The 142,625-nt window shown below is 41.0% G+C and overlaps 4 protein-coding genes and 2 long non-coding RNA genes across 14 annotated transcripts in view; 4 read left to right on the forward strand and 2 right to left on the reverse strand.

Annotated features, from left to right (window-relative positions):
• The first annotated feature begins 9,865 nt into the window (after positions 1 to 9,865).
• TOP3B (DNA topoisomerase III beta) lies at positions 9,866 to 24,623 on the forward strand. 4 transcript variants are annotated; one of them, XM_072024258.1, is made up of 18 exons: positions 9,866 to 9,971; positions 10,379 to 10,539; positions 11,205 to 11,336; positions 12,360 to 12,466; positions 13,857 to 13,931; positions 14,863 to 15,059; positions 15,500 to 15,656; positions 16,756 to 16,869; positions 17,777 to 17,867; positions 18,173 to 18,327; positions 18,561 to 18,666; positions 19,506 to 19,652; positions 20,414 to 20,587; positions 21,352 to 21,480; positions 21,726 to 21,875; positions 22,352 to 22,452; positions 22,708 to 22,909; positions 24,099 to 24,623. In XM_072024258.1, exons 2-18 carry the CDS (start codon positions 10,470 to 10,472, stop codon positions 24,578 to 24,580), a joined length of 2,589 nt encoding a protein of 862 aa, XP_071880359.1. In that variant the 5' UTR covers positions 9,866 to 9,971; positions 10,379 to 10,469; the 3' UTR covers positions 24,581 to 24,623. The 4 variants fall into 4 exon arrangements, with proteins under 4 accessions (XP_071880359.1, XP_027325996.1, XP_027325994.1 ...); XM_027470195.3 differs by lacking the exon at positions 9,866 to 9,971 and adding an exon at positions 10,099 to 10,186; XM_027470193.3 differs by lacking the exon at positions 9,866 to 9,971 and adding an exon at positions 10,114 to 10,298.
• A 1,030-nt stretch (positions 24,624 to 25,653) lies between these two features.
• Positions 25,654 to 29,126, reverse strand: LOC139998797 (uncharacterized). Of its 2 annotated transcripts, none has more exons than XR_011803740.1 (3): positions 28,855 to 29,126; positions 28,061 to 28,133; positions 25,654 to 26,253 (listed from the first exon to the last, which is right to left on the reverse strand). It is a non-coding gene; the product is annotated as an uncharacterized lncRNA (long non-coding RNA). The 2 variants fall into 2 exon arrangements; XR_011803739.1 differs by lacking the exon at positions 25,654 to 26,253 and adding an exon at positions 26,677 to 27,056 and having other exon boundaries at positions 28,855 to 29,117.
• Positions 29,127 to 29,206: 80 nt separating this feature from the next.
• PPM1F (protein phosphatase, Mg2+/Mn2+ dependent 1F) lies at positions 29,207 to 63,265 on the forward strand. Of its 4 annotated transcripts, none has more exons than XM_072024262.1 (8): positions 29,207 to 29,453; positions 37,886 to 38,019; positions 41,634 to 41,833; positions 42,484 to 42,672; positions 43,537 to 43,680; positions 44,638 to 44,731; positions 45,931 to 46,055; positions 63,184 to 63,265. In XM_072024262.1, the coding sequence occupies exons 1-8, from the start codon at positions 29,278 to 29,280 to the stop codon at positions 63,250 to 63,252; spliced, it is 1,131 nt and encodes a 376-aa protein (XP_071880363.1). In that variant the 5' UTR covers positions 29,207 to 29,277; the 3' UTR covers positions 63,253 to 63,265. The 4 variants fall into 4 exon arrangements, with proteins under 4 accessions (XP_071880363.1, XP_071880364.1, XP_027325992.1 ...); XM_072024263.1 differs by lacking the exon at positions 63,184 to 63,265 and adding an exon at positions 47,813 to 54,607 and having other exon boundaries at positions 29,208 to 29,453; XM_027470191.3 differs by lacking the exon at positions 63,184 to 63,265 and having other exon boundaries at positions 29,210 to 29,453; positions 45,931 to 54,607.
• Positions 63,266 to 73,877: 10,612 nt separating this feature from the next.
• MAPK1 (mitogen-activated protein kinase 1) lies at positions 73,878 to 111,100 on the forward strand. Of its 2 annotated transcripts, XM_027469614.3 has the most exons (9): positions 73,878 to 74,271; positions 90,839 to 91,021; positions 92,661 to 92,850; positions 97,811 to 97,927; positions 99,990 to 100,104; positions 100,902 to 101,033; positions 102,870 to 102,979; positions 104,417 to 104,544; positions 106,960 to 111,100. In XM_027469614.3, the coding sequence occupies exons 1-8, from the start codon at positions 74,129 to 74,131 to the stop codon at positions 104,531 to 104,533; spliced, it is 1,107 nt and encodes a 368-aa protein (XP_027325415.1). In that variant the 5' UTR covers positions 73,878 to 74,128; the 3' UTR covers positions 104,534 to 104,544; positions 106,960 to 111,100.
• Positions 93,689 to 131,312, reverse strand: LOC106017615 (uncharacterized). The gene is made up of 5 exons (XR_002402937.4): positions 131,083 to 131,312; positions 127,328 to 127,443; positions 119,349 to 119,524; positions 95,261 to 95,311; positions 93,689 to 95,122 (listed from the first exon to the last, which is right to left on the reverse strand). It is a non-coding gene; the product is annotated as an uncharacterized lncRNA (long non-coding RNA).
• A 192-nt stretch (positions 131,313 to 131,504) lies between these two features.
• YPEL1 (yippee like 1) overlaps positions 131,505 to 142,625 on the forward strand; it is a 20,637-nt gene continuing 9,516 nt past the window's right edge. Inside the window, exons 1-2 of the mRNA XM_027469634.3 lie at positions 131,505 to 131,800; positions 134,356 to 134,638. Coding sequence (XP_027325435.1) covers positions 134,522 to 134,638 — 117 coding nt within the window. The 5' untranslated portion in view covers positions 131,505 to 131,800; positions 134,356 to 134,521. The remainder of the gene's footprint in view (positions 131,801 to 134,355; positions 134,639 to 142,625) is intronic.

Consider the following 142,625-nt stretch of genomic DNA (forward strand, 5'->3'; position numbering starts at 1 on the left):
CCTGGCTGCTGCTGCCTTTCGAGGCTTTCGTGGTATTTTTCTGCTTTTCTCTTGTGGTGCCATTGCTCTGCAATTCCCTCTATTGTGGTAATTTCTGAGTTTATTTTGGTACTTGTTAAATCAGTGATGACATTTTGTTCTACTCAAAACCTTGTGCAGTGCGTGCCAGGGTTGTGTTAGCAATGGGCTCCTCATCCAACTGCCACTTGCTGCAGGGAAATTCAGGGCTGCAAGGTGGTTTGCAAAGGGCTGTGCGTGTGGGGTGAGTCCCAGTGCAGCTGTGGGCTAGCTTTTGGTGTTGGTCCAGGCAACAGCCGTGAGTGCAAACTCTAGATCAAAATGACTTCTGTGGTTCCTTCTGTAAGATGCTAATGGTGAAGCTGACCTGGATTGGAGCCATAGAAGGTGTAGACAAAAATGTCAACGAGGACTGGACTCGTAGACTGCAGCCACGTAGTTATGCTGGATCTTAGACCAGAGCTACCTGCTTGGTTCTGCGCACTCAGCTCCCTGCTGGAGAGGAAGAACATCCTCACATAGAGGAGCTAGAGCTGGTGACTGCAAATTATTTGTCTCAGGGGTTTCATTGGAGTGATTGCAAGGTAAAAACTAGGTTTTTGAGGACCGAGTGTGAAGGTCTCTTAAAGAGGGACACCACATGAAATGCATCTGCTAGCCAGCCCTGGGATTTGACATACAACCGAGCTGCCAGCAGGGCAGCCCCTGCATAGGCCTTCCTTTCTGCAACTTCTGTTGCATTTTGATGGTGTTTGCAGCTTTTAGAGCATACAGCAATGCTCGGGACTTCACGGGATGTGTTTGTGACTATGGGCCTTGAGGTTTGGTTGGGTTTCTGATGGTTTGTTTTGCCCTTGAATTGATTTCAAGAGAGACGCTGTGTCTTTGGGCTTGCTGAGTCTGAAGGTGACAGCGTGTTTCAAGGACCTGGAGCACAGAGGTACGGTAAGCTCAGGACCGAGTCACCCTGAAAGGGCAGCTGTAAACGTGCTCAGGGTGATGCAGTTCCAAGCAGGATCAATGGTCTGGCAGCAGAGGTAGGCCCAACATCAGAGTGGTATGGAGGGAAAGGCACCATGTCCCTCGGGCTGTACGTGAAGGGCACGGAGTGACCTGCCTGATCCTCCTCCGTGGCCTTGTGTGCTGGGTGAGGTGGTTGCTGGATTGCAGACAGAGTGGTTGTATCTGCTGTGTGGCCTCACGGACCACAGGGGACAGATAAGTCTCACTGGTAAAGGGAGTTTTATCCCACTTTTACACCAGTGGGTCCTCAGCTGACTTCTGCTCTGCCAGTAGGTAAGCAAGGAGCAATGAAGAATCTGGTTTGCGTGGGCACTTCTGCAACAGTTTCTGTGGTTTTAAATATCTCGTTGTATTACATCAGTCAGATGTGGGGGCAGAGCAGAAGGGAGGGGCGAAGAAAAGTGAGGAAAAATGAAGAAAAGTGCCATCCTGTTCAGTACAGAGGATTCTCCCAGGGCTGAAGAGGGCAGGAGGAAAGAATGACAGACAAGCGTTTGACCAGCAGTTGAAAGGCAAACCCTAAAAAGAGCTGAGAGGAAACAGGAGGGAGTGATTCTGTAGTAAAGGGGAAAAAAAGATTAAGATCTGACCTAGATACAAAGATCCCACCTCTTTCTAGGTCAGGAGAGGTAACGAGGAGAGGAAGATGTTCCAAGGATCACTCCAAAATTCTTCCTGGGCTTGAGCCCCCCTCTGTGAGGCTCAGTAGGACACAAGGTATCTGTTGCACCACCTGGGTGCCGGTGGCGTTGAGCACTGGGGAAGTGCCTTGTTCGCTGTGTCCCTGTTCTTTGGCTCCTTGCAGCGTTGGGTAAAAGCTAGAGGTGGAGGACGATGAGTGTGAAGTGATAGGTGAGCATTAGATTCACCCACAAAAGACGTGGCTTTGCTCAGCGTTCAGCTTAGCAGCAGAATCTTGGCTCCCTCCGTGTGCAGGATCTGCCCTCCTCAGTTCTTTTTGGACACTTCTCCCCTGCCCCGTGAAGGATCAGCTCTTACTGTTGTCCATCCTGAAACAGAGGTACGGAGCTCAGCCGAACAATGTAATCTAATGATAATCTGCCAGTAGGTGAAGGGTTTAAAAATATCAAGGCTGTTTTAGGAGAAATGGCAGAAGAATAGAACTAGGAGTAATAAAATGAAGTTGATAGAGGAAGAGTCACCCGAAAAGTCTCCTGGGAGGTCTGCTATGCTGAGGCATGGCCTTTTAGGATAAATGTGAGCCTTCCTATGAAACCATTCATAAATTATGTGAGCTGTTTGCTTTTAAAAGCTTTGTAGCAGAGACAGCCATCCATATCAAGTCACCTGTTAACTCCCGATATTTCCAGCCTCTTTTCTTTGCCTGCTGTGCCATACTCTGATTACAAGGCTTTCTTACCCTGATGAGTTAAGCTTGGTTCCCCACACGATCTGTGCCAGCAAGGCTTGTTCTCTGTGGAACTTATTCACAAGAAATTTGACAAAAATATTTCTTGATCAAAATTGAAACACTTTTACTTGAAGGTGGATGTCCTATAAATTTGTATGTTGGACTTGAAGTAAATAAAAATAAATAAATTAATTAAAAATACTGCCAAATACTAGTTTAATTTTTGAAAGTGACTTGGGCACCTCACTTGTGGGCAATTTGACCCATTTGAATTCAGGTCCATTTAAATTCTGAGCAAGGTTTGGATCATACATTCCTCCAGTCAGGCTTGGATCCCTGATTGTAACTGAATCCAGACCTTTGTGCTGAAGCTCTCCAGTGTGAACTGTGAAGGAAGAACACCCACGTGGACTCTGTTGATAAAACCTTTGGGTACTTGGGCGAGATAATTAAGTAATTTTTTTTTTTTTTTGTGGAAAAACGTATTTGACATTTGTTTTTTACTGGTCTTTAGAGACTGGCATTGAACACAAAAAAAAAAAAACCCACATGCAACATGAAAATAAATCTTTTATCTGTTGGCTTTCATAAACAAGGCACACAATGCTTTTTTCCACTCCACAATTTGAGAAAACATTGATTTGATCCATTTAAGTGATGAATGCCCACAGAATAAAACCTTTTTTTTTTTTTTTCTTTTCCTGGAATGATGACCTTGGGCAGATTAGAGCAGCTAGGTAAGAAATCCAGCAAGTATTTATCAAAGGCTTCTAAGACAGTGCAAACTCTAGCGAGTTCAAAAGCGAGAGACTTTTAGTCTTCATACAACTGACAGGGTCATAACGTTTCAAGAATGCCAGGAATCTGTGTGGCTGTTCCATTAAACACCCCTGATTAGTGAACGTGCTGATAAACTTCGAGAGTCAGAGGTCAACACTGTGGAGCCGAAGGTACCCCAGGTATCTGAAAATGTCTCCAGGATTCACGATCCTCTTGCCCGGTTAACCCTTTCCATCACTCCACCCATGGAGGCTCAAAATGGAGTGTAAGTGTCCTTGGCAGCGTCTTCCAGGCGATTCTGCGGAGATGTGAAGAGTTATTTTGAAAACGATGGAAAAATGACCTCAGGCACCTCCCATGGAAATGTTCTCGACAGCTGGCTGTTCTTTGATTTCAGCTCCAGCTCATAGTTAATATATGTCTAAAATACCATGTTGCCACTGGCTCATCCAGCCTCTCTCCCATCAACTTCAGGTGATACAATGATGGCAGCAGGCTGTGCATTAAAATACCTCCAGAGCTATCAAATTGCAAAGAGGAATGCGATTTCAAAATACTCAGACAGGAACAGTCGCACCACCCCGTCACCATGTAAAGCTCTCCGCTTTGTTCGGGTTTCCCTGTAAGAGCTGCAGCTATACTCCCGCCAAGTGCCTGCAATGAGAAATTGGGAAATCCAGCAAATACAGGCTCTGTGCCCGACTGTCGCTTTCCAGGACCTTGGTTTATCTGCAGCACAGTCAGGAGGGTCCCAGGAAGGCTGAATTATCCCAGCAGGGTCCCAGCCCATTTTTCAGGCTATTGCCCTAACTGGCAAGCCCACCCCGATGCAGCGTGGACATTGCTTCTGTCTCAATCTCCCAGCCAGCAGCACAGGGCTCAGAGTTTAAGCAATCCTGCAATATATGGCTTTTCATTCCACGCTCTGATTATGAGCTGCTGGAGGTACTGAGGATTCATCTCCTCCGCTGAGGGCCACAGCGTGACCCCATCAGTTTCTTTGAAAATCAATAGGAAAATGTCGAGGAATGCAAAGGAAGCAGGAACAGTCAAAGTAAAGACAAGTGATGTCCTGTAATGGCTGTAATGATTCTGAAACACGCAAGGTCACAGATAATTAGGAACCTAATTCTCCTTTGAAAGAATCTGTCAAGTTACTTCCCTACCTCAAAAACAATCGCTGATTGATGTTATTTCTGGGCTAACAAACTCATTGAAGGTACTCTGAATGGAGGTTGTATGGCTCTTACTATCCAGGTGGGGTAAGGTAGTTGCAGCTGGAGAATAAAACCCAAGTAAGAGATTTTCATTGTTGTAGTAATGGTCTTAATGGGACCTGTTTCACAAAGATGCTAACGCTGCTGCAAGTGAGAGCCACAATGCAGCAGTTCTGTAAATCCAACCCTGAGAGGTTTCTGTGGGAGAGATCTCCCCATTTAGATCCCCCACTGTGCCGCAGATGTGAAGTGGGAATAAAAGACACGAGAACGGTGAGGCTGCACAGGGAGCAGGGAACAGCCTGCGGAGAGCCCAGAGCAGGTGGGGAAGCTGTGCAGGCATGAACTCAAGCTTTAACAGAAGAAAGCAGTCTGGGGTCTCATTCTCAGGGCTCTCAGTGTGTATCACAGCTAACCCATCAGGAAGGGTGTACTCTGCTCACGAGGTTGTATCTGGTAGGACTTTGAAGCCAGTTTGTGCCAATGTAGGCTCCAATGGGCTGTTCAGAGCTGCAAAGCAGGTGAGTTGGTAGCTAACACTGACAGACTTCCTCTCTACCACGTTTCTACCCCATTGCATCTTTTTGTTTGCTTTTTCACCTGTAATTGTAGAGAGTGAGGGAAGTGCTGGTCTCCTGTAGGAGAGAGGGAAAGGGTCTTATAATGCCCAGAGTGAGCAAGTTGGCTGAGACGTGGGGCTCCTTTCCCCGGCCTCTGCATGTGCCTGGGCTGGCAGGACGCTCGCTGGAGCTTGTGGCAAGGGAGCTGTGGCCTGGGTCCAGAGCCAAAACAACTTCCAAATAGCACAGATGCAAGGCAAATGTGGACTTCGGCACAAACGTGGGTGTTAGCTCCAAATATATAACAAAATTGACTCACGGCTCAAAGGCCAGGGCCACAACCAGTGAAATAGCAACCCCGCAACTCAAAGGCAAAAATTTGTTATTAGGGTAGGCAATGGACACAGGCAGAGCAAGGAAGAGGCTCTCATCTAGGTGTAATTTTAAGAACACAGTAATTCTGAACTAAGTTCTGAGAACTTTCTGGTTATAAGGTGTCTTCATTTTCTTCAGCTTTTCACAGCTGCTTCAATCTCAGCTACGTCCTAGACTTGAGGGGAGATGGGAGGTTGTCCCTGAGCAAAGAGCAGCCCAGCTATGGCTCTTTAGGTAATCTTAACTTTAGAAACGTGGAATAGAGAAAAACTATAAGAAAGGATAAAACATAAAAATGCAATTAAGTTTTCAAGGTCCTGAATTCTGCCCCATCCTGGTTTGAGTGAGATGTGAAATTCAGGCAAAGATGAGCTTTTGGCTGGCTCCACAAGGGATCAGCTGGCAGAGCTCTCGGCAGTGAGGGTTAAGCCCAACTAAGAGCAGAAATCCCAATTTCCAAACCCAGTAAAAACTGATTCAACAGCCAGATGAGATTTCTGCAAAGTGACAGCAAAGAATTTACCTCACCCCTAATTTACACAGCTCAGACACTTGGAAAGCAGACGTGAGTAATTAGGTATACAGTAAACTTTACAAGGCTGTCTAAACATGCCTGTATGGTTCTAAACTACAAAATACATATTTCCTCACATCCAGGTATCAATTTTAGCATTTTTTCCCCATGCTCTTTTGTTATCTATGTATCGTTTGAACAAGAACTTAAAAACTGCAAATATAGTCACTTATAGCCAATACCCAGTGCAGACATGGCCAGGGCACACCTCAGTCTGTTCTGCCAGAACATTGTTGGGTTTCTGACAGGCCAGCTTGCATGTCTCCATGTTGCAGTATTATAGATGGGACAGTAGTGTACGTATAGCTGGGGGACATGGAGTAGAGACTGCACGAGTGCCTCCAGGTGAGCTAGCTCATTTGGGAATTTATTAGCTTGGTTTTGGTGCCAGCACTGCTTGAGGCAGGTTAAGGTAGTAGCAGGTCCTCAGGGTGGAAAATGAGAAGCTGGACGCAGAGCAGGGCAAGAGCAAAGCCAGGTCTCTCAGGTGAAGTTCAACCACAGCTGGGAAAAGCGTGCAGGAGTTGGGGTGCTAGCTCAGCTCTCAGAAAACTTGTACATCAGCGTCCCTGTGGCAGTGACTTCCCTGCTTCTCCCGGGAGGACAAGCTTTCCTCGGATGTTGAAGCATGCTGAGTCTGCTGATGGTTGGTGATCTTAGGGCATGTCTACACCAAAGTGGTGAGATTGCAACTTATGCAGATCTTTCTGCTCAGATAGGCTCCCACATGGGCTGCGCTACCCAGATCTCAGCTACTTGCTTGGAGACTGGGGCCTTGTGTGGCCATGGGTGGGTTGCTGTTAATTTGCAAGTAACCCCATGAAAGCAGCTGGGGTCTGTTCTCCCCCAGCCATACCCTCAGGCCTGCAGTGCAATTACATGTGTGTGGGGGCACAGGTTTCAGATGGTCAGCATCATGTTGCCTTTTATTTTTTATTTATTTATTTTTCTGCTGTTTTGTTCTGTTATTGCAGGCTGCATTTGGAGAGGAGCTGGACTGTGGATTGTTGTACATGCCAAACCTGGGCTGGGTTATACAGTGGCTGGTAGAAGACCAAACTAGAACACAGTATGTGTGTTTGGATTCTCTTGTTCTGTCCCTGTGGATCAATTCCCATACACACTGATCCCTTCTGCATCCCTTCATCAATTTTAAGAAAGCCGTAAAGTGAGCAGAAGTGCTGCAAGTGATAAATGGGCACTTTTAGCTCCACAGTCTCTTTACTCTGGTGTTTTTTCCCCATCATTTTAGTAGGTGAGCCTTTGTCCCTAATCAGTACTGCATGGATTGGCAGATATACATTGGATATATATGGGACTGAAGCCTGGATATTTTCTGATATAGAGCTTTGGTTATCTGTAACTTTGCCATTTCTCTTTGATTAAAGGGTTGCTACCTAAGGGGAAAATGAAGCCAAGATCCTATGGTATATCATGTGTGTCCCCAACACCAGCAACTAATAGTATCTCATTTCAGTCAGCATTCACACTCTTTTGTCCCTTCTATTATTCAAATATATATATATATATATATATAATGTCTCATAAGGAGCACAAGCATGACTTGAACTCCAGCACAAAATACTGAGTGCTGTTATTTCTCTGTATGCCATCGACTCCATCTCCTGCTTCCCAGCACTGAAGTATCTGGAGCCCAGATTTGTAGTCATGATTTCAGGCACATTTTTGTGGCCTCATAGTTCTTGCTCAGTTTCAGAAGAGAAGAAAAACTATTTTAATAATTTGACCTGCATTTTCATCATTTCTAATGTCTGTGGCATCCTTCCAGATGTGTTTCTGCCTGCCTGACCCCCCTGTCAATACTTATTAATTTCATGGCTATCTTTTCAAGTGTGTTTGGAAACAAACAGGAAAAAGTTACTCTAGGGTCAAGAATGAACCCAAGGAAGCGGAATAGGAATGATCACGCTCCCTGCACGATCATTTGTGTTTCTGTAGGTTTTCCTACCTTGTTCTTACAAATACAGATCTGTTGAACATCCCTGCTTTAGCTGCTTAAATACCCGTGCCCTGAAATAACCGGGGTGTTTAAAAACTTGGGGCTCTACCACCAGCAGCATCAGCGTGTAGATGCTTTCCCAGTGCTGTAGCATCCTTGGTCAAGTCAGCATAAAAAAAAAATAATCTAACTGCTGCTTTAAACCTAGAAACAAAATTTGTTTTTCTCTGAGAAAACCACAGAAGAGTCTCTTGGCTTTATTTAATATAAATATGTTTAATTTTGCCCCCATCCACGCATCCGCAGAGCAGCGTATGCGGCCTTCTGCCCTTCCAGACGGGAACCTGAAGGAGCAGCGGGCAGACCTGGGGAGAGCCGGGCCCGGGGAGCGGGGCAGAGCCGGGCCCGGGGAGCGGGGCCGGGGCCCGGCTGAGGTGCGGGCCCGGGGCCAGGCCCCGCGCGGCCCCGGCCTGCCGCAGCCGCCGCCTCCGTCCCGCCCGCGGGCCCCGCCGGGCGCCGCCTGCCCGCGCCGCCACTGCTCCCTAGCGGGGAGCTGCCGGGGCTGCGGGGCCTGGCAGGCGCCGGCAGGCCGCTCTGCCCACCGACGGGCTGTTTAAAATAAAATAAAATAAAATAAAATAGCAGCTAGAGGCACAGAAGGGCTGAGGGTGGCGGGGACCTCTGGGGCCGTCTGGTCCAACCGCTGCTCCAGCAGGGGCACCCAGAGAAAGGTGCCCAGAGCTGTGCACACGCAGCTCTGGGAGATTTTGGAGGAAGGAGACGCCACAGCCTCCCTGGGCAGCCTGTGCCAGGGCTCTGGCACCTGCATGGCACAGACGTGCTGCTGGCGGTCAGGAGGAAGCTCTCGCCTTTCAGTTCGTACCCATCTCCTCTACCCATCGTCAGAGTAACACGCTGTAGGTGACCCTGCTTGAGCAAGGGGGGTTGGACCAGATGATCTCTGGAGGTCCCTTCCAACCTCAACCATTCTGTGATTCTGTGATCTGGGTCTGCTCAGCACTGACCCTGGAGACAGCGATGGGGCAGCCTGGCACACAGGCCTCCTGCTGCCGTGGTGAAAGCATCCTCAGCATGAGAGGTGGAGAGGGAGAGGAAGAGGCCATGAGGGCGAGCACCCAGGGCAGCACCAGAAGTCCCGTACCTATGCTGATCTGTGGTTTGACCCTAAATGAGCAATAATGTGTTAATTCCCCACATTTGGTGTGCAGGCCAGCTGTGTGTTACACACACGTCTGGTTTGGCAGCATGTGTCTCCTCAGCGTCCATAGAAGGAGGCCAGACTGCTTGCACCTTGCAAAGCACCCAGGCTGACATGGGATGCACCATTTGGTGCAAGTCTGGTGACAAAACTGCTCAAAAAGCGTGGTAGCACTCTTTGGCTCCAAAGCTGTGTCAAATAGCCCTTACAGAGATGACGCAGGAACCAGTGCCTGCCTGTTTGTGTGGGGACCCAGCTGGCATGGGGCAGGCCGGGAGTGTTCACATCGAGGGTGTGCAGGTGGGAGACTGTGGAGCTGCAGTGTTCGCTTCTGGGGAGCGGGAGGAGACTGGTACGGAGGTGTCTGTCAGAACAGCACATGGGCCAAGGAGAGCTGTGTATTGCCTGGTCAGCAGGGACTCCTTTGGCTGGGTTGGTCTTGGTGTGTCCCGTTAAACCAGCTACATGTGTGTGTAGAAGGAGAGCAGAGCGCAGGGGCCCCCAGCACCCAGTCCCTCAGCCCCGCTCAGGAGAGCCCTGGCTGCCCCTCGCAGGTAAGCACAGGCCCGAGTTTGCACGTGTGTTGCGTGTTAAAGAAGAAAAGAGGCGTTGGATTTTGTACAGGGCTTTTAGTAGAGGAAATTGAAAAATATGTATCTGACATATCTGAAGACTCGGTTCCAACTCGCCTCCTGATTATTCCAGCTGCTCCCCAGATGTCAGAGGGAACCAGGCACCGAAACAGAGGAACGCATTTGTTTTAACAGGTCCTACCTTCAGTCATGCTAAAGAACAAAGAGCCCTGAGTTTGTCTCGGCTTTTCTTCCACTGGTAACGTGCACATCTACTGACCGCCCCCCAGCCTGCCCGCAGGTGAGCCGTTTCCCTTCACACAGGGCGGGACGCGCGGGCTGGGGCTGCCGGGCCCCGCCGCTCCCCCGCTCCGCCAGGAGTCGCTGCCGCGGGGGGCGGCCCCTTCCCTTCCCTTCCTTCCCTTCCCCTCCCATCCTTTTCTTTTTCTTTTCCTTCCCCTTCCCTTCCGGAGCCGTGCCCCGGCAGCGCAAGGGGGGCCGCGGCCTCCCGCCCAGGTGCGGGGCGCCCCTCGCAGCGCCTCAGCGCTCCCCGAGCCCTCAGCGCCCCCCGCCGCCATTTCTCGGCCCGGGGCGCCGGAGCCCCGCGGAGCTGCGAGGTGTGTGTGAGGTGTGTGTGAGTGTAATCGCGGTTATGTGCTGCTCGACATGGTTTTGCAGCACGCCCGCACTGTGTTTTCTCCCCTCTAGGCCAACAGCGGGTTGTCCCCCGTGAGCTGCGTGCTGTGGCTGCAGGAGGCTGCACCGAGCCGCCGGGCGGTGCGGGGCTCGCCGGCCGAAGATGAGGACCGTGCTGATGGTCGCCGAGAAGCCTTCGCTGGCTCAGTCCATCGCCAAGATCCTTTCCAGGGGTAGGAGAGAAAATAAATTGGTTTCAGGCCTTCTCTTCTGCCAGGCTTCACGGGAGGTGAAGTGAAGTTTAGATGCACCCAGGTCGGCTGCTTGGTCTCTGGGGCAGCGCTCACCTGCGAGCAGTGCCTTAGCACAGGTTGCAGCTCTGGCAATAACTGTGTGGTGCTCCATTCTCTTCATTTTATTCTTTTTATTTTAATGTGCTAGTGACTGTTCAATTTTATAACTGGAATCTTTGTAGCTGTAGCGTATTGTGGTGCACGTGCTTTCTGGAAAGTGCCAACCAAGCACCTAGTTGCTTTTCAGGGATTTTTGAAGCTATGGCAAATGTTTTATAAATCGTGTGGAGAACAGAATGAGTTAATTGTTATCTGGACTGACACAGAAAACGGGTTGTATTTACGTAAGAAACTCCTGGTGGGAGGGAAAAAGTAAAGGAGATTCTGAATAGTTTTGGTGGAAAACGAAATCTGTTAGAAAAAGTTCTAAAGTGATAATTGACTGGAAAAAAACTCAATCGGAGAGTAGAATTTTGTGACCAGGAAGACCCTAGCTGTCAGACCTAGAAAATAGGGAAAAAAAATAACAAGAAATAATGGTTATTTCATTGGGTGATTGGTGTTTGTTTTAAATCCCATTGATATTTATGATCTTATTCCTACAGGAAACATGTCCTCTCGCAAAGGACTGAATGGTGCATGCTCTGTGCATGAGTACACCGGATCATTTATAGGACAGAGCGCCCATTTCAAGATGACATCTGTGTGTGGTCATGTCATGACTTTGGATTTCATAGGTATTTGTTCACAAAATGTTCTAAGTGATGTGATTTGTAAAATTGTCAAGGACATAACTATTTCCATGATCACTGTTTTCTTCAGGAAGAGCATTAAAGAAAACTAAAGAGGAAAGGAGGGTGACAAGATTGTTTATGCGAAGTAGTTCTTAGCTTGTTTCTAGTCTTCTGGCTGACTTCTTGCATGACTGTAGACATGCAACTTATGTTTTCAGTACCTGAATTGTATTACTGGAAAAAGAAGGCGGATAAAGTCAGTTTATTAAGCATTAAAAATATTTTGCTGCTTTCCTGAAGGTAATTCAGGAATACAGAGTCCAAAGGCATAATATCTAAAGCACTATAGTGAGCTAGGACAAAATAGAGTGTGAATGTGGTACAGATCATGTGCAAGGAATCCTGTCACTAACTTGCATTGAAGTGTTGAATTAATCACGTGAGTACTCTTTTTTTCTCTGATCCTAACTACCTCACAATTTTGAGAACTAAGTTCTGAGTTATTTATGCAGTGCTTTAAAGAGGTACAGTATCATGTAATTGCTAACTGTTATCACCAACAAGTACTTCTGGGAAATGGAAATGAACAAATGCAACGATATGAGAAAGTGATGACACAGGAAGCTCCACAGCATAACAGGGCTGAGGCATAATAACTGGCCATAAGTAATGAGCAGTAAAACGGTCTGCAGTGTGCTCCTTTTATGTGTGCTGTGAAAACAAGGAAAAATAGCTCCCCCCTTGTCATGACCGGGTTAACTTTTCAAAGAGGCTTTTTAATAGCTCATGTTAAAATTACTGAAAGGTGTATAGTGTTTTTTTCTTTTGTCTATCATGTCTCAAAATTAGAGCTGCTATTCACACAAAAAGTTAAGGGGTCCCTAGATAACCAGTAAAGCACGATATATTAGGATAGAAGGCTTTCCAAGACAAATTTTGAAAGCCAAGCATTTTATGAAATAATGTTTTGTTTTGCTTTTTTAAATATATGTTTACAGCTCAACTTAATGCACTTCTGCTTTTCAGGAAAATACAACAGTTGGGACAAGGTGGATCCAGCAGAACTTTTCAGTAAAGCTCCCACAGAAAAGAAAGAAGCTAATCCCAAACTGAGCATGGTGAAGTTTTTACAGGTATGCTTTCTTATGAGATGTATTTGAGATGCATCTTTCAGTTTTGTCATTCTTTTGGTTTATTTCCTCTGGAGCATATTCTCTTCAAGGATAATGTTGTCCTTATTCTTCCTCTGTTGAACACAAAGTGGTGAGATCTATTTTTATTGTTCCAAGAAAAGTGAAATAAATGAAATTATTCTGTGGTTCTGGAAAGCGATAAAAAATACTACTAATTTTCAAAAAATGGTGTAACGGTATTTTGCTCTGAATTAGCCTGGCTTTATTTATAAAAAATAAAAATCTTACAGTTTAGCTAGCACTGTTTAAGAACCAGAAATATAACCCTTTACCAGCTCTTAGAGTGGATCAGTTATCTTCACTCTAATATAAGAAATTGAGACTGTTTTCACCATAGATGGTCTTCTATTGGAGGGTAATGCCAAAGGATTCCCTGTACTTCAAAATATTTGCTACATACCTTCCCTCTACTGAGATAAACAGGCCATCAGAAGGCACTGTTCATCACATTGTAGGCTGTTGAATGTTTGATTTATTTATATTTTCCTACTTCATTATAGTGGGCAGCGTTTGGCAGCACGTTATGCAATATTCTAGAGTTGCTCTAGAGTAAAAGATAAATGAGTACATTCCTAAATGAGAGCTTTCTTCCCTGCAGAGAGTGGCTTTTTGTTAAAGATTAGATCTTTTTTTTAAAAAAAACAAAACAAAACAAAAAAACAACCCATTGGTTTGTATGCCTTCTGAAATCTTTGCCTTGTTGAACTGACACATGCCTTTGCTTTTTTATTTTTTTTGTTGGTCAATATCTTGCTTCTCAAAATTGGAGTGTTGGATACATGTTTGGCTCATAGCAGCACATGCAAGGCCTGGCTTGTAAATGCTTTAAAATGTCTCTGATTATTGGTCACTTCTCACATGTACTGAGAGGAGAGTGGTCATTTGGATGCCTTTTCAAAATAATACTGTTTCTGGAAAGCAGGTATTTGTGGTATAAAACTGATTTCTGTAAGGTAAATGTAGACTTCATGGTATCTTTACGAGCTAGGAAAGTGGTTCTTGATGTTTTATATATATAAATTATTTTTTAAAAATGATGTGGGAATTAAGATGCAGAAAGAGGAAGGAACTGTGCCCAAAGTTGCGTGCATAGACTGGGTCAGGTTCATATCCTGTAGAAAATTATCTTGTAGGCAGACTTCTGGTCCCATGAACCACAGCTTGCTTCTTTCTTCAACCACTGTTTAAGTACAGCAGACTTCTTGTCACTTCTAATATATTCTTCCAACCTTTTTTGCACCAAATGATTTACCTATGAAATAGAAATAAAACCTATACAGTTAGTGAGATTTTTTGAGTTGCTGAAGAACTGTGCTAATTTCTTTCACAGGTGGAGGGAAGAGGCTGTGATTGCATTGTCTTGTGGTTGGACTGTGATAAGGAAGGAGAAAACATCTGTTTTGAAGTAAGATTTTGTTCTAAGATTCGTAATGCTGCAATATATTCATTTGTGGCATACAGTACTACCATTATGTTATTCTGATGTACTGATATACAGTACAATTTAAACTAAGTTGAATAAAGATTCAAAGGCATGGAGGGCCTTGGTGGAAATAAATGTTTTTGAGCTCTAAGTTGTCAGTTAAAAAGTATAAACAATTTCATAGATGTTGCTCATCTGAGATGAATAAGAAGGTCTCTTAAAAGTTCAAACATTCCAGTGCTTTGAGAATCAGACTGTTTCAAAGCTGGAGTAGTTATTTTGCTATCTGTATAAAACTTAATTTCTATCATCCTTATTTCATTAGGTGATTAGACACTTTTGAGCTAAGAGGCTGCTTTTAAGCAGCAAGAGTTTAAGCAGCTTAGTGGCTGCTTACAGCAGCAAGAGTTTGGACTCTGCCCACAATAGGTATAGAACTAAAATTTTGCACAAAGATTATTTTTTAAATATCCTATTCCTTAAAAAAAAAAAAAAAAAAAGAACTTCATTTTATCAAGTATTTAAGTTCTTTAAATACCACCATTTCATAACTGTGCCCTGGTAATACATAGAAGTAAACTGGGATAGAAACAGATATATGCTCACCGAAAGATGCTGCAGCTGCACTGGTGGATTTATTCGCTCTTAGCTAAGAATAGTGCTTCACTTCCGGCAGTTGCTGTTTAATAAATAAATCCTTCAATTTTGCCCATTCCTAATACACTCCTGAGAGCATGACAAATACTGGTTTTATCAGTTAATGTATTGCCATGACGTCTTCTGAATGAAGAAAATTACGTGTCAGCAAACATTTTGTGGGGAGTGTTTTTTTTTTTTCTTCCTCTAAAGAGAAAAAATGACTACAGCCCTTAGCTTTCAATTACTTACAAAATATGCTTCTGATCTTTGTTAGGTTCTTGATGCCGTTCTTCCTGTTATGAACAAACCTCGTAGCACCGAAAGGACGATTTATAGAGCTAAATTCAGTTCCATTACTGACACAGACATCTGCAATGCCATGAATCATTTGGGAGAACCCAATCGCAATGAAGCTCTGTCAGTGGATGCCCGCCAGGAGCTGGACCTTAGAATTGGCTGTGCATTTACAAGGTGACAGCACAGATTACAGACGGTTTTGTGAAAGGTTCAGCAATACTGCTCTGTCCACAAAATATGCCTTAAAGCTGTAGTGGCTAATTCTGCTGAGCACCAAACCAAACAATTTTATGCATGGACAAATAAAAAGAAATTTATAGAAAGTGTTACGGCTTTAACTGAGCTAAGATAAAGTACATCAGCAGCTGTTACATACTCTTCCTTTATGACTTGCTCCCACATTTCTTTCTGAATAAACAAGATTCTGTGAGGCAAAGTATTTATGACTTCTTTAGCTTTAAGACTTGATGTTTCTGAGATTGCTTTTTTTTTTTTGACAAATACCTGAATGACTTAATAGATTATTCATTTATGTCTATAAAAGTTTGTGAAATTTTTTGCTTTTAATGGGAATGAGCATATTAATGTACTTGTTCCTGTATTTTTTTTCTTAGATTTCAGACTAAGTATTTTCAGGGGAAATATGGAAATTTAGACAGCTCTCTCATCTCCTTTGGGCCATGTCAGACGCCAACACTTGGATTCTGTGTTGAAAGGCATGACAAAATCCAGTCATTTAAGCCTGAGACTTACTGGGTGCTGCAAGCTAAAGTAAGCTTTACAATACTTGTTTGGTAAAAATATGTGTTCCTCGTATACAAAGAAATGTGCTTATTTCCATTTTGTCCATTCATAAATTTGTAGCTGCTGACAAGAATTCACAATGCCTACAATTTACTTGTGTGCTTTCATTCAGTTCACATGTGTGTCACCACTCTCTCTAGAACAGATTCCAGGATGTCAGTTTTTTGTATTAAAGTGGTTATTGTGTGCTGCTTATAAGAATTCTTCAGCATTAACCAGCTAAGCTTAGACTCAGCCAGAAAGACTACTTGAAACGGTTTGCTTTTGTTCCCTGGGGTCCTTGGACTGACTGTGGTGTTAATTTGAATCCAAGAATTAATTAGGCTGCCAGCAAACATTGGCATTGCTGAGTATTGGAATTTTAAAGCAAATAAAATGCTCATTGTGTTAATTGGCAATTGAGTCCTCTGAATACTTTGGCAGTTTATGGCAGTTTTATAGCCTTGCTGCTGTCCAAGCTCTGAGAGCAAACTAACATGATTTTACTGCTTGTGATGACAAGGATTGTTTAAACAAATAAAAGATAGATGGTAAAAAGTTGCCATTTTTAGATTTTAAAATAAATAATAATAGAAGAAGAAATCTAGCATCTACTCTCATCTGTTCTCTGATGCATCTCATGTGTGTCATACCAGGAAGTATTTGTTGCCTGTTTTAACAGTTTCATGCGCTCATATTGTCTGGTTCATATTTATTTTTGTATGTGGGACTTGAAACATGACCTAGTTACATTTTACTTTTAATACAAAGAATTAGTTTAGCTAGATCAAAATGATAAGCTTTAAATTTCAGCCTGCTTCAGCCCTTGCTATTCCTAGCACTAAAATAAGTATGGTATTTCAGTTAACTGCAAGAATAATTCTAGTCACTCTCATGGCCCCTGAACTCAACATACTCTGTCTTTCTCAGAAGTCCCTGGGAAAAAGAGTATAACTGCATGTTTGGAGCACTTGTGTTGCAGAACGAGTATTATTAGGGTTTGCTTGCTGGATTGTTGTTGGAATTTTGCATTCTCACACTTTCAGTAATAGTGTTGGTGGCAATTAATTTTTTTTTTGTCCATTAGGTGAATCCTGAGAAAGAAAGTTCTCTGACTTTGGATTGGGATAGAGTGAGGGTGTTTGATCGTGAGATTGCTCAAATGTTCCTGAATATAACGAAGATGGCAAAAGAAGCAAAGGTATGAATACGTATGAAGTGTTGATAGAGCATGTTTCACATTAATGAAATACTGTGTAATATCTCATCTGCTGCATGTTGTTTTTTGTTAAAGAGGGGTGTAGAATATCATCTGTATCTTCTTTTTTATTATTATTTATTCCATTCAACTTTGTCTAGAAGAGAATAAAAGGCAAGAGGTTCTTGATTGTAGTTCATATTATGCTAGTGTGGTCATCTCAACAGAAAGCCCATTCTTAATATTGACTTCGGAAATGATCATCATTCATGATAGAAAGTCTTCATTACTAAACCTGCTGAGAAATACAGTTCAGAACTCTCCGAGCAGACCTCTTATTTCCCATGAGACACTGTATAAATCAGAATTTAATTACTTATATGGCAATATTCCTGCAGTTAAATTTTTAATCATGTGTATGGTACAGTCTTTATAGCCAATTAACTTGTAATTCTGTTCTGTTCAATACTTGTTTGGCAGTATGTTTGGATTTAAGTGTTTACAGCCATCAGGGTTCAAAGACTGCATAATGCTTTTAAAAATCTGGATCCTTATAGTTAGGACCATTACTTGGATTAAGCATTAAATCCTTGCACCACCGACATATGTGCTGCTTAGTTAAATGAGAAGTAAGATAGCAATAAGCTACCTTGCTGCATTTCCACTTGCAGGTCTAATCATATAGCACAAAGGAACCTCAGGACTATAACTTTAGAATTTGGTAAAACTGTCTATAGTCAGATTTCCTAAAGTAAAAATACATGTATATTGGTGGTTACTGCTCTAAGAAAAAAAACATGAGAGCAACAGGTAATGTTAGGTACACCATGTGGTTTTAGTCATAATGGAAGTGATATATTTATCAGTTACCAAACTTCAAAACTTTTACTGGAAAAATACTATTTTCTAGGTAGAATCTGTGAGTAAAAAAGAGAAGGTGAAGCAGAGACCACTGGCTCTGAACACGGTAGAAATGCTACGAGTGGCCAGTGCTGCTTTAGGTATGTGTACAAGTTCAGATTTTCACACCGATTTAAAGCAAAATACCTTGGCTTCTCAGCAGAAATAAGCATATACATATTTTGATAGCATCCTTTCCCTATAATGTATCATTTTGGGGGAATGAACAAGTTTAGAAAGCATGTCAAAAGCGAAGTGCTGGGTAAGATCAAGGTGACAGAAGTCTTACAGAAAGGCCGAACTGATTTATTTAAATGCTTCGATAATTAATACTTCTAGACACAGCAAACAAAATCATGTACATATCACTGTGATTATGATTTCCTTCTCTCATACCCCTTCTCAGGAATGGGTCCGCAACATGCCATGCAAATAGCAGAGCGTCTTTATATGCAGGGTTACATTAGCTACCCTCGAACAGAAACTACCCATTATCCAGAAAACTTTGACTTGAAAGGATGTTTGAGACAACAAGCCAATAATCCCTACTGGGCAGAAACTGTGAGTACATGAAGCAAAACCTGTACTGTTCAACAGATTGTTCTCTAGTCTGTGTTTCAGATATGGCTTACCTGGTATGTCTTGGTCTGTAGATTTTTGCAAACAGTTAATGTCTGTAATTGCTTCTATTTATGGACATAGTATTGTTATGAATTTGATATGAAAAGTTTCTTAACCTGATAATAGAGACCTGTTATCCACTTCAGTCTATTTTCACTCTTGTCCTTCACCAGGTAAAAGCATTGCTATCAGAAGGCATTAATCGTCCAAGGAAAGGCCATGATGCAGGGGACCATCCTCCCATCACTCCAATGAAGGCTGCAACAGAAGCAGAATTGGGTATAGACAAATTGAGTAGCACTAGAACACTACAAGGAAACTGGTTGCTTGGGTTATAGGGGCTGGGTTGAAAATCCCTGAGTTTTAACGTAAAATATAATTATCTGAATTTCAGGAACGGGCGAGAGAGCAGACTTTCTTAACTTTAATTTCTGATAACAGTGAAGATCAGAGCTGGTCTGCTCTTCACTAATTGATCCTTAGCACCCTAAAACTGTTAAGAACAAGGAGTAGCCAACTTAACACTGTATTTCAAACTTCCCTTTAGAGAAATTTGCCCCGTAGTAGTAGCTCCTAAGTACTGAAACTTGATTGTATGTTTCTGTTTGTAAATCAGACTTTAACCGTATTTTAAATTGGGTTTCTATGGTTTGTGTTACTTACATTAAAATGTAAGATTTGACTTTATGTTGTAATCCCTCAAAAGGTAATTTAAAACTTATAAGAAAATACAGTAAATGGATTGTGCTGTTCATTAGGAATAACGAAAATTGTTGTAGAACACTGGTAAATTCTGATTTTCAGGAATCAGTGAAATAAACTCTGGTATTCAAACTTTTAACATACTTAGTTTTTCTAACTGTAAAGGTTATTAAATGGCCATGTATTAAGTGGCCACAGCTAGATGGTATATTGAAAGCACAAGAGTAAGAATTAGTTCGTGTTCGTAGCAGTATAACGTCTCTACTACATGATTTTGATGGACTTTTGAATTTTATTTTCTTTCATGTACCAGTTTTTCCTGTGATAGACATGGAAATCTGGTGAAAAATTTAGTGCAAATTTTATGTAGAGCTGCAGGACCTGATTTGTGGGACTAAGATTTTGTTTATCTTCAGGTGGAGATGGATGGCGACTGTATGAGTACATAACTAGGCATTTTATTGCCACCGTGAGCGCTGATTGCAAGTACCTACAAACCACCATTTCCTTCAGTATCGGCCCTGAACGGTTTACCTGTATTGGAAAACTGGTAACTTCACCAGGTAAGACTAGCCAGGAAGTAAGTAGCTAGCTACAGATTACTATTTTTCCCATATATACATTGAACGGATATAAAAGTGAAGTTTTGGGGTCAAATAGAATTTTGAAGACTTTTTATTTTTGCAGCCATTAAAGTCACAAGGACCAAACCTTTGTCTTCGTTTCCATACTTCAATTACACTAGAAAAAGTCCTATTTTTCATGTAGTAGTCTCAAGAGTTAATGCTGCACTTGACTGTAAAGACAGTCTATTTATAGACAGCAAGTGTCTTTTGTGGTTTAGTTTATACAAAGATGGATTTTTTTTTCCCATTAGTGTAAGAAAATTGGTTACCACTCAGTAAGAAGAGTGTAGTACCCCACCACTGAGATTTTCATGGCAAGCAATCCCAATAGTCTTTATTATGTTAATACAACTTACTTTTTGCATTTTCTTAACAAGCTCTTCCCAGCCATTTGGTAAGACTTCTGGAACTGTGCTTTCATTCAAGGAAAGATTTTTGTTTTAATTTATTTTTTTTTTTTTTAACTCTCCATACATCATCCCTGACACAAGTCACCCACAAAACAGATTTGATGCAGTGTTGTGGGAGATTTTGTCTCTTGATATAGTATTTCAAATATTGTCGGCGTGGTATGGCATCAGTCTATATGTATGGCAAACTTTGATCTGTATAGTGAAGCCCATGTTAAAATTAGAAGCATATATCTTGACCTTTTGAAAGCAGTGAAGATAATCTCTCATTACTTTGTTTACCTCCAGGGTTCACAGAAATTATGCCTTGGCACAGCATCCCATTAGAAGAGAGCCTTCCACACTGTGAGAAAGGAGATCTTTTTCCAATTGGTGAAATAAAATTGCTGGAAAAGCAAACCAGCCCTCCTGATTACCTGACAGAAGCAGAACTTATCACTCTGATGGAAAAGCATGGCATTGGTATGAACTCACTTAAATTACTTTATCCTGTAATGCATCTATCAAGAGAGCAAAGGGTCTGAATCATTTCTCTGAGCTATCTCTGTCAGCAGTGACCTTTTAGTATTCATTTGTATAGGTTCAGTAGTGATCCTTTTCCTTTTGAACCACAGTAGCACCTCTTAGTGGACAGTGGACTCTATTCCTTTCCCCTTCTTATTCTTATGCCTGGTTTCTGGCTAAAGCAACATTCTTTCATAATCCATCATTGTCACTTCTTTGTTAGAAAGAGCTGGTGTTGTGTGGAAGAATACATCTACTATTCTTAGGAATGATTACCTGTCAGAACAGCATGCTTCAGCTCTGCTGTCTCCAGTAGCCCTTCTGTATCTTATTATACAATTTATCACAATATTAATTTTCTTTTTTGATCTGACTTGCTTCATTCAATACATTTTCATAAACAAGTTCAGTCAAAAACAACATAGTCTCTAACTTCCCTGTATTTTTCCAGAACAAGTGATTGCGAGAATAGCTATCTTCCCATCTCTAATTCCTTGGAAGAGATGAAAGGATTTAGGTCAAAATACACGTTTCAGACTTTTCAGAACTGCAAAGGAACATAGGCGTTACTAGATAATTACCCATTGGAAACAGGGTAGCAATAAAAAGGTATATGCATTTTAAGCTAAGAAATGTTATAATATGACATGACACCAGAGAAGTCAGAAATAATTAATTTGGTGAAAGCTTTGATGGATGTATTGTCTTCCTTTGCATGGCAGGAACTGATGCAAGTATTCCAGTCCACATCAACAACATTTGTCAGCGAAACTATGTCACGGTAGAGAGTGGTCGGAGACTAAAGCCTACAAATCTTGGAATTGTTCTGGTTCATGGTTATTACAAAATAGGTCAGTCAAATACTCTTCACCCAAAATCCATCCTCTTACCTTTTGGCTCCTTCAGTACGTCAAAGGCTGTTGTCACTGTAAAAGTAATGTTTGTGTCTGAAATGATGCATCTAGGAAAGTATTACTAATTCCACAAGCTATAATAACTAAAACTTGTTTATGTCAGTTTATGTATGAGGCAATTTTCTACTGTTTCTGATTATTTCATTACTGCTTCGTTGCTGATATCTCTGGTTTTCTGTTAGATGCAGAATTAGTTCTTCCTACAATTCGCAGTGCTGTGGAAAAGCAACTCAACTTAATAGCTCTGGGTAAAGCAAATTACCATCAGGTCCTGGAGCACACCCTTGACATCTTCAAAAGGAAATTTCACTATTTTGTGGATTCTATTGCAGGTAAAACTTGTTTTACATGTAAAATTCTATGCAACTACTTAATTGTTGTAAAGACACTGTTAGAAAGTACCTAAGTATTAGGTTGCTTTTTCAGAGGTTTAGGCTCACTGAAAATCATGCTATGACTGGGAGTTTCCAGTCATATGAATTATTTCTCTAAAGGGAAATAAACTCAATCAAGTCTCTAAAATTCCATTTCAAACTTATTTGTGACTGTGTAGTGTTGAGTTCTGAAAAGCTGCAGACTTGCTGAAATACTTACCCCAGTGTGTTCATGTGTGCCTATTGAAAAACTCTTTAAATAAAAAGTCATCTTAAAGAGAGAAGAGCATTGTGAATAAGCTGTTCACAATAACTAGTTGAAATAAGCTGTTGACTATTCCCATTACATCTTCACGGGTCCTGTAGATGATTTTGTGCAAGGTTTCCTCCTAGGAATTAGAATTCTAACATAAATGTAATCATCTCTTCTGCAGGTATGGATGAGCTGATGGAAGTGTCTTTTTCACCCTTAGCTGCCACGGGTAAACCTCTTTCCCGCTGTGGCAAATGCCATCGTTTCATGAAGTATATTCAGGTAAGTTCATGTCACACTTGTATTTTAAACTTCACTTGCTGGCTGACATTGAGTTGAAACCCTTTTTCCGTTACTGAATTTGGATTCAAATGTGGTTGTCAAGAATGGATTTCTTGGGGAGGGGTGGAAAGACAAGAAGCCTGATGGAGCTTTTCCATGGGTTACAAACCAGAAAGTGGTCGCAGTTGGATTTCCTGTGAGTTTTGAACCCTACTGACAACACAGATGTTCTGGAGATTTATTTTCTCTTTCCAGGCCAAACCAAGTCGTCTGCACTGCTCTCACTGTGACGACACCTACAGTCTCCCACAGAATGGTACAATTAAACTCTACAAAGAGTTACGTTGCCCCCTGGATGACTTTGAGCTGGTGCTGTGGTCTTCTGGATCCAGAGGAAAGAGCTACCCTCTCTGTCCATACTGTTACAACCATCCTCCCTTCAGGGACATGAAAAAAGGTAGGAATTTTGTGAACATGCAGGTATCAACTTCACTTGAAATACATTAGGTACAGTATTATGGACTGTACATTTAAAATGGTTTTTAATGAGGGCTGCCTAGTATAAAGGGCTACTCAAATTATATTAGATATCTAAAATTCATATCAAAATAGGTGAACAAAATGTGTTAGTTCTGAACACGATCACTTTTTGCTTTAATCACCACTGGCAAAGATGTTAGTCATCTTTGCAAAAGCTTCCCATGTATTTTATTGAATACAAGAGAGACTATTCTTATTACATTTACTGTAAGACAGAAGAGAGAGGCTAGTAAGTTTTAAACTGTTCTTGTTACTTCAGTAGCACTAGAACCTAGTGAAAGCTGTTTTCACTGAAATAGCTGTGTTTTGTGCATGAATTCAAATACTGCAAGATTGGCTATTTTTGAAGTGACTTTTTTTTTTAAATGGCTTATGTAGAATGGCTAGAGAAACACTGTACTGTTAGTCACATAGCCACATCTTAAAATTTTTAGAGAAATAACTCGGAATGCTGAATGGACCACAACAGGTTTTATGAAGCCAAATAAGAAATTAACTTATTTGCATGAAGGTGACTTTTCTAATGCACCATATATGGATGGGATATAGTTTAAGGCCAGCCCTGAGAGTAGGGGAATTGTATTTTGATGCAAAGATAATGTCCTTTGACAACTTGTAGCACACTAAGGGGAAAAAGTAGCAGTTGGTATAATAAATGCCAGATCAAAACTTATTTAAGGTAGTGCTTGGAAGCTCTGACTGCATATCAGGAGCTTTTTGGCATCTTTTTATTACCATCTTTTAATTAAAAATGTCTTATGCTGCTAGCGTACAGTGCAAGTATTAAATGAAATAGCTAGGATCCGTACATTTCACTGAAAACAAGTTGTTTTTTTAATCATTAATATATCCAAGCTTTATGTACTGTACAGTGGCATTGTCTGGGAATTCCGAAAGCCGTTAATAAAAAAGAAAATAGAGGAAGGGATTATGCTGAGTATCTGAAAAAGGCAGATTGCCTTTAGGGGATACGTTCCTCTGTGCAGTGGTTTAGAAAACCTGTAATATACTAAGCTGTCTTTCAGTTCTGTGTTTCTCTTCCTGCAAACTATGTAGTGGTGCTGTAGAGGGTTCCTTGTGGTATAGTTTTACTCTTCTTCCACCAGGAATGGGCTGTAATGAATGCACCCACCCCACATGCCAGCATTCTCTTAGCATGCTTGGAATTGGGCAGTGCGTTGAATGTGAGAATGGGGTTCTGGTGCTAGACTCGACATCAGGTCCCAAGTGGAAGATGGCCTGCAACAAATGCAACGTGATCGTGCACTTCTTTGAGAATGCCCACAAAGTCCGAGTGTCACCAGAGACCTGTGACTTGTGTGATGCAGCCCTTGTGGACGTAGATTTTAACAAAGCCAAATCTCCTCTACCTGGTGATGAGACCCAGCATTCCGGCTGTGTATTCTGTGACCCTGTGTTTCAAGACCTGGTGGAGCTGAAACATGCAGCCATGAGGCACCCCATGCACCGTGGGGGACAAGGAAGAAGGCAAGGTCGAGGAAGAGGTAAAGGCCGGAGGCCTGGAGGAAGACCCAATCCAAAGAAACCCAAGGACAAAATGGCAGCTCTGGCCGCTTACTTTGTATAACTACTGCACAACACAAAAAAAAAATAAACTTCTTATAAAAATTTGTTTCTCTTTAAGTTCATTTTAAGTATTTCTGATCTTTATCACTTTCCTGCCCTTAGAAAAGTTAAAGGGGTATAACAGTCCGAGATTTAATCATGGTTTAATCAGCAAACAAACCTTCAGGATGATCAGTTAGTGACTAAGCCTTTAAGCTTTTAATTGGAATTCAATTGTCCAAGTGGACTTCACAAACAGGAAGGAGACTGAAAAAGTCTACCTATACTGTTACTTGTGGCTAATAGAAAGGAAATGAAATTTTCCTCTTCTGTCATTTCCAAAGCCTTTGTCAGCAATACGAATGCCAGGAGTATAATAGCTGATTAAGATCAGTGTAACGCTGCTGCTTCTTTTAGATGTGGAATGGGCTTTTTGTTTTATCTGACTTCTCATCTTCTAGTAAATGATTAATAGCCTCAGATTTTTAATTATCTGCAATAAGAGCACTACAAATCTGCCTCTCTGCTGTGTATAATAATATGTGAGAATAATGCCAATAGACATACAAATTGGAAATCCCAAATATGAAGGGGAGTATCTGTCTTGAGCAGTGATTCCCAAATAACAGTCCATGCAGCCAGGAATCTTTAGGTCAGTGAGTCACAGTGAAGTGAGACCTCCTCCCACTGCTGGAGGACAGATAGAGCTCTCATGCTCTTCTTTTCCTCTGTTCATGTAGCTGATCATACCTGATCAAATATCATGTCATGTCTGCACCCCATATTGTCATTTTAGTGTTGGCGAGCTATATCATTAAGAGGAGCGTCCTTGTGGTTCATTATATGGAGCTGTATCTAACCACTGGGTGCCATGCTACAAAACCTAATTTTGTACCAGTATGTAATACTCTCTTCTTTCCTTCCATGTGCACATAGCCGATCCATCGGATCAGGTACAGTTTGTATCATCTGTATCCCCAAAACATTTTCAGTGCTTGTTGTGGTCGGATGAGAGGATACCATCGGTTTTACTTGCTGCAAAGGCTGCTGCATTTGAACACAGAATATGCAGAGCAACGTGACACGTGATTAACTCAAAACAGAATGGAAAGATGAGTCCCTGCAAAAGGTATTGTGCAACCCTACTGTTCTAATTGGCACTATGTGCAGTTACTGAACAAGAGAAAACACAAAACACTGCAGCCCCCTGTTCCTTTGATCAAATATTTATAGAGTTACAGCTCAAACATGACCTATATTTTAATAGTATTACTTAAAAGACAGATTTAAGTAGAAGTGGTTTTTTTTTGTTTGTTTGTTTTTTTTCTGTAACTTTTGTGTGTTTTTATTGCAAATACTAAGTCAGCTTTCTGGTAAAAACAAACTCTTTGTATCTCCCTTAGCTTAGATTGAGTAGTTTATTCTCTTGAAGTTAATCTTGCTGTAACATCTTCAGCCATAAAGCTTAGCATAAACTGTAGTAGTTTTCAGAAGGGATTGTATTGATTCTGTTGTTCAAGCCCTTTCTTCCCTCCTGTAGTTTGCTTGGATATACTAGTATACTGCTTTAAAAATACCTGTGTGTTCAGCTAGCTTCTGCTGCTGCGTATGCCAGTGGCTGGGATTTCTGCAATACGTTGAGTGGCCCTGAAAGTGTGGGAAATCTGTCATTAGTCATTCCATGTGGCTTTTGACCTGTGTGGGAAACATTTTTATTACTATTAGTATTTTAAAACATATATTTATTTATTATGTTTTTATTTTGGCCATTTTCAGACAAACATTTCCTTGTAAAATCTCTTTGCTGAATTAGCCCCAGCAGACATTAAGTGCTGTGAACTTTCTGTCATGCTTAGAACGAGCTTTTTAAGTGTTCTGGGAGGTTTGAGTAGCTTCCTTTTATCTACCACAGATGGTGAAGATCTTTCTGCCTGTGCCTGAGGAATGAAGGCACTGCAGGATGTGCCCCAGCGGGCTCTCAGTGCTGTGACCTGGCACACAGGCTGGCGATGATTGTCTTCAGAGTGGAGTGGAAAGAAGGTGGAGGTGACAAGTGCTTCCAGTTTTTGTTTAAAACTTTAGAGGCACATTCCTGGGATTGCTTTATGAGGTGTGAGAGAGCAAGAATTTTCTTAAAAATGTTGAAGTTGCTGGAGATGTTTCTAACAGTAAGGTGAGCACTGAATGTATCGCGTCTGCGGTTCTTACTGAAGAAATAGGAGTTACAGCTTATGAAATAAAATCTCTTCTACTTTTGGTTTACATTCCATGGAAAAAGCTCAGGAGAAAGCTTTTACAATTTAGGTAAGTTACTTCATGAAGTACTGTTAGTCAGTTTTAAAGAGAAGAGATTATTTTGTCTCCCATAGGTGATGAAACAAAAATGAATTGATCTGTGCTGTATTGTTGCATGCTTATCCATCCCTGAGATGGCAGTAGCACATTCTAGGACTCTTGCTTTTGTCACCGTGGTGTGAGAGAAGTAGCAGTTGGTCTCCCTGGAAAGTTGATGCCAAAAAATGGACAGATGGTGCTCAGGAATATAGCAAGTATCAAAATACAGAGTTTGGTCTGATGGTTATATGGATAGGAAGGGGGGAAAAAAAAAAGTCAAATCTCTGATAGAAACAGGGAAAAGATGCGGTGCAGACAAAAAACATGTCTGAAAGTGATCAGTGGCCATCTTGGGGCTAGTAATACTGAAGGGGTGACTTCATCCCATACCTATGGTTACTCATCTAAATCATTCAACTTTTAAAAACAGTTTTTGTTCTTGGAACTGCCAGTAAGGAGTGGTCATAAGGATGCTGCAGCTTTCCCTCTTGGCTGGTTTCCCAGCAGTCTTTGAAAGTAGTTTTTGGTCTTCCCTATGTGAAGCCACTGTAGGGCTGCACAGTATGTACTTTTTGTTTTTCCAAAGATAATTGCACGTGGGATAAATCTTGAGCAAGGCTCATGCTCGTGAATGAATTTTGTGAGGAATGAAGTTGGAAGTTGCTTTGAACTTTGATAGATTTTCTTCTGCCAAATCCACTGGGGCTGAGGTTCAAACAGTATAAATTTGGTAAAACCTGCTGTGGCTTTCAGCAGGGACCCAGTTGGGAACATTTTGTTGTGTTCAGGTTGTGTCAAATTCCTCAGTGATTTTTGTCATCCAAATCTAGTCTGGTTCTGGGCATCAGGACATCAACCCATCTGGGAAAAAATTATCTTGATTCACGCAGGAAGCAAAGGGAAGAGCAATGTTTAGATGCCCATCCTGACAACTGCTCTTGAGGAAGGCTGCTCTTACCTTCAGCAGAGCTTTGCCTGCTTTCCTGGAACTGTTAATAGGATACAGGCCACTGTAGTTTAGCATGGGAATACGAAGGGAAGGGGTAGGATAAGAATCTCCTTGACAGTAATGACTTAGGAATCTCTAAAAACCTCAGCAGTCTCTGTTGCTGAACACAGTTAACTTAGTGCCAGATGCTTCAACTTGGCATGAGTGCTAAACACTTACCAGTTTCAGCAGGAGTTCAAAACTCAGATCCTCCACAAAACTGACCTTCCAAGCACTGGAGTAAAAGCCCACTCTAAAAAAAAAAAAAAATTTTAAAAATGTAGTAATGACTCTCATTTTCAAAGTTGATAATTTTTTATAGGATCCCCTCTGCAGTGTCCCATTATAAAAAATAGGAAAGTTTTAAAAGTAGTAACTGTTCTGCTGCTTTCTTTTCAGAGCTCTCTGGTGATTAAAAACAAACAAAAAAAAAGAGGTGCATTGCTTGCTAGCTTTTTCAGTAGAATGGGGAAGAAAGAACGTGAGTCAATGCTCTGAAATAGAGATGTTGGAGAAGGAGAGAACAAGAAACCAAGGTAGTGCAAATGCTTGCAGCAGTATTTCACTGAGTGTGGAGCAGTGCTTCTGCTTTATTCCTTCCTCCTGTGAAAGTGTGCTGCTATAGCCACTGAAGCTGTGTTAACACCAGGCGGGAAGTCCCACCGCTCTGAATTTGGAAGCACAATAAGCCGTTCCTCGCTGTACCTGCTGGAAACTGCTCCTGTTTGGTCTGTCACCTGTGCGTGTCAAGGTGTTCGAGTATGGAGGAGGGGATGGGGGATATGAATAGCGTTAGACATGGATGCAGGGCAGAGAGGGAGTTCTGAAGTGTTTTTTTTTTTTTTCCCCCAAACGAGTACCTGGGTTAATGACTTGATAAAACACTTGAGATGTGTTTAACACAAATGAAAGTTGTGAAAAGCCCCCGTATGTGTTGTGGTATTAAAAGTCAGTCAGTAGATGAAGTAACCTACAGCTCTGTTCCAGCTGGTGCACTGTAAATACCCCAAAGCCCCAGCAGCTGCAGGCAGCGGTGAGGCAGAGTTCTTGACTGATTTCCTTCAGGTTTTTGGCACTTTATCGCGTTTGTGGGGTTAGGACTGGGGGCTCTCTGTCACCGTGTGCTTGGGACACTGCAGCGTGAGGCGAAGGCAGCCCCCAGGGGCTTCCTGACACTGAGCGGTGCCTCAGGGGCCGTTAGACCCGTAACGGCCGCTCCCGCCTCCCAGCCCCGCCGGGTCCTAGCGCCCCCCTCCCCGCGCCCCCGCCCCGTCCGGCCACGTGCCCGCGTGGCCCCTCCCCTCCTCCTGCCCCCGCCCCCTCCCCGCTTAAAGGAGCCGTCAGGGCGCCCTTTCCCCCTCCCCCCCCCTCCCGCCGCCCCTCAGCGCGGCGCCGCCATGGCGCTGGGAGCGGAGGCGGCCGCGGCTCCCCTCGGCGCCTTCCTGCGGGACTTCCCCGCTCCGCTGGGCCCGGGGGAGCCGCCGCCGTGGGGAGCGGCGGGGAGCGGCGCCCTGAGCCGGGCCGAGGTGCCGGGGGCGCTGGCCGAGCCGGCGAGGAGCCTCCTGGGCGGCAGGTGAGGGCCCCGGGGCTGAGGGGGGAGAGCCGGGGGCGGGCTGAGGGGGGCTGCGGGGGCCGCTCGTTGGGGGAGCGGCGTGAGGTGAGGCGAGGTGAGGCTCGTCCGACATCGCCGGCTGCCCGCGGGTGGCTCTGTGGACGCTGAGGAGGTGGTGGTGGAGGTGCCGGTGATCTTCAGGTTCTTGAATTGCCTTAAAAAAATCAAATCGCTTTCTGTGTGTCGAAGCTCCAGGCGTAGCATCAATTCCATGGCGTGCGCTGCTTAGTTATACGCTGTGCCTAGACCTACAGGTGAGAAATGCATTAAAAAGTGCGCTTTTAGGTTGTGATCCATGTGCTACTGAGTTGTGCCCTCACTGAACCGCTCCCAGACGAAGCACAGCGGTGGTGTTCCTGAAGGAGCCTGCACACGCACCCTGTGTGCTCCACTTCTGAGCGCCCCGGAGCTGGAGAGGTTCAGGGTGAGTGCTTTAAACAAGGGTGATGCCAGGCTGGAACGGACCCACGGCAGCCCACCTGCCACGTGGAGCAAGGTACTGCGCTCTCAGGTTATCTTGGAGGAAGGCATGAGGCTGTGCAGGTACAGGATAGATTCTTCAAACTGCAGCGATTTAAAAAATGGCATTTATGAGGTACTTACCTCTAGTACTGCATTGTTCTCTAGCACGCACGTTAACTTAACGTTGCTTTTGCAAAGCTTTCATCTCACCTGTCACTTCTGGTGTTTACCCAGAAAGGGGCCTGCCCTGTCAGAAGCTGCATTTTTCACATACCTGCCCTGCAGCCAGTTCTGATTAGACTGCCTGCTTTGTGGGGCTTCTGAGCTCCAAAGCTGGAAAAATACACGTAAACAAACAAAGGGGAAGGCAGCAAAAGAAAGCAACCCAGAGTAAAAATGCAAAAATCTACTTTATACTTCTTTTCACAAACTGGGCTTGGAAAACAACAGTACGTCAGGTTAGTGTTCTTACATATTTTCTTGGCTGCCAGTAGGCAAAACAGAATCAGCCATTTGTGCAGCTGTGTGCTTGGCCATAGTACAGCGTGCATGAAGTGTCAAGTGTAGGCATCCCAGCAGCCTTGCAGCTCAGTTCTGGGCTCCTGATGCAGACAGAGCTTGCCTTACAATTGCAGGAAGCCTGCAGTGTCACCCTGGCTTGGCTAAGTTCTTGCACGTGGAGGAAGAGCCTGGTAGAGACCAAGAACAGGACAGGAATGTAGGAATTTGGAAGTGCAGGCCTTCTTCTCGTAATTCATGTAACTAAGGACCAAAACTGAAGTCTGTGACTGTGTGAGGAATTGCCAAATGTCTACTCAAATGCAGCTTAAGGCTAAATAAACTTTGCAGTTAATCTGACTCCCCCAAATCTTTGACAAAAGATAGGTGAGGAAATATAAACAAATAGGAGAAAGATGATTACTAAAATTAAAAAAAAAAAAAAAAAAAGCCTTGGATGCCTTAGGAGGCATTTAAATGTTTGTGTAAAAGTAGTTAAAAATGCACAGGTGATGCCAGATTAGGAAGCAAGTTCCAAAGAGGTCACTGTAGCATAGATCCAGGGATGTGCTGTTGCAGGCTATCATGGTGATATCCCTAGCACACAGGTGGCAGCTCAGTGGAAAATATTCATGCTCAAATATTTCAGCGTTAATATCCCCAGGTCTCTCACCCTGCAGGTGCTGTTAGGTGTACCTTGCTGACTGCTTGCGTTGAAGCTTGTTCAGAGTTTGCTCAGTTTGAGTTCTGTAACGCTACAGCATTGCAGAGCGTGTTTTATGTGATGATTTGTGATGATGAAGGACTTGTCTATAGATCAAAGCATTACTGGGAGCTGAGTTTGGTGCACAGTTCTTACTTCTGCATTGTCAGATACTTTGTACACACCCACACAGATCTGTGGAGTGTGCCTTGAGCAGCCTGAGCTAATAACGGTCTGGCAATATCCTTAGCTCCTGAGACAGCATGTGGTGGGGGTTAGCTCATGTTCTAGTTGCTTGGAGGTGCAAACCTTTGTGTCTTTACAAGGAGAAACATTCTTCCTCCGCCGTCGATCAGGGTTGTGTTTGAGAAGACAACAGGGTAGGGAATAACATCTGTGTCCAACGACAAGACTTTGAACGCTGTTATTCCTCCGAGACTACACGCGTCACTTGTGTGGAAGGAGTTCACACACACAGGATTCACACACAGAATTTCAAGGTTGGAAGAGACCTCAAGATCATCGAGTCCAACCTCTAACCTAACACTAACAGTCCCCACTAAACCATATCCCTAAGCGAGTTGGATGTGTCCAGCTAACCCCTGGGATGTCTTTACAAATCTAAAATGAGTTATTTTAACTACCTTCTGCAAATGTAGCTAGCACTCTAAGACAGACACTTTTGCTTCCTCACAGGGCTTGGGTTAAATTGTGAATACACCGAAGCTTTGCAGATGCTTCTACTTTGAATAATTAATTTAAATCTATGGAACTGCCTGCCTTGTACAGAATTAAATACTTGCATAAAACGCTGAAGAATTGGGGCAGGTTTAAGTAATCTTGCTTTGCAGGATTTTAATTAACACACTTTTGGATAAGAGCTGTGTTTTACGACAATCTGAAAATAGATCGATGTGAGTGAGAAGTCCATTGGTTATTTCCAAAACTTCAGAAATTAACCTGAAATTTTGCATTGTCTGAAACAGAACACAAGGTGAAGTCAGAGCTTCAATACAGAAGTTTCTTCTTTGCCTTGATAGGAGCTGAAACCTGTAAGGCCATCCTGTCACATAGCCAAAGAACAATGTGAAATTCCAGCAGGTTTCCTGTTTGAGGAGACTTTACTACAATAACAGTTGTGAGCTCTGGCTTCCTGTTGTGACCCCTCCCAAACGAATGTTTCATCTCTTAGTTGCCTCAGCATCCTGTTTTGTGTCTTTGTGTTTTACACTGTAATGCTTGCACCCAGGACGTTGCCCTGGTGTCTTTATTTTCAGCAATTCCTTGCCTTTAGAATAGTTAATTCTGCAATTAAGATGTTTTTTTATGTGATGTTCACATGGAGTGGGAGGGGACTTATGTTGCCTCTGGTTTACTCAATCTCTTCTAAAAACCCCGTTTAGTGCCATTCTCTCTGGAAGCTAATAACCCAGCTACCATGCCCTCTGCTTTTAAAGAATCACCTGAAACTTTCTTCCTTACTCCTAATTTTTACCACTTAGTGTATGTTACTGTAATGCACCAATAATTCTCTTTGCTAGGAACGTGTTTACAGTGTCAGCGGTCTGTTCATTTCAGGAAAGTGAATTTCATCTGCCGGTGCCTTCAAACAAACTTTCTGCTTTTTGTGGAACCAGTTGTGCTTGGTAGTGGAAGGGTACGTGCATCAGCCTTCCTGAAAGAGAAGGCCATTCCTGCCAGAGTTCTCAGCAGCTTATGATTAATCATGTTAGAATTGGAAGCCTTGATAAAGTTAATGCACAAGAAGAATGTAGCACTTCTGCTGTTTCCTAGTTAATTTAGTCAATGATTAACAAATTGGCTCTGGTAATTTTGGGTGATGGTCAAAACCAGCGTGATTTCTCTTGCAGCTGGTTTGCCCTCTGCTGCTTCAGAAGCTCCTGTCAAGCTGTATGTCATCCTGCCAGAAAAGATGTGGAGCTCTCGCTGGATGTGTGTATGCTTAATAACATTTTTGGCAGTCCTGACCTGCCTCCAGCAGTATATAGAGGCTGGACAAACTGTTGATTTAGTGCCCAGTAAATGGTTTTTTAGAAGACCGTGCCTTCAAAAAGAAAGCATGTGTATGGGGAAGCCTGCAATGCAATAGAGAAAAGAACTTGAGTAAACGCTGAAGGAAAAAAAAAGATTAAATCTATGATGATGAAGAAACTTTTTGGTGACTTCTGGGTACTTAAATCAATTTATTTGGCTCTGCTTGAAAACATGAAATCGTCCTTCCCTTTAACTTGGATGTTTTGCTCATTGTTCATGCATTTGTATTATATTTGTTTGGTTTTGTTTTAGTTCCATCAGTGTTCATCTACTAAAGACCTGGTGTCATTAATGCAAGAAATGACTTCCCATTCATTTTGGGATTTCAGATGTTCTCTCCTTGACAGGAGACAAGATTTTTATACATATGTATATGTATATATCCTGATACATAATCTGGGGGAGAGAAACAAAAATAGCAGACGGGGGAGAAAACAGTGAATACAAACAGCTTTTGTTTATTAGGAAACTTGTGACCTGGTATTATTTCAGCATCGTGAGAGACTTGATAGAGAACTGCTAGCATCTGCAAACCTGCATTAAAATGGCTTTGCTGATGTGGCTGCAATGTTCTGCAAGCACACACTGACTACACAGTGACGAGCTTTTGCTTTAGTGGCAAAGCTGTAGTGTATCTGCTCTTCTGCTGTTACAGACCCTGTGTAGCAACTAAGAGCAAAAATAAATCTTCCCTGTGCTCCTGCTATGGCTGACTTAAGCTAGAAGCGTTTGCTAGCAGATCCAGCATCTCTTGGTTGCACAGCCTGTACTTGCATACTTCTTTCTGTCTGTGTGTATATAGATTATATATAATACATACTCTGAAAGAGAGAGAAAATTGTACAGTGGTGCTGTGGCAGCACTTTAATATCTTGAAAGAATGTCATGCAACTTTTTTTTTTTCTTTGAGAGGTGGCAAGTGATCATCCAACATAGGCAGCACAGTCGGCAATCTCCTGTGCTTGTCCTTGTACACACAGAGACTTCCTGGCTTCGCTGTAGAAGAGCGTGTGTTAGGGAGCGTGAATTATTTTCCTTCCAAGAAAAGTAAATAATGCAGCAGGCTTTGTGTAAACATCGGGTGTTTGGAAGGTTCTCGTGGGGCTTTGTACCACCCTCCACCAGGTTACACAGAGCTTGCTTCTCTGCTGGAAGTGCCGAAGAGCAGCTGTTTGGAGTCTGCCGCCTGTTGCAGTACTCCCTGCTTCCTCAAAGCTGCCGCAAGCTGTTGGCACAGCACAACAGAAAGCCTGTTGTGTTTTCAAGCCTTTGAAAGAAGCGCAGCCATAGCTGAGGCTCTGGGTGAGGCGGAGGGGCCTGACCCCTTGAAAATGCAGCTGTGTCCTGCAGACTGCTGAACGGGCTTGCTTGTACATCGCTTGTATTGATGGGACAGAATGGAGCTGGTGGCAACGCTCACCGCAGGTGTTCTGGGGTATTTGAAGACCCAAATAAAGTGATCTTACCAGGGTTTCTGGTTCCTGAAGAAACCTGTGTGCATTGTCTTTTATTTCCGAAGGACAATACGTATGGGTCAGTGACAGTTGCTTTTTTCATGTGTTATAAAATAGAGAACTAAGTTGTGTTGCAGGAGGGGAACTAAGTGAACAAGGAGAAAAGTAAGTTCACTTCTGTAACTCATGCCAAGTTGAGGCTATGCAAAATGTCATAATTGCTTTCTGCTTCCGTGTGTAACTTTATTTTGGCTGCAAGGTATGGATATCAAGAGAAGCTTTGCAAACCCTCACATAGTTCCTTTTAACAGTACGGTATGTGTCCAGTTGTCCAGAATCTTTCAAGGAGGAGGATGGCATATAAATCTGTGTTATTTGTTAGCAGGAGGAGGGTGGCATATAAATCTGTGTTATTTGTTAGCAGAAGCGTGGCTTTACTCTTCAACTTAGTGCTTTTATCTGTACTCAGGTCTTTAAAACAAGGCTTATACTTTACCATGGAGTAGCTGGAGGATATGAACTCTCTGCCCCAGCCACTGGTGTTTTGACTTAGCTGGTGTTGAAGCTACAGTGCCTCATCTCCACTGTTCCAACATGTATTATTTTTCTTTTAAATTTTTGCTGTGGTCAAAACACACCCTTTTTGTTAACAAAGAAATAGCCTGTGGCAAAGAAACTCTGAGGCTGTTTACTGCTAGCCTGTGTGGGCTGAGGCTAAGTAGTTAGCGTTGCATGTGTCATAGAAGTGGGGCTGACATGTTTCTTCTGGGACTCCTGCAGAAGGTAGCTTCCTCTCCATGTAACACACCCCGCCAGCTTCCCTCTTCCTCCCAACACGGGTGTTTTCCCACTTAGGAAGCAGTTACAGTATTCCTTCTGATTCATGAAAATTAAGTTAGGCCTGGCTCAGCCCATCAGCAGGGAGTTTTGGGCTTCTTGGGCTTAGGGTCATGTTTTTTAAACTTCTATTTTCCCTCGTGTCAGTGTGTCAGAACCAGCTGCCCACTGTTCTTGCTGGCTGCCTAACGAAGTCCCAGTAAGGAGGCATTTTCCTTCCTTGTTTGCATTTGTAAAACTTTAAAGGAGGAGAGGGAGGAAATGCATAGGAAGCAAAGCTGAATGAAGCATATCAGTACTGAGGAATCTTGGATTTCCTTCTTAGGAACTGGGTGGTAACTGGACACAGTTGAAGGATATGACCTAATAACTTGTAAACCTGTTCCTAGTTACCAGCTTCCTGTAAGTAGCAGTTTATGTGGGATTTGTGAATTATGGCATTCAGCACGATGCCTCTCGTTTAAGGTTCCTTCTAGGGACCTAGTTCAGCAAACTGGGGCTTTGTAAAGCAGAAGGCTACGAAGTGGCAATTGGTTCTGGTGCCGAACTGGAAACCAAGGCTGGATTTGAATTTCTTCTCCCATGGAGCAGAAGAGGCTTGTAGGTGGCTGAAGCTGTGTGTTTCTATGCACTTAAATGCATAGCTGCTCCTCTTAATACTTCTGGAGCTGGAACCTGCCTTAACTAATACTTCTGACTTACAGGAGCATCATTAATGCATCTGATCGCATTTGTGTGGCTTGTATTCTCATGTTTGTTTCTTTTCCACCTATCCTAGGGAAAACAGGAAGGAGGACTGTTAGCCATCTCCATTTCAGATGTTTTTCTTGCCTGACCTTTTAAAAGATTGTCTGTTGGTGTCATGGTGATCGTATTGCGTTGTTACTTTTAAGTAGGAAGGGAACTGACTACTAAATGCATTAGTCTTTAAAGAAAAAAAAGTCAAATAATACCAATTTCTGGTTTCCTGTGATGATATGACTGCAGCTAGCACTGAAAGGAGCAGAAACACGTTGCCATCTTTTTGAAGTACTGAAATGACTCATTAAAGAAGGCCATCACCACTGCCGAATGCGGAGCATAAAACACGCTTCTGTTCGCAGCCTGCTGACTAACACAATGCTCTTTGTTTGCTGCCACAGGAGGTACTCGTACGTGGTTCTGAGGATATGACAAGGCCTCTCTTTCAGAAGCACAATGGTAAAATGCATTTCAGATTGTTGTCACTGGGATCTAGCAGCTCACAGTCTTCCCCTTCTCTCTTCTGTGCACACAGAACCAGTTATCTTTGTTCAGCCTCTTCAGAGACCATTTGCTTCCACCATTTTTTGCTCTCTAGCCTGCCAGTTTTATGCAGGAATTTTTAAACGTTTCCCTGCAAAACAGCTTGTCCTTGACTCGCTGCAGGTGCCTTAATGTGTTATTTGCTTTGGTTGCATAATTCGGGGCTTTGTGGGCATCAAACACTCCATGAACAACAGATAAAATTCTTTTTGTGGATGTCCACGCTTATTCTTCATTGTGCTCATAGAAAATGTCTGGAATGTGTGTCGCATACTGTAATTGTTAGTGCCTGCCATGGGAATATAGTGAATATAAAAGACTCATTTTCTAGTAGTCCCATTTTAAAGTTGGACAGAGCTTATTTTTTCACAGATTCAGAAGCACTGTAACAAGCGTGTTTCGATAAGGCAAATAGCTTGTGAAAACACTGATTAAAAAGGAGAGTTTGTAGGTTGTGTAGTGTTACTGTCTTCTAGAAGCTCACCTGAAAGCTTCAGTTGAATATCAGGCCTAGTTCCCGGTGCCAACCCTTTGTGCTTTCTTCCCAGGCAATTTCTCTGGAGAACTTCCAGTCAGGAGAAACTGAGCATGACAGATTTGTGGGTTAGTACTGAGCGTGACTTCTCTTGTGGAGGGAAGGGAATTGCAGTCCTAAATAACATTTTGGAGATGCGTGTGTGCCACAGTGCAGAGATCTCTATGCTGACTGTGGTGAGACATTTTGGCTGCAAGTGAGCTGTGTTCTGTAGTGGATAGAAAGAAAACGTTGCATTCAGAGACTGGAATTGGAGGTAGCCATTCCCATCGGAGAGCTGAACATACCATCTGTGGCTGAAGTGGGAGGCAACAGTTTGAAAACATGATTCATGCACTTCTCTGCATTCTTGAGAAAGCACTTGTCTAACCGAAGATCGCACTGAACATTTGTATGAATAAACATCGCACATATGGTTTCTTCTACAAGTTTACTAATAAAGTTGGAATTATCGATTGTGTTTAATGCTTTCTAATTCTGAGCTGAGGTCAGCAGTCATAAACAGTGAGGTTGTAGCTCAATTTAAACTAATGGTATTTTGTCTTTCCCTTCCTTTTCTTACCAGCAGAGGTTTTTCACCACTTCTTGCAGCATCATTGATCCATGCTGCAGTTGATGAAGTTCTTCGAACAGACTTGACTGAATTTAAGAAGCAAAGTGTGGAAACGGAGGAAGAAGGAGATGAGGAAAGGCTCACCTGTAAGTATACTTTTTCCCTCTGTGGTTTTCCCAGAGGCTGTCTGTTGGAAGACTTCAGTGTTTTGAAATGTTTCCCAGAATATTTGGTTAGGCTATGTTGCAAACAGTAGTGAATAGAACTGTATTTGCTCCTGTGGAATAAAAGGTAGCTGTGCAAACGTGGTGTCAGGAGCCACAGACTGAATATGTGGGTTGGCTTTCTGGAAAGGGAAGAGTGTTTATCTTCCCCAAAATAATTAATGACTGAGTATGTCCACAGTGCTTCCTGAACTGAACTAGTTTAGAACTTTCCTTTTTCTCAATGAACTACTGCAACTTGCAACTGAAGTTGATAACCTCTAGTATTTTCTGAGTGCCCCGTCTCCTTTGGTAGACTGACTTTAGCTAGTTATAGATATACATTGCTGTTGGCATCATCATAATTGCTATTATGCAGCCATAGTAACACCTTAAATTCATCCATGTACTCCATGTTGCTTTTCTGTGTTCTTGGAAACTAGATTTTGGGCCCTCTAGAAACTGAATATCTTAAAACTAAAGGTCTTTTTCTTGGCAAGTTTATCAAGTCTCTGTGTTTTATCAATTATTCCCTCTTCTCTCCCTGCCCTCTCCCATGAGGATGGGATTATGAAGAATTTGAATCATGTATATTTTACCTGGTGCTTGCATTTTCTCCTATCTGAATCAGGGAGAGAGCAGACCGTGGTGATAGAGTACTGGGTTTGAGCCCTCTAACAGATGGTCATATTGCATTTACATGCTGAAGTACTTAACGTTAGGCTTCACTAAACATTCAATCCTAATGACAAGAGTATAAATGGAGCAGGATGCAGTTGAAGATTAAAAAATGGAGAAGAGAGATGTCTTTGACAAGTCTATCCTGTAAGGGGAAATCCTCATCCTTCCATTGCTCTGGGATGACTTCAAAGGCAGTTCAGTTTGCCATGGCAGATGCATCTCCAAGCAGAGCTGTGGCAGTGGCCAGGACACAACACTTTTGAGAAGCCTACTTCATTATGCATTTACAAACCTGAAACGGGGCGGGAAAACACAATTAAATCTTGCTGCACCCTGAATATTTCTTGCCTTGCCTAATGTTGTAGCCTTTCTGTGTCTGGAGAGATTTAGTGAGTTTCTAGCACTGTGCATGAGAAGAGCTGGCTTCGTATCAGCTTTGCTGGGGTCTAACCAACATACATTCTTCCTCCTGAGATTCCCAGGGTGAGTGGGGTTGGGTCGGGGGCAGGGGATCACACCCTCTGCTGCCCCCCAGTGGGGCTGGACCCTCAGCATGCCTGACTGCCACCCACTTGTATGTTCTGCAAGCCTTCAGAGATTCTCCTGGGTGCCTTTTGTAATCACTTTGAGGTTAGTCTCACTGGTATCTGTGCTCTGTTCTATGTGTTGGTCTGTGAGCGATCGCCCCAACTTCTGTCCTAAGCTAACCTGGAGAGGATGCTGCCTGAGATGAGTGGACAAAAGAGCTTTGTGCAACTAGATTGTTGCAATTGTTAGAAAATAAAAAGATATGGGCAGCAGTGCTAGAGCATGACTTCGGGCAGGGGAAACTGAAGGACATTGAAGTATTGATCTTCCATAAACAGGGGTTCTATATTGTGGTTGCAGGAACAGCCGTAAGGCACAGTAAGATCTTCCCTTGTCAAAAGTGATACAAAACTATCTTCTTTACAGTTTTCCTTCATCGGGGGGGGTTGCATCTTATTGTATTGTGACTATGTGCTTCGGTAGTGTGTCTTTATTTGGTACTACACGACCTATATAGGAAAATACGAAGTGACATATTGTAACCCACGTGTGATAATTCTGTAGTTTTTCAGCACAAATATTTCACAGAGCAGCTGGCCACTGGTCATCAGAGCATCTTGCGCTCTGTTGAGCCCCGTTATTGACTCCCCTGTAATTATATTTGATGGAACTGTAGCAGTTACACGTTATTGCACACATGAGCTGGTGTGCATTTGTACAGCTAGGAAGAAAGATGTTCCTTGTGCTACAGCACACTATGGGCTCTCTTCCTACATTGCAATAACAACTATAGCAAAAAGCGTTCTTGGAATGAAAGAGAAATGACTATATACAAGTAAGGTATGTATGTGTACCTATATGAATACTACTGTTTGATGTGGTGCACTGCAGAAAAATTTCTGGCATTAAGGTACAAAAGTCTATGTCAAATTTCACAAGCTTGGTACTTAAACGGCAATATATATTTGAATCTCCTAGTCAGTATTGGTATATACCCGTACATGTCTTGACTAATAGCTGTAGACAAGGCTGTTAGGGTGCTGTCCTATTGAAGTATATTTGTCTATGGGATGACTTAATATTTAAAAGTTTTTATATCTTGCCAGGTCGTATTTGTATATTGAGCAAATCAAAAGTAATTTTGGATAACATTTAGTGACTGCTAATCAAAGATCTGTGCTTAATCCTAAGCTTTCAATTCTCCAGGCTCAGAGATGCATCTGAAGATGGCCATCTAGCATTGCTGAGGAAAAGAAATTCTTCAGAGCTAAAAGTTATAAAATAAATTCTGAGGAAGCTTTAATGCTAGCAGTGTTAGTAGGAGTAAGGATAAAAGAGAAATAGAAAAGATAGTTTATGCACTGCGGTTCTTCAGGACATGCTTTAGTGGCCAGTATATTATTTTTGCTGTATACATGATCTTTTCAATGTTTTTGGAGTTAGTTGATTTAGCATTGAGGTGGGGTTCATAAATAACAGAACTTCAAATTATTATCTATTCTGAGAGATGCTACATTGCAAAGCCAGATACAATGCCAAAAACCAAATCATTCAGTCTGATGAACAATAAGTTTGGATTAATTGATCTTTGGGACCTATCCAGAAAAGGATTTGAGTGTCTGGCTGGAGCTTTTCACACTATGCTCAGTAGGTCTTTATGGTTCTGCTCTGTCATGACAAAGCAGGAAAGTTGCAGAGGTGTTTTTCTGTCTTTCTGTTATTCTAGCTTTTACAGTCCTGTGTGTTTAAAAAGATAAAGATGACAGCTTAAGATTTGATTCTGTTCTGTTCAACTATGAGTTGACCCATTGACCTCAATAAAATATATTCTCATACTTCCTTGATGCTTCAGTGGAAGTGGTTCAATAGGGCATAACCTGACCCAAAGTCTGGCTAATATTTTTTCAACCCTTGTGTCAAAGAGAACAGCAATCTGTTATTGAGTTGGAATTTCTGCCACTTGATCTTTTTTTTTTTTTTGTAGGGATGTACTCCTAGCACTATACCTTGTGCATTTTACTTGCATAATAATCACGTTTATGTCTAGCTCACCAGACTGATTTTTGGATCCATGTTATGATTGTTTTTTGATGTAGTTACCTATTTGATGAGCCTCTTTTTGAAAGACAACCAGTAAGTACAAGAAGCTTTTCTTGTCCTTAGTGGTACCCTGTTCTCCATTATTGCCACTTTCTTTCCACATGATTCTCAGGAGCCTATTTTAATTCTTGCAGAGCTTGTAGAGGCAGAGTGCTGGATAAGGGTATGCAGCTGTAAGGAGAGAAACTTGAAGGAAAGATGGGGTAAATGATGAGTCACATCTTATTGTTTTGTCTTTGTGCTGTCAGTGCTGGATGGAGAGTCACTGCAACGCTGCTTCTTTAACAAGCTTCGGGATGTCTGCTTTGAATGGCAGAAGCAGTTGCCACCGCTGAGACCACTGAAGCGGTTCCTGCTTGTTTCCATCCATGCCATCCGTAACATTCGACGGAAAATGGAGGACCGACATGTTTTGCTCCCAGAGTTCAATCAGCTCTTTGGTTTATCAGTAAGTCTGGACAAAACTGGGGAGGTCAATTTGTTAGCTTTTCAACGTTCCTCTAAACAGAGTGATCTAGTGATGGATGATCTGGGAAATGGTAAGAATTTGTAGCCACAACGTACATATCATGTCTGCTGGAGCAAGTGCTTACTGAATCCTTTTGCTAGGGGCTAACTAATGCCCTGAAAAAGAAAGATCTTGGGACATTGGGCTTCATGTTATAAGTGATGTAGGGAGATGGGAAGTTACCTATTGCTATGTTGCTGGAGTTGTAATGTTCTTGTGGCTCAGATAACTGATAGGTTTTAACTATAAAAAAAAAAAAAAAAAAGACTGGGAACAGAACAACAGTTGAACAAGGACAAGTGCCAATAAATGAAGTGGCAGTGGAACTACATAACTAACTGCCTGCTGTTTCAATTCCAAAATATTCAAGGATATTAAATGACAAGCAATAAGGAAAATAATGCCCCTGTAAATTACCCATTTTATCCATTTAGCACATGGGTAAACTGGTTTAAATTGCCTTTACCTATACAACATCATATGGAAGAAAGCCCAGAATAGAGAACCTTTGCTCCCTTGCTGGTACTGCTTTAGGAACTATTTTATTTTTAACGCTTGTATTTCTTCTTCTCCCTCCCTCCCCACAAAAGGATGACATCGATCGCGCTTACTTTGCGGTATTCGATGGCCATGGTGGAGTGGATGCTGCTAATTATTCAGCAACCCATTTGCATGTAAATGTTGGGCTACACGAAGAGATTGTTAAGAATCCCGCAAAGGCCTTGAAATGCTCTTTCCAGAAGACAGATGAAATGTTTCTTTCCAAAGCCAAAAGAGAGGTGAGTGGGTAGAGATTAATTCCATTGTATTTAAATAACAGCAAGAACTGTTGGACAACATGGTATTATTCAGAAAATTCTGGCAGTATAGCTTCTTTGAAGTGCTGACTTCTTTATGAAATTATGCTATGTGAAAAGGTTTTATTTCAATCAAATTATTTCTTTCTTTGAGGAAAAACAAAATGGCAGTGCTTGCAAGTTTGAGATGAGCGATTGAAAAGAAGTGTTATGTGGTTTAAGTGATCCTGATGTACCAGTTATTTGAAAGAACACTGCTGCCTCTTTGCCGGAATTAGTCTCTAGGTGTTCTGTTGTCCTGCTCCTTACCTGGAGAAAAGGTTTCTGTTTTTCTGATACTGTGGTCACCATCTTCCTCTTTCTTCATATCTTCAATGTCACAAGTGGTAGCAAGATGAAAATGTATTCCATAGTTACAAAAATTATCTATAACAGACTTCAGTTCTTCAGTATTATCCATCTGCTTTGAATCAAGTTGGTATGATGAATGGTCTTTCTTCAAATCTGTACAATGGAAGGATGGTTTATAGTAACAGTAATTGTAACAGTATTGTAACAGTGCTTGTAATGTGAACTCTTTTGTTATCTTTTGTTTAGCAGTAACTGATCAGTCTGGGAACTAAGAGCAGAGAGGGAAGAACATAACAGAGTCGGTATCAGCTATCTGTATGCTAGAATAAATAGTTTCTTTCAGATCTGTCTGATATCTTGTACCCTTTTCACGTATCTGTGTTATGATCACAGGTCTACTGCACTGCATTTCAGTTTAATTAACTTAAGTTTGTAATTTTGCCAACAAGCAGAGCTTGTTGAATATTCACCTCACACACCTGCTTTATTCTGCAGAGGCTGCGGAGTGGTACAACAGGTGTATCTGCATTGATTGTGGGGAACAAGCTACACATAGCATGGCTAGGGGACTCGCAAGTAATGCTTGTCCAGCAAGGAAATGCCGTGACGTTAATGGAACCTCACAAACCAGAGAGAGAAGTAAGTCTTTTTGTGTGTGTGTTGTCAGAATATCTCTTGAAACCTTTTGGAATGGAGCCTGCTCAAATGTTTTGTGCTTTACATACTTCTGTGTAGTGTGGTAGGATTTACAGAATGACTTTTTTTTTTTGCCATCTACTCGTGTGCTTTGAAAAGCTGCTTCCAACAAAGTGCTAATGGTACTGGCAGGCTTGACTTCAGTTCCTACTCGGACTGTCTTTTCAAAATTTATTGTAACTAGAAAACTTTCACAGGATTTTTTTGTGAATGTGTAACTGCCTGTTATAAATGGACTCTGAGATTAATAGCTATTTAAAATGTTAACATAAGTAGCACAGAAGACTTCCATAATATTCTATACTGCCATCCAAAAGCCAATGATAATCTGCTAGCCTAACCAGCTTAAAGTATATTGCAGTTCCTATATATTTTAAATATCCAGGAATTTTATTACACAAAATTTGGTGGGGATCCTGTGAGTTTAGATAGCATTGTGTGACTATCTGCCTTCGTAGCATGAATATTTGTAGTAACTGAAGTAGAAAAAGTACTATCAATGCGAACGCAACATTTAATTATGACATAGCCTACCTGTCTTGTCTTTTATTCCAAACATGTATATTTACCCAGCTTTATGGGATAGAAGGAAGTGACTGGAAGGGTACTCTTTTCATATGGAAAAGAACGTGATGATACAGAGACTTAATATTTATGGTTTTTTTCTGTACAAGCTGTGACACATTTGGGAAGTAGGTGGATTGTTTCCAGTAATCGTATTAAGTGCATGTTTCTGAACTAGATTCTGATATGTGTTTATTTGCTATATTCGTGCTATAAATACAGAAGCTAAGGCAGTGCTTGGTTTTGGGTTCTGTCTTTTTTACTTGAATGGCTAACAATAAGGTCAGTAAACCACAAGTAGACTCATTATAACGTTTGTATTCTACTGTTTTTCAGGATGAGAGAGCACGTATTGAGGCTCTGGGTGGCTGTGTAACCTATATGGACTGCTGGCGGGTTAATGGTACCTTAGCTGTCTCCAGAGCAATTGGTAAGATTAAACCATCAGAATTAGTACAGTTTAGATTAAATTTGATCAAAATGCATCATCTGAGACTGTATGACTATAAATAACACTTTGCTCAGTATCAATTGAATAGTAAACCACTGTTACCATCTATCTTGCATGCAAGCCTTGACAGTTCAAATTTTATAAGGCTTTTGCTCCTTGGAATGTCGCTGACATTGTATTGTTCTCCAGTAGCTTAACAAACTTGGAGAATTTCATGTGTAAAAGTGGAGAAAGTATTAAAAAAATATGTTCATCTAGCTTTCTTTATATTTGTGTCTAAATGTCTGTTGTGTTTTTTGGTCCACTTTATCTTCTGACTGCAGCTCTTAAATCAGATTACCACATCCTCCTTCAAATAGCATATATCCATCAAGGTAGGGCACTTCAGTTGTAGTATTCCAGAATCTTATTAAACGAGGCTGCTTTGCTACTCACAGGATAAGGCAAAAAGAGAACAGGCCTTGGAGAAGTGCAGTAGATAACTGTAATATATGACTGGAAGCAAACTATTATAAATTTATATAATACTATTTGGATCAATAGCAACCCATATTTGATTACAGTGTCTACAAAACTGATGAACTAAGCACAACAAGCAGATTCATGTGGCGTTTTGCTGTATATCTGGCTAGCTAAGAAATACCTTATTTTCGTAGCATTCTGAAGGCTGTGCCTCTTGCACGCTTGTAAAATGAAGACCTGAATATCTCCTTCCGCAAATATATTTCAAAGACAGTAAACTTTGAAAGAATTTCCTTCATTTCCCTGCAAAATTAGGAAGATTTTGAATTAGAGTAACTCTAGAAATTACTGGATTTAGTTAGGCCCCAAGAGTTTTCAAAGGAAACGAAACCCGTCCAAGCATATTATTCAACTTTTATATATGTATGTGTGTGTGTATATATATGTATATATACACACACAGTATACAAATTTTATATTTATATATATTTAGTGTGTGTGTACATATATATACACTATATATATACACACACACACACACATATATACACACACACACACACACACACACACACACAACTTTTCACTACTCTGGTCCTGCATCAGGTATCTCTGGAATATGATCTATCTGTCCTTTAGGATGGTGAAAGCAGGTGTGGATGAAGAACTACTTACATTTGAAGTAATAAAGTCTTTGCTTTGATCATTTGTCTTAGGTGATGTATGTCAGAAACCCTACATCTCTGGTGATGCAGATGGAGATTCATTTGAGCTGACTGGTTCTGAAGATTACTTGCTCCTAGCCTGTGATGGATTCTTTGATGCTATCAAGCCTTATGAGGTTGTAGACTTGGTCCTAGATCATTTAATGCAAACCAAAGGAGTGGGTCTCAAAGCAGCAGAAAGACTGGTGGCTGCTGCAAAGGAAAACGGATCCAGTGACAACATCACTGTTTTAGTGGTGTTCTTGAGGGATCCACAGGACATCTTGGCAGATTGTCTCAGAGACACTAAGAGCCTTGGGGCTGGTGATGATGCTCAGGGCTCACCTTTTAATTTCCTCAGCTGTGAGGCAGCAGCCACACAGTGACAAAATCCACAACGTTCAAAAAAAAGTTCAGTTAAGGAACTGCTTTCCACTGAAGAAGCCTCTAATACAATAGGCAAAACGTGTCAGGAAGAAATGACAAATGGACAAACATTTAACAAAAAGCCAAGACTCCTTTTCCTGAGTTCCCATTTGTCTTTTCCTTCTCTTCCCCTCCCTTCAAAAACCACTGAGCAGACATGGAGATTTGTACAGCTATTTTGTCTCTGGGAGCAGAATTGTAAAATGTGTCCCAGGGCTGCTGGTCATTTCCCTCTGCCCTGGAGGTGGTAAGAAACATATATATAAGCTAGTGGGTGAGAATACCCATTTGTGAATTTTGAGTGAAAGTTTAAATTAGTGCTTAAGAAGAATGCTATATGTTATATTTAATTGTGATGTTACTATGGGATTTGGGAGGAGAGAAGCTGTCACTATCAAAGAAAAGCTTGTTACTGTGTGTGTGGTCTGTAGGAATGGGCTTGGTGCGTGAGAGAACTGGGTGACCAGAAGTAGCACACCATTGTGCTGTGTAAGTTACTTCTGTTCTGTACCAAAGATGATATTAAGAGAATGATGTGGCCTCTTCAGAGACGTTTAATTTTGTGTGTATGGAGAGGGGAAAATAAAACTGAATGCTCCAGAGAAAGAGCAAGAAAGCTAACCAGAAATATCCCAAGCAAGAATGATAGAAAATCAGCTGCTTTCGGGGATGCTCTGGTTTGTAAACTGGAAATCCAACATTTAACTGCACTGGATTATTTCTCTCTAACAAACACACTTTATTAGCTATCTGGCAACCTGAAAAGAAAGGACTGTTCTATATGAGAGAGATCCTTACAGTGTGTATGCTCTAGCAGTTAAATATGCTCTGTTTCTGCCACTCTTTTTTTTTTTTTTGTGTGTGTGTGTGTACTATAACAAATGAGAATTTTATTTTAATTTTAAGTGTTTATTTGTTTACTGAACTTTATGGTTGGAGGAATTTTTTGCAGTGTTACTTTATTTTGTTGTGGTTTTTATTTAAAGTAGAAGTTTAAAGCGACTGTATCTTTATTACATGGTTTTAAAAACTGACTACCCTCAAGTGCCTTAAATATTTCACCCAAGGATTGCTGGCTTCCTGTCATACTCTGGTGAGCCAGCTTGTAGTGTTTTTAAAATGTGACTTTTCTATTTCATTAATATTAATGTGTAATGCACTTAACTCTTTCACTTTTGTGAATGATTTTAGTGGGAACTAGGTTTCAAAAAAAAATCTCATTCGTTGTTGCCAAGTTTCGTGGCTTATAATAAAAGCCTCACAATGCTTACTGTGATTTGCCCCTGCCACATGCAAGAAGCCCTAGCTAGTTGATCATAAAGTAACAGTCTGATTTATCACAACTTTATTTAAAAAGAAATACACTTCCAACCTTCACAAGAAAATTTAATAACACAAGCTAGGAACATTTTAGTAATAGTTTTTGATTAATATATGGTTGATTTGACCATATTTTGTAAATTTTCAGGATCTAAACTTTCTAAGGAGATGTGAATCTAAGGTAAGGATGAAAGAGTCTTAATGAACATGTATTTTGTTTTGCAACTGTTAGATCCATTACATGCTAGAGCCCATGGCTGTGTTTTATCCTGCTTTGCTAGCCTGGATAGCAGAACTCAACAAGATCTGAAGGCTCAATGGCAAATGTGTTAGTAATTTCTGCATCTAAACAAGAAATGTTTTACATCTGGCAGCAAGATTGTATGCCTAACTTAGAAGCACATGGCATTGCAATATGTCAGTCCTGTTGATCAAAATGTGTTGAAATGTAGTGTTGCTTAGGGAAGTAGAAGAGTTGAGATGACTAAACAAAGGCAAGAACAGCAGTGTGCTTATGTCCATGCTGTTTCTGAACTGTCAGCTGGTGTGGGCAGTGCAGTTACCCGGGTGACTTGAGCCTTTTGCCAGATTATTGTGGGTGATCTTAGAGTTTAACACAGCCTCTCTTCCATGAGCTACCATCTCATTGCATAGCAACCCAGACAATGACTTTGTTGTTTTGCTGAACAACAGTTGCTTTTCCACTGAGAAGGTTGTAACCACTTCTCCATCCTAGATTTTGCTGTCCTAAAATACATGGTGAAAGCTTTCTATGAGGGTAGCCTGGTAGGGTAGGTGTTAATTTTTGTAGTGAACCTACTTCAGATAAGGAAGCCTTCAGTCCTGCATAATCGTGATTAGTCTCCCATTGCTATGATTTCTAACCCAGATATTCAGAATCATGCTAAATTCTGATGACCACTAGTGCCTCTTGGTGTCTTGGAAATAGAGTTCTCAATTCTTAGTATAGTAAGATTCATACAGAATTGTTTGATTTCACAGTTATCTGAGGTTTATCAGGAGCGGGGGGAAGCTATTGTATTCATGAAGGGAGGAATGAAATGTCAGTAAGTTCGTAGTATAGCTTAGTTTCTGAAATTTGCCAGGTTTCCTGAAGGAACTAAACAAGCCTAATTCTTTGTAATAGGCCTTTTATTTTAACCTCTTTGAGCTGATTTGCAATACAGAAGAAACAGTCTTTCGGTGTGGGCTTACAGCCATGTGAGAATGTCTTATCAAATTTGGATTTTTTTTTTTTTTAATGGGAGAAAAGTAAAATACACCTTTACAAAGCTGTCTGTGGTAATCATAAACTTAATTCTTAAGCTCAGAATGCAGAATTTCTCCTCTAAAGCATAAAAGTTGTTTTCCTTCTGAATAACCAATTACATCATTTCTTTGATCCTTGTGAGCAGGAATAACCTTTTGAAATTAGTACAGATTTCAGAAGAGATAGAAAATATTTCTCCAATTTTCAGCAACTTCTTACTAGCTTTAAAAAAAAATTGGTCAGATCTGTAGGAGATGTAAACAGGTTAAATATAGCAGTTTGTATCTTATCAGTGGAATAAGTAAGTCTTATGTCATCTGCAGTAAAATTTGATTTAATATACTATTTGGGGATGGAGAATTGCTTTTGGAGATGCCTTATTTGTTCTTGACAGTCTGATTAAAAACTATGGAAATTTTTTTATAACTCAAAAATACTTAAAAGTTTTGACTTGTAAATCAGTAAGGGAAGTATGAGAAAGGACACAACTATAGATTTTGGAAGAGAGCTTTCAAAATGTTATTGAAAATCACAATGGATGGTCTTACTATCCTTGGGTTGGCATGCAAACTCCAGTATTTGTTTCACTTGTGACGTTACTATTACTTTTAGTAGCTAGCAGCTATAATGCATAATGCTGTTAAAAGAAGCCTCACCAGTATGGGTGGGGAGGAGACGGGTAAGAGCTCTAGAAGAAGATAATGAAGTTGAATTAAATATTCCAAAATATATGGAATGGTGCTATGTTTAGTATTTTAGTTTATTAATTTGAAGTACTAATCTGCTATGTTAGCTTTTCTTATCATTCCTCTTAAAATTTTCTGGATTTCAGGTGTTCGGTGTTTTTTTTCTTCTGTTGTTTTCCTTCTCTCCCTTGGGTTTCAACAGTACGTAGTTGTGGTGAGAGAACGATCTCATCTCTCCAGGCCTTCCAAGCATCATCTACAGTATATTATGACTTGTCCACCAGTGTTCAATTGGCTAATTTGCCTGTCTCCTTGTTGTCTTTCTACTGGGTATGAGCCTTCATCAAAACCAACGTTTGAGTCTAGTCAAAATCTATGAAGCTGTAGAAGTTAGCTGAAGGATTCAAGACAAATGTTCAATGAAAAATTATTTTCATATTTTACTAGACTTCAATTGGATGTCTGCTGCTGCATATTAGCACCCAGCACCAGAAAAATTACCTTTCAAAGGAGCCTGCATCTTTGAAACACAGCATTCTTAAATTCTCACATTGTGCTTGATTGAAAACCAGCTTTAGTCATGCTGCTTAGTGGGTATACAATGTAGTCCTTGTAGTTCTGGGTAATTCATACTTCTGCCTTTCTTTCCTTCCCTGCTCCACCCTCTCCTGCAAAGAAATATGCCTAAGACAGTAACATCTTCTGGGTGTGACATAGATGAGATTACAATTTTACAAACTGCTTTTGTTTTTTGTTGTGTTTTTTTTTTTATTTTTTTATTTTTTCCTAATATAGAGGATAGAAAGGCAGGAAAAATTTTAGAACAGAGGGAGATTAAGCAAAATCCACCCTCTAAGTGATGGAGGAGTGAAAGAGAGAGACAGGAGTGCATTTAAGTATTATTAATGCCTATTTTAAAAAGGAAGTGGGCTGGAAAATAGAGCTACAAATGTCAGTTCTTTAGAGTGAAATACCAGTGCTTGGAAGAATTAGAAACACACCCATTAAAAAGGCAACGCTCAGATGCAGTAACTCTGTCTTCAAACAGCCAGGGAAGAAATCACAATAAAAGCATCCTAGGTGACTTACTCTGACCCCTCGGCACTGTCTTGGATGTTAATGCTACTAAATGGATTTTTTTTTTTAAAACGTCTTTACGTGTAAAGGAGTGCTAAGAGGGAGCATTCGGTATACGCAGTCACTGGTCACTATGCAACTGCTGCCACGAGTAAATGCCATGAAGTGTGTTAATGAGTTGGTGCTGCTGGTAAGCTCTCACGAGATGAGTAATTGGACACAGAGTAGTTACATCAGAGCTGGCAGTTGAATAGTGTTAATCACAGTGATGACTTTAATAGCATTTAATAGACACTTATCTGAATTCAAAGTCAGATGAGATATCGCTCTTTTTAAAAGCGTTTCCAGTGCTATTAGCTTTCTGTCACGAAAAAACACTAAAATTTCCATTTTTTCGTTGGATGTTGGGAAAAGTGCTTCTCTTGCTTTCTGAATTCGGGAGATAAGTTGGCTGTCTGCATTGGAGAGCCCATTCTCAGTTGATAGGTTAAAGCAGCTGTTTGGGGTTGAAACTTCCCTTTTAGCAGTCCTTTAAAAACAAGCAAAAATGTGGTTCCAGAACAAGTGGCTGAGGAACATATGTGTTTCTAAATGGTGTGGCACAAAAAGCCATAGCTTTAAGGAGCCAGCAAATACCCTCAATATGTAAAGGAGAGAATCAGTGAATTGAGGTGTTTAACGCCTAAATTAAGATTGCAGCTCCATTCTTTGTGTGATTACTTGGGTTCTCGTGGACGCAGACAATGCATAGCACCAGGCGAGGTATATTTCTGTTCTTAGAGTACCGAAGTAGCAAGCAAACGCTTTAGGGAGAAGGTGGGGGGAATGTTAGCCACAACAGAGCAGATTGCAGATGATTCATATGTAATTTATCTCTAGTTAAACCTAAATTAAATTTCCCTACTTAGGTCTGTTACTGTCCCTATTACAATTGGGCCTGTGCTGTCAGACAAAATCCTACTGGGAGGTAATGTTCTTTCTGTTCCCCTTTTTTAAGGAGCGAATGGCTCCTGATGGCTGGAACGCCTTTCAGGAAAGGTTGCAGTTGAAGAAAAAAGTTTTAAAATGAGTGCAAGACTTCCTAATCTACCCAAAGTTGCATGTGCTCTCTAAAGACATGGATAGCATGGCCATAGTTGTGCTGGAAAGGGATTGATTTTCTGCCAGGCCCATCATAACCTTTACAACTGACGGCACCAAAGCCACGAGGCTGGTCCTCCCTGCTTTCCTGAACCCCGCCACTAAAACAGCCAGCCCTGCTGAGCATTTGCTTTGTAGTGGTGACAGCTTGAAGAGCTAAGCCTGTCACTTTCTGCATACATTTTGTTTGGTTTTAATATGTTTAATGGATTTTACTTTGCATAAAGCTATTTTGATTGATTTCAGTAATGTCAGCTGAAAAGTAATCAAATGGAGGGAGCGAATCTGCACACGTATCTGTCATAGACACTTCTTAAAATACCCTAAAATAAGCCGATAGGCTCTCGTCATAACCTTATCTCTCCAAATAGAACAGGAAGCCAAAACCTTTCAAGAGAGAATCGCTTAAACCTTAATTTTGGTGTGACCCGCCAGAGCCCGAGCAGGCATGAGCCCTCCCCGCAAGCTGTTCAGTGCTGCCAGTTAATGTGTTTTCCAAGCTGTGCTTGCTGCTGCTGGTGCACACAAAAATAAACAAAAGACAGCTGTGTTGGCAGCACAGAAATTTAGCAAGACGCAGCTTTTGTCAAATAGGAGAGGACAAAATCAATAGGGAAAGAAATGTTTTCAAGCTTCTTGGAATGCAAACAATTGAATAAAAAAAATGCAACATAGAAGAGTTGGCAGCGTGCTGTCAGCTTAAAACCACTGTTTTAAGCAAATAAATTTGGCTGCTTTGTAATGTTTGCTCTGTTTTGTTAACAAACTCCTCTCAGTCAGGGTTTCATGTCTTGTTGATATGTGCTTTCTAGTCTGAAGAGAGAAGATACATTCAGCTCCTTAGAAAGTTACATTTATGTGGGTTTTGTGACTACTCTAGTTGAGAGAAAATTCTGTAATCATACTGTAAACTATTAACCTGATTACTAATTCCTGGGAGATACTCATATATCAAGTACTGAACTTACAAATGACGAAGTGGTTCTGGATACCCATGCACAAGAACATCAGTCTTCCCTAATCTAGTTGATCACTTCTTGGTTTGTTATCATTTGTGTGGCAGTACCTTTGGCACATGAAGGGTTTGTCACCTCGGCAGATGGACCTGGAAGGTTGGATGATCACTCCCTGAAGGAAGTACTTATCCTTTTATCTAAGGAATGATTATACCTTTTGGGTATCTAAGGCTAAAGAGATAATAGCTAGGAAACTAGGGAGATCTTAGAGGGACCTTCTCAGGACAATTAGATTCTGTGGCTTCTCTTTTTCATGCTGCCCTTTCTAACTTTGTTAAAAGGCATTCTGCTTAATACTGGATGATTAATACTACTGTCTTTTTTTTTTCTCTTCAGTGTATTTGAAAGAATGTCATGTTTAATAATAGCCAGATGTTAGCTTTGTTGAGGGTTAAAACTTCACACCTTTTTTTTGCCAGTATAGCGTTTCTTACTTACTCTTCTTAAAGTCAGTCCTGCTCTCTCTCCTCCTCATTCTCTTCCTAATTTTCTTTCTGCTACCTTTTATGGCCTTTTAACACTGTCAGCCTCCTGCTACCGCTGACCCCCCTCCCCCCCCCAAAAAAAAAAAAAAAAAATCATTGCTTAACCAGTAAACCCTGTTGGCTGTTAAGTCAGTTTAGTTGCCTCTGTATAATTTCAATTTCATCTATGTTCATAGTGAAGTAGTCTGATCTTTGCATGCCTGCAACACCAAGAGCATGGAAAGTACCAGGTCAGCTAGGAAGATAAGAGACTAGAGCAACTGTTCTATTATTGGCATAGCCCACTATTGGATGGGTAAGAAGAAAATCCTGTTATTTGCATGCTATTATATAGGAGTACTTGAGCTTTTTTCAGGTAAGAGTAGCTCTCATCGTGGATACAGGACTCGAGAAGTATTCTTGTCTCTATTTTCTTGTTCCTGCAGATTGTCTGTGCTTTCAAACATTTGCACTGTTTGGTGGGAGGGGGAAAGCTTTCTAAGTTTCTTCAGTGCTTCATTTCTCTCTTTCCTGCGCTAGTTGACTGAACAGACAGGCTGCAGCATACCGCGTGGCTAACCAGCCTCTCAGCCAGTGTACCTCTTCAGTGTCTGCTCTATATAACAACCTCAGTCCTTTGCTTGTTTAGTGGTAAGTTAGACTTCTGTAACTACTCCTGCTGACATAAAAACGTGTCCTTATCAGTATTAAAGTAGTCTAAGAGCAGAACTGTTGCTTTAGGCACATTTCTTGCCACTGTGTTGGCTAATGAACCTTGAATGAAAGTAAGAATGGCCAGTGACTTTGAAGTAGGAGCTGTTAGCCAAGTGTTGTAGAACTGTAGTCTTTATTTATTTTGTATGTTAATCTGCACTTGTGACTCTGAGCAGAAAAGCTGCAACACAGCAGGTTTTATAAGCTGTGGCTTAACCAGTTTCTAGTATCTTAAAAGTCTTATTTAAACTGACTGGTTCTGCTCACAGCTCAGAAACTTGTTGTCATTGATCATTACATGCTATGCATATTGTATGTTCATTTATATGGATTATTCTAATAGTGCTTGAGTGTATTATCCTACATTACCATATTATATATATATATGTATGTATGTATTGCATGAGGTTTAATTTTTTTTGTATTGTCACTTTTGTATTCACACGGTGCCTCATGTATCTATTTGCATATTGCAAGAAATTGTTTCAAAGCAGTGATTGGAAACAAGTGGGGATAAGAATTCTTCACTGTAGGATCTGATGTTTCCGAAGTATTAATAAAGCATAGTGATTTGAAGTGTTGTTTGTTTCTTTTCTTCAATGTATTTATCATTTTAATCCTTCAAGTACCTGGACCCATTGCATTATCTTTGAGTGGGTTCCCTGTCATACTCACAGATGTCACCAAATCCTCCTTTCTTCCATAGGGTCTTTCTGGGAGGAGAGACCAGTGGAAGCACTAGAAGGAAACAATCCTTGGGATTACAGAGCATGCTTACTTGAAAAGGTGGTGTTGCTAAAGCCATGTTAGAAAGCCTGTGTATCTTGAATTCATTGATCTGAGCTAAGTTTTCTTTCGTCCTTCTTACCAGCTACCAACAATAATAATGCAGGGTAAGTTATGGGGTAATGATCAGAAAATCCCTGTTTCAGAAGAGGTGGTGAGAACTTGTTTACTTGCGTATTTGTTAAAGAAAGGGTCTGGAAGCACATAGGGTTAATTTACTACAGAGCATAGAGAAAGTTTTGAGAAGGATGGTAACTTTCAAAGTATAATGATGGACTTGGAAGCTAAGCTGATCTGTGATGGTTTCTGAAGTGCTGGTATTCATTTGCTCAAGAAAGGAAGTTGTAAAAACAGCAGGACAGAGGTAACAGTTAACAAAACACAAGGTCTAACAGACTTGGGAATCTGAGATAGGCAGCTTGTCTAAATGCTGTTGCGTTTATCCTAGGGAAGAAGAAAAAAAAAAGTCTAGTAAAACCAGGATGCTGTGTCAGAGGGAAGCAGGTAAGGTATTTCTTGAAATACAAAAAATAAGGATCAGGATATTTGAACATCAGACCAGATCTCAAATCTCCTGAAAATACCTTCCTTTTCATGGTTCTAAATGTTGTTGCTTTTTAAATTTTAATTTAACTTTTTAAAGAAGAATGCCGGGGTGAAAATTCACTTGTAATAATTTCTAAAGAAGTAGTAAATTCTCAGGAAAGTGTAAGTTGGAGATTTGCTTGACTAGCTTTAGAAGCAGTTTCCGAACAGGTGATTTTCTTAGCTTACCAGGGAACATAAGCAACAGTTAACTGCTGCTGTTCTTTCATGGGTATGCAAAGCAACTATGGGAATCCATCATCCGGGTAGATCCACAATCCAAAGGCAGCTACAGCTATTCTTTACTGATAACACAGAGCTGAACTAAATCACTCCAGTGTGTTGTAGGCATACTTGGTACTTCCTATAGATCTGAGCCTTGTTCCAACTGCAGTTAGGTGGTATTTGAAGAGAAAAAAGTGAACATGACTGTTGTTTCTCCTTGCTGGTGTCCAACATCGGCTTTTCTGTCTCCTTTTGATTAGTAGAAGGTGAAAGCCAGACATTGCTGAATCTTTTTGGCTGTGCAATCTTACTTATATTTTCTTCCTCATCTAGCAAATCTCCAATACACCATGTGCCCAAAATGGGGCTCAGCCAATCTTCTGCTCTGTGCTATCAGTCATCCGCAGTTCTCTGAAGCTGGTGGATTTGAGCAAGAAGCAGTTAATTAGCCCATGGAAGCAAATATAAAACTTTGATTTAAAACTACATGAGGCTGGAGTTGGATGCTGTTGATAAGGTTCAGTGTGTCCAAACCATACAGTTAATGACAGAAGCATTATCTGCCCCAATCGTTTGACAAGCAATAGCAAATCTTCATGTCCCGTTTAACTGCCTCCATTTAATGTATGTTTCTTTGCAGACAACGTGCAGTAAAATCTGATGCCGCTCATTTCCCAGGCTGTAGAAAGTAATGAAGTAACAGTGGTGATGAGGTAGATGTTTCTGCTTCAGCCTGAATTAGTGATTGTTGCAACACAAATGAAGACTATTTAATTCTCATAGAGCTGCTCAGTTGGCCTTAGCTAGTGTTTGCTGTTTTCCTCCAGGTTCTCTAGGAAACTTTACTGAGGGTTGTTAATCAATTCTTCAAGTCTGTCAGATTGGCGGGGGATAGGCATTTCCACACACCTGGGAAACAGTGAGCAGCAGTGCTTCGTCGGAGACTGGAAGAACTTTAAGAAATACGGGTTTTCTTGTAGGAATGCAGGGGATTTCAGAGGTCTCTACTCACTGGCGAGGGACAGACATAGCAATTTCTACATCTAGATCAAGATCATTCAACTAGCACTGATACAAATTACAGGCTTTCATGTTAATAGTTTTTTTTTTTTTTTTCTAAGAAATCAAGTGTAAGCTTGAATATGCCATGCAGAAAGTCACTTGTAAATTGTGTAGAGACTGTAGAAGGTATTAACCACTTGTTTCAACATAGTGATAGTGCAGTTTTATATATACAACCAATGTCTTATGGTGGACATCCCTTATATAATCTGTTTTTTCAATGTGTTAAGCTGTTCTTGAACTTCTCTGTTTTGGATATCTTACAAAATCTATTACCTGTTGCGCTATAGCTAATTCCTAATGTTTTGTTAGATGCTAATACTTTTTGACTCCAGTTTAAAAAAAAAAAAAAAATGTTTTGAAGTTTGGATTTGCCACATTCTCATGTTGTTATGTTGAGCTGTTTGGAAAGAATCTTAAGTTCTCATTAGAATGAGAAAATATTTAAATGTTTAAGTGGTGCAGCTGTTATCAAGCCTTGAGATATAAGTAGCTCTTGGAAGGAAATATTTTGAACATGCCTTGACAAATGTAAACCTGCTCACTTTATGCAAGAGTTCACCATATGCTTGAGGCATATTATAAGGCAAAAACAAGTCCTTTGCATAGCCTAAAAGAAAAATTCTAGCTATGCTGTGGTGGGCCAGAGTAGCTATAGTACAGTACTTGAGTCTGCAGTTTGGTGATCTGTCTTCTCTGAAAAAGATTGCACAAACAGTAGAGAAAGACTTGCTTCCCCACGTCATGAGCCAGCCTGTGACCTCCTACTCGACCTGACTTTTCTGTGTAGATCTACGTCTCTCAGTCCTTGCAAGTGACAGGGAATTGCTCCTACCTCAAGGTAAGGCAGGAGGGGCTCGCTACGGAAAAAGCCGGCTGCTCCGCTGGTGCCTGAATGCTTTCAGGTCTCTTTGTTTCTGCCCCTAGAGGGCTCCCTCCTTCCTTTGGCCAAAGCAAAACGAGGGCGATAGGAAAAGATACCCGATGTTGCCTTTACCACAAGCTGTTCCTAAGAGCCCTCTGTCCGCTGTGTCATTCCCGTCATATTTTTATCTTGCAGTTAACCACTGGAAAGCTGAGTCAGAAAAATTTATTTGCATGGTAATACCTTCTTTCCTACCCCATATCTTTTAAGAAGTTGCAATGATTCTGGCACTAATACTGTGTTTTGTTTTCTTACTGGCTAAATTTCAGCTAGTTGGTTCAGGAAGGGATGCAGCTTGTCCAACGACAGAGCTCTGATAACGGCCAACAGCAGGATACTGGAGCCAGTGCAAGAAGCCTTTTACATAGGAGGCAGGAGAGTGGTAATTCATAACGAGTGGGACTAAGATGTTAGAGGTTGGAAGTAACGTTCGTTCCTTTTAGCACCTCTTAGAATAATAATAAAAATGTGAAGTCTTGTTTCTCTTCACATAAGATGTAAAAGATATTTCTCTGTGTGTTTATCAGTGTACCCAAGAGACCTCACTTTTAGTCTAGAGCACAGCTCCTTTGCAGAATGAAATTCCGGTGTCAGTGTGGGGAAAGGAGGAAAAAAAAAAAAAAAACAACACCAAAACCAACAATGGAACAGAAGACACTTCAGGTTTTCTGTGTAATTAATTATAGTCATTTAAAAATCTTGTGCGCAGTCTTTGCTTGAAGAAGTTCTAAGCTATAATTAAGCCAAGCTGCTAACGATGGATCTAATTGTTGGGTTACAGACAGGCGCAGGTAATGCGAGTTGGGCCACTGACATCAGATATTTCACCCAATTGCTTTCTGTTGATGCAGCTAATTCCACACAACTGTTCCAGCAGCTGGAATGATTGGCATGAGGTGAAGCCTGGATGCCTGTCAAGAGTTTTCCCTGGCAGACTTAACTGGCCAAATGTCATTGGTCTTTAAAGGTACTGTGTCCTTGGTATTGGCTCTGCAAAGATATCTGGGAGCAAAGCTCCTTTAGCAATGCTCCTCTGAAGTCCCCGATATCGAAGGGCTTAAAATGGGAGAATGAATTAGATGCTGAAATGGCTCTGCAAACTCTCCCTTTTTTATTGTATCAGTCACGTGTTTCTGAAGAAACATGCAGTTGAGGCAAAGGTCAAGTTCAACAGTGTAGTCAGATACTGCTGTGGCATTGGTAAGTCGGCTTTTAATAATAAAAAGAAATCCTTGCCTCCATCTTTCTGTCCCATCCTTCAATGGATTTTCACCTCCAAGGTACAGAGAATGTCACATCATACGTGGAAAGACCTTTCTTTTACTGCAGAACTACAGCTGTGTGCCTGTATTGGTAATTGACGAGAATACTGCGTAAACATCCAGTGTGGACATCCACTATTAAGGTTACATTGAAAGCCTAAATACAGGGTGCTTGGAAGTTACCAGCTGAACCATTGAGACAACCTTCCTGCTGTGCACTGCAGTGCATATTTATTAGGGTATTTTGGGGAAAGTGTTTCACATTCTTATTTTTCAGCTGACATTAAAACCTGTGAAAAATATTTTCATCTAAATTTATTTTCCCATTATGTTCTTTCTCACAACAATGTTTAAAAGGCTGTTTTTTGCCTTAATTGTGGCATCTCAATTTGTTTTGGTTTTGTCTGCTGTCTAAAGTAAAAGAATTATGGATCTGTATTCTTAATGTTAACCCCCTTTGTAACTGCTGGCTGTTACTTATTTAATCATTTATTTGATAGTGTTAGAAAGAAATTAGGAAATGGCTAGCTTCTGCAGGGTAAAAAAGAGAGGGTATCCAAGCAATTTAGTATCTTTTAAGTAGTTTAAGAAAAAGCTAATTAATAAATTGTAATCGAAATACTAATGCAAACCGTTCATTTCTTCCCCCTACTAATAATCACCTCTTGTAATGGGAAGATGCGTTGAAAAGGCCTGCCCTTACCCTCGGAAAACTGTCTTCTAATATTTTCTTGTTAATGAAATTTTAAGTCAATGAGCTGTTCCCAAATAGTAATAGGCCAAGCCAGGATGTGCATTAGCAGGCTAATGGCAGGCATCCTGCCTTGCTGAAGGCACTGCGGCTCACAGCAATCCTCTAGGAGTTGGCTGCACCACTTGGAGCACTTAATCCTGGCTCTGCTAAAGCACTTCTTGTCCTCCCATTGTCTCCTTTGGGAGACTGCTCCATTGACTAATAGATCTCACTGTCAGGATGTCTTTCCTCTTCTTCAGTCCTACTGATCTCAGTTCCAATGCATAGAACTGTAACTTCTTTGACTACTCTTTAATGAAATCTTAATAAAGACAAAAAGCCATCACATTTATATTCATATCAAAAATGGAAACTAATCTGGTTTTCAGTCTTCACTGTAATAAAACTTGTAGAACTAACTGTTCTACAGATTTTAGTTAAATGCTGCCTGCATACGTTTCAGGCTGATGGCAGTGAGATCTGGAAATCAGCGAGCATAAATCCACTCATAAATAAAAGTACTGGGATTTGGAATCTGTCAGTGACCGATGTGTGCCTGTGACATGTAGAAAAGCTGGCAGCTAATGAAATCAGAGCTGAGCTGCTCAGTACTCAAGGGAAGTTTGTGAAGTTTGAACGCGCTAGTTGAGATGTCACAGGGAAGCCAAGGGCTGGGGGTGTCGAACAATGACCACCGGGGCTGCATTTGCAAGGAAAATGGTGTCAGTGTGACAGCAGCCTGCAAAGCTCTCTGGCTTGTGCAGTGTGAGCTGCTTGCAGTCATTGCTGGCTGCTGAGAGGGGCTGGTGTGCAGGAAGTAGCCGGGGAGAGGTTTTCACAAGGACCTGTTGTTTGGTTGCTCAGATTATATCAGTGTTCTGGCTATTGAGAGGGATTTGGCCTTTTTGCTTGCAGCTTTATTTATTTTTTGCCTGTTCTCAATTCTCTTTGTGAATACCAATATTCTGAGTCACCCAGAACGATTTCTGCCTTCATTAGAGATTCCTTCCAGCTCCCCTTCAACTGCCTGTAGGCTGCTGCCTGCCCCTGCCTCCCCCTGTGCACTTTGCTGCACGGATTTAGCTCTCAGTATTCCATCACTCATCCATTCGTGCAGCTCTGGCAGTTGAATACCTTCATCCATATTAAACTGGATTGTACCTTTGGTTCTTTGCACAACTTGCTTTCTTCACCTGACCCCTTCTGTACTGTCCCTGCTACTACTGATGTGTGTTTTCAAGCATTTGAGATGTGGAATATGGCCATAGTTTATCCCTGGCCTACAGCAGCTGTGCTTAGAGCCGATCAAGTGCAATGGTTAGACCAGGGACCTGGGCATCCAAACCCTGGAGTAAAACAGCATGTTTGCTTCTTTGATAAACTTTGGTGTTTAAATTGCCTACCGTATCTACACCACGCAAACAGGATTGTGTTTCTGGAAACCTAAATTAAAAGATCCAATATAAATTAGAAGCAATTGTATAGTTCTTTAATGGATATTCCTACGTGAGTTGCTGACCTCTGTGGTACTCAAAAGCTTGAGCATAAGAAATCTACAAATCAATAAGGAAAATAACCTGGAATGGAGGATGGGTCTCATTACAGCGCTAAGTGTCGATACAGTAGATGTCTTAATGCTAGTTAATGACTGTCCCTAATGGTATTCAAACAATGTACATTTGCTTTAGCTTTTTTCAAAGTCCAGATAAGCTGCTCTGAGCTCTCTTAATGATGCGAATTATTTAACGCTCATTTGTATGCAGTATGCTCCTGCTTTGAAAGTACTTCACAGAATTCAAGCCAAATTCAGCCTTGCAGCTCCACTGAAGTCAGTGCTTGTCTGTGCATCTGCTGGTAGTTTTTGCTTGAAGAGTTAACTTCTTGTTGCACTGATTTTATTTTATTTTTAAAGGTAGTATCTGCAAAGGGTTTTTAGTCACCCTTCTCCCCTCCCTGGTAGAGTAGCTGTAAGTACAAATGCTGTTCTGTTGATTCTCTCATCTCCCTCTTAAGCCCTGCAGAATGAGGACATGCTAAGCAGAAAATACTTTTCTGTATTCTTTCCTTTCCACTACTTTGCGCTTCTTAAGCACAGTTCTGCTGATATATGGCACTTCTAAAAAATCATCCTGCGAAGAATCTCTGCCTGCCATCAGATGTATGCAAGAAGCTGAGTTCCTGTCTGTGGCCCATTTTTGGGTTAACACAACGTGAACTGGTGGAGGCCAAGTCACGTACAATTCTGCAGGTTAGTTCTGCTCAGTATAGCAACGTAAGGATGCGCTTTCTTGTGGCTGATAGCAGTATGGTGTGGGAGCCTGAGCTGATATTTTGAATAAAAGTAGGTGCTGGAAGGTGGAACAGGTATTCTTAGTTCAGACATATATTTTCGTGTTTGACATTATAACTGCAATATTCTTTTAATGTAATTTTTAACTCAGCCCCACTATGTTTTTAGCATGCACATTAAAAGAGAAAAAAAATCATCTGCAATCATATCATTCACTCCCCCTGGGTAATGGGTAGGGGTGTGATTTTGAGCTTACAGCACAGACCTACAACTCTACTGCCTGCACAGAGTAAGTAGGAGTAATGGAAAAGCATCCTTTCTAAATGTACGTGTCACTAGAATGGGCAGAGATGTTTCTTGTCAGCTGTTAAGATATTTGCTGGCAGCACAGGGATGAGTGTTGAGATGTGGGAATAATGGGTTCATTTCCAAGTTCTACAGCGGATGAATCTAGATGTCCTGCTGCCTTATTCTGTATAACGTTATCACAGTGTATGACTGCTTCCTCTCTCCCTGTCCTGTAGCACAGCTTCCAGCTCCTGGCCTGTGCTCATCTTGATCTCCACAGCATGGTTCCTTACCCCCCAGCTCCTCCCTCCTTGCTGCTTGCCCATCCCTTTTGGCCTGCATCTCTCTTCCCTCTCTCCTGCTGGGGATGGCTGTAATCCCCAGAGGAATGTGGCCCACAGGCCTCTGCAGGACCTGGGCGTGTGACTCCAGAGAGCCTGCGATGGGGAATGCAAAGCAGGAAAAAGCAATCTTGAGGTCTCTTCCAACCTAGAAATTCTGTGATTCTGTGATTCTGTGATCTCGTGTCACCTGGCAGCACAGGGAGGGGAGAGCTGGGGATCTGCGGGCTGCTCAGTGTGCTTGGCTCTCCAGTTGTCTCATCAGACAGAAAAATAGAGGCTAGACTTTTCGGCTGCATGTGTTATTTCCCTATTCATTGTGTCTGGGTGATGTATTCTCTGCCTGTGGTTTTAATAAATGTCTTTCTAAGCTACTTTCTGCTTCAGTCCCCCTTGGGATAGCTCTTTCCAACTCAGCTGCATCAGTATGCTGAAGATGTTAAGTTGAACGTGTGGAACGGGAAAAAGGAGAACTTCCCATAGAGCATCTAAGGAAGCTTTAATAATATCACTATGAAGCTGCTGTATGTTACAAACCTCACCTGAATGTTAAGTTGCACAAAGCTCTCTCAATCATATTAATTCCTCCTCCCTCTCTCTTTTTTTTTTTTTTTTTTTTTTTTTTTTTTTTTTTTTTTTATGTATATGTCCACAGAGCACTCAAAAGCATTTGCAAGGAGAATCCCAAACTGCTGTTAGGACGCAGACTTGTGCTGGGTTCTAATAATACCTTGCAGGTAGGATGTTGCTGTGTTTTAGAGCATCCTGAACATTTCAACGGGGATATGGGGGGGGGGGAGGGGGGAAATCATTGTTCTGTGTTTGGAAACTAAGTTTAGTTCTATGTAGTAAGCACCCATCTTAACCCTGCTAGAGCAGAACTACACCCCTTTTCTAGCAGAAACCAGAGTTGTTGTTAATTAATGTCTTGCTGAAAACTAAGTCTTTGCCATCTGTTCCGCCCCCTCACTACGAATGCCACTCTCATTATGTTGATTATGTAATTAAAAATGAAAATATATTTTGGTAGAGTGCTGCATAGGCATCTGTGCTGATTCTTCTGTTCCTATTCGCTGCCCCCTGCCCCCCAGCCCATACAAAAAGGAAAAGACAACAATTGTTTGGCTCGCCAGGAGCTTTATGCTGAAGCTGTGGCACTGGCTGCCAGACTGGTGCACGTCATGGGAGCAGCCACTTGAACCCTGCTGTGTTTGAGCTGCGAATCCTTCGGAAACCCTGGTTATTAGGTTCATGAGAAATCCGTGGCAGGAAGCTGCCCCTTAAACTGAAGCGGCTTTTAGTTCTTGTGATGGGTTAACTTGAATCCAGATCAAGAAAAGTGAAAAGAAAAGAGGCCTGGCTACTTTATAAGTGATAGCGTGACCTCTGAGATCAGCGAGGCTGCTCGTGTTACAAATATGGCCTGTGTCTATCTAAGGGTGGAGGAAGAGAAAAAGAGGAGGGGTAGCTTTCCTGTAAGTGGGTTAGAGCAATTACTGAGGTCTCTTACAGCAAATGAAGTTGTCAGTGTGAGTCACATTCCCTTTTTTTCCTCTCCCTGCCAAGTTTTAAGCAGTAACCAGACAGGGAGGAAAAAAAAGGGAAAAGTAACAATGGAGAAAAGTTGAACTGAAACAACCCTTCATTCAGGGTATTGTTTGACATTTTAGTTCTGATTGTACATAGAGATAAAGGGTCTATAAATATCCTGTCTGCTGAAATTCCTTATCACAACATCGCCTGTCAGCTGAACAAATAGGTTAGGTTCTCCAAATACTACCTAATTACGTATGTAAATACAAAATTACTGATTATATCCCTGCACCACGTGGAGTGAAGGCCTGATCACTGGAAGGGACATTAACTTTGTCTGTTTTACGGAGAGATGCCCCAGTCTCAGGAGAGCAAGCGCCATGTACAGCTGTTGCTGCTGAATTGGTGCAAGCTCCAAGACCAGACTGAACGAAGCAACAAGATATTTATCTGGCTAACGAGACTAGATGAAAGCATATTCTGATGCTTTTGAAAGTATCTTAGCATTTAGTTCTGTTTAACAAATGGCTGGAAGCTTTTCTACTCTGCTTTAGAGCTTTTAATGAAGCATTGTGATTCCCATTGTGGTTGATTGTTTGACACTTTTATTATTACTGGTATGCATAGCGTTTTTTAATGTTTGACAGCTGGAGAAAGAAGTATTTTGTGCATTCAAACTTTTAGTACAAAGCTGCTGTTTTCCATTCTGCCTTTGTCTTTTATTCTTGCTGATGCAAATCAACGAAAGACAGAACTGATGAAATTACGTTTGTTTACTTTTTACTTGATAATAAGACACAGCCAGCCTTTTATAAAAGACAGAAATAGGGGATGTGAATGTTTCTACAGTATTTCTAGAAAGGGTTTTTTTCTTACAATATAAAGGCATTTATTTGTTTCATATGTCTTGATTTATAAGATAATGTGCACTTCCTAATGCATGTGGAATAAGAACGGAGCAATGAATGACAGTTAGCAATGGATTCCATTTGGAAAGCTCACAGCTTGTTGTTTTTCTTAATTCAACAGTATAAATGATCATAGCACATCACAAGATAAACACACCAAGATACCTCTGTCCTTCACAGTAGGACTGCCTCTGATCATTATTGCTTATTTGTATATAGCTATACAAAAAACCCACTCCATCAGCTTTGGCTTTATACACAGGTAATTGTTATTGGGTACTGGCTTTGATACATTGGTATGATATTGGAAAGAAACAATCACCGAGAGGCAGGGCTGCAGAAATTGGATACCCATGATTGTTTTGGTGAGTAATGCGCATGTCTTGTGGATTGTGTAATACTTTTTTTTTTTTTTAAATGCTTGTTCTGAGAAAGAAGGCCTGCATTTATCTATCTGGCTTGTGAGTGTGCATGCAGGCAAAAAGGTCCTGGATTGGGAGTACATTTCTAGATGTCAGTAGCTGCAGCAGAAAGATTTTGGAAGGAGTAAAAGGCAGAAACAGGAGAGGAAGATAATGAATGGAAAGGAGGTAGCAAGAAAGGCACTTTAAAACTGCTCTCATGATCACTGTTTCCTGCATTTTGACCAGAAAGGACAAAAGGGCAGCAAAGGATGGCAAAGGTAACAGAGGTGTCTGAAGGCTTTCCAGCAGTGTAGCCAAATCTCCCTGTTCTGCAGACAAAACTAGACTGACAGAGTGATATCACATGGCAGCTGAGCCAGATCTAATGAATTGCTGGTATCAAAAAGGGCAGTTCTGCTCCCAGCCTTGCTGCTTTCTTTATACAGGTCTGGTGCTTGTCTGGACCCTTTGAGTTTATGCAGCTCAATAAATGGTAAGAAAATGAATTCAGCAAAAATTAGTGAAGTTCCAGCCCAGGAGGGAAGGAGGGTTAGACACTGTGAGAAGCAAAACTGGAACTGCAATGAGTGGGAGAAGCATGGATGTCAGATTTTTGCTGCAGGTGTGGGGTGTTCTGGAGGATGCCTTGCTGCTACCCTACACCTAACTTCCCACTTCATCTCCTAGGTGGTGCCTCACTGAAAACGGCATGAAATGAGCATGGACTGATCAAAAGTCCATGAAAAAAAAAGTCCAAGAAAAGTCCATGAAAAAAGTCCAAGGAAAGACGCCTGGACAGGTGAAGGGAGGTAATCCAGCAGTGCCAGGCCACACAGCAGAGAAGGGAATGACCTGCTGCAGGAGCCCAGGAGGGTGTTGTCATGGGTATGAGTAGTGGAAGAGGAACCAAGAAGGAAACAGGACGTGTTCAGAATGACTGCAGAATGCTGCTGCAACAAGCACTGAGAAAATGCTGGAATATGGGGCAATGGTCCCATCTTGCTTATCCAGCTCTCGAAGGGTTTTTCTCGTGTATCCAGGTAGCAGGCCTGGAAGGGGGAGTCCTGTTTATTTCCATTATTTAGGTATACATTTCTCCAAATTGAGATTTGATAAGAGGACAGCTGCTGCATTTTTATTATTTGAGACAAGCGGCAGTAAAAGCTGTTCAGAGTTCACGATGGAAATGTATCCGCATATTGGCATTTATCCAGCTGTACTTCACAAAGGTAAATGGGACGTGAGAGTGGTATGCTGCCCCCTTTTAATCCATTTTCTATAGAAGGGGGTACTTTGCTTCTCTGCGGGAAAGGCCAGCACAGCTACTGTGCTAATAAATGCTCGTTTCTCACTGCAGCATATGGGCTTCCCAGACTCATAAATCCAAGCAATTTGTAGTTGAATTACAATTAAATATCCACACACATTTCCATACCGTGGTCTGGTGCACAAGGCATAGGCCTAAGTGGCTGGACATCTGCTGTCTGCTCTCCCATACGTAGTGTTTGGCAGAGCATAATTGCTTAATCTTACCCTACCTCCATTAACAGTACCTGTAAAATTGGATGTAGAGCATCATCCTACAGATGTTTTGGCATATTCTTCAAGAAGATCAGCGTCTTCTTTCTAGCTCTTTTTTCTTCCCCCCCCTTTTCTTTTTTCTTTTTTCTTTTTTTTTTTTTTTTTTTAAGCATCCCTTATTGTCAAATAATCAAAAATACTTTTCAATGCTGTTGATCTTTCAGTCAAAGGATTTCCAGGGCAGGGGTTCAGTTTGGCTCTGTTAATGACGGTGGGAAATGAGACATCGTATTAAAAAGCTGGTCGAGATGCAGGACACTCAGAGATCCTCTCAGCAATTTTGTGTCATTTGTACAAGACCCAGAGACTCAGTAATGCAATAAAATAAACGTGGTGCTTGATTACAATGGATGTATTGCACTTAAAAAGGCATTTTATTGTTAGGCTCTGCATATCTAAAGTAATAACCACTGTATGTCAGGCAAGACAATGGTAAAGTAAGCCAGATAATTTTCCCATTGTTAAAACTTTCAAAATCCAAAAAGCTATAAATGTCTTAATTACTTTCAATTTAGCTAGATCTAGTGCTGGTGGCTGGAGGGAACATCTTTCTGAGGTTCAGTCTTTCCTCTGGTCTAACTGATAACACTTAAAACTCTGTCACTTACACTGTTACAGCTATTTAAAGAAGAATTATATGTAGTCATTACCCATCTAGAGTTTCCACGCAGCAGGGTTACTATATAAAACTGCAGTTTAGTTGTTTTCATTTGTCCCAGAAAGCTTGAACAAAGATATAGTTTGCCCTGAGCTCAACCAGCATCCTTCAGTGCTGAAGCTCTATGAGGCACAAGGGCTGTCTTCTGCACTGTTGTACAGTTACCTAACAAAATGCTTATTCCCTGTGGATTTGGTAGAAACTTTGAATTATGCCCTCCTTGACTCAAGCTCCATGTGCCTGTCCGCTTCAGATTAAGTTCTAGCTATGATCACAAGAACATCCTAAATCAGTCTCAGTAGTTTGTATTTCCTTGCCAAAGATCTTATCTGCTGTGGGTGCAAGTTGCACCATAAAGAGTGCTGGTGTTGAAAATTTTTCACCCTTCTGTTTCACAACTCTACCTTTTCAGGCTAGGTTAATTTATCTGGAAGAACTGAGGCAAAGCTTTCAGGTGAGAAGGGCCATGCAGCAATACAGCACTGCTCTGCGCATCTGCACAATTTGTATATTTGATTAGGTTCCTCAGCACTTGCAGATTATTGTTGGTAGAAGCAAATCCTACTTTTGCCATTTTTTTATAAGGCTCTTTGCTGCATCTCTGTGAATGTTCATTCTCTTATGTTCTTTACAAAAATGACAAATGCTGACAGTAAAAATTACATTTGTTCATTAAAACGAATCACTATTTATATATCACAGATATATACATGTGTGTGTGCGTCTAGTGGTCCAATGACCTAATAAGAGATGTGGCATGGATTTCAGTGGGACATGGGCTCTGCCTTGAAATCTGCTTCTCACATGGGTAGTCCCCTGATATATATCATGAAAACCTTCTCTTGTTTATAATGACAGATGCCACGGGGGGTTGTATATTTGGATATATGTATTTTTTTCTTAGTGTTTATTATTAAATGCTTGCAAGTTCTATGGTGTGGTAAAAACTCTCTCTCTGGATAAACAGGAAGCACTCAGAGGTATTGCATTACCCACGTAACGCAACACAGATTCCAACAGCCTGGCTCTTTTTTTCAACATGCTGTGACACCACTTCCTTCAGGAAATCTCGTCTGCAGAGCTCATTTCTGCTATAGATATGCAAAACTGCAAAAGAATTGGTTGTTTTAAAACTGCGTGTTGATTTGCCAGTTTCAGACTGTGGAAACTGATGTCTAATTGATGTAACGTCTTTAAAAATATGCAATACAGATTCTTTGGGCTCTTTGGTCAGTGGGTTGAACAAAGTGCAAGAAGTGACTGACACCATCCCTCCCACAGCACAGGTGCAGCTTAGAGAGCAATGATGCAGATTTTCCCTGAAGGAACCCAAAACGTGTCTCAGCTGTAAATCTGGAGGTGCCTCTTCTGCAGTCCTGCCACGCAGTGTCAGCAGGGCCTGGGTCTGCCCTGTACAGGAGGACCGGCAGTCCTGGTTCCAGTCAGGTCTTGTTATCTGCCAAGACTAGCAGCAGAAAAGCTAAGTATGTCTGTTCGTATGTGGAAACCTGCACTCAGAATAGCTGTGCCGAGGCAGTGTGATGTGTCAGTTCGGGCTGAATTTTAAACCCCAATGGCTTTCATGTGAAAATCTCAAAATGCCATAAGTGTACTGTTTCCTGCACCTTGTTTCTCTTCAGCCAGGGCCCATCACTTAGACTAAACGTAACAACAGCAGACAGTTGGAACTATACTTGTGCCACCACAAAATCATTAGATATGTGTTTGTGACAAACCACCCAAAGTGACAACAGCATCACTTTAAAGGAAGGCCTAGTAAGGTCTTGTTTGAAGGTTTAATATCATTTCCCAAACTGCTTCTCAGTGAAGGGACTTTTGTGTCTCCAAGTGCTTCATTTGCACAAAGCCAGATGCAGTTGGGTGTAGATATCAGGACTGATGCTTTCTCCTCTGCCCTCAGCTATAAGCAAGAAATATTGAAAACAGAGTTGCTGCAACATCTAGACAGCATAAAACCTCAGTGATCCTGTTTCTACATTCTTTGACTTCTGCCTTTGTTGGAGGCATTGCTTGTCCTGCCAACAGCTGAACTGAGAACAAGTGGGGGAAACAGACTGCATATTTTAGTGTTTGTAAATCATGAGACTTCTGAGGTTTTCTAGTAATCTTGTCTCTTTTCTGTATTTTATTGTATTTGCCTAACAATCAATGATTTCAGAAATAGGTCAAGAGACTGATATTACACACTAGCTAAATCAAATTTGTAAAAACTTAAAAGCCTTTCAGTGCATAAAGCTTTGGCACAAGAAAAATGTTAATGTAGCAGGATTTCAGCGACATCCTCACAAGTCACTCCAATATTCTATCTAAATATTGGCTGCCCATGTGTTTTGTTTTGCCAGTCCTGTAGAATAACTTTATCTTGTTCACTTATTTTTTCATCTGTAGCTTGTTTACTGAATTTTAAGTCTTGGGCGAGATGAAGCAAGCTCATGAGGAGAAGTCGGTTTTCAAAAGATACAAGCTCCAGATAACTGAGGACAAGTAAAGCACACAGCAATATTGAAATCACTCAGTTTTATTGCAGCTGACTGAGACAGAGCGTGCTTTGAAGCTGGGAAATTTCCATTACTGAAGTGCAGGACAGTGCCTGGATACTGCTGCTACTGCAGTTGAGAAATAAAAGCAACTTAATTTTACTTAGCCGTAAAATGTCGGTATATTAGTTTAAATTGTTATAATTATATAATAAGCTTTTAAAGTTGCTGTAAAATGGATTCCTTCTAAAATATTTATAATATAGTTGTAAACTACTTGCACAAAACTAAAGAACACAAAAATGAGTTGAAATTGTACCTGAGCTTTCAAGCTATATCGTATCTGTGAACAGCAAATCTAACAAGAACATGATAGATAATACACACCCTACAGTGCTGACAGCGTGACAGTGACAGAATGATATCCAGTGCAAAATCAAGGCTGTTTCTGACAGAACAGTTCTGCGATTAATAATCCTTTGTGCTCCCCTTGTCACGCACAAAACAAACATAGCAATCTGTTTATTAATTTTAAGCCCATAAAGTATAAGCCACCATAAGTTTCCTGCAAATTCAGTCAGAATGCTAAATGGGGGAAAAAAGAAAATACTAGGACAAAAAGAATTAAATTTGTTTTGTCATCAAGTTATCCAGCACTTTGAGCATGAAACTTTTGACTTCCCAACAGCATAAGATTACAGAGAGATTCTCATTTATGCTAAGGTCACTTCACACAGCCAAAGCAATGGCCGATATTTAAATGGAAATTAATCTCAAGGGATTTTGGCTGTATGTCACCAGTTAAATCAAGCCCAGGTAGGTACTGCCTAGAAGTTATTAGCATCTGATGCTCTTCATGAATCTTAGGGTAGTTCCCAGTGGATCAGAGCTCATATCTAAGCAATTTAAGTTTGTGTCTCATACATCACCATGGTTCCTGAGTGCCTGAGAAGTTAAAATATATCTTTATGAAACATCTTACATGTCTTATTTCTCTTTTTTTTTTTTTTTTTTTCTCCCCCCCACAGAGGCTTGAGGTCTCCTTAACTAGTGCTGGGAAAAATTGTTTTATATATGTAAATTGTATGTAATTTGTTTCAACGATGAGGGTGGCAGGTCAGGGTCATACTGAGGTACTCTGAAAGCAAATACCATACTCCTGCAGCAAATACTATAAAAGCTGCATCTTCAGTATCTCCACGCAAATAATACAACTGTCACAGTGGTGATGATTTTAGGAGATGCAGCTTTAATTAAAAAAAAAAATAAAAAATGAACCCCCTTCCACCCCCAATAGAATATGACACTGTAGGGCAGTTGCGTGTTGTTTGTTCTTTGCCTAAACCTGATCATGCTGTTTCCAGGACACCTAGGGCCTTTCCTAGTATGACATTTGCTTTTCAAGAGACCTATTTACGGAACGTGAAGTTAACAGTTAAAGTAGATGTGTATAACTGTACAGAGAATTTGCGGACCCTGATTGTAGAATGAACTCATCCATGTGACTCCTGAACTTGATATGAAGATGGAGATGGTCCAAACCATGGCATATTTAAACTGACCTATTGTATGGCTTAGCTGTTTCCTAATATAGCTTTCAAACAGAAGGGACTGCATTTCTCTTTGGAGAAGCTCTTCTTAGCAGTGTTTTTGTTTCTGTTTGAGGCATGGAGACAGTTTTACCCTCTGCTTTTCATTATCTGCTGTCATTTTGTAGTATCACCTATCCCCACCAACATAACCCATTATTTTGATTGTCAAACTAATAATTTTTGTAAAACACATTTACATTCTTTTCAGAATTGAGGCTCTAATGTCACCTTGCTGAAGTGAAAGACCCAGACCCAACGTTGAAGTGCAGGTAATGGCAGTGTACTTAAATAGGCTGAAAAGCAATTGATAATATTTCTATCCAGCCTGCCTACCTCGCTAACTGAAATATGTACGCTAAGTTCTGTCACAAGAGAAATTGTTGGCAAAGTACACCATAGCCTTTTGGTTGCTTATTTGGGTTTAGTTGGCTTGAACATATTTGAACACAACATTCAAAGGTGCTGATGGTCTTTCCACAATTTCCTGGCCTGCCTGGGTGGTTTTCTTTTTGTTCTGATGCATCTTTGTGAAGGTAGAAAATAATGTAGATTCACACCAGTTTTTAATTAAATTTTGCTATGACAGGTTGTGTTTAAACTAGATTCCCTATAATCATTTGTTTTGCATTTGCTGATGACAGATTTATTTATGTAAGAAATCAGAACTGTAACCATAATTTCATTTTTGGAGTTGAGAACCTTTTAAATCTTACTTTACTTGTTTTCAGAAAATTTAAACATTTATTCACATTTACTGCTGTCTAAAATTTCTGAGAAAAATAATGCTGGGTTTCTAAAGTACAGAACGCATCGTGAAAAGGATGCAAGGAAAAATAAATGGAAAGCACTCTCCCCCTCAAATACACAACAAAAAAGCTGTGTAGCTCAATGTCTGTTAAATACACGGAGGAGTTTATTAGATTTGTTGGCCATCCCTGACAGCTTTCACTCTATCAAACTGAAGCCCTGACCTGCGGGGCAGGGCTGCGTTAAGGGGAGACCTTGGGCTGCAGATGGCCAACCAGCTGCACAATGAAACCCGTGAATTCCCTCGGCTTCTGGTCAAACTGAGCCTGATGCTTTGGGGGATGCTAATAAGTTGTAATCTGGAGAATGTACAGTATCTGGAGCCTGCTACAGCAAATTGCAAGTGTTTGGTCAGGAGGTGATGCCTCAGGTGCCTTCTGGCAGCTGGGAGGAGGAGGAGGGCGATGGCTGCACCCACAGGGGTGCCAGAAGGCAGAGAGGTGGGAGATGGCAATGGGAGGAATGTCAGCAGAAAGGGACTGCAGTGTCAGAGCTGAGAGAAACGTTGAAAAAGAGGACAAAGTACGAGCTGTGAGAACCTCAGAGGAGCTGGACCGTCAGCTAACAGCTGCTGGGCGAGTGCTGTCAGTGGGGAATGCAGAGCTGGTGCCTGGGGATGGGGCAGGGGCTGGGCTCCTCAGGCAGGGTTTGGCCCTGGGGATGGTGTGTGTAGGTGCAGGCACACCAAGAGGCGTGAACGTATGTATTTGGGGGAATTTTGGAAGGAACGGGAGAGAGCACAGCTCGAGCAGCTCTAGTTAAATGAAGGAGCTGGGGGGTTTCACATCGGGGCTGCTTTTTGGCTTAAAAATCACTGTAATACGGGCTGGTTACGGAACTGCAGCGTGAAATCAGAGGAGTGAGCACCTCTGCGCTCAACTCCTGTCAGCTCCCGGCCCGGGGCAAGGCTGCTGGGGGCGAAGCGAGCCGTGAGGCAGCAGACAGGCGGAGGTCGCGGCGCCTTCCCCGCCCTGCACGGGCAGCCGGCAGCAACGAGCGCAGCTCGGTGTGAGCACGGCGCTAAGCAGCGCCTGCACAGCCGCGAACCCAGGGCAGGAGGCGCCGCAGCGAGCTCGGCCCCGCTGCCCCCGGGCCGGGCCGTGCCGGGCTCCATTTCCTGCCCCGCCGCCCCCTCACGCCTCTAATGGCGGCGGGCGGCCCGCAGCGCCGCCGCGCCCACCACGTGACCCGCCCGCCGCGCCCCCTCCCCAGCGGCTGCGGTTACCGCAGTCCCCGGCCCCGCCCCCCCGCCCCGCCCCGCCCCGTCCCCACCCAGCCCCGCCCCCATCGCCTCCAGGCCCCGCCCCCTTTGCTCGAGGCCCCGCCTCCCTCTCCCCCCCCCTCCCCCCCTCCCCCCCCGCCCCGCTCGATGCGCGCGCGCGCGGCCGGCGGCGTCTCCTCAGAGCGGCCGCGGCGGGCACGGCGCTGACGGGGCCCGGGGCCCGGCGGGCGCTGCTGCGGAGCGGGCGACGCCTCTCGTCCTCCCGGCCGCCCTCCGCCTCCTCCCGCGCCTCCTCCCCCGCCGCCTCGCCGCCTGCCGTCCCCCCTCCCGCCTCTCTTCCTCCTCCTCCCGTCCCCCCCCCGCGCCCGGTGCCCGCGGTTCCCGGCGCGGACACAACATGGCGGCGGTGTCGGGGGCCGCGGCCGCGGGCGGCTCCGCCAACGCCGGGGGCCCGGAGATGGTGCGGGGCCAGGTGTTCGACGTGGGGCCGCGCTACACCAACCTCTCCTACATCGGCGAGGGGGCCTACGGCATGGTGTGGTGAGTGCCGGCGGCGCGGCCCGGCCCGGCGGGGCAGCGCCCGAGCCCTCCCCTCCCCTCCCCTCCCTTCCCTTCCCTTCCCTTCGCCTCCTTCCCTTCCCTTCCCTTCCTTTCCGTTCCCTTCCCGTCCCTCGCGGCCCGCCCTGGCTGCGGGGAGCGGCCCCGGGGTAGCCCCGCGGCCCTGCCCCCCCCCCCCCCCCGCCATCGCCCCGCCGCCTCCCCCCCGCTCCCCGCCCGCCTCAGCGCGGCCGGGCCCGGCCCCAGCCCCAGCCCCGCGCTTCGGGGCCCGGCTCCGTGAGGGGCCCGTGGGGTGCTGCTGGGGTCCTGCACCTCGCCGTGTGCCCGCCCCAAAAAAAAGTCTGAGCCCCCCCCCAAAAAAAAATGGGGTCTGGGCGTGCTGCCCCTGTCGGGGCGCGGTGTGAGCTCCGCCCGGGCATTGTGTGCGGGCAGGTGGCACCGCGCCTCGGCCCCGCTGGGCTGCAGGGTGCCGGCAGAGCTGGTGCCGAGTCCCGCTAACGAGCAGCCTTAGGGAGCTAAAGGGGTGAGCTGCCAAATTCCGAAGGACGGCGGTGAGATGGTGGCGGTGGTTTTTTCCTTTTTTTTTTTTTCTTTTTTTTTTTTTTTTTAGTAGCCTAGATGTGCAGGGGTGAGCTGCGATGCTGCTGCAAGATAGCGTATCTACTGACTGGGTGATGCCTGGCGTGCGCGGTGATCTCGCCTCGGGTTCCTCGTTCCGTCCTCCTCAGTAGTTAAAGAAACTTAATTCTGCAGTTACTGGAGGAATTCAGAAAACTTTTTCTGATGTTGCTCTACCAACTTTGTTCCAACACTGCTGCTGTTCTTTCGGCACATTTTTTGAGGTGCTAAATGAGGTTTATGGGCCATGACTTCATGAAAGCTGTATCAGCATTAATTTCTCTCTCTGATGTTTAATCTTTTTGTACACCAGTACACTTCTCAACAAAGGCTCTTCACAGCCTTCAGCTATATGTTGCGGATTTTTATAGCTATAGGTTTTTGTGTATAGTCGCCGAATTGTGCTGGCCTGTTGAGATGAAGTCATCCTGCCTTTCAGAATGGAAGCTTTCATCTAGGCCCGAGCTTAGCTGAGAGATAAGCCTCTGTTAGAAAGTTCTGAGTCGTGGCCTTCACTTTTCTGCTGTGGGAACAACCTCCAAGGTATTAATCAGAAATGCTGTTAACAGGGTAAAAATTATTTTTGGTTTAGTGTTAGAAGTCACAACAACACATCCAGTCCAAAACTTGCGCTGATGAACCTTGTGGTGCAAATGTTGTTATTGTGTGCTTTATCACCCGAGCTAGCACAACTAAGCCAGTGCAGATAACCTCGGCGCTAACTGCGCTGGTTTACACTTGCAGCCTGATTTAGGAAAGTACACGGGAGCTTTCGATATGCGTGCTGTGCACCGTCCCGTTCGTATCAACGGGGTGTTAGAAAGCGGTAACACACAGGCATCATGTGAAAGCTGAAGTATTTCACCACCGATCACAGATTGCAAGAAGCAGCACCACGGCGGTGGATGCCCTTTTTTGGCATCACTATGCTGGTGAGCAGATAGAGGGAAAACAGGGTCACTTTCTTCCCCTCCAAATCATATGTTGCTCTGGTACTGAAACCGTTTTTACTCCCAACCTGCAGAAGGTTATCTGCTATTTAAAAACTTACTCCCATAAATCGTGTCTGCTTTGGATGCTGCATGTAGTTGCTTAAAAAAATACAAATCTCCAGTGTAATTGAAATACACATTTGGCTCCTGCATTTTCTCCTCTTAAGATACTAATTGGAAATACGAAGCTTGTTATGCTGTGCTCTTGATTATTGATCTCTGCCTTGGGTGTGAAATGACAGGGAACAAAGTCTCAGTTTATGCTGTGTACTCGATAAGGAAAGTGTTGGATGCACATGTTCTAGCTAAATGCCATAGCAACTGTAACGTGCTGTAGTGCATAGCACACAAGCAACTATGATTAAGTAGCTTTACTTACAGATCAGCGGGGTATAGCTTGTGCAGATTAATGCTGCCTGTTTCTTACCTTGCTTTGATTGCTAATGCAGTGAGCATCTGCAGAAGCATCTCCCTTTGGGGTGGGGGGTGGTAGAGGGCAAGCTGTCAGGGTGCAGGTGGAGACATTTCCCGCTAGTGTAAAATCCATTTAAATCTGTACACTTAAGTGAAGGACAGCAAAGCAGGCCTTAATGGCTTTCTTTTAGACCTTCAGCTAATGCGTGTGACTGGGGAGATGGGAGATGCTCGTTACTTACAAGTGCATTGTGCTGTAAGGCACAAGGTGGAAAACAAGTGACTTAACTCTTCAAATCCTTCACTCTCTTCCTTGTTTTTCCTAATGTGCATATTTCTGGATTATTGAATTAGGGAGTTTATAGCAAAATAAAAATATTTTAATTGTATTACTGCAAAAAAGGGCAAATGAAGTATTCTTAGGAGGCTGCTGTTACAGTCAGCCTTCCATTTTGATTTTGCAGCACTGAATAATGTTTGACAAATACTGATCAAAACCTAAAATAACAGCACAGGAAACAGGGAAATGTTGACTGAATACACTGCGCACGAGCGTTCTCTTATCTTATTTGAAAACCCGTAAAGGCGTTCAAGGATTTCTCTCCGTTTTCTCTATTGCATCGTCATTTTTAACCTAATTGGGTTTTCAGTTAGAGAATAAATAAAAAGCCTCAACAGAGCAATGTATTTACTGCTGTGCTGTGGTTGCACTGTGTCAGCAGAACAGCATATTACCAGGCAACCCCCCACCTTAGTGTCCTCCAGTGAAACTCTGCCAAAAACGTTCATCCTTTGGTGGAGGCTTGCATCTTACTCAGCACTTTTGCTGCTGGGCGTGAAGTGGTTAATTAGTGCATATCCATGCGAGCATCCCCTTCTGAACTGTTTTTTCGCTTTTGGTGTTTTTGCATGTGGAACTAGGGAATGAGCACAGTGCAAACCAAGCCTCAGCTGAAATCCTCAGCACTTTGTAGGACTGCAGGACATTCTTTGAGCAATTATTTAGTCATACTGTCATGTTTGTTGCTCTAAATTAATTTATCCACATACATGCAAATGTGTTTATTTTTTTCTTCTTTTCTTTTGTTAAGAGTTACTTTCAGGGGTTTTGGTGTGAAGTTCTTGTGACGTTCCCTTTCTTCCAGTGGTAGGGGATTATCGACCTGAGAGTCAGCTAGAAATGACTTTCATACTGAAAGTTTCACAACGCAAATACAAACTGTGAAAGGTTTCTGAAGCTGCCTCTTCCTCCCCATTTTTTTAAAGGAGGCCTGTTAGCAGGCTGTATTTTAAACACATTGAAACAGTGATAAAAATAGGATTGGATTTAGCCTTGTATTTCCAGCATGTATTGTTCTTTGTCTGTTTGGTTGGTGCTGTCTTGGCAAGATGACCACTTGATGGTTTAAAACAAGTCCTTTCTGGAAATAAATGGTTAATGGGAATGCAATAAGGATGTTCTGGTTTATGTTCTGGTTTTTGGAAGCCCTTTTTGTTATCAGGCTTATGTGAGCACAAAGTGTTATCACTGCTGCAAATCCTGTACATAAATAATAAAGGTGAATGCAGACAGAAGAAAATGATCTTGAAGCTCAAATCTTGCCTTTCTCAACCTGACTTTTAATGTGTTGTGAGATGTGTTTAATATTTTCTTTCCAGACTGTCCAAATTAGACGACAAGGTAGCATTTGCCATCCCTGACAGGGTATCATTTGCCATCCCTCTGTGAGGGTCAGATCGGTGATTTAGGGGCGACTGCTTAGTGGCAAGGGGCAGCCTGTAAATTCTTTTTCTGTTTATTAGTCCTTTGATCTGGAGAGGGTACACTGTAATGATGGAGCAAGGATGGCTTTGTGTCCTGTTTATAAGCACTTTCAGGGAGTGCAGGTTGCACATAGGTGTCAATACCTGTTAATTAGCGCGTTCTGGTCTGCTTGATAAGGCAGACAGAGCTGATACAAGTCCGCCAACCCTAATTCATCGTCGTTAGTGCAAGGATCAGAGTAGAGAATTAGGGAATGTAATTAGTGGCTGGTTATCAGCTTGTTCCCTCTGGGGAGAAGGCAGGTAAGCATTTCCCTTCAGTCACCCCAGCCTCCAGCGCTGGCTTAACCCAGAGACAAGGACAAGAAGGAGCATTGGAGCTGCTCTCCTTGCTCGCCCTGGTGGCACCACGGGCAGGCAGCGGGGCCAGGGCAGCAGCTGCTTGTTCTCTGCTCCTATCAGGGCTGTCGGGAAGGTTTATGGTGAGAGGCTGCAACTTCTCCTCTCTGCCCAAAGTAACGGGATACTGGCCTGAGTTGGGGAGTGCAGCTCAGGGACGCTTGCATTTCATAAATGAATTCACGTTTTCTTAACGTGGCGTGGTTCGGCCTGCAGAAGCAGATAACTTGTGGGTTTTTTAGCATGATGTATTAAGGAAATAAGCCGTATGTGTTCGCAGTAGCTGCGTGTGGTTGCGTCAGTCTGTCTCCTGCACCCCTACATGTGGCTCTTCAACCTGGTGCCTGCCATCGAGTCTGACAGATGGTAGAGGTCTTCATCTTTCCAAGATGGAAAGGTTCTTCGTGTTTCTTAAACACTGGTATTTTGCTAGCACTAAGAAATGCTACACGCTGCTCTGCTGGGGAAGAGATGAGGTCAGGAGGTCACACGTGAGAAGAGCCGTGCCAGATGCCCTGGTTTCAGAGATGGGTCTGTTGGTAGCTCTCATGGACAGAAACACGGCCCTGCAGGACAGCGGGGTGGCAGCCTGGTGGAAGGGCTGGTGCTGCCGGCCGAGGTGTGCAGCTCAGCCCAGCTGGAAACCAGTACTTGGCCAAAACAGTGCTTTTTTTTAAATAATGCTTTGTCATAGCTTTCAACTGTGATCTAGAAAGGAAATTAACTGATCAATTTGATGTTTAATAACATTTTGACATCTTGCTGGGGAATAGTTCACAGAATAGTGCAGGTTGGAGGGGACTTAGTGACGTCGTTCAGTTCAACCTCCTGCTTAGAGTGGGGCCGACTTCAGAATCAGCTCAAGCTGTCTGCTCAGTATTTCCAAAATCTCCAGGGATGGGAATTCCGCAGGTTCTCTGGGCAACTCCCCGTGTTTAACCAACTGCTTGGTGAAACTTTTGCCCTTACAAACCTGAGAATTTCCCTTGCTGCACCTTGTGACTGTTCCTGCTTGTCCTCCTTGTCCTTTTTTTACTTTCTAACCTCCGAGAAGACTCTGGATCAGTTTTTCTCTGCAATTTCCCTTTGTGTAGCTTAAGACAGCCCACCACCTTCCCCCCCCTCTTTTTTTTTTGTCTTAAACCCAGTTTCCTCATTTTTCTTTTGTATGTCCTGTCCTTCAGCCCCTTTGCATCCTAATGGTTTTCTGCTGGACTTGCTCCAGTACTGGGGGAGAGTGAAACGCAGTATTGCAGATGTGGCCTCAGCAGCGACCGCGTTCCTTGACCCGACGGCTGCCCGCCCCGCAGCAGCCCCGAACGTGGTTAGCCTTGTGCTGAGCTGGAAGCCCATGCTGCTAACAGATGAAGCTGGACGTTGTCTTGCAAGAAAACTCTTTTACTTGCATTTAAGTGAAGTATTTCAGAAATTCTTCAAATAATATCTGAAAAAAAATGACTGATTTTAATGGTACTGCAGTTTAGATTTACCACGTTGCTCAAATGCAGCACGTGGTGGCACGTGTGTATTTTAGAATTGTTTTCTTAGCGTGTTGCAAAATGAAATTAACACTGCTGGTGAAATGGAGCAACATGTAGTTTGTTTTGGGTGATTTGTCTGTGTAAAAGCTAGATTCCCTTCATTGTTAGGTCAGTTATTAGAGTTTTCTGCTTCTGAACAAATCCCCTTTTCAGAGGGAGCTAAGTTTGGAATCAGCGCATGGTTTGGGTGGGAAGGGACCTTACCGCCCACCTTCCCCAGCCCCCTGCCATGGGCACGCCACCTCCCACCACACCGGGTGTCCCAAAGACCCGTCCAGCCTGGCCTTGGGCTCTTCAGGGATGGGGCAGCCACAGCTTCTCTGGGCAGCCTGGTGCAGAGCCTCACCACCACTGAGTGAACAATTCCTTCCTTAATATCTAACCTAAACCCACCCTCTGCATCTTCGTGGGGCTGGCAGGACGGCTGCAGCAGGAACGCGCCGCTGGGTTTGTGCAGAACCTCCCCGACAGTCCGGCTCTTGGCATGGCTGTATGCATCTCGCCCAGCAGTGCCTGAACTGGGAACAACCCAACTCCTGTTACGGGAAAAGTGGCTTCTCTTGGAAGCTATTCTTTTGTATTTTAACTGAATTTTCATAAGGGTGAAGTACTCGGAGGTGATTAGAATGCAAATGAGAGTTTTTGTTACACGGCAGAAAGTATTCGTCTCTGTTGTGGGTATGTTTTAACTACCAACAACTTGCAATTAGGCTCACAGTTTATAATATGTAATTACTTCATTTTGCAGTTTTCCTTAAAATTAGCAGCTGTCACTGCAGTACCTTCTTGTTTGTTTGGAGGGCGGGTGGTTCCCCTGCCGAGTATCGCCAGTGTGGGCTGAGTAAAACGGGAAGCTGTCCGAGCACCACGGATCGATGCTGCCCAAACTGCCTCCGTCCCGAATTGGCCCAGTGGTGTTGGTATTTGGGTGGTGCAAAGTACCCCAAGCGACATTCAGGCTGACCTTTATATTGGATTTTTTCTGACTGTTTTGTGATTGTGAAATACCTTGGTTTTACTTACAGTATCCAAGACGTCTTCCTGCAGATACACTCAACAAAACACAAAGCAATATGTTTGAGGGGTAAGGGTTTACAGCCTGAATGCTTTTTGAAAAAGATGGGGGAAAAAAAACATGCAAAAAATGCACAGTAAGGTGTGAAGGGAAGTAATTTCTGGTAGTAGTGACATGCACGCTCAGTGCTGGTGGTTTGGTTTTGTTTTGCAAATGGAGACTGAACTAACCATGGTAGGACAGCAAACATGAGCTTGCTTTATTTAGTGCTTTGTGATTCTTTCATTTCTACGGGTTTAGGAAAACGTGTGCTTCTAGGTATGCACGGATGATTTTGAGTGATTTAAAAACAAATAAAAAAAAAAAACAACATTTTTCTTGTTGCTTCTTTCTGGAATGAAGCATTGTGAATTCCTTTCTGAAATCCTATAACATGTGGAATCAAATAAGGTGACTTCTGAAAAATAATTGTGTGAATCTTGCATCATTTTCCCTCTCCTCAAGCTGATTTTAGGGAGAGTGTTTGAGATGTAAGTCAAATTAGAACCTGGTTAGGCAAAAGAGTAAACCCCGTTGGGGAGTTTGTTGCTACTATCACCACTCCCAGCTGCTTGGTAGTGCCCTCCTTCTCCCTAGGAAGGAGGGGAAATATTTTCTGCAAATATTTATAGTGCCTGCTCTGCGCTGCCTTTGTTGTTGTTGTTCTGGAGGCTCTGGCCCTGTTATGTAACTGACCTGTCTTCTCTCCGTGGCTGCTTTTTGCTGCATCTCCCTGAAGCTGTAAGCACGGATGAGGAAGTCGGCGCCTCACTGGCTGGCGTGTGGAGGCTGGGTTTTTATGATAGCCCTGGCTAGAAGCTGAAGCTGTGGTTTCCATGATTGACTTACGCTGATCTACGGCTGTGCTGCTTCTGAAGGGGCAGCCTTTCCTGCCCTGCCGCAGGTCATGGAATTCCTTCCTCCTCCCTTGTGCTGGTGCTTGCGCAGCTGCTGGGAGCAGTGTTCAAAACCTGATTTGGCTAAAAGTTACTTTAAAAACAACACCACCACACACACACACACACACACACACACACACACAAAAGCAGCAAGTTAATGTGACAAATGCAAAGCCACGTGAGTGACAGTGCTGGCACAGGAAGGGAATAGAAATATGCTGGTAGAGGACTGCTTTGCTCTTCCTATTCTTTAGCTGCTTGGCTTTGAGGTGCTTCGGGTCTCTGATTTGGCACAAAGAAAGCTACCGGCCCTACTGAAACAGCAAGAAAGGGGCAGGATTGTCAGGCACGAAGAGAGGAGTGAACTGCAGCGGCTCCTTTTAATTCCCTTTGCCTTTAGGTTATCTGAGATGCTGTCGAGCTCTAACAATTTTACCCAGAACTGATTCCCATGGAAATTGCGTTAACGTTATGTAAGGAGAATATTGGAACTAGGTACAGCAGTCGGGGCTTTCGGGATGGGGGGTTTGTTTCAGGGATAGCCAAAGGGCCTTCCAACAGAACAGTGAGCTTTGTGTAAATGTTAAATTTGGCATAGATGCTATCCAAAGCAATAATTGGTAGCAGAGAACCTTTACATCTAAAATGGGAGGATAAGCAGGAAGGCAAAAAGTAGACAAAATAGCAAGGCGTGTGAGGCTGTTCAGTGCTTCCATTTTCTGAAGACCAACTTGAGCTAAAGTGATATAAAGCAGCGTGGACACACATGGTGATTTGAAGCCTCATGGTACACAGCTAAATGCATAGAAAAATATGCACAGGGAGAAACAGGAAACTGAGAGAAGTGGTGGGTTTCCTGGAGCAGCTAAGATTCATCAGAGCACCATGAAGTTAAATGACTGCTTTAATGAAACAGCACAGACAGAACCTTGGGTGACATACAGCTAATATTTTTCTAATGCTAACGTTAAGGTGTAGTTCTAGAATTGCTGCTCTTCATAGTTCAGCTTAATAGGTGGTAACAAAACACAGATCATCTGGTCTGCCACACCTGGGCTTACGAATTGACTGAGCTTCTGGCTAAAGTAATTTATTGAACAGACTCCATTTTGCAGGACCAGATACTTATTTTTGGGATCCTAGGAGTGAAATAAGGAATTAAGCTATCAAGTCATTATTATGTGCATAGTAAATAGTTTTAAATTATAATGCTTTGAAAGGTTCTGTCAGGTTTTACTTTTCAAATTCTGAAAAATAAATTTGTGCCTTTTTAGCTTAATGGAATTATTTGAATAGATGAATGAAAACAAACCTCTTCCAGGAGGTTACAGAAGTGCCTTAAGCATTTGTGAGGTGAAGGGCAATAACCTGTCCTAGGTCAGAAACTGCCAAAGAGTAAATAAAACCTCTCTGGTGTCATCAGTCACTTCTGTCATGGGCAGGGGTGGGGCGAGTTGGCATAATTGTGCTAGGAACCCCTAATGCTAGGGTTGCTGCTGAAGGATGTAGGGAAGATCGCTGAAAAAGTAGGTGGCAAAGCTGAAGGTAATGCAGTTATAGTGCAATCCAGCCAGCTGCAGAGGTTAACAAAAAGCATGACAGAGCAGTCTGTATTGATTGTGGGCACATCTCGTTATGCACTCGTGCTAAAATAAAGGACTCTCTTAGACATAAGATTCTTCTCCCCCTCTTTGGAATAGACGAGCAGTCAATGTTATGATAGATCTGAGTTAAAGTAGCTTGTTTAGGTTATCCTCTGGAATACAACATAAAAAGTAGAACTTGGCCATTTTGTGATGAACAACGGATAAAAAAGGGATAAGAACATGGATCTATTCATGAGGAGTTTATGAAGTATGACCTTGTGTTGCAAAGGAGTCGTGCTAAAAGACTTAGATTTGTATTTTCTTAGCCCCAAGACAATAATCTATCCAGTGGCACTAGAATCCAGACAGATCAAAAGATGAGAAAACAAATTTTCCAGTAGTATGGCATTAGGAATGTCCAGGTAAGGCTGAGCTAACACCAGTGGAAGTTGGGTCACATTTACTAAATAGTTCTTGTAGTGTTCTCTTGGTGCACAGTCTTCCTGTTCTGCCTTGTTTTGTACCATGCGATGTGAGAAAATGGGGAAAAATAGATGGTGACTTCCAGTGCCTGCTGACGGCTGTATGCTACAGCAGTGCGTGTTCTTTGGCTTTTCTTTCCTTGACAAAAAGATGACTTAAGATAAATCTGAGGTCATCCTGTAATTCATTACTTGAGGTAATTTGCCGACACTATAGATGGTGGAGAACTCGGCGATCAGGTACTTGTATAGCTGCATTTAGGAGGACCCACTGTACGTTTCTTCTGGCTTACTCTTGAAAACTGTGTGTCTATTTCATGCTGGTACAAGGGGTGAGAAAAGGTCTGTTTCTTAATCACTCAAATTTATGGCAATTCAGTGTATAATTCTTGTACCCAAACTTACTCTGAAGTAGCTCAGTTCTGAATTCAAGTTTCTGGCATCTTCTTTCCGTATAGGCTGCTAGTGCTTGTGGGAGTTTCACAAAGACTGAGGAGACAGGTACAGCTGTTTTTTCATAATCAATGGGGGGTGCCTGTAGCATGCTGACAGATAATTCAGAAGTGCTGAATTCCAGCATATTTGACTTTTTTTTTTTTTCCCCCTCAGTATAGCATGAGAAAGTATGGGGTGCTTGTGTTCTTAAAGTTGTGTAATCTTTTTGTAGTTCGAAAAGCAGCTAGAGTGTCAAAGCTGGGATTTTTTTTTCCCCCAAGAATTTGATATTTAAGTAGTTCTCCATTTTCATGGCTCTGTTAAATTTCCTCCATGATAGGAATTAAGAGTCTGTCAAACAAAATCTTTAATGGAAGAAGGTAGAAGTATGCTGAGATACCCTTGTTGCTGTAGTTCATCAGACTGATGCGTGGTGCAGAAGGAAAAAGTACTCTTTCCTCCCACCTTCATAGGAGAGGGATAATGACTCAAAATTAAAGTGGTTAATTCTGATAATGAGACATTTTATTTTTACTGTACCTTTAAACATTCAAGATATATCACTGTCCATATTTCCTGTGAGAATTGGTGGGAATTCTTAAGATGAATCTTAAGATAAAATTAAGGGAATTCTTAAGACAGAATCTGCAGAAACAGTTTTGAATCCTGGGTTCACTGAGTATCACCCGTTTTTTATGTAATGGGAAATAATTATACTTCTTGAATTCACAACTGAGAAGCCTGGGAAGCGCTGCATTATTAAGGTCATCTTTTAGAGAAAGCTAATAACTGAAGTGAAAACTCTGAGGATAACTTGGTTGTCTTTTCGTAGCCTGGGGTGTGCTGGAAGAAGGCAAATACACCTTGATGTACACGTGCATGTTTCTTTTAAAAGCAAGTGATGATTCTGTAAGGTAGTACTAAAAAAAGTTTTAATGAGAAACATGCTTATTTATTTTCAAAAATATTATGAATAAGTGGAACAAAGTGTCAAAGACATCTCTTTAACCCTGGGTGTTTACAGTTGGGGACAAGAAGTGTATTCAGTGTTATAAAAATGACACATGCCTGGATGTCTGGAAACTTGGCTGCTTTTATCCTATTTCTAGTCTTTGCTTTTGGATAAAGAATAACGTACTGTGGCTGCTCCATGTATTTTTTCATCTGAAATAAGAAACTAATTATTCTGAAGAATCTGATTGTTTACAACAAAAAACAAGCACAGAGCACCCAACCTGACAGCCCCCTCCAGAAATCTACACCTCGTAACGCTGCCTTCCCTTGCCCTAGGAATCGTGGTGAGCAGCCTGTTACGGTACTGTTGGTTCTCTACATCACAATATGGTGTTATTTTTCTCACAGCAGTCTTAAAAATAAGTTTAAGCTATTTGCATTGTAACTTGATAAATGTCAGCATGTTGTGGAAATATCTGCGATTGAGCTAAATGTAGACCGAATGAGAAGACTGAAGATCTTCACAGAGCAGTTTGGGAATTATTTTTTTATTCCTTCCCTCTCCTCGCTGCAAGCTACAGAATTCAGTATTTCAGAACGGTTCCTATCCCTGGGCATGCCCTTGGAATCTTGTTTCCACAGCAACACAAAGCTACTGATAAAACATCCTTTTTAAACTTCAAATCGGCCTTTTATTTAGGGCTGTAATTAGGGCGTTTGCCGGTAGCATTGTGTGCATACGAACACAGAGCTGAGAGCAGCCTGCAGAACAGCCATAGGTGAACAAGCCTGGAAGTGCTGGAGGAGTAACCCTGGACGGGGTAAGCCTTCGGGCGGCATGGCAGGGATGTGTAATGAGGATGGAGGGAGCTGACGGAGTAGGCAGTTGTTTTCCAATGCTTGTGTGAAGAAACAGCCCTCTGTGGGATGCAGCTATTGCCAGGAGCTGGCTGCTTTCCTCCCGGCAGCTGCAGCATGCTCTCACTTGTTCCAGCGCTGCTCCGAAACGAGGCACGTGAAGGATAGAAATGGATGGGAGGATACGCAGCAGCCAGTGCGGGTGCAAGGAGCTCGGCTTTGGCACTTGGCCTGTTCTGCCTGGTGAAAAGCTCTCCTCCCTTGAGAAGGAGCTAACGGGAGAGGGGCTGCGTGGCAGCCCTTGGTCTCGGCCTTCGCTTTGCCGCTCCCTGCCAGCGCCCCGGCTGCGGCCGCGCACGCCCAGGCCGTGCCTTTTGGAGGCTGCTCCGCCCTGGGCTCTGCGAGCAGGAAGCCGGAGTCCAAGTCGTAAAGCGATAAGTCGCTGGTGTTCACCCCGGGTGGCACGGCTTCCTGGCTTATACGTGCGCATCGTCCGGGCTGTACAGCTGCGCAAGATGAGTCAAAACTTCATTACGTATTTGCCAGATGCTTCTTACCAAGCACTAGGGCTTGTGTTGAGTTTTATAGGGTTTCTTATAAAAGTATTTAGATACTGGTGCGTTACTAAGGGTTGTCAACAGGGTAGTAGCCAGAGCTTGAAACAGTAATAATGTGTATGCTAGAGTTGGGCAGTTGCAAAATCTGTATTTAAATTTATCACGTTACAGAGAAATAGCATCCACAGCTGTGGTTGCATCAGCTGGTGAAGCTGCACAGCACAGGGGGGATAAATCCTTCTTTTTGGATAGGTAGTGTTAGTAACTAGATTCAGTATCATGTGAATAACCCAGGGACTGCTGAAGTCCCATGTGCAGTGACTGGTACATGTTGTGAAGGATTATAAACCGAAAGCTGTACAGCAGCACTTGGAAAGTTGTTAGCATGTGAACTGTTATTTTCACTTTACAGATCATCTCTGGAGAAAACTCTTGGTAACAGAAGGTTCTTGTCTTTCGAAGGCAGTGCCATTTAACTGTTTCAATAAAAATATAAACACTTGTGAGGTTCAGTAGAAGCTGAATGTTTACACAGCTAGGTTAGGCTGTGCACACTGGAACAGCACTTCCAGAATGCAGATGATCTAAATTTAGGACGTGCTTGGATGGGATGTGTATGTGAAGCTACTCCTTTTTGGACTGTAGGGGGAGCTCAGGCGATTATTTGTCATAAAATTAGATCCCTAATGCTAGCTAAGGCTAAGCAAGATGAATCCTATGCTAAGTGATAAGTAAGCTGTTTAATAAGCGCAGCAAGTTAGTGCGCCAGGGTTTTGGATTTGCATCGTTTAGAGTCGTTGTTCCATTTGCTAGCGCTGCAGAGGGACTGGGTGTGAGAGCAACGTGTTCCTGCAGCCGTGCTCTGGAGAGCAGTGGGTGCACCTGGTGGTGGTGGTAAAGGTCGGGTGCAGGTTGTGAGGAACAGGAAAAGCTTTGGGAGGTGGCTCAGTCTGACTTGCAGAGACTCGGTTTTATTAGTTTAGTGTTTCCTATGTAGCAAAATAGGTGTTTGGCCTATGAAATCGTGTAACAATATGTCTGTAGCGTGTGCGTGACAGCAAACATGACTCTCCGGTTCTACTGAAGTTCAGCCTAATATATAGCACAGGTACCACGTCTTCCTTGTAAACGTCAGTGAATGTGGAAACTGTTAGTGGCCAAAATTTTTTCTTGAGTATTTTAGTGTCAGTATCTCCTGGGTCTTGGAGCATGTGTCTCCTTGAAAGTGCGCTGGTTTTTAAAGGGTCATGGAGTTTACTCAGACGTATTTTCATTGATAGCTGTAACTCTGAGACTGAAATAATGCTGAATTTATAACATAGGTTTTCTATGTGCCTGTGTTATTCATGCTATTTAAATAACTCTGCACAGGCAAATGCATGGTTAGCTTCTTGCTCACAGGAATTCGAGTCATGTTTCAGATGTTTAATCAATTTACAAAAAATCTCGTTTGAGAAAGTTAACAGAAATAAATCCCTTTTAATGTTCAACTAGCTTTGGTTTTGCTCTCCTGAGCTTAGTGCAGTGGGAACAGTGATGCATGCCTAGCTACAGTAGTGCGGTGAGATCTTTTGATACGCACAGAGAAATGGCTGTATGCAGAATGTGCACTGGGGAGGAAATTGATTGCATCTTTACTGCAAATACTTTTTTTTCCACACTGAATCATGAGTTTCGTAGCTGAACCATCTGAAAGGAAAATTGCCCATCATTTTTTAAATAATAGCCTAAAGCTTTTGCTAAGAAAATACTTCAAGAACTGTAAGTGAAACTAAGCTACAAGAGAGCAATTCTTCACGTGTTTAATTGATAGATTCAGGTTCACTGCATCTGTGCAAGGGAAGACGCGTGTTTTCATCAGTAACCAACCTTTACTTGAGAAGCAGACACTGAGGCATTTATCCAATATTGCAAGATGTTAGAAGCTTTTATTTAAGCAGCATCAATTGGTAAATATTGGGCATTTTGGAATATTGGGCATTATGCTCTTCATAGCTGCTGCTGTCCAGTGCTTTAAAAGGAAGTGAGATTTTGCATTGTGGGAGAAAAAATAGGTTTCAGTCAATACAAAGAAGAAGGTAGGAGGTTTGTTTGTTACAGCAAAATGATCTGTTAGATTTTTATTTTTCCCAGATATGGGCTGCTCATGCTTAAAGAATTATTACTATTTTTTTTTCCGGTTTTTGACATACCTTGCTGGCATATTGTAAACACCTCAGGTGACTTGCAAATTAAGAACTAATGAGGAAGTACTCTTGAAGGCTACATTGAGTTTCATTTATGGCATTTTCTTATTATCTGTTTTGGGACTTGTGAACTGCTAATGTGTTATCTATACATATGTAGTAACAGCAGTCATAATTAATACTTGCTTGGTGTGTGGAATTTCCAAGCACCCTCTGGAGCACTGGAGTTCGTTGTTTCCAGAGGCACATAAAATTTGTGTATAGACTTGAGTTAGGGATGCAGACAGGACAGTGATTCTGTAGTAAATCGATCAAAAAGGAAGTCACTGCATAGATAATATTTACACGATGAAGACAGTTACTGGCAGCACAAATCCTGTATTGCTTATAATAATGAAAATGAGAAATGTAAAGTGATTTTGCATACAGTGGTGGTAGTACCATCTCAAAAACGTATTACTGCACCCTAAACCTGCTTTGTGGTAGAAGAACCTTGAAGTGACTAGGCATCAGAATTCTTTTTAGTTGTCCATTTCTAACTGGATTTTCATATTTCACTCTGTTTTACCTGATCATCAGATACCTGGACATCTCAACAGAATAAGGCCAATTAAGAGGGTTTCAGAGAATGTTCTGGGATTTGATTGTAGAAAATCTGTAGAATATAAAGCCTGTTTAGCTCGTATGTTTATATTTTCATGTGAAATAGTTGAGGCTAACAGGAATGTCTTAATATAGGCTTGATTATTTTTTTAAATTTCTAAACAATGTAGTAGTGAATAAAAATAAATTTGAAAGGAGCAAGGGAGGCCTATGTATATTAAAAATCATATACATGCATTTAAATTCTAAATATATTAAAAGCCTATGGTAATTTAATTAGATAAATGATAGTAATGAGATGCTTTGTGATTCATATAAACAAGACTGCAGAGAACATCCTAGAACATCCATTCATAACATTTTTAGGAAATAACTTAAGTCTGCATTTTAGAAACATGTCCTTTACCAAGCCTCTTTCTTAGGCTCGGGCTGTGGTGTTCTTTATAAATGGGTAGGCATTCTGGGCAGAACTGCTGGGGCTCCTTTGTTGGTGTAGCTCTGAATGCTGCTCTGAGCGGCTTAAGTCAAGGTACTGTTAATGTAGCCATGGGTGTGTTCATTAATACAGGTCACAGTCCCCACCATACGTCAGTGCACTTCACTTTCGCTTCCTGTGAATATATATCCAGTATATCTCTTTTCTGGAGCTCTCTTGTCTTTGGACTTGAACTTGGAGAGGTATTTTCACAAATTCTCTATCCCTTGGTTCGTTAGTGTCTGTTCTTCACAGAGATGCCAGAAATGTAGCTCAGTGGAGGAGTAAAAGGTGGGAGCAATTGGAATTACTCGCGGGAGTTTGGGTGTGGAATTCTGGTGCTTGAAAGATGATTTCTGAAAGCTCTCCTGCACTCCAAAGTGAAAGGGTTAACCAAAGATGACTTCGTTGCAAATTTCTTCTTGATTACAGCATATAGGAAAAGACTCAAACTTGTTTATTCCACAGGGTGGTAAAGAAAATGAACGCTACTTTCATTGCTTAGGTACCTGAGCAGGCTTCAAGTTGATTGGAAACGCTTGTAACTTGCAGATAGCCAAATAAGTTGAAGAACAGACAAAATATTGTTGCGCTGTCAGCAAGTTAAAAGATATCTGTCACTGTTGCCTCTCTTCATTTGATAAAATAAACATAAAAACAAATGGATTCACACTCTTGCTTTCTGAACTGAATGAATTTGCTATATGTTCTAAAAATGTTATTCTCTTCTAGTTCTGCCTACGATAACGTCAACAAAGTTCGAGTTGCTATAAAGAAAATCAGTCCTTTTGAGCATCAGACGTACTGCCAGAGAACTCTGAGAGAGATTAAGATCTTACTGCGCTTCAGGCACGAGAATATTATTGGAATAAATGATATTATCAGAGCTCCAACTATTGAACAAATGAAAGATGTGTATCCTTTCTAAGTTTGTTATTCTACTTGGAGGTGGATGCCACCTTCTGTCTTGATTATACCCCCCTTTTCATCCTCTTCCTTACTAAATTCTGATAAAAGTTGGATTTCATTATTGTAAATTAAAATAAAAGTTCATAGTATTTGATAGGTTTAGATGTGTGTCAATAGATTTGAACCTAGATAAAACACAAGTTTTTTGTTCTTTTTCAAGGAAAAAAAAATAATTTCTATTTTTCAAGACAAAGAACTCAACATTTTATAGATGGATTTAGTTTAGTTGTTTAATCTTAAAACTACATTCCGTCTCAGTAGAGCCTCTTTTAGAACTGTTTGCTTTGAGGAGAAAATGAAAAGCCAGACTGGCACAGTTGTCTAAAGTTTTCTTAAAGGATTTATCTTGGCAAAAAGCAAATAAAGCAAAAGATCCCTCCACCCCCCACTCCAGTCTCGCAGGGCTTCCTGCATATGTGTAGTCTGAAACTACATGTGGGCCGGTAAACATGCTTGATTAATATATGCAAATATGGCATTTTCGTTATACTCATTTTTCTTTAATGGGAAACTTGTTTTCATGTAGATATCCCTTCATGTGGACATCTAACATATCAAAGCAGTCACAATTGGGAGATACCTGAGATACAAACCCTAGTTTGGAGGCAACCAGCTTTAATTTCCCGAAGTCTGTATATATTGTTTCCTATTAGCTTTCCAGGCTCTTTGCAGATGGCTGCCTAATAAAAACCGTAAGGCAGAAATTGAATTGAATCTAGGTCAAATGTTTTCACTTAATAAAATAGCAATATAGTATTTGAGTTCAGTCAGTCTTACCTGGGATCCTGAGGTTGCATTTCTTTGACCACTTTGGCTAAGTGCATGCTGCCTCTAAAAAGATGGACTAATTGTGTGGACCAGTCAGCATCCAAAGGAGGCGATGGGAATGCCCAACTAGAGTGGTAGTTATGTTTTTTAGTGAAATCCTATTTTGGTCATGAAACTATAACCCATAGGTTTTGGAGCCATGTTGAATTAAGGGAGAGGAATTTTTATTTTTTTTTTTCTGAACTGATTCCTGTCAAAGCAGGGTAGAGCCTTTTCAGTTCATTTCAGTCCTAGGAAAAAATTATCAGATGGAAAATATTAGAATTTAATTTGCTAGGTGAAGGGCTATTTATGTTCAATGTAGCTTGATTAAACATAGTAAGAGAGAACACTTTTGAAGTGGAGAGGTGGCAGGGACTGATCAGAATTGATTGGATTTTCTACCTTCATGCTTTTATGTAACTGGAAGCAAGTATCTCAAAAGCCTATTACTCCTTAAACTAAAATAGTTTTTATTTCCTGGTAAGCAGGTTAGGAACACAGTTATATTAAGATGCCAATAAAGATCAGGTTCTAATACAAAGAAATAGTTTGATTAATTTGAGAGGACCGTGTGCTGTGCCTCTTAATGCTGTAATGGTCTGCATCATGTAACAGAATTGATCTGATTCAGAACTTGTAATACAAGAAACAACTACATGGTTCCATAATTGTCATGAAGCAGACAAATTGTTACAGAAGTTTCATCTGGTACTATATGTTGATACCTAATATGACACCAGGTTTGTTTTGCTGCCTTACATCTGATGCCTTACAGATACATTGTGCAAGATCTCATGGAGACAGATCTTTACAAGCTGTTAAAGACTCAACACCTCAGCAACGACCACATTTGCTACTTCCTTTACCAGATTCTGAGAGGGTTAAAATATATCCATTCAGCCAATGTGCTTCATCGCGACCTCAAACCTTCGAATTTGCTGCTTAACACCACTTGTGATCTCAAGGTTAGTGGAAATTTCTTAAAAATTTTGCTCCTGTGGTCTTCATAAACTACCTGCTGTAACTACAAACACAGGTTTGTTACTGGAGATTAATGTGATTTTTTTTTTTTTTTATCCTGGAAGGATTGCCAAAACATTATTAGTTTTGATAAAATAATTATTAATGTTTTAGAGCGCTACGCTCTGTTATGTTGTTTCAACGAATGCATCACTGATTCCATCTGGAGGCTGGCTTTGAAACAGCCTTTTTGAAAGCTGGTGAAAATACTTAACCTTAAACAGAACTGTGTTCACCTGGGAAGTAAACTGGCAACTGTGTATTTCAAGTCTTGGATTCTTTGTGCTTAAACTGTTATTTTTTCCAGTGTTAGAAAAAGACTTCATATTAGTGGACAGCTAAAATAATGCATGAAACTCAGTGTTGATTACATGCAGAGAAATCAGTTGGAGAGAGAACACTCCTAATTTACGTTTTCAGTCACAGGTTCTATATTAGTTAATACTACAGCAGGATGATCTTAGAGCTGTTATGATTCTTGAAAAACTTCAGCTTGATGCTTAGTGGCATTCAGTAAAACAAACCAAGTGTGAAGAATTAGAACAGAAATAAAGAATAGAACAGAAAACATGCCATTCTATGACTTTATTTTTCTTGAGTCTTAAGTACTGTGTTATCCTTAACCAGCACTTCTCCCCATGATAGCCTTTTAAAAGGAGATCAGGATTTCAGAGTACTTCGATAATATATGGGAAAGAACTGTTTAGCAGAGGTTTCCCCAGCAGGAAGATACTGTTTAGGAAAAGAAAGAATATCATAGAAATTGGATAAAAATCTTAATGGCGTAGGAGGGATAAATAGAGATCAAGTGTTCACTGTCTTCACCCACTGAAAATAATTTAGGTGGAGGCAAATGAAAGGAGCAGGTGGCATGCTCAGACTAAGAGGATGTAGTAGTTAACTTGCAGCATTTTTAAGCTGGGGAAATTGGTACCACAGAGTAGGTATTAAGATAATGTGAATTAAAAAAATAAACACAGAGCAAGTTAGCAGAAGAAAAAACTTTTTAATGCTACCTCTGCTTTAGAGTCTCATGGTGGCAAATCCATAGAAGATGAGAGACTAGTCAAGAATAACTGGAGTGTGTTCCTTTGTACACTTCAATATTTACTCTTGGCCACTGATGAAGTGAGATTAGAGAGTTCATGTGACTTTGATCTGATGTGGTACAACTGTTAGTTACATGCTGTGTTGCACCTAATTATGCTGTTTTTTAAAGCGACTCTAGTGTTCTAATTTAAAACAAAAACAAACGACAAAAACCTCTTCAAAATATAAGCCTGTTGCTGGCCATACACATTTGTCACAATTTCAAAAAACAAAACAAACAAACAAAAAACCCTTGCTGTTCATATGCTGGTTCATTCTAAATACTGGCTGCACTATTAGATTGCTTTATATTCCTGCTGCTACTTGCCAGCCTTTTTCAAGGCATAGAACTGCTGGATCAGCCACTCTGACTCTTGCTATGGGATTTCAGCAGCTGCTGTAATGTAGACCCCTCAGGGTCTTAACCCCTTTGTGAAAGAGATGGAGTAAAATCTACAACTGTGGTAGAAACAGGGAAGAGTTTGAGTGTAGTTCTGTGCATGTGCTGCAATTAAAGAAAAAAAAGTGGTTTAAGACAAGTAAGATGGTCATGAAAAGGAGATTAAGCTCACTGGATGACAAAGTAATGGAATATGACATCAGTAAGTACTGTTCCAATTTCTTTCCAAGATATTAAAAACAGCATGGCACTGCGATGTGCGCTTTCCTAGTGCAGCATATGGTAGTCTGTATGACAGCACATGCTTTTTCATAACCTGAAGGGGACTCTGGTGTTGTGTTAACACCACATCTGAAGTACAAATAAGAGAATTGGTAAGAAAGTTCGGTCTTGTTGGATGGTTGCAGATTTTTTACTAACTTGTTTCTTTTAGGGCCATTCTGCCCATGTGTGTCTGGTATGTATATGTCCATGACTACAAAGTGATTTATTGCACATAAATTCAAAACATAGCGTACTGTGAAAATGGACAACTTTAAATCATGCTTTCAGAGGAACAAAAATAGAAAGTGTGTTCATTTTCAGTGGTTAGCTTCTTTCTTTAATGGTATTGGGAGACAGATCTGTTGATCTCTTCCGGAGCTCAGTGTCCTAGAAGTTGTAGTTAAGAGAACCGTCTTTCTTCTCCTTCAAATGTAATCTTGACCTCACGAACATAGATTCAATTTCTAGGAAAGAAATGTATTCCTAAGTATCCATACACAGATGCACACAGTATTCAGTGATACAATCTGATATTTCAGTGTATTGGTTGCACTGTTGGATTTCATTTAGTGTGCTCAGTAAATGATCATATGTACACAAACCTCATAAATCTTCCCATCTGTTTGATACCTTCGTCCAATTCTAAGCCATATCTGTAAAAAAAAAAATATTAATAAAATGCTTATGTGGTAAGTGATTGCAAAAACATTGTTTTCAAGAATTGGAAGCTAAATATATTAATAGGATGTTGGGTGTTTAAAATTATTTAATGGAGGAATTACTCCTTCTCTCTTAGTAGCATCTGTTCTGTTTCTCCAAAGCACGAAGCACTGACTGGGTCTTTCATTATGTGCACTTTTTTTATTCTCTTCTATGACTTAGTTAAAATGCCCTAAATGTTCTGCCTGTCATTATATTGCCTTCACACAATTTTTCTTGTTTTGTTTTGCTTCTGATTGAGAAGCCTATTTTCTTATTGTACAGTGACTTTACCAATTAATAGTTGAATAGGCATAGTGGATTTGCAACTTTTTTTTTTTTTCCCTAAATAGGGTGGCTGCTCTGCTAAATACGCTTTGTTGCCACAGGGCAAGAACTGCCTGCCCTCGCTGGGCACAGTCGGTCTCTGTTCTTCCTCCCTTGCACTGAGGACTTCAGGCAGAATGCTGACCTCTCCGGCTTCTCTTTTATTTTGTCTGGTTAATACTCCTGGTTAGCTCTGCAGCTGGTGAAAACACTGCTAACAGCCAAAAGCCTTTCTTTCTTACAGCTTCAACCTTGGTGCCTTTCTCACTGGTGGTGTTTCTTCTTCTCTGCTTAACCTGCTTCTGCTGTAGTCAGCATGGGCTTTTTGTCATTTTAATGAGCTCTCTTTGTTCATTAATCTTCCTTTCCATCCCATGTGCTACTTTCTTCTACTTGAGTTGAGAGATTCACAGACATCTTCTTAAATTCAGTTCTTTCTTCTCGCAGTGGACTGGATGGAGCCTTTCTTTTGCCTTAATAATAACAAATCATAGCAGTTTGCTCGTGTACTCCTTTAATTCTGCGAAATCTGTAGTCTCATTTAGCTTTTTTTTTTTTGTGAGGCTAGGAGGAAGAGGTTGCAAAAAGTTTGTCTGCCTAATTATTTTCTGAAGTCCGTAAGGTTGTCCTCTACAGTTTCTTCACCTCTGTTTTTCCAGAAGGCTTTTCTGATTATTTGTGTCGGTTCTCTTTATGTAAACTGCTAATTGCGTACAAGGCAGTTTGCCCTGTCTGCATAGCCTTGGGAAAACCTTGACATGCTTAAAAGGGTTCTTGTTCTTTGTTGTTTTCCAAGGATGCTTTTTAAATTTTATTATTATATGTAACTGGAGTCAAATATCTGAGTCGTCCAATGCAGGCTGGCTTCTGAGTTTCATCACTGCCTTTTCATCAGTCCCTCTGTTTAACGGTCTCCTGCCAAATGTTATATTTCAGATGTAGCTTTTGCTCAGTTGAATCACTTCTTCCTTAACTGATCTATATCAGTTGTTTCGTAGGCTGTCTCTCAAGGAAAATAAAGGAGTAGGTTGTCAGGGTGCAGTGAGGCTACTGCATTTTTGGTAGGGTTACCCAGTACATTAACTGTAACATATGATTTCACATTTTTAATACAGTCAGTGTGCACAATTAACTATCAAGTAGTAAATTATTATAAAATATGTTCATCAGAGGAACCTCCTAATTGTTTGCTACTCCTACATCTGATGCTTTGTTTTTTAAAGAGGGCATTTCAAGTAAATACACTTCATGTAGAAATTGGTCATTATCATAATTTGTTTGGTGACAGCAAAAGCATAAAAGTGTATCTGATTTGGCAGTCAACAAGTTTGCATTTACCTATTGGATGATAGAAAGAACAGCTGTCATACTCTAGAACACTATCTTCACATTTTCAGTTTTCTTATTTTCTTAATTTCTCTTTGGAGAGAGTATGGTAAGTAGCTCTGAAAGCCATGAATCTTCTTTACCAGAGTATAGACGAAAAAAAGCTCTCCTTTTTGCTGAACTCACTAGTCTAAGTCAGGGATTTTTTTTTTTTGTTAGATTTTTTTTTTTTCTGGTATAGAATCAAAACATGTTTTCTTCTGGGTTGGTTTATTTTTGTTAAGCTTGTGCTTTCTTCAGCAACCTGTATTTTCCAGCCTACCATTATCTCATGATGTTTCTATTGCAAAGATACACTGTTGGGATGGTAGCAGGGTTTTGAGCTGTTTCAAATGTGTTGGTCATCAATTCTTGCATCTTAAACTCTTGTCATTTTCTGGTAAATGTCTACTAACAAGCTGGAGCAGTATACTTTGCCATCTACCTGTGAGAGAAGCTGTTAAATAAGCCCACAGTAGAACATACACTGCACACCAGAACTATTTTTTCCTCTCAAGCTCTTCAGGCTATTTATTCTCCTTGACCCCTGTATGAGGCCCTATCCAATTAATTCTTTATGTATTGCATCCAAAATACTTATCCTAATGTTTGTGCAATAATTTATTTCTAGAAATACAGGCTAGCATTACTGTCTTTAAGTGTTGCATCACAGATTGGGGAAAGGTGAATTAGTAATGTTGTAGTACTGGAAGCTCTATGTCTAATATGCTTTTTTTTTTTTCCTTTTTAATTTAAACTAGATTTGTGACTTTGGACTGGCTCGTGTTGCAGATCCAGACCATGATCACACAGGATTCCTGACAGAGTATGTGGCCACACGTTGGTACAGGGCTCCTGAAATCATGCTGAATTCTAAGGTAAGAACCATAGCGTATTGCTGTGATGCTTCTGTTGCTGGCTATTCACTTCTAAGGATCAAATTCTTCTCTGCCCTCCTGCCCCTTCTGTGCTGTTTTTTTTGTTTTTATTTTTTTAAGAATCAGAATGCATGCATAGTCTTGAGAAAACAGGATGATGGATTTACAGCATAACTACTCTTTTGTAATAAATTTGTGATTCCAGATACAATTATTGGATACTACAACTGAGTAAACATGTGCGTGAGTTCCCATACACCCAGTTCCTTGCTATTCATAAGACTTCTTTCTGTCAGATGCTCTCTTTTATAGAGCAGGACAGAACTGTTAGTAATGACAACATTTTAGTGCTGTGTTCAACAACACTTGCAAATGTTGCCTTAGTATTATCTTGATGTCTTAACTTAGGTTTAGAATGCATAATGAGGGTGAGTCTGATTCTGAAGGCATGTGATCTTTGCTGTATGTCAATCTTACTTGCGTTCACAATCTTAATCAAGTCATCCTTTTTTTTTTTTTTTTTCCTTTTATGTGGAGTTATTCTTACATTTACCTCTGTTAAGGTGAATCCAATTTCTGTATGGTGTGACTAATGGGTATCTTTCATAAACTTTGCATTAGTTTCTACAACCACATACTTGATAGTAAAATACCAATGTGACACCTGTGTCTGTATCTTATGTTCCCCCAAAGACTTTGCCTCCATAGGATAACTGGTAGTTGGGTTTGATTTCTTGTGGCAATAGTGTGTTTAATGCACTTTTTAGAAAATAAATATCTGCTCAGTGGAGGGGTTTTTTAGGCTTCTTGTGTTTTAAACTTCCACTGTGGCCTTAAAAGTAGGGCAACTTAATCTTATTTCTGTATATTTTCATAAGTTTATCAGCAACTTTTACAAGAACATATTTTGTGTGTTTCTTAAGAGGTGGTCAGCTCATAACATTCCTGGTCTATAATGAGACTTTTCAGAATTAGTGCATTGAAAACGCTGTTGAATGATCACACCATGAGGAGCTGGTGCTGAGTCAGCTATGGATTCAGCAGTCACTAGCTTTTGTTGGAAGGTCCCTGCTACTGGGAGGGGATGTAGTGCACAGCAGGCTATGGGAGAATAGGACAAGGGAGTTTATAGGGCCAAGGGTTCCTGAGGTAAAGTTGCCCTTGCATTATTACCCAAGCAGTAGTGTAAATACACTTCTGAATCAGAGCCTTTCCTTATGTATAACATAGGTTATACACTTGAAAATAGTTCATTCAGTTCTTCTCAGCATAGTATTGTTTCCTGCAGTTGGCCTTCTCACATCATCTTTACTACTTCCTTACCTATTGTGTTTACAAGTCACCTTACCAAAAATCCATTTTGTCCTTTCACCTCTTCGATGCTGAAGGTTTCCTACTGACTTGTGTGGTGTTTAGATCCTGTACTATTAGGAAGTGTGGCTTTTTTCCCCATGTGTTTAGCATGCTGTTAGGAGCTATAGACTAAACAATACTCTAAAGGTTTCTGAACTTTTAAAGTTTCTTAAGTTAGTATAAGGCCCATTTCTGAAATTTGTTACTGTCAATTAGCTATAGAACTAGGGAGTCTCAGAAATTTGTGGATGGCAGTATGTACAGCTGAACTTACAGAATCCTTTTGGAAAAACATACCTTGCACGTTTCAGTTCTTGCTACACCTTCAAAGCAGTGTTTTTGATACACAATACTGAATTACTTCGTTCATGGAAAGGATTGTGAACTATTGAAACAGGCTGCCCAGGGAAGTAATGGAGTCACTATCCCTGGAGGTCTCCAGGAAAAGCGTAGTTGTAGAGCTTAGTGACATGGTTTTTATGGTGGACTTGGCAGTGCTAGATTAAAGGTTGGAATAGATTATCGTAGAGGTCTTTTCCAACCTAGATGATTCTGTGATTCTGTACAAGAAAAATAAAACAGCATGAATGAGCATGACTCATCTAAAAAAAATTGCATCATTGTACTTTCAAAATTTACTGAAGTATCATGTTACTGCAATTATGCAAAAATACATTTGAACACAAATCTTGCTTTGCTTTACTTGCAGGGTTACACCAAGTCTATTGACATCTGGTCAGTAGGCTGTATTCTGGCAGAGATGCTCTCCAACAGACCTATCTTTCCAGGAAAACACTACCTTGACCAACTTAACCATATCCTTGGTAAGCTTTATATAATGAAGTGGCATTTCCATATCTGTCTCTCTCCATCTTTTCTACCACTACATTAGCTTTGGTCAGCCATTTCTCTTTCTCTTGGTTTTGTAGTTCCTTTAACCTATGCTACTATGTATGCATGAAGTATCTTCAAGAATATATAATGTATGGGTTTATAGCTGCATCTTCTGTTTCCTGTAGTGATTTCTGTAGTAAATCATTGATTTGAGGGGTAGCAAGAGGATACTTATTTATTAGGGTTGTTAGGCACTGGAACGGGCTGCCCAGGGAGGTGGTGGAGTCACCATCCCTGGAAGTCTTCAAAAGACGTTTAGATGTAGAGCTTAGGGATATGGTTTAGTGGGGACTGTTAGTGTTAGGTTAGAGGTTGGACTCGATGATCTTGAGGTCTCTTCCAACCTAGAAATTCTGTGATTCTGTGTGATTATATCAGTAGATGCTTTTTTAAAAGGTAAAAAAGCTCAAATACACCAATAGGTCCAAGTTAATTTTTTAAAATTTCTATGCGCGAGCCACTTATACCAACCGGATCTTGTAAACAAAGTACTGATAATTGGGAAACTCAAATGCAGTTGTTTATTTATGAGAAAAATTAACTTAAATCTTTTCAGTAAAGGTAAGGTTTCTAAAAATACTAGAGTACTCTCTGCAGTTAAGACATTTAGTGTGGAATCTTCTTCCTAGCAGTTTTAATGTTGAGTTTTAGCAAGTATGACGTGACTGTTTTGAATGTACTTTTTCATTGAAATGCAGTAGTTTATTTCTTTTTTTTTTTTTAATAGGCATACTTGGATCCCCTTCCCAAGAAGATTTGAATTGTATAATAAATTTAAAGGCCAGAAACTATTTGCTTTCCCTACCACACAAAAACAAGGTACCATGGAACAGGCTGTTTCCAAATGCTGACCCCAAAGGTATTTTATACTCTATTACATTGTAATAGATATTCAAAAGTGGAAATGAATACCAAAATAGAACATTCAGGTCCCTTAAAACAGCTGTATAAGTCAGGTGTAAAATCATAAATAAGCATGAAACTCTTCTACCAACTTATCTTTTAAAATAATTTTAAAAATGTCTAAAATTATGTGGTATGGTGTTTGATCATTAACTTCTTTATAACAAAAAAAAAAAGGAAATCCCAGCTATTGTTGTCTTTGAAAGTGTAGTTGAAGTACTGAATGTTGGCATTGGACGTTTGCTGTTTTTGTATGTAACTATTATTTCTTTCTAACATCTATGTATAGTTTAAGGATTGCTGTATTCATGGTACAGCGCTCTTAATTGCTCTGACACAGTTCATGTCACATGAGTTTTTTGAGCTGATAGGATAATTCACTCTTAGTGAACGTGAACAGGTACTGAACTGTCATGAAAAAGCTGACTTCTGCAGATGGAACTGTAGAGCTGATCATCCCCATCACTGGGAAAAACAGCTGTGATTTATTCTGCTTTTGTATTGCTCATCAGTGTGAGAATTTTTTTGTGTGAGCTTCTGACAGCAAATTGCAGCCATGCCGATGTGCTCAGCTGCTGGGGGAACATGCAGTTAGCATGACTTCCATAACACCTTTTCATCTAAATCTTCAGAGTAGCTTTGACAGCAGTCTTTCAAAAAGCTGTTTGCCATCATTTCAGTAAAAAGCAATCTGCACAACATGGAGCAAGCATGTGAGTTTCCAGTGTTGGGGAAACTGCATGAAAATATTTAATGCTGATTGTTATGCAAGCCTTGTAGCTTTTTAAAGCTGCCGTTCAATGTGCTGTTAAATTTCTGTATATTCTGCAGTGCTTTGTATCTGTCCGGGCATTTTAACCTGATACAAAGCTAGAACTGCCTCGATGCAGTGAGAAATTTGAGTTTTGCTGTAAATAATGTGACAAGGAGGAGAAACGGAATGGAACTTAATGATTCTGCAAATGTCTTTGGTCGTCTTGCTTTTAGAATCATTTTGTTTCCATTTCCAAGAAAAGAAAAATGTGTTACAGCCGAAGTAGATGAACAACTGCAGTAACTCTGATTTGTAACATTCATCCAGAGTTTCATCAGACCTCACACTCTGTCTTACAGGATCTTCAGGTTCTCTATGGGTTCTTTACAAGTTGTCTTCTACAGATTTTGCCTAAATCTCACAAATGTGAACATATTTGCATCTTTAGCTGGAGAGTTTATTCTGGGTTACTTATAGTGTACTACGAAGATATAATATTCTTTAACTTCTGGATGACATTTTCATCATTAAATAGTTCAGTTTTCTTTTCAAAATGAGAATATACTTGTCATTACTTCATTTCAGACAAGGTCTATCTTGTTTTGGATTTCTATGCTAAAAATTCAAAGCGTATTTTTGAGTGAAGAAAAAAATCGATTTGATTTCTGTTGTAGTTGAAAGCAGTTTGTGCCATAGAGGTCTGTGCAGTTCTTTCCCTTAACATTTCTGACACTGTACAGTCTTCGAAAGGGTGTATGTTCTGTAGGCTTGCTCCTAAAACCTACCAGATTGTGCCAAAGGCAGTTGTAACTTAGGAACGCTGATAGGGTGAGCAGAGGAAAGGCATACTGCCCAAGTCAAAGGAAGCATTCTACTGTTTCTGCTGCTGCTGGTACAGCTGGGGAATTCTAGCTGTGAATTGAAATTAACACAAAACTTAGGGAAGCCTGTCTTTTCTATGTAGCCTGTCTTTAACATTGCTTGTGCTTCACGGTTTGTAGTGAATATTAAACTCTTGCTTGCTTTTGTTCTTCTTAGCACTTGATTTGTTGGATAAAATGTTGACCTTTAATCCTCATAAGCGAATTGAAGTGGAGCAAGCTTTAGCCCATCCATATCTGGAGCAGTATTATGATCCAAGTGATGAGGTAAAGACATTGTTAAAATGTAAATGTTGTTGATTAAATGATACGTTATTTTTTCATTAGATTAAGGACAATATACTGTCATAATGGAGTTGAAGAATTAATTTTGTCAGTTTACCAGAATGGTTAGAAATGTGTTCACATAGCATGTGTTCATGTACTTACCATAATTACACAAGACAAGTATTTGCATTCTGGTTCCCCATGGACATTTAGAATAGTGATTTGCATATTGATAGATTTCAAAAGAATATATTGCACCTGAAGTGTTACAACTTGAGATACAAATAGTATGCAGTTAAAGACTTGCAGGTGCTATTTACATCTCAAAATTACATAATTTCTTTTTAGGCATCTCAAGAAATTTTACAGTGTTAATCTTCCATTGCAATATTCAAACTCTGCAACTCTTAAATGGTTTATTGCTCAGTTTACTCAGACATATCTCTATCAAAAAGGTAGCCATGCATTTGTTCTTTGGAAACCATAATTTATATTAATCAGGCATTATAATATAGATCTAGGAAAAAATAAACTTTAGTGTATCATTTAGTTGGGTGCCTACAAGTTAATTGTATTATTACCTTTCTAAGCAAACATCTGTACATGTTCTCCTTTGAACCATACAACTGCAAAAACAATGGAATTCCAAACATTTTTTAAACGATGAACAGTTGAACAGTGTAATTGCTAGGCTTTACTTGATGTCTGTTTTTTTTGCATTCTTAATTTTCTTTGAGATTAAAAAGACTTGGTTGTGTGTAGAGATGTACAGTAGTAGTTTAAACATGCATCATTTAATAAAAAGAAAAATAAGGGAAGAAAATCAGTCTGCTTAACTTCACTCCTAACTTGAAATTGATGTTCTTCCTTTATTTTATATTTCTTATTTTAGTATTACATTTTAGAAACTCATCAAAAAATGAATAGATGCTAAGGGAGTACTCCCTGAAAATGGAACTTCTCAGTTCACTGTGGTTTTGTTTCATAATGGCTGATATAAAGTCAGGAGAATGAAGTTTGCCATTAGTTTATACACTTAAAAGCCCACAAAACTGAACTTGCTGTAGTTCATATTATGCTGGTGGGATTTTTGGTTACTTCTGGTGAAGAAGGAGGGGAGGAAGAAATAAGGAGGGGGACAGTACAATATTTCAGATCATTTTTTCTTCAGGTAGTTACTAAGTTACTTTTTCAAATATTTTACCTTATGTTTTAAATTTTGCTGTGATTCAATTTATGGTTCAATTTGGTAAACTGAACTAATAAAAGACATAAGGGACTAACAGAAGGAGTTGTTCCTTGAAGATGGCACAATATTAGACATTTTTGTGAAGCACATTATTCTCAGATTGTTTTCCCATACAGGGACTGCATGAAATTTAACAGACCAGTAACACTAAAAATAAATAAATAACAATGTCTCTCTATATTATTAAGCCTGTAGCTGAAGCACCCTTCAAGTTTGATATGGAGTTGGATGACTTGCCGAAGGAAAAGCTGAAAGAACTGATTTTTGAGGAAACTGCTAGATTCCAGCCAGGATATCCATCTTAAATTGTGCATAGGTAAAGTCACAGCAATAAGAAACCATTTGGGAAGGGGGAAAGAATTCTGGAACTCTCTGGTTACCACTAGGGAAATGTATAACCGACTGTTTCTACTGATATGCTAACAAGCTCCTGAAGTAAAAACTTTCTGCTTATTCCTTTGACATCAGTCCTATTCTGTTACTGAAGAAATGGGTTTATTTTACTCTGCAACACTGAAGTGTCTACAGGGAATCCAGGCAATTGTCTTGAGATGTTTACCTACTTTTTAGATTACATTTAAGGAATAAGAATTACATTTAATTAGTGCTTCTCAGAATAAAAGCTATGTGAATGCTTTGAAATGCAAATTTTACTAAAAAAAACAAAACTGAAAAACTTGTCAAAGGGACAGTGATCTTCATTCAAGATACTAGAGTATTTTGTCATATGACTTCAAATGCTTTTTAAAAAATTCTTCCTTAAATGTAATGTGCAGAGGAGAAACCTTTTAAACTATTTAAAAACAAACAACAATCCCAGAACCGTAAAACTTCAGTGTAACTTCCAGTACTTCTGAAATAATTGTATGAGTAAATAGCTGTCTACTTTTTCTTAAATTAATTATGATTATACTTGCTAATATTTCGAAGATTTAAACTTTCTTAATTTAAAATGTACTGATATTTGCTGTCTCTGACACTTTTATTTTTTCAAATCAATAAACTTAACTGGTCTTCATATACCATGAGGCTTGCAGGTCTCACTAGTTTCGTACAAAATTTGTCAAATACTTACCTGAATAATTTTTCCAACACTTGAGAAACTTCAGTGATACTGCTAGTGGTTTAAAGTATGTAAGTTTTGTGGCTAGACAAGAAAAACAACCCAAAGATGACAGCCTAATATGTGTTGCCTATTTTGTGGGCTTAAAAATGGATCCTGTGCTATTCTCTATGAACATTCTACAAGTATCATCTCTGCCTGGCAGTTCTAGCAGAAAGGTTAAGTTTAGCCTGTGAGTGTCTCCATTGCAGGAAATCTTAAGACCTTGACAGCACTGTGTAGAAACTTTATTGCTTTGCTATAACCAGTAATTTTTCTGCACTAAAAATGGGATTTCAGTTTCTGTATTGCTTATACCTCCAGTTTCTTTTATTTAATGCTGCACTGGTAGAAAGGAAAAAAAGTTGAGGAAACTGTTGAAAATAGTTTTTACTTTAACAGGAATAACTTCTGTTGTCACTAGTTTGAATATTGAATATAATTGTGTTGAATAGCAAAGTTCACAACAGAAGTAATTTTGATTTTCAGAAAGTGTTTCATTTGTGAAGCTTACTAGCTAACATTCAAAGCTATGTTAATTATTAAAATTTAGATAAATCTGAGGTTCATACGCTTGGCTATTATTATTAGTTGGGCATTACCAATAGAATTAGAACTGGGGTGCAAAAACATGGCTGGTACCTGTTTCTCTTCTGTATTTCCTAAAGTGAATTCTGTACATGAGCCACTAGGAGTACATGCACAAATTTGAAAGAAAATAACATAAATGGAGTAAGATGAAACCTGTTATTAAAAGGCCATAGAATCAAGGAGGGAGAACAAATAGCTAACATTGTGGCAAATCAGTTTATGATCTCTGCTCCTTTCTTCTTTGTCCAGACCACACTTACCTAGGTTGTATTAGGGATTAAGGGATAAAAGGATCAGGGATAAAGATACCTATCGGTGATCCAGTGCTAACGGAAATTTCTTTGAGTGCTATTATGAAAAGTTTATTTGGTTGATATGATGCTGAAAGTGAAGTATTTTACTTAACTTGATAATGATATGCTGGTAAATTGTACAAATCTGTGGTTAGAATTATTAGATATTCTGTTTCACAGCAGTTTAAATATAAGCAGCCCTCATAGTGAAAACCTGACCTTAGCAGTTGGCTTGGACTGCACAGTAACAAGTCCCTTCCTGTGCACTTGTACTCTCCTCCCCAGCCCCACGCTTTATCAGCTAGCTCTGCTCAGTGTGTTATTTCCTGTCATAGTTTTTGATTGTAGTTTTTGGAATTAAGAAGCAATGTGAAAATAAGCAATTATTCAAATAAATAATGAGTTCACTCATTTGGAGAAAGGTAGAAATATCTTCCTGTTTAATAGTCATGTTTCTATATCGTGTCACTTAGGAGTTTAGACAGATTTACACAGGGAACAGCCTGTGTTTGGAGGGTTATAACCCACATGGATAACGAAGCTAACATTTTAAATAGCTGGTCTCCTGGCTACTTGCTAGGTTAAGGAGTTTCTCAGGGAAAGCTTTTTTAAAAATGATATGCATTGATACTGCTGACTCATGTTTTTACACACTATATTTTACCATAAATAGGAAAATGTATCTGTTTTGAAAGACAATGTTAAAACTTTCTTCACTTAAATATGTCTCTGCTCTTTTTTGTAGGACAAGGACTTAAAGGACTGGGCATGCTCAAACGTTGCTGTTCCTCTTCCCAGTTCTTTATTGTTGGTCATGTCTTGTGGCCTCTCTCAGCTTATCCACTAACTCCTTTGAGCCATTCAGGAGGGCAGTTCCTGGTAGTTTTGGCTTTTCATGCTTTCAATGAATCTTTTAAGCCTGAAGAATTGTAATTGACACTCCTATGCGTAATGCCCATTGTTGACCTGTTGCAGTACTGTACTGTAAGTGCACCTACTGCTGGCCGTGTTTTAACTGCTTGCTTTCTGGTTTGAAAGATGCAGTGGTTCCTTTCACTCCTGGATCAATATCCAAGAAGATAATTCATTAACCAATAAGAAGTTTACACCATGAACTATGTTTTTCTGACTTTACTGAAGTCGCTGGCATTTTTTTTAGAAAAGCTACTATTCAGGGCACTTTAAGTCAGTGACATCCCAGATTTTTTTTGCACTTCCTTTTTAAATAGAAATGGTTAGCATCCAGTGGGGTTTATACCATTATGCTATGGATTACAGCATAAGTCGTGTTCATGTTAATCTTGCTTATGCACTTGTTTGGGTGTCCTGTGCTGTACATATAGGTATTCTATACAGCGTAATAGCCACATAGGAACCCATCTTAATTGAATTCATCTAAGGAACATTTTTCCATGTATTGACGAAACTTGTACTTTTTCTCCCTGCCTTTTTTAAGAGATCATTTAAAGTTTAACCATGTTGGAGGCGTAGTACTTCCAAAGTTCATACCATATAGTAGTGTTTATAAGACTTGTGCAAAGAGAATGAGTGGCAGCTCGCCAACTTATATTTATTCACCGTGTGGTGGAAGATTAGCAAAGAACATAATGGCATGATGACCTACAGGTGAATGCTTTTCTTTGTGGAAGGCATCTGAATGTTGTGGTAAGCGAGAAACCAAAATATGATGTTAATAAACTCAGTCTACATACTGCATACCAATGAAATGCTTCAAATGAGGATTGATAGTTTTACATTTTAATCTAATCATAGACATTCAGAATTCTTGCAGAGAGGAACACTGCATCTTTAAATGAGAAAGTCTGAATTTACTTTTGCTCCTACAGCATGTCAGCATCTCAAGTTCATTTCTTGCAACCTACACTATGGTGATTTGTAATCAAGCCTCCATGAGCTCGTGACATGAAGTACTGTTCTGTTGTCAAGTACTATCAAACTTTTCTGATAATGCTGAGTTAGGACAACCAAACAAAGCTAGCACTAAATAATGTTTAAAATTGTATACCTTTTAATGATCTTTTCAAGTATTTGTTACTGAAATTGTATAATGTGGAGTTTACTAGGTGTTATGTTCCAGTGCAGTGCCTCCTTTTCTTTCCCCACTGCTCTCTGTGGTGAGAAATTTGCCTTGTTTAAAATAATTACTGTGCCCTCGCATGACTGTTAAAGCTTTCTGTGCAAAGATGATTGTCTAAGTGCCACATGCCTATGATTGAGAGAAAAAAAAATCTATTGTTACCTCTGAGTTGTGTTCAACTGAAATGCTATTCAACAAATAACTTAGGAAAAATAGTTCTATTTTTAGCTTTTCATATCTCTGCTGTCTTTTTCTCATTTTATTTTGGCAGCAGTGAAGAATGGATTGTATAGACTGCTTGCTAATATGAACAAAATGCACTTGTAATTCCTGGAAATAAATTTAAATCTTATATCTTCACATTAACATAAAGAATTAGTTTTTGGTTTCCTCTTGGGTAATGTGTTCGAATGGAAATCAGGTTCAATTGCTACTGTAGTATACAAGGATGCTTGCTGGTTAATAACTCCAGGCTTCCTCATACCACTTAAGTCTGTTTTTCAAAGAAAAGAAAGCCATTAACTTAGATTTCAATAGATAAGGGTGCTTACAAGATTCCATTTCAAAATTTCCCTTTTCTTATAGTTTGAGTGTTAGTCTACCAAAACTAATTTTTAATAAGCAAGGGTTCATCTTAAAGGGCATTTTTGATTAGGAAGTTCCTGTGGTACACAAATCTCTGTTGCGTGGAACGTATTAGGAGCATTATCAGGACACTGCACATGTAATCATTGAATTGTGGTATGGAACCTATGCTAAAAAACATTTCTCCAGAAGAAATATGCACTTGACTGTTGATACTAGTGTAGAAATTTCTTTTGATGTTTCTACACATCTTTACCAAAATGCTTTCCTCACTTGGTTTGGAGAAGCTGAAATACTTCTAGAATCTCTGCTACTTGTACCATTGTCATTACTACAGGAATCATGGTTGGAAAGATGACTGTTACTGAAATTAGTTTGTAACACCTCAGTTTTAATTTATTAAGGAAGAATTTTGGCAGCTTGTTTCATCCTTGTTTCCCAGTAATATTTTAATATTTTCTTTAATTTTGGATTTTGGGGGAGCTGGAGATTTACTTTTGTAATCTCTCTCTCGGGATGAGAAGCCAAGGGTTTGCTTTACCTAACATCTGGTGCTTTCAGGCTTTCTTCCTTAGCTATCCTGCTGAATCAAATTGGCATCCATCAATATCAGTAACTGCATTCATCTATCTTCTACTGAATTCAGTACACATTGTTAAGCAGAATTTGTTAAAGCATCAAGTGCAGAAGCATGATTTTTTTGTCAGATTTTGAAAACGGTTTAAAAGAAGGTGCCTAAAACACTGTTAGGTCAGCTATTTCATCATTTTACATTTATTTTTTTTTTCCTTTATCTACTTTTTGTATTTTTAGAGCAGAGAACTGAAACTCATAATTGAAGTTACATGTATTTCATGGTAAAGATGTTTTGGGAATAAGGAATGTAAACAGTTGATTGTCGAAACATTCCAACTTTATAGCTGAAGAAAAATATGCAAACATGAACTTCTTATGGATGCTTTGGCAAAGGAGCATCTTACTCTGCTATCCTGACTGTCACCAGAATCTTCCTCATCAATATTACATATATATATAGTCTGAAGTGTACAACACACTACATGGGCCGAGCGGTGTGGTGCACTATGAGCTTTCAGGAGTAGCAGGTGGTGACATAACTCAGCAGTGGCCAAATGAAACCCAAGGAGTTTAGCATGGTTTTCCTTACAGAATGGGAGAAAAAGAAAAACCTGTTGTTGCTGCCCACTGTAATACGCTATGTTATATTTATACCATGTCGAAGTTGTTTGCTGAGCAACTGTACTATAGATTTAAACTTTATTAATATATATTTGCTTATGTTAGTGTAGTTTATATAGTCCTTGGTTATTGATAAATTTATTGTGTTGTTACAGCACAGTGATATGGTATAAATATAGGTCTATACATACAACATACTCATGAATTTGGTCCCTTGCATAGTACTTTTATATTTGTACAGCAATGTCTTCAAGTAAACCCGGATTTTAGGGGAAGTATTTTTGTAAATGCAGTGGTTTAAACAGAAAATCCAAACAATCCTTTTACTAAGTTTTAAATTCATTTGTGGTTCAAAATGGTTTAGTTAACAATTGAAATCAAGACACTAAATTAGTGAAAAGTGCACATTAGTAAAGTGAAGCTTACAATGTTTTTTTTTTTTTTTTGTAGCATGTGCTGTGATCAAACTAAGTGAAACATTGGAGGAAATGTAAAAGTTGGGCTACCTTTGTAAATCTAGAACAAATTTCTAAAGGTTGCAGCTGGATTACTTACTATTGTTGCCTTTTCTTGTGTTGTATCAGTGTAGAGCACTCTTAAAATACTCAAACTGCTTTGTCTTTGCTTTGTACTGTTGGTGCCTTCTTAGTCATGTACCCCACAAGTCATGCATAGCTAATTTAGTTAATGGTAAGTTTAAAATTTAAGAAAAAGGCAAAGGAAGATTTTATATAAAAAACTAAAAAAATAAATCATTTTCTGTATGTTCTTATTCATTGTAACAATTAAACGTTTATATTGTGACAGATTTGTGATTTGGTTAATCTGTATAGATCAATTGTAAGTAGCAAAGGTTTATATTTCGTCTTATTCTTTTAATGTTGTAAACGTTTGTGATTTTCTTTTTTAAATCAGGTAACTTAATGTTCTGTTTTGTTTTTGGCATCTGAATCTTGTAAAAACAAATGCAAAGAAAATCATTAAATTGTGTCCCTGTATTACCAAATCAGCATAGTACTGTGCATATATAAAAATGAATTGAATTTCGCTTTAAAATGAGCTGTTTTATAAATTATACACTGTGTATTACATTAGCATGTCTAAAAAATGACTGTCACTTGAACAGTGTAGTAGCAAGTAGCCTACATGAATATTTTAAAATACACAACCGTGTTTGTTTTAGTGTATGACTATACCAGCTTGAAATTAAATTAGGGAAGCTGTCCAAAAAAATCACAGGTAAAGTTTACAGACGGGCAGAAGTGTTGTATCTTTGTGGCCAGAAAAGTCTTGAAAGCCATTGGTATTGAATTATTGAGCACAGATTGTTTTGGCTGTCTTGATATTAATATAGCTATAGCCCATTTCCCAGGAATTCTTGAAAAGAGTGATTTGAGCAATCCTTATAGACCAACCAAATGTTTTCACTTAGCTATGAAAAAGGTTCTTCTCAGGCCAAGGTTTGAAACTTTCTGTGATGTCTGGGAGCAGTGCACTGTTACATCGTTGTAATGGGCTTTATCTGGGTTTTATTTTTATTTTTGTATTTTTAAGCCTAAAATCAAGCTGTGCCAAAGAACTGAGGTCTTAAAAGATGTAATTGGATGATGGCAGCTAAAAACTTCTGTAATTAATATGAAAATAGAAAAAATGTGACCTGAAACTAACAAGTGTTTATCAGTAACTGACAGGTCTGTGACAACTCTGAAAAATGGCTCGTTAAAATTCATCTCTCCGTCCCCTCTCTGGCTTTCACAGCAGCGAATGCCTTTTCTTCCAGAATATTACAGAATTTAATTTGGCTATAGATAGGGTTATGCATGTTCTTTTTCACTGACTGAGCTGCCTTTGTCTTTTTGTTCCTGCCAGCAGTACATTGGATTGCAACATACGTATTTCAGTGAGTTACTTCAAGATGTAACAAAACTGCAGCGTGTCACGCTGGAGGTTTTGACAAGCTGCTGATTAGCACTCTTGTAATGCTTGTTTAAGTGGGGTTAGTTAAAATACACATATTTTCTGTGTTCCACCAGAATCTGACGTTGATCCTTTGAGCCTTTTTATCCCTGAGCTTGAAGTGTAATGGGCAATCTTAAACTCCTGGGGTCAAAGACTGTATAGGTGGGTACTCGGGTCTGTTCTTGTGGGCTGGGCTGTTGTAGTTAGAGTGCCCTGGAAGCTCAGCCGCCAGAGCTGGGGGAGATGGCGCACTCAAATACAAAGGCATGTGAGGAACTGCTTTCAAATATAAGCCATGTCTCTGATGCCAGTACTTTCTCTGCAGACCAAAGATACGTGCTTCTGTGTTCTGTACATTTAATTTTGCTATTCTTGTTACTAATTTGCATATACATAACACTTGACAAGCTTAAAAAATAAGTGTAGGAGACTTAAAAACTTTCATAACATCACTACATGCCATTTCTGTTGATGGTTATCTTGCTCTGTCGCACATGAAACTCAGCTTCAGAAGAGTTCTGCAGCTTGAACTCTGGTTTCTGAGAAGGCTTTGGTTACTCTGCAAAACTACATTCAGTCACTCGTACAAGTGCAAGAGGTGACCAGTGTTCAAATGTAGCTCTGCTCATGCTGTGTTCATGTGAATGCTAATCTTGGAAGTTAGATATGAGAATTGTTCTGTAAACCCTTTATCTTTCCATTTTATGAATTACTCACACAACTTCAGGTATCTTTCACAACCCTTTCACAACTTTGTCCATTTTTTCAGTATGTCTTGCTATTTCACCAATTTACTTTTCTCTGTCATCTTTATTCAAAGTGAAGCGGAATTCTCAGTTGTTCCAAAAATCTGTGGGATTCATGAGGTTCTGGTGATAACATTTTACTAGTCTTGTTAATTAAACTGATGTAAATCCATTGAACAGGTAAGCATAAAAACTGGAAGGTCTCCTGAGATTCTTCCTGTTGAAAGCATAGCGTGTGACCTGGTAACTGTGTTGATTTCTGGGAAGGCAATATAAAAACATACAAGGAACAGAAAGGGACAATGCATTTACGTAAGATGTGATGTGAAACCCCATTCCACTGGGTTTCTTTATTGCTGTTAGGAACTTCAGCCTGAGATTTAACAGACTCTGGTTCAAATTTTTCCCTTTTTGACTCCAAAGTTTTTTTAATACCTTGTGAATGCTAGAAACCTCTTGCTAGTTTTCTAAAATTGCCTCTCATTTTCGTTGTAACACACATGCTTACAAGTAGCTTATGTTTGTGAAGGAAAGCTGGTCAAAGGAATCTTAATTTTTTTCTCCGATTCTGTGGAAAGAGCAAGAAATACCTTGACAGCATGTTGGGTTTACAGCATTTTCTCATCTAAAAACACTGAGTTAAATACTCTTGTTTATCTTGTGAGTCTTCATTTGTATGACACACAACTGTATTAGCTTGTCAAGTGAAATACTACTACTCTGTTTCCTTCCATTGCTGCTTGGACTGAGCTGACCTTTAATCTTGCTGAGTTTTTACTGTCTTCCAGCAATGCTTCTCTTCCTCAGGGTTTATAGGTTCCATGATGGCATTTTTCTCCCAAGTACTTCAACTGCTACGACTTCTGTTCTTTTTTCTTTTGCTGTCTGTAGTTCACGTACAGTCTCACAACTCCACATTTGTTTGTTTTTTTTTTTTTCTTTTCTGTAAAGCTGAGCCACAGACCCAGCTGTGCTTCATGGAGCTGGACCCTGGGTACGGGCAGCTGACTTCTGGCCTGTTGGTAACGCTCCAACCACTGGCTTTAGGGAAAAAACTTGCACAGCACAATGCAGTTCCCCTCCTGCAGTCACTGTAATGCCTGGGGTAGCACCAGCGAAGGTGTTGCACAGTACAGTAATGTGTTAATTCCACCTTACAATTTTAATGCCAAACTTGAACACACAACCCAGAAATAACAATGGAAAACTGTTTCAGTCTCTCTAATAGGATGCGTTCTTTCACACTTCTATTTCAAAATAGTAAAACCCAAAGCTGTAAGGGAATAGCATACTTAAAATAATAATAATAATAATAATAAGCTATTACTGAAAAAGACTTAAGATGTACCTTCTACTTTTGTTCTTATATCTAAAACTAAATGGCTTCTTCCGAAGATGTTTTTCTGCCTTAAAACTGAAAATGCAAAAATGCTGAATGTTCAGAATTTTGGCTTGAGACTTAGTGAATTGATCATATCACAAGTGAGTGGAACAATTCAGGGGAAGGTTTTTTAGTCAAGCCTTTCTCCTAGCTCACCTTTAGTCTCAATAGCTAGCACTTGAGATAAAATTTTGGCTAAAAAAAACCTTTCTATATTCCTAGAAGTGTTAAAACTCACAAATATTCTAGCTTTTAGTTGACACATCTGAGACTCAAGTTCAAAACAGATTTTTTAACGTGTTGTTTTTTTTTTTAAGCTTTGCTAGTTCTTGTATACACTTTTACAGGTTCATTGAATAGGTAGGCTTCAAATGTGGGGGGAACAAACTTCTGCAGGCCAGTTCACACACTCAAAAGTATGTATATGAACGTTGTTGGTGTCACTGTAGCTGTGTTTAATTCTGTTTGCTCTCATGTGCAGTGTATATGCGGTCCTCAGGACAAAGGTGGGGATTAAAGAAAAAACAAATGGTCATTTCTTAAGTATTCTTTTGTAGCTTAAGCTTAATTTATAAACTTGTTTTTGAGGGTGGTTTGGTATGCTGGGAGAACTGTATTAAGCTGTTTTTACAGCTGACTTGATGACATTTCTCTAACTATAATATGCTGTTATTCCAGCATGGCAAAGGTCTGCATAATTCATGTGTGCCCAGCGTAATCACTGGTTTTCTTCTTGTGACAATAAATGGCATTGTACCAAAAGCAATATATCCTGTGTGTAGTTAGTAGTGGAAATAATTATTACTGTGCAGCTTTTATTTCATTGTTTTTCCAGCAGTTGCCACTAGCATGGATTTTGTGCATTGACAGTTGCACGAGGCTATTAAAGATAGTTGTTTTTTTGTTTTGCTTTTTTTTGTGTGTGTGTTTTTCCTTTTTTTTTCCTTTTTTTTTGGGGGGGGGGGGGTAAGGGGGGCAGGGCAGGATGCATTCTGAATACCATGTTTGCTTTCTGGAAGCTGCTGCTGTACTTTGAAGCAGAAAAGGGTTGCATCTGATGCTGCAATAAGGTTATTTTCTTATCATCAGAATACATCTAGAACTAGAGAGTTTCTTCAGAAATGCTCCTCCACGTTTTTCCTCTTGAGAAAGGCCCAGGCTCAACACCAGCATCGTTAGAGCCAAGGATTATAAAACAGCAGAAGGGCTTTTTTCTCTGCTCGATTTTGGGATTCTGCTAAGCTACGCTCAGCCTTATTAGATCATGGCACTGTAAAAAGACTTGTGGAATGCTGCAACTGGTTTTGCTCACCAACTACTTAACTCCAGACCAGATGAGAACTCAGGCAATATGCAATGCATGGGAACTCTCTAGTCTTAAGTTCTGTCCCTCCTCACCCCTCAGTAGCGATTTTGCACTACTGGCTCTGCAAGTAAATCTGCCCTGGATAACTTTCCTTTAAAAGAGGGAAGGTTTGCTTTTCCTTTCTGGGTGCTCAAAAGGACAAGGTATTAAGATAGTTATCTCCCCACCACTTGCATCTGAGTACTAGTGTGTAGTACTCATCATACTGAAGTATCACTGTAAAAAAAAAAAAAAAAAAAAAAAAAAAAAAGTAGAAATAACAGGGGTGAAGAACTTGCTCTTTTCAACACGTATATTCCTCCTTGCTTTCAGAGTCTGTAGAAAAATACCTACTTTCAGTCATAACTGAATAGCTTTTCTGCATTGTGTGCACATTTTTCTCTGCTGTCTCCTACTCTTTAGATGTGACTTATTTTACTGCTAATGGTGTTACAAAAACTGTAGTACTACAGGTGTCATGTGGTAACTTGTAAATAAAATTACTGTAAACACATGGTCAAGTTATTTGTGGTGCTGCTCTGTAAACGTGTGATGTTACCTTAGCTCTAAATCTTAACTGCACTTTCCTGAAGGACCTGCACATTGCACTTAAAGCAGTCTGGTTCTAGTAACAAGTTCCAGGAAACTATGGCATGACAGCAATTATTTCTACACAGTGACTTTGCAACATAATTTTCTAGAAGACAGTAAATCAACACTTATGTCAAACTGATTGTCAGTGGAGCAATAATACATTTTAGGTAAATATCTCTAATAATTCACAAAGCAAGTGGAAAACAAAATTATTTATGGTTGGAAGCAGATAGGAAACTTGCTGTTGTAGGGTTTTGTCCTTGGAGCTTATCAGCTCCAGTAAAGGACTCTCTTCCTATCTAACTGAGAGACTGGTGGAAGAAGTGGTAGCATTCTGAGCTGTGTAGAGAAGACAAAGTGCTATGCTTTAGTTAAAAACATAAAAGATACGCTCCCCTGCTGCATTTTGTTCATGGTTGGTATGCAACAGTCAGAAATAGAGCACCAAGTGCTGGGTGGCTGGGTCCAGAGGTGTGCAGGAAGGAGGAAAGGTATGGCAGGCACTGCTAGGAGCTGATGGGGATGTGTTTATAAACAATATCCCCTTCTAGAAAGCAGTCCTGAGGTGATCTAATCAGCAGTCAGATGTTAAGTATTTCCAAGCAATTTGCCTTCCTGTATGCATGTGTTGTGGATGGCCTGTTCTTAGTACAGCAGTAGATAATATTTAAGGATTTTTGTGCCATTTCTTTGGGGGATGGATGCATCCCTTAGTCAATCCTACAGCATGCTTTAAGAAAACATTAAAATGGCTGAATTTCCTGGGGTGCTGCAGAGGTAAGAGATTTGCTGTTCCCAAATACCTGAGGCTGCAGTCAGTTGTCTTTTACATATCCAGGTAAAAAGTGTCTTTCTAAACCTTACCAGGGAAATAGGCCTTTTTAGAAAGGTATACCTGAGTTGGAAGGGGAAGCAGAGGGATCAGCTCTTTGAAATACATGGTCCTTGATGCTGTTCCTTCCATCACAGCATCCCTATGGAATCATCCCCTGCAGTTTTCTCTTCCATTTCCTTATTGCTTCATTTTTTTTTTCTTTTTTTTTTTTTTTTTTCTTTTCCTGTCAGTGCAGACTGAATGCTGTTTCTTTGTCTGTGAGTAATTAGATTTTCCTCTCTGCCACTATTTGCATTCACCTGGAAGCAGTATTCACTCCAGCTTTGATTTTGTAATCAATTATTATTATTTTCCTCTGAGGACAGTCAATAGATGATTTTCTTTTAAGGTAAAATGATGCTTCCTTGTGAGATGGTACTAGCCAAGGTTCTTAGTACCTTTGGCTATGCAGGCTTTGTTTTGTACAATGGACTTGACAGAGAGATATATCAAGAAGGGTTTTGCCTTCCTTGTGTATTGTGGTGATGGTCATTGAGTGTATTAATTTGAAAAAAAAATTTTTTAGCAAAATTAAGGTTTAGAAAATGTTTGGTGCATTCATTTTGAAAAAATAATTGTGCTAATGCTCTGCAGTGCAAGCACAGCTATTTGAAGGAATGGGCAACAGAGCTCTAGTGGCAATCATGCAGCACTTGCACAGCATGTAGTTTGGAGTTGTTTTGGAACTGCTCAGGAGGGGAAAAGCAGAAAAGAGTTGCAACTCTGGTGAGCCAAAAAACACAATGTGATGCTGTCTAATACTGTTAGCTATATTCAGAATTTAAATAGCACTAAGTATATGAGCAAAGAACAAGTAATTTCAAGATGTGGATATCCAATACTTTGGGCCAGACTTAAGACACTGCCAGCCATATTCTGTTGAAAGTGACTGTATTAATGCATTTATTTTAGACTATAGCTTCCCTTCATGTTTTTATTAAGTAATTAAGAATATTGCTTTCCTTTTACATCAGTCATTTAAAGTAGAGAGAAAGAAATGACCTTTCAGTGTTGCTTGTGTCTTTGAATGACTGGATATGCCAACGTTCCTGTTCCTTAGCTTTCAACTGCTCTTCACCTAATTCTTCACCTTATTCTTCCCTCTAAATATGCTTCTCTGCAGCTGTGACATACAGTCCTTGAGAGCCTGATTCTTTTTAAGGGATTTAGATTAATTAAGAAGCAAATACTTACCATGTGGAAACATTTCTCTGGAAACTGTTCCACTTAAGATGGATCAAACTGTTTCTCAAAGCAGGAGCTGTGACACTGTAGCTTGTGGCCTTTTACCTTAAGGGGCAATTGAGCCTATTTACAGCAAGCATATCAAACTAAATATTTAGTTCAGAGAATAAACATGCTCAAAATAAATGCAGTGCTTCTCAGAATAAAATATTATGCCCATGACAGCTATTGAATGGAATCTCTGACACACAAAAAGCAACCAAACTACAAACAAACAGGTACTAGAAAACAGAAATGTCTTAGGAGTAATCCTCTTGAGTGAATGAAATCCTTGTGTGTAACAGAGTTTGTCTGAAGGTGATGATTATAACCCAAGTGTTTTTGTGGGTAGAGGTGGGCAGCAACAATGAAGCTTGTGGCATTTCTTGTATAAACATTGCTATCTGCAAATTGCCACACACCTCCTCAAACAAAGATAGCAATTAATTAACCAAGAGAGGCTATTTCAGCTCTTAAATTGCTTATTCCAGATATTCGAGTATTACCGTGGCATTCATTTGCACTGAGAATGGATTCATGATGACATTTTTGTGTTAAAGCACTGAAATTTTGCATGTGTGTATTTTGTTTTTACTTAAATGTATGAATCACTTGAATGCCTAGTCATTTTCATTGTAGGAAAAAAAAAAAAAGACCACATTTCAGTGATCCTACATTGCTATTGCCTGCTAACCGTACTTGAATTTGGAGGAGGGAAAATCTTATTTGCTTTTCAAGTGCACACTTCTATGCCCTGGATTATTTTTAGAATCTTCAAGTAAACTAGTAATAATGACAAAATCACTATCTGGTCTGTTCAGGAATAATAAGTACATTTGTATACCCTTTGCAGCTACTTGTGTAGTGAGGAGCTAGCTAATATCTAAAAAGCCTGAAGAAAATGGATACATAAACCCAGCTTGTGCTCTCCTACAAACACAATCCCCATATCGTACTTGCAACTATACCACAGGCGGGCAGCTTCCAGAGATTGGTAGTCGGCAGATGTTATGATGCTATTGAGTGTTTTTTTCTGATGCCGTGGGGTTTTATTAGGTCAGTCCAAAAATATGACCACCCCAGTGCCCTGTCTCCCTCCCCAAGTAAGAGGTGGTGCCAGAGGTGCTTTACCTGGTGTGCCCTTCCAGAGATTTTACCGTTTTTCAATTTGTTGTCTCTTGTAATCCGTTGTTCTTCTTCAGTCCGTCCTGTTGGGAAGGCTTAAACATTGTCCTGGAATTGGATTAATGCCTGGCCTTAGCTGAAGAATGGGCACTCCAAAGGGGACGTGGGCCAGCAGTGGGTGCCTAGGGAGAATGTAAGAACAAGGCGAGTGTATTTTGCCAGAATGCTTTCTTGAACATGCAGAGTTTATTGCTCAGAAATGTTTTCCTATTTCATAGGTTTAATGAACTGTCTACTTAGAATTTTATTTGTATTTCTTATGGCTTAGCCAGTAATTATTTTGAGATCTTTTTGTAATTCTTTGCAGTTATATGATAGCTTTTGTCAAATGTATGTCAGGCTAACACAGATAATCATTGAAAAAATCAGGTTGGAAGGAACTTCTGAAGGTTATCTGGTCCAACCCCTGATGATCACAGTGAAGATGTGGTGACCTGCCTGCCTCTGGACTGCACAAGGCTGAAGAAGACCTACTCAGAAAGAGGAGGATTTTGTAGATCTTTAGTTCTTACTTGCTTGTGTGTTACACTGCTGATTTTTGCAGGTCTTAAGAAATACAGCAGCTGTTAGAGTCAGAGACTTGGGCATGGAATTTACCATTTCACTTTTATTTTTACCCATACTTCAGTCACGTTCACCTGTATGCTATACAGGGTGTTGCTCCTCACAACATTCTTTTTCTGTTTTGACTGGAAGACAGTGTTAGCAAAGAATGTCGTTTATGTTTGTACAGAGCCTTTAGCTACTGTGGAGATGCAAACAATAAGCCCCTCTGTGCTGTACAGGCTGCCCTTCCTGGCACCATCAAGGATGATCCTGGCTGGAGCACACAGGAGAAGGGTGCACCATCATAGTGTGTGCTGTTCCTGCTCTTGGGCTAGGATACCATTCTTCTTGGGCTACCCATTTGCACTTTTCAAGCACTGGGCTTTACACATAGACACAATCTATATTCTAGAAATTAAAAGCCATTTCATGTTACATTCATTATTCATTTTGTCTGTAACAGGGCTATAAGGTATCCAGAGAGCAAAAAAGAATGGAGATAAAATTGCCCTAGAAAAGACATAATAATATGTTTTATTCAGCCTCCCACTAGAAGCCTTGTCTCCATGAAAACCCTAATAAAAGCTGTTAAAGGAAAAGCATAACTATAGCTTAGACCTACGTACTTCAAAGCTCTCCTGCATATTCCAGGAATTGTAGAACTGTTGGACCTGTAATTGTGCCATCTGCTGGTGGAAAGTAGCTACGAATATCATTTATATAAATAACCTTGCTGAATGACTGTTAAACACGACTATTAAATAGCAAAAATTATGATGATAACACTTAAGGATGTTCTGAAAAAAAATTGTATAAATTCTGTAGAACTGTAGCTCCAATGGTTATCAAAGGCTAACCTAGCAACTGTTTAGGGTTCCGTTCACTTCAAAACGGTGAGTGAATGATTTATGTTCTTGTGTGGTGGTTTGTTGATTTGTTTTTTGGTGGTAGTCTTTTTTTTTTTTTTTTTTTTTTTTTAAGCAGGCAGAGTCATAATGTGTGTGCAGTATGACTGGTCAAGGTAGTAAATATGAGGATTAAAAGAAAATTTTGTGGGATGAGGACTGATTTGATCACTCCCCTCCCCCCCCCCCCCCTCCTTCCCCCCCTTTTTCTAGTTTCTGGTATAGGTCTAAGCAATTCCAACCACCTACGAATAAAGTATAACACTCTGTTAGGGAATGAGGCACAGAAGCATGGTGAAACATTGGGTACTTACTTAATATAAATATTAATGAATAGTATTATGCTAGTTATGACTGTCAAACTTTGTACAATCTGTTCTTCGTGTCTCCTTACCTTTCCACCCGTTTTCATACGTACTGACATAAGTATCAAAAGAGTAATTCAGGATAAAGGATAGCCATTTTTTTTTTTTGCAACAGAGAAAACAGGATTGGAGTTTGATTATATGAAAAATTACTAAGCTGCTGTTGTGGTTTAAAATCCCTGTTTACGTGTGAGTTGGTCTCTTTCTTGTAATTATATCCAAGGAATTGCAAAATCTTATTTGTAGTCATGGAAAAGCATCTTGCAGGAAGTTTCTGGATACTAATGTTCAGGGTATCTTGTTGGTTCTAGCGGTGATTCCGAAGGCTTTGCAATGTTTTTATTCACTGTTTCGCACCCAGCTCAGAAAGGTACTCCACCTACTGTGTAATTCTCTGAGCTGACAAAAAAAGCAGATACCACTTTTGTGATTAAATGTGAGTTACATTGACTTGTACTTGTGTGCTCCTGCCCAAGCAGAAGGTTTGGTCCTGTCTCGTGCCTCGCTGAGCCGTGCAGAAGTCTTGAGTGACTTTTTTTAGAGCCCAAAGATTTGAGGTTCCCCAGAAATAAGGCACTGGAATGTGAGTATTTTTTAATTTCTTGCAAAAAGTATGGCTGAACAGTGATTTGATGAGGATACTTGGGAGCACAACAGCAGAATCCAGGATACAAAATGGATTTCAGTAATGAACACCAGAGTATCAGCATCTCCAAAACTTACGTACCAATTCACATGGCATTGCAATATTTGCATTTCAACCCTGTATTACCAGCCAACCTCCTCCTACCCTGGCACACTGCAGAACATGAAGCAGCAGCATTCCCTCTGGTTTTATTTTAAGGAATTGTTATTGCACACTATGACATATGCCTGGCAGCTTTCATGTTTAGTGCTGGTTGCTGCTGTCTCAAGCAGATGTAAGATAGCCTTTTATAGTTTCCTCCCACCCTTGTTCCAGTCATTCAAAACACAAGCCATGCTGTGGCTTTAAAGGTTAGAGCCCCCTTTGCTACAGGCAGGTCTCCCCCTTCCCGTCCTGCCCCCTTCACTGTGCTGCCTCACTGTGCTAGAAGCTGAACCGGTGACTGTGCCAGGCTCAGAAAACATTTTGACAAACATGTAGCTACCAGAGCAGAACAAAATAAGTATTCAGTAGCTGTGTGGCACAGTACATAGCACAGCGTGTACTGTGTGCATAGCGCCTTCTGACCAAGCAACACACTTATTTAATGCAAATATTTTTTCTTGGTACAACATCTTGCAAGGATTTCTTCATATAAAACTGTACCGCAGCTGTAAGCAAATTTGATTTATGAAATGGATATGGTGTACAGCAGAAGGAGTGGGACTTCAATACTATTAACTCACTATGTGCCAGCCTTGCCAACCTGCATATATTTTCAGATTTTTGAGCATGTCTATGGGAACATAAAATGGAAATCTAGATATAGAACATGCTCTAGTTTGACACACATTAAAAGGTAAGGTTGCTTTGTTATTCACCTATGGATATCATGGATAGTCTACATGACTTATCAAGAGATTCTCCTTGCCAGGAATAATTTCCTGGGACCTGCAACTCCTTTGAAACAGGGACTTGCTTTGTTTCCACATCATATGGATCACAGATGCATCTCTGATATTAAGATGGCCAAAATACATGCACAGCTAGTCCCATCCTGTCAAATACCTAGCAACTAACTGACTGGACCAGTTTCTCGAAACACAATTTGTGTGCTCTCGATCTCTGCAATCTTGCATCTCTGACAATATTTCTAAACAGAGATGAATGCAATTTCTTGGTTTCTCATGTGACCCTTAGAAGCGCTGTCCAATAATACACAAGGTGATATACAACAGAACAGCAAATCCAGCACACCCTGCCTGGTCACTGCCTTCCTGCTGCCAACATTGAAGGTGCCAAAAGTGAACTACTCACTGAAGAAAATATGTAGTTGTGCTATACACTAAAATATGACCTTGTATAACTGAGTTATGAACAAGGGCCTACGATGTGGTCATTGACTTCAGATGTTGGCTACCTTCTGTAATTTCTGCTGTGTCTTTTTTCCTTTTCTGTGCCAAGTTTGTGGTTTGTGTGGTCAAGCAGTCAAATCAGGGCAGTTACTGAACATACTTATTCAGGTTCAGGGATGGCAAGATAAGCTCTACAGGCAAGAGACTGACTGAAAGGTGTCTGCTTTTTCTTCAGTATGGATGCTAGCATTTTATTTAATGGCAACCAGACAAAAAATATTTGCATCGGAGAAGCAAAAAAAAAAATGCCGCCAATTTAAACAACAGTAGATCTGTGGTTATGTTTTGGCAGAAAATCTAGGCAGTTCTTAAAGCTTAGCTGCAGATCATTTCACTGGCCATACCAAGTTCAATGCTGAACAGCAATATTACTGCAGGTTGGGGTTCAAAAGTACTGACAGATACTTGCTCTCACTATGCCTTACCGAAGCTTCTGTAACGAGGAGGATGATCTGGATGAGGGGATTGAATGCACCCTCAGTAAGTTTGCAGATGACACCAAGTTAGGTGTGTGTGTAAATCTGCTCGAGGGTAGGAAGGCTCTGCAGGAGGATCTGGATAGGATGGGCCGAGGTCAACTGCATGAAGTTCAACAAGGCCAAGTGCCAGGTCCTGCACCTGGGGCGCAACAACCCCAAGCAGAGCTACAGGCTGGGAGAGGAGTGGTTGGAAAGCTGCCTGGCAGAGAAGGACCTGGGAGTATTGGTTGATAGACGGCTGAATATGAGCCAGCAGTGTGCTCAGGTGGCCAAGAAGGCCAACGGCATCCTGGCTTGCATAAGCGGCAGTGTGGCCAGCAGGGCTAGGGAAGTGATTGTTCCCCTGTACTCGGCTCTGGTGAGGCCACACCTTGAGTACTGTGTTCAGTTTTGGGCCCCTCGCTACAAGAAGGACATCGAGGTGCTTGAGAGAGTCCAGAGAAGGGCAACGAAGCTGGTGAGGGGCCTGGAGAACAAGTCCTACGAGGAGCGGCTGAGGGAGCTGGGCTTGTTCAGCCTGGAGAAAAGGTGGCTCAGGGGTGACCTTATCGCTCTTTATAAGTACATTAAAGGAGGCTGTTGCGAGGTGGGGGTTGGTCTGTTCTCCCACATGCCTGGTGACAGGACGAGGTGGAATAGGCTAAAGTTGCACCAGGGGTATTTTAGGTTGGATATGAGGAAGAACTTCTTTACTGAGAGGGTTGTGAGGCATTGGGATGGGCTGCCCAGGGAAGTGGTGGAGTCACCATCCCTGGAGGTCTTTAAAAGACATTTAGATGTTGAACTTAGCGATATGGTTTAGTGGAGGACTTGTTAGTGTTAGGTCAGAGGTTGGGCTCGATGATCTTGAGGTCTCTTCCAACCTAGACAATTCTGTGATTCTGTAATCAAATACTGTGATTGACAGCATTATACTGGAAAAGAGGTGATGCATGTTGCCTCTCTCCGTGCTACCCCAGCCCGAGAGACAACATCGATTGGCTGCCTGGACGTCTGCTCCCCGAGCAGGGACACCAGAGACAGACACGCACGTGTCTAGCTCAAGTGCCAATTTATTGCTGCGTAGCATTGCTTCTTAGCTTCTTGTACCCACACACGCGACCACCCCGGATACCTGTGATCCGTCGCTCCACCCACTGTCCCTCCCAGTTCTCCTCCCACAATGCATGCACTGATCTTGTCTTTAACTTGTCTCCCTATTTCTCTGTTATCAGAAACATTCAACCCATTTGTTCTAAAAGTTATAAAGGAAGTTCACATATTTATCTATCAATAATTATGTAAGAATGTTTTTAAGAAGTTGACTCAGACATCTATTAAAAAAATAAATACGAGATCGGCCACAAGGTGGAGCCAGTACAGTAGCAGGCGCATCTTCCCAGTTGAAGAAAACGTTATGTGTTACTTTGTCTCCCTCGGTATTTCAGTAGTATCAGCATCTTTAAGAGGATTGTTCACTTTTCACAGTTACTGAGATCGTACTGGAGAAAACCAAAACCAGGTAGCTGGGGTGAAGAATTCATATACAAAGTAATCCATCCAACAAATGAAACTCTTGCATCTAATCTGATCAAGAAAGCTATAAATCAGTGATGCTTTTTTCCTGACACTGACCTAAGGTAGCCTTTGGACTCAGTTGCATTCTCCATGGGTTTATAAAATTAAGTGACTTGAGGAAAAGAAAGAATCTAGTGGGGGGTGGGGGCAGGGGAGAAAAGGGGCGGGGGGGTTCTTTTAAATAGGTCTGTGGGGTGGCCCAGCATTTTTATTAGACTAATTACCATGTTATCTATTCACAGATGTCCATTTTGTATATACTCTCTTAAAGGCAATGATTTTTCAAATCTAATTTGCATTTAAGCTACTCGAACAACTTTGCTGTAAGTTCCTAGTAAGTTATTGAAAGTGTTTTTACAACTCAAAAAATAAATTCGAATCAGCATCTCTGATGTATCTGAAATGCTATTTGCAATTCAGGGAAAGCAAAAGATTCATCAAAAGTGTATTTCCATCTCTATAAGTGTTCTCTGGGCTTTAAACTTCACAAATCTGCTTGCTTAGAAAGAAAGATGAGAATAAAAAAGTATTCATGTTCTTGAAGTCAGAACGTCAATTCTGAAATGCATTTGGGGATCCTAATGAAGAATCTAATTAGCACTTGGCAATTAGCCAAACAGATAGATATGATCATCAGGCTGTCAAAAAAGTTAAAGAACAGTCCTGTGTTTGACTATTGGAATCCACAGTTCAAGAAATCATTTGATAACTTGGAGGATGATCTGAGAAAAGATGTAGAAACAACTCATAAATTGAAAATTGTGTTTTATAAAAAGCTATACCCAAAAGGAGGTGTATACTAAGTTTTATTGTCTCTAGTCTTATGGATGAAGGAATAGAGAGCTGAAAGATAAAACCAAATACATTGAACGGAAAAATAACATGCATATCTTTTATTGCTTAGAGTAATTAATGACTGGAACAACAAATTAATTTGTGAACTGAGACAGGATGCTCCAGGATGTTTTCCTGATGGTTGTCCTATGATTCTGTGCTTCTGCGTTCTGGTTTAAATGATGAGTAATATAATGGCAAGTGACATGGCTTCTAACTCACAACAAGTTACAGTGGTCCCTTTGATCCTATTTATCTGTGAAATTACAGTATGCTTGTGCTGGATGCCCTAATCTAGACAGGATATAAGATGAGAATGGAAGTGTAAGTCTAGGTTTTAAAATGAGAAACACACCTCATGGAGGAAGGAGAAAGAGAGAGACAGAAAGAGAGAAAGAAAGAAACTAAACAAATCCTAAACAGAAAAAGCTTGAATCCCTGCCTTTAGCCAACTGTTTTGCATATATAGGCAAGCATATGCAGAATGTATTTATACAAAACATGTATCAACAGAAAATGAATTTCTAGTTTTCTACAGCTCACAAAACACAGGTTTAACTTCTCAGATATGTAATAGCTGCCTAATATAGCCAGAGTCTGGAGCTACATGAAGGAGATGACAATCCTACATAATGGTGGATTTTACAATATATATGTACATCGAAAAAGCTTCTATAATTCTTTTAATTCTACTACCTTTTCCTTTTGCCTTAGAGAAATGTAGCTTCTGGTTTCTTTATTGATAAATACAGACAATGCATGCTGACATCTGGATTTGTGCTTTAAACCACTATAGTCCTCATAAAGAGCAATTAGTTTGTATGTGTTGTTGTGCTGGTTTATTGTGTTGCCACTCTTATTTGCATGCTAAATTGAGATTCAAATGTTCCACTACACTGTATAATTTACTCACCAGGAGTGAATAGCTACAAAACTGATGATATGCCATTTCCAGTCTCGTCATGATAAAGGGCTGTCTGATTCTTGTGTACAGTCCAGGCATATCTCACTGGAGGTACGACCTAGCCCCCTCTGCTTTCAGAATCACCCACCCACTTTCAGAGGTTTGGAATAATTCTGTCTTTTCAGATGTTGGATATGATCTAAAGTCCTCAAAGCAGCTTGGGATAGCTTATAATAACCGTTACTCTTTCAGAGATCAGAGGAATGATACAGAATCTCAGGGCTTCCCAACTTACTGGACTATGCAAGTAGCTGTTTGCAGTCCCTGCAGTCCTCCCGCTTTTGAGCAGTTCTGTTTTTGAGGACAGTCAGAACTTCATGAGTCCAGCATCCTTTTCTCTCCACTGCTTACCTAGTATGAGAAACAATTTTCAGGTGTAAATACGGCTGACACTTGTGATCACCCTTTTTTTACTGTGCTGCTATCAAATGGACGGAGGATGATTCTCTTTGTTGGTCTTCTACTTTTGTTTAAAACTGTATATAACAATCAAATACTTACTCTTAATGGTTTCAAAAATCATGCCAAATGAAAAGATAGTAATTTCCTTGTTTGCCTTAAATATCCCCCTGCATACAGTGCTAGACAAATAACTAAAATATGCGGTAACAAGAACCAGTATAATTTGTTTATGAACTAACAGTGAGCTGCTTTGCAATTAATGTATAATATTATCTTTTCATATTATGTAATCAGAAGTTTGTTCTACTTTTGACTCTTCCCATAAGTTAATGCCACAAAGTACCAGCTAGTTAGTACCAGCTAGCTTTTTGTTTGTTTCTTTCTTTCCCAATTTCATTTTAAAGACCAGTACCCTTTACAACATTCATTATATGTCAGCTATTCCTATATTATACTCCTTTACCTGGCTGCTGCCAAGAAGAAAATGCATATTCTTTTTCTTGGAGAACTTGGGAGAACACAGCATTATAAATCTGAGTAACTGAGAAGAGCAAGCTTTTTTTCTTCTTTTTTTCTTCTTTTTTTTTTTTTTTTTTTTACCTAAAAAATGATTTTTTTCCTCTTTCTGTTGTCTTCTTTCAGCTAAAGCAAAGACCACAGATCTTGACAATTCTGAGACCAATTGATTTTTTTTTTTTTTTAATTGGTTAAATCTCCAAACGTTTGAGGAAAAAAGGAAGGAATGATCCTGAAATTCTTTCTCAGTTTAGATGCCTTTAATAATACTTCCTGCCTCTACTTGTCACATTTGGAGTTTGTCTAGTTTCCAGAATGGCTTATGGTTTCTAATAAAATTCACCTACCAGTTCTCTTTCTAACATGCTAATCCACAAAAACAATGACTGAGTTCCAGCTCTACAGCTCCTGCAACCCAGTGAATTCCAGCACTACAGACCATAACTTTGATTAGAATCCTTAATAAGAAACAGTAACACATCCCTGCTTCTATTACAGCAAGATATTTAAACTGCAGTTTCTTGATGCAGAGCATGCAACAGAAGCATAGGCAAGAGTTGTCAGACTGTCAAAATCAGCACCATTAAAGTGCTGAGCATTATATTACTGATGATAATATGGTTGTGATATAATTAGGACACTACGCAGGATTTAGTAGTAGTAGTATGACATCTGCTTTGCTAATCAAGATCAAAGCTCAATTGTGAAAGGCAGACTTCACCCTAAGAGTTTATAGGCCAAACACCATAGAGATTGAGATTTAGATTAGATTGAGATTTCTCAATTTCTTCCATGCTTTTTAAGTTTTTTCACTATCCCAGTGGATTACACACAGTACTGTTAAGTACATCACGTTGTACCAGAGGTTCATTCGTATAAGCAACTTTAACCTGCTACCGAAGGCATTGAATACATCCTTGACATGTCTTTATCTTAAAAAAGAGAGAAAGAGAGAGAAAGGGATGGTATTCTAACAGTGCAGCTTGTGTATTTGTTACTAGGGAAACAAATAGCAAAGAGAAAGAAACCCTCAGTGTCCTTGTCATTTGGATCTTTCAGTGGAGAAGCAGAGCTTGTGCTAAAACAATGGAAACATTGTTCTACTTTCAGGATCCTTTGCTGTCCTCACGGAATGACAGACATTTCTTTCTCCCCCTTGTCCATCTTGTCATCTCTGAAAAGGAGAACCACTTCTATGCTCAGGATTGGACTGCTGGTGGGGTTTTATTATGCCCCATGCAGAGTTTAAATCCTGTGCCTGTGTAACCTGTGCAGTTCCTAACACCTAAGCCAAGATCACAGTGCGTCTCTCGAGGTAAACAGAAGAGACACCAGGTATCTGCATCCACTCTGCAGAGAAACATGTACGGCAGCACAGGTGGTCCCAGGTCTGCACTCCTTTGAGTCAGTACTGAACCAGAGCAGAGCACCTGACCAGCAAGACCCCAGAGAGAGAAAGTTACTGCAGCATCTGTCACATCTCAGAACCAGGACCCTGAGCAGCCAACAGTCACTGATGGGGACTGTGCACATGTGGTATCAGGGCCTTTTGGGTTTGGGGGCTGGGTACTGCGACGGGAGCTTTGCCACCAGTTCAGTGAACTGGTGAGGTGCCAGTCACAGCTTATGTGGACTGACGCAGATATGGGATAGGGAGCACTACCTGCAGAAATCAAAAATTTTTTTTTATTGTGACCTTCTGCTTGTTGCTTCATAGTACTCATTCCTAACAATAAAATAAAATAAAATAAAATAAAATAAAATAAAATAAAATAAAATAAAAGTTGAAGCTATGGTAAACATACTGTGGTATGTTTAGACAATGTTGTGGGAGCAGGCTGAGTGTGTAGGATATAGAATCAGCTGTACCAGGTCAAAACAGCTGTCCATCTGACTAAGGAGGAATGGACTAAAATCTCTCCTACAGGAGAGTAGTAACAGGCCCCTCAAAATGAAGTATAAGAAATAGCTTGTTAAAAATTTGTTGTTAAAAGTTGGCTATGGGATATTTTTAACTTTTTACTGTCTGAAACTGTTTATCAAGAAGATTTATGTAGTCTCCACATTATATCATATCTAATGCAATTTCTCTGCTTGGTTACGCTACATCCCTGCCTCTTTCTCCGTTCCAGTTATTACCTTGTTGTATGCCTTTATCATACGCCTCATCTAACCCATCTGTGGCAACTGGATTAGGAAGCCTGAACTGGTGCTCCCTGAAGTGCAGCTAAATCAGACGGATTACCACCTTTCCCCCTCGTACAAGACTACAGCTACCAGCACTGGAGCTGGTGAGATGACAGGGAAATTGCAGTTAAAGCCCTACTGGCAACATTTCTGCAGATGTTTGTTTCCTGCTGTTTCACCAATACGGATTTCATTTTTATTGTGCAAGCATGACTTTTCGGTACTGGTCTTCAAGGATTTGCAGAATAAAATCAACTACTGCACAGTTTAATGATCGTAGCCAGTAATGGAATTGTAACAGCTCCTGTTTCTCTAATATTCTGCAAAGTACCAAAGCCCCTCAGGTCAAAATAAATAAAAAATGAAAATAAAAGATTTAAAGAAGAAAGATGTCAGTACTGACAAGAAGAGAAAGAGGTGAAGTTAGTTTTATTGATGCTGTGTTTATGTAGCGCGACAGACGAGCCCTGCCTCAAGGTACAAAGTGTAAATGACAGCTTCGTCATGGACTTCGTCAGTTTGTGTCTCTGCAGGCTGAGCCTGAGTACACAGAAGAGTCCAGCCAAAATAAACTAGGGGCTAGCTTTTATTTACCTTTTATTTTTTATTTTTTTAAAAGGAAAGTGAGAGCAGTGCTAACAGACCTGGATGCTTCAAAACCGACCTGTTTGTGAATCGCCCTTCAGCGTTCAAATGTGTTTTTCTGCCTCAAAACCCGTGCATTGTTTATCGGTAAGCGCTGAGCCCTTCCCCAAACTCCTTTTCCAGACACAAGCGCTGCAGCCCCTTCAGCTCGCACCCAGGCTGCAGCAAGGCGCTTTTCCTGACGCTTTTTCCCCGCAGCACCAAACTTTTCCAGACCGATGCCACCTCCTCGCCTTTTACCTTGTCCAGCAGCCGCCTGACAGACAGACCGCCTCCGTTTGGGACCCCGCAAAGCCCCCGGAGGACGCTCGGGGCTGCCCCAGCGGCGCTCCCCTCACGGCCCCCTCAGCGCCGCCGCCCGCCCCCCGCGCGCTTCCCGCCTGAGGGGGGTGAGGCACGAGGAGAGGGGGGGGTTGGGGGGGCGCTCGCCGCACGCGCCCAACGGCCGGCGGGTGGGGGCGGAGCCACGGGCCCCGCCCTCCGAGTTGGCCCCGCCCCTCCCTCCCCCACCAAGCCGCGAGGGGGGGCGGGGCTCCGCGCTCCCCTCCCCGCCAATCAGGGGGCGGGGCGGGCGCGAGGGCGGGCGCGCGCGCGCGGTGATTGGCTGGCGGCGGCGGTGGGAGCGCGTTTAACGGCCGCTGCGCCCCCGGGCCCGGGGAAACACAACAAAGGCGGCGGCGGGCGCGCAGCGCGGCGGGGCCCCCGGCACCATGCCTCGGCCGGGCCTCGGCCCTCAGGCGAGGAGACCCGCGCCCGGCTCCCGGCCCCGCTGATGCCCCCCCGGTTCCCCCGGCGCGCACGCAGCCGCCCCGCTTTGTCGGTCGGTGCCCGTTCGGTGCCCGCTGGACGGTGCTGACCCCCCCCTCACACCGGCCGCACCGCCACCCCGCCTGAGGGAAGGGGCCCGGGGCTGCTGCTCGCGGGCCCGGCTGGGGAGCGGAGCCGGCAGGGCGCAGCGGTGAGTACCCGGAGCGGGCGGGCAGCCGGCCCCTCTCCCTCTTTTTTTTTTTTTTTAATATTATTTAATTAATTTATTTATTTTTAACGGCCCCGCGCGGCGCCCCCGGCACTGGGGCCGCGGTTTCCTGTGTGTGCGTGGGGCCGGAGGGGAGGCGAGGGGAGGGGAGGGGGGGCTGCCGGGGCAAGTCCTCTGGAGGAGGAGGAGGAGGAGGAGGAGGAGGGCTCGGCCGCTATTTATAGCGCCTGGAAGTGACGGCAGCGCTGCCTGCCTGCAGCCCGCCCGGTGCGGGGCGGGGGGCGGCCCCTTACATAACGGGGGGGGGGGCGCGGCGGGGCCGGGGGTGCCCGCGGGCAGCTCCCTGCCGGGCACGGAGCCTCCTGGAGCCGCTGGGCACGGAGGGGAGGGAGAGCTCCCTGCCCCCCCCCCAGGCTGCGAACAGCAGCGCCTGGCCCTGCCGCTGCCTTTCCCCGGGGGCTCCGGCAGCCGGGCCCCGTCCGGGGGCAGCGAGCGGCGGCGCGAAGGGCTCCGGGGGCTCCTGCAGGCGGCGCGGTGCCGCCCCGCGGGGGGAGCCCGGCTGCCCGCGGCCTGCCCCGCGCCGCCCCCCCGGCACGCTGGGTGTTTGTTTACACATCCGGGAGCCGCGCGGGGCGGGGCCGGGCACGCCCCCTGCTGGGATGCCCCGCCCCCTGTCACCGCCGGGCACGCCCCCTGCGTGACGTCACGGCGCTGCCCCCTCCCCCCCCACCCCCCCTCCCGGGCGGCGGGCGCGGGTCCGGCCGCTGCTGCACGCCCCGGCCCCGAGTGCGCCGCTTGCTGCAGGCAGGGGGCTGAGGGGGGGAGCTCTGTGTGCCTGGCTTCCAGGGTTGCATTTCTGCACCTCTTCTCTTTCTCCCGCATTTATTTATTCCCCGTATTTATTCCCCGTAATAAATGCAGCCTAATAGCGAGGTGTTCTACAAAAGCCAGCTGTTTTCTGAATTTGTTCTTCCCTCACAATCCTAATTAGATATGTATCTTCCCAAGGTAATGCAATAATTACTAATGCAGTCATTTCAAGAAGTTTGGCTCTTCGTGCTGATATGGTTAATATTTCAAACATACGATGTAAAACCTGTATTTTTCTTTCCAGTGACTTGGAAAAGCCTTTCGGGCTTGTAGATACGTGCTGTGCTCGGCAGCTAGTTCCTGTTGCTGCTTTACTTCTAGGGCTGCACATGCTCTGCTCCATGTCGTGTTTATGTGGCTTACCTCTGCCTGTACAGACAGACTGATTGTAAGATTAGTAACAATTCTTTTGTGGCAAGTCCTTCAGTTTTCGAGTTCCTTCCACTTCTACTATGACAAGTTAGAGATTCAAACAAAAAACCCATCAGATCTCGCTATGGTCCTCTTCTGTGCAGCTTGCTGTACAGATTGCTTTCTCTAGACTTTGTTAGAAGCACAATGACTATTTCCTATAAACAACTCTTAATTTATGTGGCTTTCATTATCTTTGTTTGTGTTACTAGTGTCCTACTGCTAGAGTAGTGGTTAACTGCTGCACTGCACACAGTTTACAACTGCAATAAGTATTTTGCGTGCTTGTTTGAATAGCTGGATCAAGATAGTGTAAATTCTTTCTATTGGCTCTCGTTTCTGTGCTTGTGCTATTGACCTACTCCGTCTGTCACCTGATGGCTGATGACATAAGTGGCTGTGCAGTGTTCGTGTTTGGATTGCTCATTAGCCTGACACGCAGTGTGGTAGCTGATGGCCTTTGGCAGATCAATAAATGTCGCTCTGAATATTTAGACTGCAATTTTTAGGGAAACAAAAGCTTGCTTTCCAGCATAGCAGGAAGGTCTGGCCTTCTGTTTACGCAAGTAGGGTAGGCAGCCTGGGGATTAAAGCAGTTGTGTATTCCCTGTGCAGAACTTAGCATTTGTTATCTGACTGATTTCAGCAGCATACATTAAAATTATTTGGGTAGAGTAAGGAAGTATCTAATTAGCTTTGATCAGGACAGTAGTCAAAAGGTTTTTGCCTAAAGGCATAATTCTTCTGAGCTGGAAAGAGGAGGATACACAGCCTCTCTAGCAAAGGTGGCAGCATCTTACTTGGTATTCGACTCAAAGCCAGATATGATATAGCTGAAAGCTGCGGTGTAAATACCTGCTGTATGTTTATTGTTGGTCATAGCAAATATCTTCTAAGATGCTTCGTCGTGTATTGTATTGGAGCTGACCACTGGAATGTCAAAGAAATAATTCTCTAGTCCCCTGCCTTTCTGCTGTAACTTCTGCATGCATTTCATAGAGTATACCTGATACATTGTTGACAGTGATTTTCAAGGAGAAACATTTGAATCTCTGCCTTCATTAGAAACATGATCAAGTAGATCAAACTGCTTGTTGCTATGTCACATGGAACTTGAGGGGCTTTACGGAAACAAGCGTACCATAGTACAGACAGACACTTGCTCTATATAACACCTCATTTTGTGTTTAAGGTTGAATAACAAGTTTATTGTGGCCTTGTAAAGCTGTTAATTTTTCTGTTCTTTTCACCTACAGGTTGTGACTGTTTCTCTTCTGTCATTTGTGTGGAAAGTGCCACACACACTCCAGAACAACAACGGCTTTTGCTTGCATATTCCAGTGTTTCTTTTGTCAGCGAGTTCAGCAAAGTTGTAATTCTTCAAGTGCCAGCCCTGAGCTGAGTGAGGAGCCACCAGCAGAGATGGTAAAAATGACAAAATCAAAAACGTTCCAGGCTTACCTGCCGAACTGTCACCGAACCTACAGCTGTATCCACTGCAGAGCCCATCTAGCCAATCATGATGAATTGATCTCCAAGGCAAGTGGTTTGTTTAGAGACCTCATGAATTATTTCTCAACCAAAATGGTTATCATTGCATCGCTGCTCCCAGTAGATAAGGGATGCAAATCCAATGCATACTTCAAAGCATCTTTCCTGGGTTCGTTCTTGGGTCATAGGCATTGCATAATTAGGACTAGATACATTCTGAAAACTATTAAGTGTGGCATAGAGACTGATCTAATAGTTCCCATGTTTGCAAACTCCATCTATTGTCTGGTAGGTATTATTTGTGAGATTCCATATCTCAAAATCTGCTAAGGAGAAAGAAAACATACATCTCGGAGGGTGGGAATTACTCTAGTTATGGTTATTCCATGTAAAGGTTATTTTTGACTACTTGATTTAAAGTCACAAAAATGGCTGTTTCCAGAGTTTTTCACTGATGTTACAGAATCTGTAAATGCACTTTCCTTTCCTGTGTACCAGTCCCTAAAGAATGTGATACATCTGAGATGTTCAAAATGGTTCTGTCTAAATGTAGAGGATGTGTGGATCACTGAAACAGGCTAGGCCTATCCTTACCTGTTGCTGAAAGAAACAGATTTGTGTTGTGTGAAATGCATGGTAAAACTTGAAGTTTGGGGTAAATACTTAGCAAACGGGTTAATTCTTTGCTTCAGAATAAGTTCCTGAGGAATTTGCTCTTAATGGTGTGGTGGTGGAGAACAGCTGCTTTTCAAACCTCTTTAATACAAAGTTCCTTATATATTAGCTATTCTGCTGAATAAAAGTTCTTAGTGCCTTTAGTGGTTTTTCTGTTGCTGTCTGCTTGTGCTTTCAGCAACAGCACTAAGGTGCTCTTGAGTGCTGAAGAGATGAGGGTGAGAAAGCTGCCACTTAACTGAGGTTTTCTTTGAGTGGAGGGGAAGTATGCTTGCTCACTTATCCTTTAAAGGGCTATGAGAAAATACTGTGCTTTCTCAATACATTTTTTTCCAACCATTTAAATCTTTATCTAGATACCAAGAAACATTTTTTGACTCAGTAAAATTGGTGATTGTTTTTTGGCTATTCTGTATTGCTTGCTTATTCTTCTGCCTTTGCTTTATTCCCCTAAGCAACTGTTTCCCTCAACTTAGTGCATGTATGGGGCATATCTAAAATGATATGAGGGAAGACTTGTTTTGACTTGTAATAAATGGAAGAAAGTTCCTTGTCTTCTCCATAGTGATTGTACATGTACTTGTTTCTTTTTAAGGTCATCAAAAAACAAGAGGAACATGCAGATAGTAATATGAATGCATTTGAATTGTTTCCATCTTGACTTAGAGTTTGAGTAAAAGGGATCATCTTGGCATCATTTGATTGTAAACTACAAGCAGTCTACACAGCTTCATTTACCATGTGTCCTGGGCCAAAAACCAGTAGGAAGGGATTACATATTTCTTGAACTTCGGGTTGTAGGTGTATACAGAAAGAATGAACTCCACTAGCTGTATCTCTTGAGAGAGAAATTCATTGAGGAAATGCAACCTAAGCACACATACCTGAAGGAAGCTGTTCTTTCAGTGGACTTAAATTTTTTTGTATGCTGACAAAAGTGCCACAGTTAGCACTGTGGCAATTGTAAGGCTGCTCTTCTCTGACGTCTTGGGAGTTTTGCTCAGAAGAATGTTGGAAGTAATATTGAAGTAAATCACATGCTCATATTATACTTAAATGTTTGAAATTATTTTTATAAAAATCTAGTAAATGCAAATATTGTAATTTGCTTCTAATTAGGTTGGAAGGGGTTTTAGATATGGATTTTAACTTAATCCTATCTTAATCGTAACTTTCAGTGAGGACTTACAAATTCCTGTATTTGTATGTTGATAATATGCTTATTTGACAGCTGGCCTACATTCTGTGGATTTAAGATTTCTTGTCCATATTTTCTCTGTGAGACTGAGAAATACATTAAATGTCAGGTATCTATTTTGTATGTTTGTAAAATAAAAGCTATTCTGATCTACTGTACTTTTATTTGGAAAATAGGTTTGAAAAAAAACCACCTTCCTGTGAAGTTAATTTGCATCCTTTCCTACTTTCAATAAGTTCTTCTGATAGAAACAAATGTGAAGTAGTAAAGAAAAGTTGAATAATAAAATTAACTAGTGATATACAAGGAGGAGGTGGGGAAGACACAAAAATGGATTTCTTTTAAAAGAAAACACAGGTTAACCTGGAAAATAAATGTAAGAATTATGCTAGAGAATGCATAGAAATTCCTCTTGGAACAGTAAGAAGACCTAACAGATCCTAAACTGTATATTCCTTGAAGTGCTCTTACTGATACATGGTAGCAATTTATACTAACCATCTATGGAGTACTGTTTACCATATTGACTACCCAGCTGCAGCAAAAACACTTAAAGCAGCCTAAACTATAACACATTAATTGTACACAATCTAAAATTAAATGAAAATTGTGCTTTTGAGTTCTTAAACCTGATTTATGCTTATGCTGACGAGCAGTCAAATATTGAAAACCCTAGAACACTTCTCCAATGTTTTGCTCCTTTGGATTTAAAAGAGCATTGACTCTGTTATTGCCCCCTAGATCGTATTTTGAAATGGTCTGGGGAAGAAGGAGGTGCGAATCTTCTGCTTATTTGCTATACTGTGTTCCTGTGCTGTTGTGGGTTTATTGATGGAGCAGAGAATTGGACTATTCAACCTGATTTTCTTTCTTCCCTGTCTCACTTCAAGAGTCTAGCTTGAAGCTGAAGCTCTGGGAAACTTTCAGTAAATAGTTTTTAGCTACGGATTCCTGCTGTTTTTCCAAAATCCTTACTAGGTAGTCTTACTCCAGAACCCTACTGTCACAGCTGTTCTGCAGCAAATACAAGCAAACACTACTTGTTATCTAGCTATAACCACTCTGTCGTGGTTGTTTCCTGCTTTCTTTTTTCTGCATGGCTAGGGGAAAAAAAGCCAAAATGCATGGTTCATGCTTAAATTAAAGCAGCTACAACACGGTCTCAAATGTGCTTTAGAGTATAAACATTTGTTATACCTGTTACCAAAGTGTTTTCAACTTCAAGATGAGAAAACAAGCTGTGCTATGGCATGAGTGGTGTTGGTCTGTCATGGAAAGGCAGAGAGCACTGTGTATTTCTGTCAATGGTCCCTTTGATTCTCTGCTTCAAAATACCAGACTTCAGTACAAATTTGCAATTCTCTTCCTTCTGAGAGCTGTTGATGTCAAATGTCTGACAAGGATGGCAGCATACACAATTCACCTTTTCCATTTGATTTCTCTTCTGAGCAGCAGGTTCTTCTTGCCTTAAAGTTAATCATGAAGGTCTATTTTATTGTGCCCTTGCTGATGGTAAAATGGCAACCAAGAGCATTAGCAGTAGCTTAGAAGTAAAAAGGCAAACTACTAAGACAGTAAAAAAAATGTGGTACCTGTATAAGTGAATTAATCTGTAGTTTCATTTTTCTCTGCTTTTATGAAAGGGCTATCTGTTGGAAGCCACATAGATAGTGATTAGGGCATACACTTGTAGGTATTTTCTATTCCATAACCTTCTGCCTTCTGTGTCTAAGGGGGGAACTTGGGAAAGGGGAAGGCTGGCTGAAAACAGGAGTCCCAAACCAGGAAGTGGTCACTGGCAGAGGTGTTGAAAAACAGTAGTCTGTGCAGCTAAATACATGTGCACACACAGCAGCTGTCATAACTTATAACCTCTGTCACCCTGGGAAAATGCTGGTTTGGAGGATTGTGTAATAACAGAACAAATAAGTGGATGTAAGTGCCTATTAGACACTACTTATTTACATCTTTGACATAAGTATGCGAAGTTTTGGTTTTTTTCTTTTGCTCCTTTAGCGAAGTCTTTAGAGTGAATGGTAAACATTGAGTTTTTCTTTAGGTTATTACAAGGAATATGTTAATCTCTATCTCTACATGGGAGGAGATTCTGAGGTCAAGGAAGGACATACAGCTTTTCTTTTATAAAAAAGAAGTAAATTAATGTTTTTTAGACTTGTATCCTGTTACGACTGTACCCAAACACAGGAGAGGTAGCCTCTGTATCAGCCAGCAACCACAGACCTCAGTAAGGAGGAAGGCAAAATTGATGCTGTAAGAGGCACTTCTTGGAGTTGAGATACTTAAATATCACAGAAAAAGAAAAAAAAAATTAAAAACAAACCCAAAAACGTAAGTTTTAAGGGAGAGCTTCTAGCAGGCTCTGAAGTCTGGAAGAGGTTGCTACTTGTGTGGCCTCTAAAATGATAAATGTATGCTGCTTTTAAAGCAATTCTAAAATGTATTTTTTCAGAGTCTTTTTTTGCGATTTGTTTGTAAATGGTAGAGAACGCACAGTGGCTAGCAGCAGTAGTTAATCTTTCTAGGAGGCAACATGTTACTTGAATGTAGGTTCTAAAACACTTGAGAAGGGCTTGTATCTGCTAAGTTGCAATAATTTCAAAATTCAGACAGGATCCAACAAATTTTGAAGAGATACAAATACCTAGTAGGGACCTTAGAACCTATAGATAAATTGCAATGGATAATACTTTGTTACTCAAGGTTGACCTCTGTGAAAGACTGTTGACTTATTATATGTCTTAATGCTGGCAATGGAAGAAAGTCTGGATTACTTTATATGGATGCCTATATAAATACTGTCACTTTCTTCCATCCCATTCATTGCAAACCATATCTAGCCCAGAGGTGGAACAAGTCATATGAAGTCAAAGACAAGGCTACATGGGTCAATATTTTCAAGAGTAATTTCTGCATAAAGGTGTATATGTATGTATGTAGCTGTCATTGACTTCACTGAGAAATCTTTACCTCCTGGGTAAAAAGCAAACAAACAAACAACAATCTTAGTGATTGATTTCAGTTCTCCAAGTCATTCATTGGGTATGTCTGCTGTGGTGTTACTGATAAGAAGGAAAAGTCTTCAGCTTCAGTAGATACCAAAACAACTTCAGCCTTGTTTAACAATCTCTGTTTTTGTCTCTGCTGTTGTTTAATTGATGAGTTCAAGAGGATTTTTTTTTAAGGGTTTATTGTCTTTAAGTGAATGTGCTGCTCTTAGCTTGATTCAATTTGGTAATCTCTCTGTATATGATGTAAGGAGTAATTGGAAAGATAGTTGGGCCTGTCATGTGCTTGGAGGCTGTTTTTGTTCCCTGCTGAAACGTCTCAAAATGGTTCTAATTTCTCAAATATTCAGGTGATATTTTTTTCTATAAGAAGCTCTTTACTTTTATCAAAAGACAGAATAAAATATCTATTTTTTTGGAAGAAAAGTAGTCTTTGGAAAATGCCTAAGAATAGATCCAAGAGCTTAAAAGAGCTGGAGAGTGCGCAAGGGAAGTGTTCTGCTCTACAGGTGTTTTGACATAGTTATTTCTGAAATAAATTCAAGATGCAGTATAACTCTGGATAACTTGCCTGACAAAGCCTTCAGTTCTGAAATTATCATTTGCCAAATCTTTGGGAATGCAGTTTTTGGAGTGGATTTTCTTAAGGTTGCTGTCTACATACTGAATTCCATAACTCTATTAAAATCATTAAATAATTAAATGGAAATATGTTTTTAAAACTTTTTTTTTAATACTGAATTGTAATGGAATCCATCATCCAGGACTTGCCTGGTAAGCACCTGAACAGCATTGTCTCTTGTTTGCTGTATTACAGAATTAGATGTGAGAGAAATAGCAAATGAAACTTTTTTTTTTCCTAAAAAAAATTTTCATCTGTAGCTTATGCTGAGTTGTTTTCTGACTTTATTTTGCAAATTTTGAAGAGGCAAGAGATCATTACAGTCTCTGGTGCATGGTGCTGAGAAGATAATTTCAGACATCAGAGCACTTACATATTTCTGGTTTACCTTAAGAATCCCACCTCTAAGAGGTACTGTCTTCTCCATTACTGAGCAATATTTCTCTGAATTGCATGTATGCTCATAATACTAACTGAGGTTGATCCATCTTCCCTTGTAAGGAGAACTCTACCAGATGACAGGAAATGAGCAAATGAAACAAACAAACAAGACCCCTATGGACTTCTTTCATTGCTGTTCTTTAAAACTCCTTTTCAGTGTTAGGAGTCGCTTGTAAGTTGTCCTTAAGGAAGGTACTGATAATGCCATTCTAATTGGCTTGTGCTAATGCCTGCCATACCTTTAATACATGCTAAGTTAGTAGTTTCTCTAGATGTTTTCTGTGGAGCATCTAATTAATCCTGCCTGTGAGGAATATTTAATTACATGTTCAGCCCTTCAGTAGCTTCCCTTCCCCCACCCATGCTCTTAGGTATGCCTTAGAGCAGTAAATACGTGTTCTGTTTAACTGGTACTTCCTTTTCTCTTGGGTAAAACAGCTAATCCTGGTATTAGAGCTAATTACTGTTTAACTTAGAAACATAGTTCATATCTAATTCTGTGAGTATGTGCTAGTGTGCAAGTGAAACATTGCTAAAGCTTCTTTACTATAATATTTATTGATAATAGAGTTCTGTCAGATGACTTGAAATTATAATAATACCAAACTACTGTTATAGTTCACCTTAGTTTAATTCCTAGGCACATTTAAACAATTTTGGTTATGATATCAGATATTCTAGATGATTCCAGCTGAGCTGGACTGAGAAATAGTTATGGGTCTTACAGATCTGCTGCCTGTAGAACTAGGCAGTCAGTCAGAGATGTCAGTTTTCTAGGGAAGAAGTTAACTCATAAATCAATACAAGGTTATTAATTGAGGACCATCAGAAAGCAGACTTAAAGCAAGTTTGTTTTAACAGAATTTTGGTTGAACTGGTAAATTGCTCAGCTCCTAATTAAAAATTCCATTTGCTCTGAGTCATTACTGATGACACTTGGTCACACTTGCTAATGCTTGGTCACTATCTTCTAATTCCTCTAGTGGGTAAGATACATTTCAGACTCAGATGGTTGTAATAGAATATTCTGGTTTAGTTATGATTTCTGTGTAGTGCTAGCAGTCTGGGAAGTGCTGAACAAATCTTATGAAGTAAAGGTTTGCATTTGCACAGGTGATGTTTATTCTGCAGAGGAGCAGTTTGCCTGGAGACTGGTTTGAACAGTTATGCCTGTTAGTCCCTGCCATTTAACATGCTCTGCTCTTTCGTTTCCGTGGAAGAGTTGACGCACAAGGCGTTTAACCTGTCAGTCTCTTAAAATTCATATCAGTATAACTGAATCATGCAGCGCAGGGTGTGAGAAACTCAGTGCAGGTACAACCAAATGTTTGTTCAGTATTAATTTTTTGTCTGGTTATGCAAAATACTCTGTTTATAGCCAAGTTACAAGCTTAGCAAGCAGTTCAAGTGCCATAGTGAGTTTTTCTCCCTTTAGTCCTGCTAATAGGATGCATCAGGAAATACAACTCTGATAATAAACCTTTTTATACCTGTTAGTAGATGGGTGCCCTATGTGTTAATCAACACTCCCTGGTCAAGACAATGGGTATGCGACAGATGTATACCTTGTTGTGGGTTTTGAGTACAGTTTTTTGGAAAAACAAACTCTTTAGCTATTCGTGTAAGCAAGGAAGTATGGCAGCCAAGCTCTGACAAGTTAAGAAGTTCGTTAGGCAAGTCAAAAGCCCGGGAATTGAAGGATTGATATCCTTGCAGTGCTTTTACTTCAGTCCTGCGTATAAAAGTTGTGCATGGATGTATTGCAGACTCGACTGCACAGTGACACGTTGATGTGGTCTGACACTGATTCTAAGGGAAAATGTCACTGAAATGACAAGATGCAAATTCTGTATTGCAGAGCACAGCAGTGCAAGTTGTCACAGGTTGCTCTCAAGTTATCTGTGAGTGGTGTAAATGTGGAGGAGCTCACCCTTCCCAGCTGGGCAACAAAGCACTCATTCTATGACATGTAAATACTGAATTTAGCCTCTAAACATGTTTGCAGGTGAGAAAGATTGTATCGAATGAATCAACCACTGCTAACAGAAGTTAGTCTGAAGTTTCTCAGGAGAA

Source organism: Anas platyrhynchos, chromosome 16 (genome assembly GCF_047663525.1).
Source record: "Anas platyrhynchos isolate ZD024472 breed Pekin duck chromosome 16, IASCAAS_PekinDuck_T2T, whole genome shotgun sequence".
Taxonomy (NCBI): domain Eukaryota; kingdom Metazoa; phylum Chordata; class Aves; order Anseriformes; family Anatidae; genus Anas; species Anas platyrhynchos.

What these genes read in the sequence shown, in the direction of transcription:
- PPM1F (XM_027470191.3), top strand. Translation starts at nt 29,278, where the DNA reads ATGGCGCTGGGAGCGGAGGCGGCCGCGGCTCCCCTCGGCGCCTTCCTG. An exon ending in AGGAGCCTCCTGGGCGGCAG is followed by an intron (nt 29,454 to 37,885) that starts GTGAGGGCCCCG and finishes TTTTCTTACCAG; the next exon opens with CAGAGGTTTTTCACCACTTC. An exon ending in ATCAGCTCTTTGGTTTATCA is followed by an intron (nt 41,834 to 42,483) that starts GTAAGTCTGGAC and finishes TCCCCACAAAAG; the next exon opens with GATGACATCGATCGCGCTTA.
- TOP3B (XM_072024258.1), top strand. Translation starts at nt 10,470, where the DNA reads ATGAGGACCGTGCTGATGGTCGCCGAGAAGCCTTCGCTGGCTCAGTCC. An exon ending in CGCCAAGATCCTTTCCAGGG is followed by an intron (nt 10,540 to 11,204) that starts GTAGGAGAGAAA and finishes TTATTCCTACAG; the next exon opens with GAAACATGTCCTCTCGCAAA. An exon ending in GATGGAAAAGCATGGCATTG is followed by an intron (nt 20,588 to 21,351) that starts GTATGAACTCAC and finishes TTTGCATGGCAG; the next exon opens with GAACTGATGCAAGTATTCCA.
- MAPK1 (XM_027469614.3), top strand. Translation starts at nt 74,129, where the DNA reads ATGGCGGCGGTGTCGGGGGCCGCGGCCGCGGGCGGCTCCGCCAACGCC. An exon ending in ATTGAACAAATGAAAGATGT is followed by an intron (nt 91,022 to 92,660) that starts GTATCCTTTCTA and finishes GATGCCTTACAG; the next exon opens with ATACATTGTGCAAGATCTCA. An exon ending in AAATCATGCTGAATTCTAAG is followed by an intron (nt 97,928 to 99,989) that starts GTAAGAACCATA and finishes CTTTACTTGCAG; the next exon opens with GGTTACACCAAGTCTATTGA.